The 104,608-nt window shown below is 41.1% G+C and overlaps 3 protein-coding genes across 5 annotated transcripts; 2 read left to right on the top strand and 1 right to left on the bottom strand.

Moving 5' to 3' along the window:
- Window positions 1–11,532: 11,532 nt before the first annotated feature.
- SLC9A2 (solute carrier family 9 member A2) lies at window positions 11,533–47,007 on the top strand. The gene is made up of 12 exons (XM_050901827.1): window positions 11,533–11,815; window positions 17,421–17,884; window positions 23,373–23,623; window positions 30,372–30,589; window positions 31,947–32,149; window positions 35,572–35,661; window positions 36,980–37,050; window positions 38,526–38,687; window positions 39,277–39,373; window positions 40,275–40,406; window positions 42,319–42,409; window positions 45,133–47,007. The coding sequence occupies exons 1-12, from the start codon at window positions 11,533–11,535 to the stop codon at window positions 45,501–45,503; spliced, it is 2,433 nt and encodes an 810-aa protein (XP_050757784.1). The 3' UTR covers window positions 45,504–47,007.
- Window positions 47,008–51,732: 4,725 nt separating this feature from the next.
- On the bottom strand, window positions 51,733–59,735 carry MFSD9 (major facilitator superfamily domain containing 9). Its single transcript, XM_050901233.1, has 5 exons — window positions 59,648–59,735; window positions 58,285–58,328; window positions 56,890–57,019; window positions 55,355–55,564; window positions 51,733–54,806 (listed from the first exon to the last, which is right to left on the bottom strand). Exons 1-5 carry the CDS (start codon window positions 59,715–59,717, stop codon window positions 54,016–54,018), a joined length of 1,245 nt encoding a protein of 414 aa, XP_050757190.1. The 5' UTR covers window positions 59,718–59,735; the 3' UTR covers window positions 51,733–54,015.
- Window positions 59,736–74,869: 15,134 nt separating this feature from the next.
- TMEM182 (transmembrane protein 182) lies at window positions 74,870–96,751 on the top strand. Of its 3 annotated transcripts, none has more exons than XM_050912032.1 (5): window positions 74,870–75,023; window positions 75,420–75,519; window positions 76,888–76,986; window positions 85,644–85,781; window positions 95,575–96,751. In XM_050912032.1, exons 1-5 carry the CDS (start codon window positions 74,889–74,891, stop codon window positions 95,796–95,798), a joined length of 696 nt encoding a protein of 231 aa, XP_050767989.1. In that variant the 5' UTR covers window positions 74,870–74,888; the 3' UTR covers window positions 95,799–96,751. The 3 variants fall into 3 exon arrangements, with proteins under 3 accessions (XP_050767989.1, XP_050767997.1, XP_050767984.1); XM_050912040.1 differs by having other exon boundaries at window positions 74,870–75,029; window positions 75,429–75,519; XM_050912027.1 differs by having other exon boundaries at window positions 74,870–75,029.
- Window positions 96,752–104,608: the final 7,857 nt, after the last annotated feature.

Raw genomic sequence — 104,608 nt, 5'->3', positions numbered from 1 at the left:
CAGAATGGCTGAGAAGGGACCTCTGGAGGTCATCTAGTCCAGCCCCTCATCCATGGCTCCTTTCCCCTCTTGTGGGTAGTCACTTGGAGAAGACCTGGACAATGCACACAGCTACAAGTCTCTTAGCAATGGCCAAAACTCATATTCCATCCCAGCACTGTAAGAAAAAATCACGAAAAGAGGTACACGCAGTGAACAATGAGGGAGGAGGCACCTTGCTCAGCTTGGCCCATGATTTTAATAGCAGCAGCAGGAGAAACGAGGGGTTGGAATGCACCACATCTGGCTTCAGATGTGTGTGCCAGCCTATCAACTCGGAGCTCCTTTCATGCTCAGCTGTAAGAGGCAGCATCTACGGGCAGTGATTGATGGGCCTGTACTGCCAAGCAACAAGCAGGACCTTTTGAAGTGCCTGCTGCTTTCCAGGAGCCCTAAATAGAGCCCAGGGTGACAAGCTGGGACATAGATGCCATTGCTAAAGGACACATGAGCCACCCTAAAAATAAAATTATGACTACCTTTTACTGAGGAGTTGAAGGGGTTTTAATAGATTTTGGTCTTTCTATGAGCAGCATCTGTACACATTTTATGTGATGCTAGGGCTGAACTTGTGAGCAGTTGTTAAAAGCATACTGATACTTTTTTTTGTAGTTCTGTACCCAGATACTTTCATTAGCTCTAAAAAAGCAATTTCCAGAACCAGAACAGCTGTATCAACATCTGTATCATGAGCCCTGTGCCCATGTTCATCTAAGAAGCCCAGCTATTTTGCCCTAAGAACGTATCTGCCCACATGTGTATTGTCCTGAGCTAGTCTGGGAATCCCGCTGCCAGGGTTGGACTACATGTAGGATCAAAAATTTGTTAGTCCTTCACTGCTGGACTTCATGCAGCTTCAAGTTTTAAGGCATTTGACTTCTACAATAGAAAACACAGGTCAGACTGATTCCTCTTTCCTTTCTGAGGTTTTTCAGCTAACTAGCTGCTCTGGTTTATTTCAAACACTGTGGGATGGTTTTTGCTGCCATTACAGGACTGGCACCAACATGCTGGTCTAGCTGAGCTGAGAACCAAACTGCGTATGTGACAAATTTACTTCACCACAAGACAAGCAGAGGTTGATTGCACAGGACAGATATGCAGCCTCTGCTCTTCTCCTCAGAACTGGCATTATTATTTTCCTGGCATTTTCCAAGGTACCTGCAAATGGGAAAGGGGGTTTACTTATCTCTGTGTATCAAGAGATGATAACCTCTTTTGCCAATTCTTTTAGAAATGTTGCTAATTCCAGTTTTTGGCAGTACATTCCTTCCTCAGGAGGTATAGATGGAGTGTCAGGCAGGAGGAGTTCAAAAAAATCCTGGTAGTTAATGACTACGAACATAATTGCTCCACCTTTTTTTTCCGTGATGTAATGTTCCAAGAAAGACTGTTGCACAAGAAAGCAATCAGAGGCAGGTTAAAATACAAGGAAATGGATCTAATCTTCTCAATAAAGTAATGCTATCCTGACACGGCTTCTGTGAGTAGATTTCTTTGTTGTAGGCATCAGAAGGCACTTTACCATTTCTCCGCACTTTCCTGCTATGCTTATTAAAATGGTTTTCTTGAGTTTGTTTGTTTGTTTGTTGTTTTTTTCCCTGTGCAGCCTTTTCTCTGATTAAAAGGTATGCTCACATTTTGATCCCCATATGTAATTGTGGGATCAAATCCTCATGCTTTTTTGTATAACTTGTAAATTCTTGGGATTAACTTGGGAACTCTAACATTTAAGTATCTATGCCTAGCTGAAATGATTTAAAAATACATGAGCAGATTCCAGTTGCAATATCTGCATTCATGAAGAAAGGGAGAAATAATTTAAAATGTAGGACTGTTGATCAGAGGTAATTACATGGAGGATATATAAAATATAAATAAAATTATACACATATATATGTGTGTGTGTTTGTATGAAAATGTACAGATAAAGATATTAAATACCTATATCTATATGTATAAAAGAGGCTGGCTGTTAAACCATGCAGAAGCAGTAAATTTGTTCTCTACTGAACTATTAGTATTCCAGTATAATCAAACCCAGAATATAGGTAGATACAGAGGGTATGGGAGTCGAAGTGATACTGATGACCACCAAAGGACTGTGATCACTGAAAAGGTTCATCAGATCTTTCTGGTGGTATAAGTTACGTATGTCTTGCATTCAAAAAGTTTATCAAATGCTGTTAAAGTTAACTGAAGTAATTTCACTGACACAAAGAAAATTTGCCATTTTCCTCATGATGCCAATGTGTCCAGTTTGTTTCTATAGCAGCCAGCAACCATCAGTTTGTTAACAAAAGTTTCCACTCATCTGGAAGCTTTCCAATGAAGTGTCCACACTTTCCTTTCCTGAAAGCTCCTGTATCCATCTTCCCAACTTAAAATGCCATTAAAATTCTTTGAAAAGTTTTATATTAGTAATTCATCCTATTACTTTTCATTTTTTATTTGGAAAACTCTGATAATGAAAATATTGTACATTTTTCTTTATACTCTTTTGGAAGGTTAAATGAGGCATGTGGTTCAACCATATAATCTCTGAGATCAAGAGAAAGCTCGCTCTATAAAACAAAGGATTTTGATGCTTGGCTGCTGTTTGCTCTAACCATTGCAACATTGAATATTTTAGGCTGAGGCTCTGTTAACCCCACGTACTGATGCTATTCCACTTAGGAAGTGCTAAAAACCAGGCTGCAGGTTAGGGAGGGTTTCGTGTGCAGCTGAATGCTGTACCCTTTATCTCTGGAGCGGAGAGGCAGAGTTTAACAGCCGTAGTCCTTTTGACTCTATGTTTATGGTGCCTACAGGGAACTTCAAACCAAAGGCTTTCTTTTAACTCTCACAGCCTCACTGACTATATTCTCCCAAACACACTTTATCTTTATGCAGCAATGGGGAGGGTGGACTTTCCCATGATATTTCTTCTTGAATGAATGAATGATTTTCATTAATTTCTTACTTGATTGTTCTGTGCTAACTTTCCCAAGGACAGGATTCTGTGAAGAGATGAGGAACGTTTATTTTTACACATGACTTTGGAACAACAATGAACTGGACTAATTTTTATTGAAAACAAGCCATATATAATGTTCTATGTAAAATTTAAAGCCAAACTTTCACCAAGTCAAGTGGAAAACCTATGTTCACACCAGCTGCCTACTGGTCATAAAGCCAAGCAGCTGAGATCAACAGTTAAAGATTCTGCAAGGGTTTATTAATCTTCTGCAATGAAAATATGGTGACATAAGAGACGCAAGCAATGGCTAATTAAGTTCAGTGAGCAGGTTGGATAAAGAGAAATAAGAAATAAGGAAAATTGGGGAGAGATAAGCAAAACATAAACTCAAGCCACTGAAAAGAAGTAAGAGTTCATCAACTCCTGAAATGTGTATTTCTGAACCCTAACAGAAAGTTATACATAGTGCATACAAAATATCACCTACTCTAGGTTTCTTCTTTTTCTAGATAACATATGCTCACTATTTAACCCCTGCGCACACACTATTAGTATACAGGCAGTTAATTCTTTGGCTGACCACTGCAGCAATACACAAACTACCTTTTAGTGCAACTCAAACTGCAAAACACCTTCTTTGTATTGGGTCTGCTTCTGCTTCAGCTGTCAGGAACACTTCCCTGGCTTCTCTGGGATACGTATAGCATCACCCAAGACAGAGAGTCAGCTTTGAGGATTGTGGAGGATCTAAGGTAGTTTTTTATGCCATTGCTAAAGGATGGTTCCTCTTGGCTCAGTGATGACCAGTGCTGGTCAGCTCTGACTGAGCAAGCACAGGGTGTGCGTATTCGTATTTTGCAGGTGGGTTCTTGGTGCAAAGGGGAGAGACAAGAGGGTGTCAGAAACAAAAGGGCAGGTAAGAAAGGCGCCATGGGGTGAATAGCTCCCTATATTACCCACATACACATAGCAATTCCAGCTATTGATTATAAACTGACCTGCATCACTGACTACAGGATGATGTTCTGTAAGGCACCCCAGTAGACATGTCTAGACTCCTCCTGAAGATCTGAGTCCTCTTAGAAAAGCCCTTATCAAGGGCCTAAATCTAACCTGCTACACCTATAACAAACCAGCTCATGTTGGTGAAGGGGGAAGCAGAATGTAGGTTGTGCTTATGAGCTGAGTGCAAGCACAGAGAAGAAAGCTCCTGGGCCAGAGGAACTGGTCATGGTAGGACAGTCTGAGAATAAGGTGGCAGTTGATTTGATTCAAGACAGAGCACAGCCTGGACACGTTTTTTGCTTGCTTCAGAATTGCTTGAAAAACATTGTAACATTTATTTTCAAATGAAATTTTCTTCAGGAAAAAAACCCCAACCCCTCAGCATTTTTGAAAGCAACATTTGTTCAACACACTTGTGCCATTAATCTACTGACAAAGAGCAAGTAGGAAATGTAGCTTAGCAGAAGGCCTCCCAGGACTCAGCCTTTACCTTGCCCTTTGCAAACAGAGGTTACGCCTCTATGCTTTAAAGGTTGCCAGAGTTGTAAATATAGGCTATAGCACTAAAGGAATCACTTCAGTCACCAACTCCAACATTTGAACTCATGGGAAAGCATTTAAAAATATGTTTATAAACCTATCAAACTCTGCTTTCAAAGGAAAATTCTCATTGTCAGTTATGATGCCATTGTAAGGCTGAAACTGAAGGCATTCTTTTAGTCATTAACTTTTTTTCCCCCAAAAGTTAAACATTTAAATTAGTATTTCTGTATTCATGGCAGTAACAAGTGCTAGGCTTGAGAACAGTGGCTACTTTTGACAGCCGGCGTGGGGACACAGCCTCAGAAATCATTCAACGACTAAGTGTCCTGGTGCAGAATGAGCTAAAGAGGGAATTTACAGTTTAAACATTAAACATGTTGCTTAGCTATTAAACAATTAGATTGTTCTAATCCTTACGAGATGGAGACCAGTCTGTCATCTCCGGTTCTGGGTCTCCAGCAAATGTGCCCAACAATGTCTTTTTCCAGTGATACCCAGATCACCTGGAACACAAGTAATGAAAGAAAGGAAAAACAGCACAAACCCCCTCCGGGCAGCTCCTTTTGATTTTGCCTGTCTTATGAACAGAAGAAGTGCACTTTACTTTCAAGTAATGCAAAAATTAACTTCATGGGTTATTAGCCTTCCTGGGTTTTAAGTGTCCCTCTGGAGCTAGAAACATCACTTAGCCCTCCTGCAGTAGCTGACGGCGGGTCCCTTTTTTGTTCTTCGGGATGATATTTAATGCTGATGCCCTGCAGCACTGCAAAAACCTCTCCGTTATTTGGTATGAGGCACAAAATGCTCTCCCAGAGCTTCCTGGCTGAACCTGCTAGAGATGCTTACTCATGGTGAGCAGAAGTGCCTGTGTACACACCAGCCAGCTGGGGAAGGCCTTAGGAGAAGTCTTTGGGAGACTGTTCACAGGGGTGCAATTACGCTGATACCCAGATTAGCTCTGGTTCTGGGGAGGTGGTTGCCCATAACCCGCAGAAGCAGCAGCACGTCGCTCCCTCAGGGCTTCACGCTGGAATAACTGCGAGTGGTGCTGCGGCACGGCAGCCTCTGCGTGCAGCCTCAGGAGACCCCAAAAAAGCAGAGTTTGTCACTCTGAATTCAGCGCTTGCCGTCTCCACTCTGCGCCACAAACTCATGCTCAGTTTTGCTGCTGCTTCATTCATGAGGCTGCTTTTGAAGATTAAAAAAAATAGCTATGCTCCTTCCTTCGTGCTCGGTGCCTGTAGTCATGTAGCCTGCTGCTCCTGCCACTCCTCGAGTTCTGGAAAATTAGGCGGCTGCCGGTACCTGTGCCCTTTCTCAACCCTTTCCAATTTAAAAACCGAGTTGTGCAGACACAACAGTTAACATCGTAAGGGCTTTAAAATGGCTTACCAAAGTTCAGACCTGCACAACGAAATTGCTGCCATTAAAGTGCCCATATGAGGAAGGTATAATGCCTCTGGTGGACCTGGTTTATGGGGACGGTTGCTAAGCAGCCCTGGAAAAGGCTGTGGAAAAACACATCCTCAATGGACTATTGATTTCATATAATAAATCACTCGATAGCAGAGATATTATTTCACTAATTAATGGATTTAGAGACAGAGTTACATGGTGAAGGCCCTGATGACACAGCCCTCATAAAAAGAGTCTAACCCCTAATGGAAGAGAGATTTTGAGAAATGTTTGTTAACATAATGCATGTAGGTGAGTGACCAGCTCCCCTCCCAAAGAAGACAACTCTCAGTCAAGCATGTTTGTATTTTACAATCCTTAAATCTCCATTGAAGCTATTTCTAAATAAGTACAAAAAATCTATGCCACCTCTTTGGTGTCTGTTGTCCCTTAACTCTTTGAACATCCCGGTTGCATATACCACAGGCACAGGTTTTCCCTGCGTTACTGTGATTCCCATGCAGCTGCAGATGTCAAGAAGAACCACCTTTTCACCTGAGGTAACTTGAAAACTTCCTTCTTTGTTCTAATGGAAATACTAGAATTTTTAACAAATTTATTTTAATAACACACTAATGTATTTCAGCAAGACAGTCCGTGTTTAAGTCTCCTGTACTATACTTCTGGGGAAAATTGGAGAAAATCTTGGTCTATTTTAGAGAAGTGGCTAGGGAGAAGGGTGAAATTTACACTTTTCTTCTGAACCAGGAACACAGATTTTACAATACTGTTATCTGGACTTTGTCACAGAAAATTTAAGAAGTATGCAACCTAAAAGCTCCTCTGCACAGAGTTAATTTCCATCAAAATAAAATATCAGCAGTAGAATTTAACATTTTTTTTTATCTGCTGAAAATGTCTGTCAAACTAAAACAGCAATGAAAATTATGGACAAATATTTATTAATATATTTACGATTTTTCCCTCAACCATTTTGATTTTTTGATCATATTTACTAGAGAACACCTATAACATTGCTCGTAGGAGATCCAGTTATTGAAATAGTCACAGCAACATTTTCCAGAAATGCTTCCTTGATATCAAAGAGAGGTCAGAAAATTAAGTACGAAAATATGACTTCATGATTTTTAGGGAATCCCTAAAAATGGAGCTAAATTTATGACACAGTGAAAATTCTCATTTGTTCAAATCAGCATATTTTTTTTTTCATTGTGAAAGCAGAGTTTTGATAATAGTAAAGATAGATCTTTTCCTACTGTATAGATAAAGCTGGATTAATAATAACAGATGACTTACAACCCTGTAACTCAAAGCTGTGCCTACACCGAAAAAGTCCCAATGCCTACTACAGCAAAAGTAAAACTAAACTGTCATAACATCCATATGAACCACCCGAGCTATTGCAGACCTGCGTGGTGTGACTGCCAATGCCTCTCTTTCCCAAACAGCACGCTGCGGGTAGCCTGAGCAGTTCCTCGCTCTGGTAGTAATTTCCAGTAGTAATCAATAAATGGATTAAAGGGTAAACAAACTGAATTATGTGAGTTACCATCTTGATGTATAAAATAGCATGCACTTTGTCATGTGAAATGCTGTTAGCACCGTATCTGGTGAAACAGACAATGCCTGTGAGCAGAATTAAAGAGATGAAAGTACACCCGGGTGCAGATGGCACGGCACAGCGCGGGCAATGAGGCATTGGTGGGGGCATTGCGGGAAGGTCCTCTATGGATCAGTTGCAATCAGGCAAGTGCGGTGTACGTACTCTCTGTTTGTGCTATCATTGAAATGGTGCGGAGTGACCCGACAGAAAATTGTTCTGAAGTGGGAGCAGATGCATTGAGCTGTCAAGGGCAGAGCCATGACGAGACACCGTGGCGCCAGGGACACACCTTCACGTCTCCTCTATCGCTCTCCCTGGCTGAGGGGACCTCCCTCCCTCCCCTCCTCGGGCAGCTTTGAGACTCGGGAATATTTTTCTCCATATGGCAATGTCCCCGGCCATGCCCTCAGGAGGAGCTGCTTCTTGTGCAGATACCAGCAGGGCTGGGCGCAGTGCGAGCGGTGGTGGAGGGGAGTGAAGCTGTTGCTGCTGTCTCATACAGCCTGGGTGAAGCAGAGATAATGGGAATATCATACCCCACTCCGCCGTCTCAGGCAAATCTCTGCCTGGATTTAAAGACCTTCCACCAGTGGTGAAACCCCTCAACATCTGTGGGACTAGCTGCACAGGGCTGGTGGCAATGAAAAGCACCACGTGCTGCAAATACTGAGGCAAACTCCACAAGACCTTCAGCACCTTATACTGCACTGAGCTTCACTGCATCTATTTCAACAAGCTCCGAAGTTAAATATGGTCCACTTCCCTGCTGTATCATGCTGTCCCATAAAGGCAATTCCCATCCAAATGTTGGATATTCTCATCTATACAATCCATCCATAAAATAGATTATTTTGGTGTAACAATAGACAGTATCAACTCTAGTAATTACTCTCCACTCCAGTTTTCTTTTCTCTCCCGTTTTTTTGGGGTCTGTGTCAATGTATTATTTCCCTTTTTACAATTGACATGTAAGTCAACAGTCTCAGGATTAATGATGTCTTTCCCTTGTTTTATTTTTCTTCCTATTTACCAACTTCTCATTTTCATAATATTATTAAAAAAAAAAAAATTAGCCTAGTACCCAGACCCACAGCAGTGTCAGAGCTAGAAGGATTTCTGTTGTGTGTGCCCTTTTATTTTTGAGGAGAAGGAAAGTAAGAGGACAAATAATGGCAAATATGTGGATGGTGCCCGAAGGAAGGGTCCATATTCCTGTGTCTGGAAGAAACTTTGTGACTGTAAAGGCATGACCTGCGTGCCAAAGCGTAGCTCTGTCTCTGCCAGTCCACAGCAGCCGGGCTCCGTCATCCCTCGCTGCCTGTAATGAAAAGGGCAGCAATGAAGAACATTTTCCATGAGAAGGGACCTTCCTCCACCTTCTCATGCCTCAGCACTTTCCCACCCAAAGTCCTCCTTCCCCTCTTGTGGCAAACTGAAAATCCTCAGCCAGTTGTTCACCATTTCCAAATGCCTGCGGGGCTATCGTACGGTGGTTCTCTTCCCTGCTCTACAGCGTATTTCTGCTGTGACTACTGAATGGGCATATGAATCCCAGCATAGAGGGGGATTATGAGGTGATATTGGAGAAAAGGGTCGATGGGACAGTATATAAATAACCATACTTCCAATAGCCTTGGCCAGCTTGCTCTTGCCAATGCTTTTTCATTGACGTTATTGAAGATTATCAGTCCACTGCAATATCCTGAAGGCACAGGTCAGATGATAACTAGAGAGGATCTGTAACACTGCTCTTAGGAGAGCCGGTATTGACACTTTCATAACCGTGTTTTTCAGAAAGGCTTCCTTCATCTGCAGGAAAGGTCATAAAATGAGACATACAAGTGCAATTACAGATGTTATGATTTTAGACTGAATTAAATTTATGATTTACAGTCTGATTTGCATGTGAGAGATAATGCTACTGCCTTCACCTGAGGGTTAGACTTGTATTCTTATGGATGGTCTTCTAACAGGGACCAGGAGATTCAGGAAAGAAAGAGCATTTTCTTTTTGTATTTTTTTTCCATAGAAAGGGAGTGTCCTCAGAATTGGCAATATTTATCTGTTTCTCTTATTTCAGAGAATCTAATATAAAAAATAAAAGGACCTATGAAGGTATCACATGCAGCTAGAGGGTTAGATGGTGTATACACTGGTTTGATTTTCAAATGTGTTTTCCTGGCTGACTTGTAGATAAAATAAAGAAAAACTTTTTATTAGTGTCATGTATTTAAATTTGTCATTGAAACTATAGGCTTAGTGCCCTGTTTTCAGGTTCTGGGGGTAAATGACAGCTACAGATGTTCAGCTAATTGATTCTGAGCTTTAACTTCAACTCCCTACAGAAACGGTAGCCACTGGTTACTTTTTGCCATTTGGGGAAAAAAGGAGAACTCTTACTACCTGCTTTAGAAGTCAAGAAAGACACGCTTTGCTATAAAGGCATGCAGAACAGTGTGCTATAAAGATTTTATGAGTTTGAGCTGTGGAATACTGTCTTACTCACAAGTGGTGAAGTCATGAGCACATCGTGGCTGAGATTCCATTCTTTCAGAAATACAGAAAGCCGGTGCCCAGCAGTGTCTGACAGAATCAGATCCCAGTGCCTTCAGGAACAGGATTTTGCCAATCACATGTTCAATATTGGCAACACACACTCTCTCACACACACACACGTAAATATATTATTAGTTACATATTTATATACACATATATGACAATATATGCATGAACACTTGTATATTTATACAGTGTGTTCTTTTAACTCTCTGAATTAACAGAACGTAAATCTCTTAACAGGAACAGGGTTGTGCCTATCACGTGTTTGATGGGGGCAACATATAGATAATATATATTCAAATACTATAATTTTCTATATTAAATATATTATATAACATACTACATACTATATAATTATATATCATCTATTATACATTATATAATAGGTAATATTTATTATATAGCATGTGTATACATATATATGAACCTACATACATGTATGTATACAGAGTGTGTTCTTTTAACTCTCTAAATTAACAGAATTTAACTCTTAATTAGTGGGAATGGAATGTTGGCTTTCATATATTTGGTAGAAGCACCTTTCCTGTACTTGGTAATGCCAACATATATATGTACATATACATATACATACATACATATGTATATACATATACTAAAATTACTTTATTAATATATATACACATATACACATCCATATGTGTATATATACACGTTCGGACATATGTATAGACATATACGTACATACATATATAGTCTCTATATACCTATATCTAAGTTAGATAAAAGTAACTTAGATATAGGTATATAGAGACTATATATGTACGTATGTATATGTATATACAGGCATGCACATATCCATACAGAGCACGTTAACTCTCTAAATTAGTTTATACATCCATGTATGTGTACTTATATGACTGCATACAAATGTCTTTTAAAGTAATTTACAGCTGAAGGAATACGCCCCGGCCCTGTCTATACCTTTGCAGGCCCGTGCATCTCAGCGTGGACTGGGGGGTGGGAACCGGCGCCTGGGTGCCTGAGCACCCTCTCACGCCGGAGCACGGCACGCCGGTGGCAGGCTGGCCCGCACCCAGCCTGAGCACCTGCCGGCGGCTGGGACCCGGCCCCTGCCCCGGCGCTCCCGCGGCGTCTGACAGCGGCCGGGCGGCCGCTCGGGCCCGGGGGCGGCCCGGGGGCGGCGGCCGGCTGCGGCGGGGCCAGCCCGCGGCTTTGCCCCGCGGGGGCGGCCCCGGGGGCGGCCCGGGGGGAGCGGGGCGCCGCGGCCGGCCGGTGGCGCCGGGCCGGGACTCGCCCAGTCACCGGGGAGGAGGCGGAGCCGGCGTGGCCGCGGCGGCGGCAGGTGCCCGCGGCGGCGGGATGGTGGCGGCGGCGGCGGGCGCGGGGCCGTAGGGCAGCGGCACGCCGGGCCGGGAGCGGGGACGCCATGGGCAGCCGCGGCGGCCCCCCGCGCCCTGCCGCGCCTCTGCTGCCGGTGCTGGTGCTGGTGCCGGCGGTGGCGGTGCTGGCGGCCGGGGCGGCGGAGGCGCGGGCCACCTCGGAGAGCCAGCTGCCCGGCGCCTCGGCGATGGGCACCGGCACCCCGCCGAGCCCCAGCGGCACCGCTTTCGAGGAGACGCGGCTCCACGTCTTCACCCTGGACTACCCCCACGTGCAAATCCCCTTCGAGATCACCCTCTGGATCCTGCTGGCCTCCCTCGCCAAGATCGGTGAGCGGGGCCGTCGGGCGACCCTCCCTCCCTCTGCCCTCCCGGGCCGCCCGCCCCTCGGGCCCGCCGCGGGCAGCCGGGCTGGGGCGGTCCGTGCCCGGCGGCGGGGGGCGCGGGCGCGGGGGCGGCCGGAGGCCGATGCTCCTTCGCGGGGCGGGATGCCCGGCCGTGATTTGGCTGGCAGAAGGTGGGGTTTTCTCGGTTAGCAAAGGTGCGGAGGAGAAAAGGGATTACCTGCAGCCCTCTGCAGCAACGCGTTAACCCCGGGCTACGAGGACCGTAAAACCCAGGGTTCACCCAGTGCGCCACTGGCTTTTCCTTGATCGCCCGACTGTCATTTGAGCACCATCTTCTTTTTCTTAAAATAACGCCGGGTATCATGACAGTTTCAAAACAGAACAACGGATCGATGGAAAGCAAATATTTATGAGGGTAGAGTAAGCCTCCTCGTTGTACTTTCCACCATTCACTTATGTCCCGAGAAAGAAAAAGAGACAGCACTGAATGAGTAAGAAAGGCCACCTCTTCCCTCATGTGGAAAATATTTGTATTGCATAGTTTCACTGTGTTTTGTGCAGCTTTTTTATATATATATATCTATAAAATGCTTTTAATTAGCTTTCTATGTCCCAAACAGAAAAATGAGTACAGTATTATAATCTAAAGAATATCAGATAAAGGTGTACTAGAGAGCCATTTAAAAATCAGTAAACCTCTGCAAATGATGAACTTTGTATCTTCTTAACTAGAAGATAATGTAAGGAATAAAGCCATGGGAACAAAAAGAAGGTTTACTCATACTCCAGTTGTTTGATTCAGAAGTCTGATTTTGCAGCTCAGATTTCAAGAAAAACTATGATCATACCCATTTTGAGAAAACATCTTGATAAAACTTAAAACTTTGACTTATGCTTGGGACATTTAAATAGACGGTGTCACATTCTGGTTAGTGATCAGGTAGTTAGGATTCTGCAAAACCAAAAATTTGTACTCACCTCCTGCCACAGCTAGCATTGTAGTTGGGGGCCTGATCCTCTATCCAAGCAAATTGCTATGGCTTGATTACTTTCTGCAGAAATATTGTATGTTGCATCCATTAAGTATGCATGTACCTTGATGCATGTACCTTAATGCATTAAAGATGCATGCTTAGTCTTGAGTATGTATTTAGGTGTTTGCAGAATCAGGACGGAGTTCAAATATGATACACTCAAGTATATCATGAACTGTAATAGCCAGAAAGTATGGAGTTTGGTAAAGAACTTACCTCAGCTGGTTGAGTATTGTAAAATTGCTCTGGCTTCTGAGTTCAGATACAGCAAGAACTCTTGAATGGGCTAAGACTAGTGAAAAAGTTTCTGTTTTATTAAAAATTAAAGGGAAGCCATTTGAAACATGTAAACACACATACATACACAATAATTTATAATTTCTGTAGGACTGTACATTCTGACTGTCATGATATTTTGCCAGTGCATAGGCATCTAAAAAGTAAAAACAAAAAAAAAGACTAATTTTCCAATCTGACTCCAGTACAGTAAACAAGCAAAATGGCATAGATGAGGAAAAATACATATAATTTTTAAATCCCTTCAGTTATACCGAACAAAAGCTAGTGTGGCAAATCTAGGGCATTACCCCTGCTGTTACAAGTGTGCGTGCGATAAGCAACGAGGGCTGGATCCAGGAGAGGCCCTAGGTGTGGCAGTGCGCAGCTTCACCACACCTATCTGCAGGCACCCTGACTCTGGGACTGGAATTAGGAACATCCAGTTCTTGCTCCTGGCGCTCTGTCTGTGCTTCCTTATCCAACGAGTGCATCAGGTAAACCTTCCCAGGACAGACTCCCATCACTCCTAAGTCACTTCCCGCAGCATCAATTTTTCACTCGCTTGTGCCTTCTTTTATATTGAAGGTAGCCCCGATGGGCAGTTCTCTAACCACCGAGATACAGAAGTGTCGGCTCTGCCACGTCCTACTGTGTTACTAAGAGTGGGCCATGTGTCTCAGTGCAAAGGGATGGAGAGGGCTTTTCCAGCCCGTCTCGCTGCCTGTAGCCCCAAGAGCGGCCCTGTGAGAGAGGAGGCTCTCCGGAGCATTCCTCTCCCCAGCATTTCCTGCCGGGCAGCACAGGCATCTCGCCCCTGTCATGCCAGGCAGCGTGAAATCCGCCTCGAGAGTCACGCACTGCCCAGGAAACTTCGGTGCTCCATCTGGCATCGCAAATTCCTTTCTGGGGCTAGGCACTGAATGCTTACGCTTGGCACTGCCGAGTAGCAAACCTTTGTGAAGGGAGCCCTAAGGTCTTTTCAGCTCAAGTTGCTTAGAAGATAGGGTCGCCTTTAATAACAGCTCGCACAGTGTGTGAAGGATCCCAAAGAAAACTCTGTTGCAGCACCTGCTTATCACCTGATGAGTCTTTTTGAACAAATGTGTTTTCGCAGAAGTGAAGTTTCCCTGGAGCTGAAATGTTCCAGCATTTGCTAATTTTTATAGGGGATTTACCTGAAAGGTTTCTCAGATCCTGGCTGTGATTGTGTCGTTGTAGGCTAGGTTTAGAGGGAGCAAGAAAGACAGCATAAGAATGGAAAACATGAAGTTGTCAAGCAGAACTTGAACATTTTGACAAGGTACATTTTCACAAAGACATTAGAAGCATGGTGCTTTTTATTCCAGCGTAGAACGAGGGCACATTTTGATATCTAAGAAATTGCCTTGAACAGAATTGTTATTTTCTGGCTACCTCTACTTATTTATTGTCTTGTATGGTGATACCATATAGAAGGTATGTTACTCACATGCTGATGGACTCCATGAGTACATTAGGTGGGATGCAGTGCATCCGAAGTATGCTGCAGTCTCTAGGCAGTGAGACTAGTCTACTTACCTCCCAGTTTTGCTTAATTCTTATGCTCCTAAACCTACAAAAGGTTGTCTAACTGATCCAGATTCCGATTACTTCTATGTTTAATCACAAATGCATGATTAGAAGTGTTTCTTCTGGGAACTGATCTGATATCCTTCCAACACTTCTCTCCTGAAAAAGGCTTTAAGCTGTTCAGAGGGCCCTTGCAAAACTCACGTATAATCAGAAGTACACATCTCAGTGGCATTTCCAGCATCAGAGAGCACTGGATTTCACCCAAGAAGTAGGCAACCAGGACTCTAAGGACTTTTAGCTTGAAGAATACTGAACTTGCACTTTAGGCACATGTCCTGCTGCCCAAAGGCCTGAGGGTAAACATCTTCCACGCTGTTGAAGCTGGGTCGCTGCATAGTCAGGAGCCCAAGAACAGGGTCAGAGGAGGAGAAAGGAGCTGTAGTCCTGGGTTCAGCATAAAAGTCTGAGTATTCATGTACTGCAGGGGGTCTGCTCCCAGGGCGCTCCTGAGCACGTGGCTGTGGATCCGTCAGAGCAGGGACGATGTCCCTCATCCTGCAGGGCACCTGCGCCTGGCTTGATGTGCACTGGATTCTAAATCCTAGCTCTCTGCCCTTAAATGGGGAACCACAGCCTGTCCCTGATCACCTGTGAATGCTTTGCATGGAGGCAGGCAGTCTTTCAGGAGTTTTGATGCTGTTTACATGGATAAAAAGCACATTTAACTTTCCATTACCTTTAAGGATGAGGTGCAGTCCCAAAAGCTCTGAGAGGGTATGAACTTGCCAAAGAGTGACTTGTAAAGAAGAAAAGAAAAAGATTTTTGTTCTTATATTCACAATAGACATTTCATTGCCATTGCATTACAACTGGTTGGGATGTTTTTTGTTTTCATTAAAAGCTGCATTTACAAAAATTCCCTCCTCTTCAATTTTTATGAAGAAAATGATTTAAGATACTTTTGAAGAGCTTAAAAAACCTTTTCTTTTAGCAAAATCTACTTACTCAGGGGAAACTTCAATCACTGTATTGGAAATTTTGGCGTCCTGCCACTGCAGAACTAAGACAAACCATAAAATGTTTATGTGGAAGTGGCTGAAAGGTGAAGAGTCAAGTCTCCAACCGCAAATTCTTGTGTTTCCAGGGTCATTACCTGTTCTGCCAATATAGGATATTGGTGATTCCGGTTTCAAAGAACGACAGTGAATTTGGCAGTCCTTCTAACGAGTCACATAGGCTGTGTTTCTAAATATTAAAAAGCAGTCTGTGTTCATCCAGAAAGGAAAAAAATGCAGCTTGAGCTGCTTACTTTTAAAAATAGCTTTAATAGTTATAGAATATATAAGTAAAAAATCTATAGATTAAAACACCTTTCCCCTTGGTCCTTCTTAACCATTTGTTTTTCCTAATTATAAGTTCAGGCTTTCTTTTACCTGGAAAAAATCCATGATGAAAGGAGAATTAACAAAATAGGTGTTACAAGATACAGAAGCCTGAAATTGGGAAACTGAATGTGAACTATACCAAGCTTGCACTAGTTTAACTGTTTCGACTACAGGTGTGATTTTCACTGAAATAGTTTTACTGAAATAGACGCCCGTTATTACCACACCCAGTGTTTCCGTGCAGCTCTCATTTAAAATAATTTAAATGCTTTTTAGTTAGGCAGGAATTGTGGGATCTTGTGGGTGTGGATAGTTTTCTATATAATTATGTGGGCCAAATATAGATAAGGAGGAGCCTGGAAAAGATTGGCATCGCCAGGACCTGGAATGTGACCTTGGTGCATAAGGTTGATTGTTCCATTAGATTGGCCAGAGTAAGTTCCTTCAAAACTTTTCCCATTCATTACCAAAATTATCCTTAAAACAGCCAACTTCTACAAGCAATGGGAATGTTTAAATCAAAACTGCATGGCTTCAAGGGTTTTAGTAGGCTAAGGAACATGCAACCATTAAGTCCTCATTCAGAACCCTTTTTTATTCATTTTTTCAGTACTTTGCACAGATTTTTATGAGAGAGTCCTGACACTACCACAATTCATATAATACAGAGGAATGAGCGTCATAATACAGGCTACAGCTTATTGTCACTTCATGGAAAACATGTTGCTTCTTGTGAAATTAATTTCACAGGCTCTGCTAAAATTAAAAGAATAATTGTGTCTGTAAATGCTTCCTCATGGTGGCTGGGGAAGTGACCATGGGTGACTGGGTGCAGGTCACATGTGCTAGTTCCCCTCCCTAGCTCTGAGACTCTTAAAAGACTTCTAAAAATGAAATGAATGTACTCCTTAAACTCCTTTGTGAAGCTGTGCATCGAGGAAGGGGTGGTTAGTATGATTTCTTTTTCTCTATCTAGGTGTAATTTGCCCTAGAAAAGTGTTTGGACTGTGTTTCTGGAGGATTCCACATTACAAAAAACCCCACAGCTTCACAAACAGATCCTTTGCACACAGTTGCTCCAGCCAGCCTAGCCATTAACTGGAACGTCTAGCTATTAAATTGTCTCTCCACCAAATTAACTGAATTAACTAACTACCCTAGCTGACAGATTTGCCTTGACCTGTTGTGGTGGTCCAGTTCAGTCTTTGCAATGAAAATGAAATTGCCCTGCGATTGCTGTTTGTTTACTATAGAAACTAAGATAACAGAATCCAGAATAATCTTTTGTATTCTGTGCAAATAACCATTTCACTTTCTTGTGTTTGAATTTCTTTTGAAGGCTTTCATCTCTATCACAAGTTGCCCTCAATTGTACCTGAAAGCTGTCTCCTTATTCTGGTTGGATTGCTTCTCGGTGGGATTATTTTTGGAGCAGAGGAGAAGTCCCCACCTGTAATGAACAGTGATGTTTTTTTCTTGTATCTTTTACCACCCATTGTACTCGATGCTGGATATTTTATGCCAACTCGTCTTTTCTTTGAGAACTTTGGTACCATATTCTGGTATGCCGTGGTGGGCACGCTCTGGAATGCCATCGGCATTGGAATTTCACTTTATGGAATTTGCCAGATCAGTGCATTTGGTTTGACTGATATCACATTGCTGCAGAATTTGCTCTTTGGCAGCCTCATTTCAGCTGTGGATCCTGTGGCGGTGTTAGCCGTTTTTGAAAATATTCATGTCAATGAGCAGCTTTACATTCTGGTGTTTGGAGAGTCTTTGCTGAATGATGCTATAACTGTGGTAAGTTACTTGATAAATGATTAGTGGATAAAAACGATAAATGATTGTTTGCATGCCACTCCATTATATCTCTTTGTATCTGGTTATTACAGTTTGCGAATAGATGGAAGTCAAGGAGTGCTCATGTGTTTATGTGATTCTCTGAACTTCAGATTTAGAAACTACAGTAGTCTTACTACACCAGAGTAATGTGTAATGGTAGCATATTTGCTCCAGGGATTTTACGACCTGATCTCTTTAGTTTCTGTATCTTTGAATTCTGTTACTTCTGTAATCTGAAACTGAAAGTTTTCCTCACCTGCAGAAATGTCATGGGACAGGAGAGGGAGAAGGGCCAACGTGGGGTGTCCCAGCCTGTTCACAGGGAGAATGGGCAAATCATTGGGATGGCGCAGGACCCGGTTGATGCTAGCCTTTTGCATGTGCCCATCCAGTTGGAACTGCCCTGAGACCACTGATACATTTCTCCCAGGCTACCGATGAGATAGGACAGCCATCTGGAGGCAGTAATTTCTAATCATTAACTAGCTGAACTGGGTTTGTGGTGTTGACCTGAGGACAGCAATCTGCAAATTCCATTGATACCCCCAATGCCCCTCATTTGTACCTGATGACACCATGTCTGGGATATTACTCCCATTTATCTGTGCCTTACCTGAAATCCTGCCTATGCCAACCATGTCCTGGCATGCTTTTGGTTTTGTGAGACATGGAGGTCCAGTTTTTCATATGCGAGAAGGATCAGAAAGATACATGAACTGGATCCGCACCTTCCCTGTCTCTGTCACTGGCTTCTTATTCCTGTCCCATTCTATGCACAATTGTCCTTCAGTTTTCCCCTTTTCTAGGACTTTGCCTCACCTGCTTAAACATGTATATCTCATCAGTTAATCTTAGCCTTGGTACTGATCATTTCTTGTGTGTCCGTGGGAGTACTGGGTTTTTTTTCACTTATGCTTCATGCTTTACCTGATTCTGTTGCTACCCAGCCAGCTGAATTGCATCCTCTCTTATGAGCTTGCCTTAAAGCCTAGCTTTTCTTATTAGCTTACAGCTGAAACTGCCTGCCATTACTAAACTGGTACTTAAGCCAGTCCTGAAAATAAGTGGGTGTAAATACTGAGTTTCAAAAGGCTTAGCAGTTCAGTTGCGGCTGTTTCTGTCTCTATTCACTCTTAATGGCCACTCGTGCAGTGGAATTCTTTTCATACAAGTATTTCTGGGGGAAAAAGGTCTGTTTTTATGTTAATGTAAAACTTTTTTTTTGGTGGATTTTTCCAAGCAAAATCACTTTTTCCAATCAATCACAAAATCAATCACCTTTCCACTGGAGCAGCAGTTAATCCAGCAAGATTTGCTAGGCAAACACTGCATCCTGATGACGGAAGTATTCAAGCGTGCCATTGCCCAATGGCAAATTACTCCAAAACACCATTTTTATAGGTGCTGGCATGGAAATTTAATAACCGTGATGCATGGCTTTCCTGTAGGCGTCATTATTGCCTTCTTTGGAGGTAGTCCTTTCTCACAGCATGCCTGCCCAGATGCCCTAACACAGGGTAGATACTCTGAGGAGTCTGTAGCGCCAGCCCAGCATATGCACTGGCCATACATATATTCATGAAGGAGTGAAAGGAATTTAGAGTACCTTCGGTCTTACTTCCCAGCTATCGCTTAAAGGTAGCACTTGGCAGGAGGTCAAGTGGTTTCCACATGCTAAGCATTGGTCTGCTAATGGTTCCTTGTTATGATTTTGCACACCTGCAATCATGTGATTATACTTAAAACATGACCCAGGCCGTCACACAGATCCCCTGTGGGGTGCCATTAGAGGACCTTGCCTCCCCTGTCTATAGCGGAGCTGCCGGACCAGTCCTCACTGTGGTGCTGCTGGGGTTATGCAGCTATCCGCTCAAAGGAGATGATGTTTTGTAAATACTCTCTCTTCCTCTGCCCTTGTTGTGTTAGCGGGAGAGCTGATAAAACCAGCTAGCAGGCCAAGATCAGCACCTTTCAGCTTTTGTCTGCTGGAGCCCTTGAGTCCCATCTGTCCTGGCAGGTGCCTCCGGTGGGATGTGGGGACGAAGCAGGAGGGGAGTTGGACGCAGGCTGGCCGTCTGCAGAAGCTGCCTAATTCCTACGGCCACAACAGTATCAAAAAACTCAGGGGCTATACAGATGGGCAGTGCAGAACAGCATGGTTTTAGTAAACATGCTTTCTAAATACTTCAAGCCCTTCTTCTGGCTCTCCCGCTTGCACTGCCTGGCTGCTCCTAATAAAAACTTTCATTAGGATAGCTGTGTCATCTATGCTTTCACTTTTCATAAAACGTGCTACCACACCTTCATTTTAGATACAAAGTGAGGTGTGCTTTCTCAGGATCTCAGCTCTGCTGCCTTTCTCAGGTGGTCTTTCATGCCTCATGATAGTTTTTGCGATGTGCCTGTGCATTTGGATGGTCCTTTTTCCCCACTGATGGAATTTTGGAGCTTGAATTTCCTGAGGACAATGTTTGCCAGTTGGCTTCTTGTTCAGAGTTGGTACTTTACCAAAAGACTGGGTCAGTGATAACTAGCACAGTGATATTAAATGGCAAGATCATAGCTGAAGTTGAGTGTTAGCAGTTCAAATTCCAATTCTGGGCTTAAAATCGCAAAGAAGGAGCCAGTGTCATTACAATAATATTATTCCCATGTTAGAAAACATTACAGCAGTGCTTTGTATTCTGCCTCTGCTGAAAACATTATTTTAGAGTGCTTTAAAGTAATTTCAGAATTAAAAACTAATAACTGAGAATGGATGAAAATAAGCAATTAGTGTCTAGGAAAAGCAGAGGTGCTCTGAGACAAGATTAAAAAGTGATTGGTGACTAATATTCCTTGGTGTAACCTTCAGCGAGTTCAGCTGAAGGATGTTGAGTAAATGCAAATCTTGAACTTGGAAAAAATCCCCGTTCTCATACCAAATGCATTACAAAATGTGACCAGAGTTGATGATGTTTAACTCACCTGAAATTTTAGAGAGAGCTGTAAAACTGAACTGCTGTAGAGTAAAAGGAAAGTGAACCTGATTTTGATCTCATTTACAGCAGTGTAAATAAAGAACAATAAGAATGAGATTAAAATCACGTTTATGACGTTCCATAGTCCTAGCTGCTGCTTCTACCACAGCAGTCTGATTTTGATCTGGGGTACAAAGGAGAACATTGCTTTTCTTCTTTCAAATAACTTACAGCAACAGACTTGAGATTTATGGGGATGTCTATATGTGGAAACAACAGGCTCCATTCTGTTTGCAGGGCGAGTACTTCGCTGTGAGGATGAGGTGATGTTATGGAAAGGCTATTGCTTGCGTAGATCAAAATTATATGCTTCTTTACAAGCAGCTCTCATTGGCCTTACTTTGGAGACTTGCCTTATATATACTTATATAGTTACTTTTTAAAATATAGAAAAGGCTATTTAAAATTCCAATTAAAGAAAATAGTCATCTTCCCTAATACATACCAAGGGAGTATTCTGCCAGGTCAAATTCTGTAGGTGTCTTGAAGAGTAACACAACTCTGGGGTAGTCCCAAGTTTTAACAAGTGACTCAGGGAAACTCATCTCCTTGCAGAGAACACAAGTCAACAGTATTTTTTCTTCAGTCTGTGATTCATGGAGTCCTGGGAGTCTGTGGACTGAGAGGCCCTTGTAAAGTGACTAACAAAGGCACACCTATTGTCAATAGGCTTAATTCTGGTGTACTTCTCCTCATGCAAATCTGTAAGGTCTGCAAATCAAAACAGGTGGAAAACCAGTGGAGCCTGTGACATTATTTTCCTGTCCTGCACAGGACATAGTTAACAAGGAACAGGGCAAAAAGGCTGGGAGTCTGCCTCGGAGCAGAAGGGGTTTGTCCAGGTGAAAAAAGACACTTCTCCCAGGTGGACTCATCCTGAGGGCATCATTGTTATCAAATAAATAGTTCATGCTCCTGCTCTTGTCCTGTTTGTTGCTTTGTAATGAAAATTACTGGTGACCATGCTAAGTTTCATTTAACCTTCTTTTTTCGTGCTTGCTCTGGAATATATTTTTTTCTTTTCTTTTTCAGTTCTTTCCTTTCACTTAGCCCAAAAGACCCATAATAGGCCATGTCTTTGCATTAGTCTATAGTGAGAACTTTTACCTCTGTAAGACCTATCAAATTTTGGCCAAGAAGAGCTGAACAACTTACTTTCTGTCATGTGAGAGAGAACAAGACTGCAAACATGACAGATCCCTCCCAGTCACTATTCAAACACCTATATTGTTGGCACAATACAAGTACTGATAAAACGTTGTTCTCTCAAATAGCATTTCTGATAGAGAAACCTGTTTGCTTTACTAAGAAGTCCAGAAAGAAAGTGGAGGTTTAACTCCTGCAAGCTGTCCAAGATGACTAGTCAGGTGTTTATTATGACCGTGGTGGCTTAGCCTGTGAACCCACTGTGATAGGAGTAGGTGCCTATGACCAAGCTTAGATCTGTACAAGGGGACTATGTAGCCATCACGGTATCGCGTGGCTGGGAGCATACATGCAGCACCAGGCAATGCTTAAATCTCTCAAGTAAGCCTGCAAATGGGGAGACCCTTTAAGGTTTCTTTAAGAGTAACTAATTCCATTGTTGTCTGTTTTGTAGTAACTAAAATACTGGATATTAGAGAAATGTGGACTTTACATCATTCTGTTTCCTGTGTAAAACAAAAAGGCTCTCTGGCTAAGAAAATGTGGTAATCCCATTGACACAGTTTGTTTTGGAGGATGGTTATAAACACTTTGAAAATTAAACTGGGCAAACACATGGTAACAGGTCTTTTGATGGGAATTAAATCCAAATGTCTGGAAATAATCTAAAGTTTGAAAAGCCTTTAAGCCATTGGATTCCTAATGGTTAATAAGTCAGAGAATGAGCACTCCATGGATGCCTTGTTTCTTGTACTCCTTGGGGTGGTCACTGTCCATCCCCTCCCCACCCCCCCATGCCAGATGAATCTATGGTCTCATTCAGTACTGCAGCTCTCAGTGTCTTATGTAGATCAAACACATTTGAAAATAACCTGATTTTTCACTGATTATGAAACTGTATTTTTTCCTCCTCCTTTTTTATTTCTTTTATTCTGGGGAAAATCTGAAATGGCCATTTGTGGAGAAATTAGAAGCTCTGCAAATAAATGAATTTAAAGGAAGATTAGATAGATCTATGCTCCTGGCCTGCAGAATGACATGGGTTAATAAACCTGTCCCATTTGCAAAAACGGGAATAATGATATTTACCCTTCTTTGTATATCTCCCTGATATTTATAGATGACAAGTAATAGGCCAGAGGTAAACAACAGCATATCTCAAAAGTGAGTTCAAGTTAGATAGAGAAATTCAAAGTTCAACATTGAAGCAGAGGAACATAATGACATGAAGGGAAATTAAGAAGAGTTCAGAACCATAATGTGCTTTCTTTTTCTCATAGGTCCTGTACAATTTGTTCAAGTCTTTCTGCCAGATGCGCACAATTAAGGTTATTGACATATTCGCTGGGATTGCTAACTTCTTTATAGTGGGGATCGGTGGAGTATTGATTGGAATCCTTTTGGGATTTGTAGCAGCCTTTACCACCCGTTTCACCCATAAAATCCGAGTGATTGAGCCACTCTTTGTCTTCCTGTACAGTTACTTGTCATACATAACAGCTGAAATGTTTCATCTCTCGGGCATCATGGCGTAAGTACCACAAACTTCAGTAATAATAGCACCCAAGTAAGAATGCCAAAGGAAATTGCAAAGAGGACCAGATTTTGCAAACTTTGCCATATGGCATCTTTCCACCGTGCATGGCAGCGATGCTGGCTTGAGGATTTCCGGCCTCTCCCCTCCCACTTCCATCCCATTCTCTCAGCTTGCCACCACACCAGCTGTGTCACTAAAACTGTTCATGGCATCACACCATAAACCATATCTTTGAAATGTTCCAAGTTAAAAATAATCCCTTGTGTTTTCAGTGGGGTTATTTTTAACCCAGATCAGTTTGGTGACCTGTGCCCTCATGTGACCCTACAACTAGTCATAAGGGCATGGCGGAGGGGTGGCCCACAGTGATGTAGGGGCAGCGGTGGCTGGGAGGGAGTGGGAGTGGTGGCTGGGAACTTCATGAGCCGGCTTCACTTCCGATGCCAATATATTGTAAAACTACGTCTTACGCTTAGTCATGTGAGCAGCCAGTAAGTACCATTCAATGAAGACAATGTATATATCATTAAGGCAAACTCCTGCTGGATTACAAGCACAGTAAGGATTGAGTGAATGTAAAATTTGCAGAATCTAGTCCTATGGTGATATAAGCCTTTAGTTTAGTATCTTGATACGTGTGCCTGTGTGTTATACAATGCTCTCTGTATACATCATTATGTATAAAATAATATTATTCTTCCCACTTCCAGCAGATAAAAATATTTTCACTCGGGGGATTCAGTAAAGAGAGAGCACAGCCTCTCGCTTGATGCTGTTTATACTGTAACAACCTCAACTTTAGAAGAGCCTTTGTGACATTTGATATACTTAAATGGTTTGCTCTGGTTCCAAGTAATATTTTTAAAGGCCAGCCTTCTTTAATGACTTTGTATTGTTCTAGTGGCAAATATGAGTCATTCAGGCATTAGGAGCATAGCATTTTATGAAAGCTCAGATGTTACTTCTGAGTATCACTAATACTTGATAATACCTCATCTGATGATTATCTTTTAGGAAAGTGAAGATAAGTTTGATATCATAGTCATGCCAGTATAAGGTTTTCTGGGGCTGGGAAGCAATTTACGTTTCCAATGGAAACTTACAGCTGATGATTTGAGTAGTATAAAAATAGAAATATGCCATGAAACGGGAGGGGTTAGTACTTTAATATAAGTAAAGAGCTAAAGATTGCATGGGTTTCTTTCTCTGATATGAGCCTAAATAAAGTGACATATGCATCCGCTTTGACCGAGTTCATAAATAAGCCATCTCTTTCCCTAGCATCTATTCATAGCATTTGTGCGGTTTCTAGTTTCCTTCACTTCTTAAGTCAAATGTCCTTGACATCCTATGATCAAATACTTAAAGGGCTTCTAAACCAAAAACGTGTGGCTAAACTGTACATGGAAAAAATTGTGACAGTGTGTGTGAAAATACTGATTTGGACATGCTGCATCCAGGATACAATGGAAGGGGCACGGCGGGTCTGCTGGTGGGTCAGTGGACCCACTGCATGCCAGTGCCTGCAACCAGCACACCAGTGCTTCCCATGGCACTAACAACCTGCTCCATTTCTAACAGAGGCCCCTGAGTGAGTGCAAAACAGAAGACGAATCACAAAGTAGTTTTTCCCTCCAACAGCACAATAGAAAATAAGTTATCTTTAAAATGTCCTGTATGTTTTTTGACTCTGAATGTATTTTGTAATAGCTGATAGAGCTGGATACATGAGTAACACGCAGGGGGAGCAGGAAGGGCTCTCTGCAGCCGTGTAGTGTCTCAGCTGCCATGAGATGTAAAGCGTACCCCCTCCCAGCAGTGCTGCTGAGGGCCTTAGAGCTCCTGTAATCTCTGCATCCCCTTAGAGTAAATCTACCCCATGCTTTTCACATTTGGTTGGGCTTTAAACTGCAGAGAGTATTTTGCTCTGTGTCACAGTGCAATGTGCACTGGTATTGAGTTCCCTGTCATTTTCTGCAGTGAATGACTCATGGCCGGATTGCTTGGGTCTGACTTCAAAGTCAGCCCTCCTTTGAGCATGTAGTTGGGCCAAATGACCTTGGAGTGTCCCTTACAACCCAGATTGTTTATTCATTATATGCTTCTGTGGCCATTTATAGTTCAGCCTATAGGGAATAATTGCCTGATCTCCCCTTTTTCACCCATACCCACGTGAGTCTGTTAAACTACTGATCCCCACTTCCTTCATAACCGGGTTCGTAAAGTTACGCAGCGAGACCTTGTGGTTACATGCTGTACCATACTTCAGGGGGAGGACATGAGCAGGAACGTACAGTGTTATCAAATAAATAAGATACATACACGGAGTGCCTCATTTCTGTGAAAGTAGGAATTCACTGGCAGAGGAATAGAGGGGAATGAAAGGTGCTTGTCCCTCTTTGGATAAATCTGTGTACTCGTTCTGAGGACAAATGATTCTTGAAGCCTCCGTGTATAACCCCTGCACCAGGTTACCTGGCTGAAATAGCGAAGGGACTGAACCATGTCCTTGTGAGCTGCAGTGAGAAAGTCCTCTTCAGAAGGAGAGGGAAGAGCTTCTACTGTAATTAGAGCTGGACTTGAATCAGGATCATGGGCGTAAAACATACAGATGTGAATCTGAACTTTATTTGCTTGGTTCCATTTCTAATTATAATGCTGCATTTTCTGCTTACTAATTTCTCATAAAGACTGTGAAGGAGCAGAACTATTAATATATGTTTCTTTTTTTTTGCAACATTGAATTAGCAGGCTGAAAGGAACAAACATTGAAACTACTGTAAATTTAGTAGGTCAAGGAAACTTGAGGATTGAACCCAGTGGCCTAGTTGATTGCAGTCATGACAGAAACTACTGTTTGTACAGGAGGACTTTTATTCTTCAGAAGCACAGAAGGTTGCAGGTTAATTGCAATTAACTGTTTCTTCCCTCCCCTTCTTGACCAAGGCAACTATCTCAGGTCACAGAAGTCAAAGCCAGAATTAATGTATGTGGATAAGAAATGTAAAATAAAACACACCTAAGCTTTTGCTTTGATTATGGTGACAGTAAAAATTTAGTTTGGGAGGAACATATAATAATGTACATAAAATCTTGCATATTTAAAGAAATTGATTTTATATTAAATTCTAACACTATATTGTCATATCATTTTCAAATTGAAGAGACTTCAACAGGTTTTTTTCTAACATAAATAAGTAGTCTGAAGGATTCATAAAGTGAGCAGTGATTTGCTGTGGAATATTACTTACCTGAACAGCAACGAATAATGTAGAGCACTATTTGTTATACTGGTGAACCAGCTCATCAATTAGTTGACACTAATTGAATGAATGCAAAATGTGACTGAAAATAATATTATAAGAGTGTTGTCCCTTTAAATTCTAGTGGTTAAGCATGGTAGGTGTTTTAAGTTACAGCTTGCAAAGATCCTGATTAATCTGGTGACAGATTCTTATCAGACATCTATTTACAGTGTCTCCATTACCTCAGGATCCAAAAACAAACTGTGTCCAGAGCATGCTTCCCCACTCCCCAAGCCGCAGGGCTTTCCTAAATGACTATAATCGTGAAAACTATTCATTTTAAGAAGGTAATAAATAGTACTGAGTGTTTCGTTGTGTCTTTGATGCAGACCTGACAGCCCTAATGCTTCGGGCAGTAAGCTGCAGCTTTGAGACCCTGAAACGACCGTGGGTCTGGAAAGGGCTGTTTTGCATTCTTGCTATATTGCGTTTGCTGCCCCTGCACTTGCCAGCTCCACTGTGTGCTCAGTCGGCTGGAGGTAGCCGGGATGCATCGGACTTGTTATCCTTGTGCAGATAAGCAGTGCACGCACAGGAGAGCTGTCACGACCCGTGACATAACCTGAGATATTTGTAGGTCTGTCAGTGCAGCCTGTGGCTTGTGAAGAGCTGGTTTGCCACTGAATGTGAGAGTTCTGGAGGGTGAAAGTGTTAAGTAGATTTGAGACCCTTCTTCACATATACTTTTGAGGTTGGTCACCAGAGCTATGTGTAAATTTGAAGAACCTGGGAATGTTTGACGGCATCCGGGCTTGGGTGTATGTCCTGGCCAAGTCATCACTCCTTGTCAGGACAAAATCCATGCATGGCCGAGGTCCTCTCCCACTTTCTTCCTGAGATATGCAGGCACATATGTTTGTGGGAACTATGATGGGATCTATGACAAGTCCTCAGTCTGGGCAACTGTAATATCAGAACAAGGAGGAGAGCTGTGAAGAGCATCGACAGTCTGTCAGCATTGGCAAAAATGCAGGACCTCTGTTGTCCTAACCACATGCTCAAACTAGAAACGTTACCTAAACCGCTGAGTGTTGCAGGGACGAAGCTTGCACGCTTATGAAATCTGCATCATTTCTTCCGCTGTGGATCCCACGTAACCATGATGAGCTCTGCTTCCCAGACAGCATGCTACTCTTGGGCCACAGAGGATCTTTCTGTTCAAGACTATGGTGAAATCAGCTGACAATGAGGAGCGAGCTGACAATTATGTCAGTACTAAATGCAGATGGGAGTCTGGGATAGTTTTAGTCAAGCTTTCCTTCTTTGTAGTCTTGGAGTTTGCTGAGGGTTGGAGCTAGTTTTTGCATGGCAATGGCCATTTTATTTTGTGCTGACTAGATCTGCCTCTCTATCACCAAGTGAAGGTGGATGAAAATGCAGGGGGAAGGCCAGGTTAGGTGCACTGTTCTGCTAGCAAACCCTCTCCACCTGTATTTGTAAGCCACTACCTACCCCATCAGACTTCATTTGTCCCCACATCAGACCCTCTTCCCTGGGTTTTGTTCACCCTGATGTGCCTGCAGGGACTGTGCTGCTTGATAGAGGTCAGCGAAGTACACTCTGTCCTCCCCCAGTGTCCACGTGTCCTCCCCCAGTGTCCACGTGTCCTCCCAGATTTATCCTTCAGAAGTAATGCTGCCCAGTCACTTTGGGGATGTGGCTGTGTTGGTGGGGTCAGAGATCTACAACTATGTTTTAGATCTTGGCCATTGTCCTCCAAAGCAGGCCATGCTGGCTCCACATAAGAGACAGAAACTTCTGGACAAAACTAAATTGGGAGAAACATGTTCAGAGTCTGCCAGTGACTACAGCCTCAGCTGCTGCTATGGACACCCTGTTGCAAAATGCTAAGAAAGTTTACTATGCGAAGGTCCTTTTGAAGTTACTGCTGCTTCTGGGATTCCTCTTTCTGCTTTGCAAAAAATTTTTTGTTAATCCCTTCTTCTAGAAGAAAGAACCTAGACATGTGTGTTCATAATGTCAGTGAGCTTTCTCTGAGCTCTCCCTCAGTCTGCCTTTCCATTTACACTCACATTCAGGGATGTTTGAGATGTTCAGAGATGAGGCTCTTGGCTTAGAGGCAGGACATGCTCAGCAGAAGGCTTTCTGCAGTGGGATCTCCATGAGACACGGGAGAGTCTTCTTCAGCTTTTTCCAGAGAGATGCTGGCAAACCTACCATCCTCCTCCATGAGAGAGAGCAGTGTGGAGATTTCAGTAGGAAGAAATATCCCCTATGTTGGCAAATAATTATAAACTGAAAACCTGGTGGAACTGGGATAAGTAACTGTAGGACAAGTCCTCATGGGCTGTATTCAAAAAGACAACATAAATACACATCTCTCTCTCTGTTTAGGTTTAGGTTATGGTTTGACTGAGAACCCGTACATGGGTATGTATAACATTTTTAACTGGGAAATCAGAGAAGACATGTTTTTGCCCTAGATAACAGAACCAGGAGCGACAGCTATTTCACAACGCATCTTGCCTTAGTTGCCCACCCTGGTAATCATTAGGCAATTCAGACTGCGCTTCCCTACACTGAGGCACCACCTTGACGTTATCCTCCAGCCAGCTCTGCTAACTATCCTTAAACCTGTAAACTTTGTAGCTGAGTGGTCCTCAGCCATCCCTGCACCATGGGCAACCGTACTAAGCAAGTGATGTACAGCCAGTAATGTCATTCTTTGCTCTTCCTGCTGATTAATAAACTCTGTTTACTAACACAGGCTCAGAGCACGGACACATAGGTGTACTTACAGTAAGCCCTGTCTGTTCTCTCATGTATCAGCCGAGATGCCCATTTCATTCATTTGTAGGTGCGTTAAATGTGCAACAGCACCAGCGTGATTTCTGATGGTGTTTTCTCCTCTTCAGCCCTGTGCACAGGCAAAGCAAGCAGCAGCCTGAAGTGGTGGAGGATGACAAATTGTCTGTAGCCTTGCTGCTTACTTTGCCTGGAAAGAGGAGCTGGCTACTGTCACTGCCATTGAGGAGGGGAATGCTTTGGTGGGACAACTGCTGGTGGGAAGGGAGGGAAGCCCTGCCCCAGGACATGCAGTTGCCATCCTGTCTGATGTCCCTCAGCAGCAATAGAAGCAGCAACCTCTGGTTTCCAGGGCTGCCCTTGGCTCTCCTCGGCTCTGCCTCTTTCAAAACACAGAGTTCGAGTGACCCCTGCACAGATCATGTGGATTTAGTATGTGACAAAACTCTCCATATACTGATGTCTTCTCAGAAAACAACTCACTGTGGAAAAAAAAATCTCGTGCCCAAAACTGTAGGTTCACCAAGTCTATGAATTTGAGATTGGTTATGGAATAAGTTATGCTTTGTATTTTAAAGAGGACTATGGAAAAGTGAATAATATTCTGTAGAAATGAGAGAGGCTAAAGAAAAATCAAGCCAATGAAATACAGGATACTGTTTGCCTTCCAGGATTACAGCTTGTGCCATGACCATGAATAAATACGTGGAGGAGAATGTTTCTCAAAAATCCTATACGACAATCAAGTATTTCATGAAGATGCTGAGCAGTGTCAGTGAGACCTTAATCTTCATCTTCATGGGAGTGTCTACAGTTGGGAAGAACCATGAGTGGAACTGGGCCTTTGTTAGCTTCACCCTCCTTTTCTGTTTAATCTGGAGGGCACTGGGTAAGCAAGTCTCAGACTACATGTCAGTATTCTTTGCAAGTGAAACTTTTTACCTCTTCTCAAGTAGAAAATGCCAAAATTTAGAAAGAGTCCCATCAGCTTGTAGAATGGTCTTCTTATTTGTAATGTGTCCTAGATCACAGGGTCAGCTTCCACCTTCCCCCAAAATGGAACCCAAAAATCAAGTTTGGTCCTGATCCTGCCCATCTAAAGTCAGAGGCAGTCTGCTCGTTAATCAGAGTACATGTATTTAAGTAAACATTTATTTACAAATAAGCAAATTTTGCTTAAAAGAATTACAAGTGTTGTACAACAATTAAACAGGCTGGGGGGGGTGTGTGTTATTTATGTTTAGTAGCTTTGGGATTTTCCCAGTCATTGGCATAAATAGCGTCAAAACAGGAAATGCTGTAGTTGAAGTGTTGTTCAGGTATATATTGTGAAGAAAAAGTTCCTATAAGAAACTGCTTGATCCCTTGTGAGTTTGCAGTACTAGCTCTTTTTCTTTTACCGTGAGACCTAAGAGCAGGTCAGGCTCATAGCTTAAACCTTCCCCTCACCCCAGTTTAGTCTGTAATGATTCGGTCCCTCCAAGTGTAAAGGCGGCTCATGCTCTGATCTGCCTCTGCACCCCTACTTCCAGCTCCCAAGTCTCCCTCCAGTGCAGAAATCTGGACTATTTTCCTTCCTGCACCTGCAACCCCACAATTAATACTTTACGCTGAAAAGCAGCCAAGCAGCCTGACTGCCCCACAGCTCCTGGCCCCCATGCTTGCTCCCTTCACCTGCCTTTATACCTTTACTCCAGTCCACCACATCCCTGGAGCCTTTGCCTTCAGTACACCAGCATGCACTGGCATCTTCTCCCTCCATCCCCAGTCCTGCATCCTTCCTGTCTGTGCAAGTAAAATTAAGTGAGTGAATAGGAGCTTGCAGGATTCAAAGCACAGATTGATGGAGGTGACAAGCCAAAGTGTTCAAAAGCACCTCAGATCCTATTAAAAAAAAATTAAGAGTCTTGGTCTATACTGACACAGAGAATTATTGCTGTTCTAGAGGTGCAGAGTCTAGCAGATAGCTGTCTTGTGGAGATCAATTAGCTGCTTCAGGTCCTAAATCCAGCTGACCTGAGGTGGTTAGCTCACTAAATATGTTTAAGATGATGCTCCTTAGGCATTTTAAATTTTTCTTCCATGGTGTTTTCAAGCTGCTAAGTAACATTTCATTTCTTCAATAATATATAGGTAAGAAGCAAATAAAAGTGTTTTAAAACAAATATTAGCATTGTGGGGGATTTCTGTGTAGTTTAATTTCCCTTTTTTCCCCTCCTCCCTGTATTTCTGTTTTTCTCCCTCAGGTGTTTTTGTTCTGACTCAGATCATTAATGTGTTCCGGACAATTCCTCTCACTTTTAAGGACCAATTTATTATCGCCTATGGAGGCCTCCGAGGAGCTATTTGTTTTTCACTTGTATTTCTACTTCCTCCTGCTGTGTTTCCCAGGAAGAAATTGTTCATCACTGCTGTTATCGTGGTGATATTCTTCACTGTTTTCATTCAGGTAATGCCTTTCCTCTCCTGGACTTCTTCTTTCTCAGACAGGTTGTAAATAAACAGTGGGTAGAAAAACAAATGTCCTAACTTACTGGAAGGAACATACTTGAAGGTACTTTCCATGGGCATAGTTTAAAAAAAAAAATGCTATGCAGACTGCAGACAGGTAGCAAAAGTATGCCAGATATTAAGTACTTATGCTAACATACAAGTAGTATTAAGCATTTAAGACCTAGTGAGGTTGGAGTAGAGATAAAAGATAATCTGGGTACAGCCCCAGCACTAATTCCTTGTTAGAATATTTAAAGTTGTGCATTTACTCAGGAGTTCAGTGTTGGATACAGTGCACAGTGGGCAGGGGATGGAAGACACTGAGGGCACTGAGAGGTGAACTGGAGTGTTTGAGTCTGGGTGTTAGGCAGTGATGCTGCAAACCAGCTGGACATCCATCCAAAAGCACCAGGTGTGTGGAAGAACGTGAACAACTTGTCTCTGGTGTCAGCCTGGCCATGGAGGCCTGGTCAAGAATGACCAAGAGAGAGGGAAGTGACTGAAACCAGCAAAATGTACAGGAGGCTAAGCCCTGCAAACAAACATGTCAGGCTAGTCATTATCCGGAGCGGTGAGAGAGATATGAGAGGCTAGTACATGGAATTTCAGGTCTGTGGGAAAAAAAATATTTTTTTAGCATGCCTTTTCCATGGATAAAGGTGCCATGGGAAGTAGCAAGTGTCTGTGCTTGTGCTTGGGAAAGGGGAAAAAGTGGCTGGAGCAGCTGAAGGTCAGTTGACCTTAGCATGTAAGCTGTGAAAACTGATTTTGAAGGATAGCATAATTTAAAATATGGAGGTAAATGTTATGTGTTATGAAATGCAACGTGGTTTACCAAAGGGAAACCTGGTATCATTCTTTGATAAGGCAATTTATTTTCTAGAGTAATCTCATCTAACTGGACTGTGGTAAAATCTTTGGGGAAGGGGGTGTCCTGGTTTCGGCTAGGACAGAGTTAATTTTCTTCCTAGTAGCTGGTATAGTGCTGTGTTTTGGATTTAGTAGGAAAATAATGTTGATAACACACTGATGGGTTTAGTTGTTGCTAAGTAGTGTTTATAGTAAGTCAAGGATTTTTCAGCTTTTCATGCCCAGCCAGCAAGAAGGCTGGAGGGGCACAAGAAGTTGGGAGGGGACACAGGCAGGACAGCTGACCCAAACTGGCCAAAGAGCTATTCCATACCATATGACATCATGCCCAGTATATAAACTGGGGGACTTGGCTGGGAGGGGCGGATGGCTGCTCAGGAACTAACTGGGCATCAATCGGTGAATGGTGAGCAGTTGCATTGTGCACCACTTGCTTTGTATAGTCTAATTCTTTTAGTATTACTATTGTCATATTATTATTATCATTATAATTATTTTTGCTTCCTTTCTGTCCTATTAAACTGTCTTTATCTCAGCCCACGAGGTTTTTTTTTTCTGATTCTCTCCCCCATCCCACTGGGTGGGGGGGAGTGAGCGGCTGCGTGGTGCTTAGCTGCCAGCTGGGGTTAAACCATGACAGGGGGCTACATAGGAGATGATTGTTAGCTTAACTACTCGCTACACTGAGGTTTAGATTGACATTAGGATGATTGTAAAGTGAATGAGGAAGGAGCTGACAGTTTCTCCTATAAAGGGAAACAGAAGCATATGGTCCTTTGGGTCAGAAAGGACCTCTGGGGGTCTCTAGTCCAACCCTGTGCCCAAAGCAAGGCCACCTTCAAAGCTAGATCATGTTGCTCAGGGCCATGTCAGGTTGAGTTCTGAGTGTCTCTATGGATGGAGATTCCCCAGCCTCTCTGGGCACCTGCTCCAGCGTTCGACCACCCTGGTCAGATAATAGGCTGATGAGATGTTATTAATGGAATTCCTTGAGGGTGGTTCCTGGGGACGGTTTTGTTTAGTATTCTCGTTATTGACTATGGCGCATAAACGTAGGAGTTTTTTGTTGCTCATGTTTCTTGATGACAGGCTTTGGAAAGTGTTCTCAGGGTGACAGTGAGATGGGGTATCATGTAGAAAGAAGAGAATAACTGAGGGCCAATATGATAGAAACAGAATGGAATTTAACAGTAGTAAGTGCAAATGTGTTCTTGCTAGGACTTTCTTACTAGGGATTTCTCTTATGAAATGGGAACCTTTCGTTTGGAAAAAAATAGAAAGGGAAAAAGACACAGGTGTACTAGTTGATAACGGGGTAGAGTTTAAGCCACCAATGCAGTGGGGACAGAAGAAAGGCAAATCTGATCTTAAGACATACTGAGACAGGTTATTTCCATCAGAGAATAGTGTCATGTTCTAGAGCGATCACAGGACTGGTAAGCCTGTCATGTGAAAGGAGACCAGGATGCCTTGGCCTTAGCAAAATGAAGGAGAAGAGGGAATATAATTACTGTTTATATGAGGGAGTGAACACCAGAGAAGGAGGAACACTGTTTAAACTAAAAAGACAAATGTTGGCACAAGAACAAAGTGGTACAAAGTGACCATGATGCAATTAAGAAGCAGCTTTCTAATTATCAGAACAATGAGGTTCAGGATGAGTGTTCCAATATGAGCAATGGGGCAAAGAAACCTAACTACTTTTAAGATAAAGCTTGATTCATTTACGAAAAGAAATATGTGACCTGGTTGTCTGAGATAGTAGGGACTGATCTCAACACCATGAGAGATTCATTCTTCTCCCCTGTGCCAGTGCACCTATACAAATAAACAAATTATGTCAATTCTTCCACAGCTAATTGTTCAAAACCATTATATCATTCTGGGATAGCCAAAACTTTTTGTTCTTTCTCTGAGAATAGTCAAGCAAGGACACATATTTACAAAAAGTCTTAGTGTCATGATCTTGAATAGCAATTTTAGTGCTACTGTTGACACATCTTGGAGTACCTGTTTTGGAAGTAATCACTAAAAAAGAGGACTTTACATGTTTGCTTTGGAACGATGGGGGATGTTTATTAATTCAGAAAACATGTGAGGGTTTTTCTAATACATTACAGAACTGAAAAAAAAGTTTAAAAATACTATGGATGGGGTAAGCGACGTATTCCTGATGGGGTTTGTCAGGTTGCCCCTCTTGGACCTCTTAGCTCTAGGGAGCCCCTTCATTCCTTTTGTTGCGTTAGTGGAGTCTGTGTGCTGACAAGGACTTCATAGCTAAGTGCAACACCTGCTAATCACAAGAGTGAATTAACTGTTCTAATTATTGTGTCAGGCTGGATGTTGGGGTTAGGAAGGTGAAAGGGTATCCAGAGCTCAAAAGGTATGCACAGCCATTTTCAATTCTCTGACAGAGATGGAAAAGACTGAAAGGCTTTGTTTTTTCTTAATGTTTATGGAAAACAATCCCCAGAACTATTTGCCTTTTTTTTTTTTTTTCCTTCACAGGGAATAACAATTCGCCCACTGGTGGAGTTTCTTGATGTCAAAAGGTCAAATAAAAAGCAGCCTGCTGTCAGTGAAGAAATTTATAACAGGGTATGTTGCAGCTTCAGTGTCATAGACGAAACCCTCATATAGATGAAATTCCTGATTCAGCATACAGTATTACAGAGAAGCACATGCTCTTTTAGGTTTCTTTTTGATAGCTGTTACAAGCTCAATAACTGTAAAGCTTATATTTAACCTTTGACAGTTACCAAAATTAGCATTATTACGTATCATTATTTTGGAATCTTCACTTTCTTAATTGTTCACCTCTCAAGGTAAATTAACTTTCTGTAGTTTGTTTCACATATGAGATATGTGTTATTTTAGAACTTGGCTACATTAGGAAACCTTTGCCAATTTAATTACATTACATTGCATTTGAGTTAGTCTAATTAAACAAATGCAAGCTCCTCCTAAACACACTCTTAAACTTACTTTAAGATAAAAGAGAATTCTCACATCATCAGCCTCTTTATGGATTTGTATTTGGTATGCGTATGTCTCCAATTATTGCAGTTTATTAGCCATGCATATTCTTGAATGTATTTCTCCTTGCAGCATACCTGTGGCAGGTGGTTTGAAATTCCAAAAATGAGGAATAATAAGGGCCACATTCAGCAAAGAAGTCAATGTAGGCATCTAAAAGTCTGTCCTTTTAGAGCTTATCCTTTGGACATGTCTACCAGGATTTCCCCCTGAGTTTGAAAGACCCCTACTATGGTACTTGAATTAAAAGCAAATGAGCTGCCTCTGAGGATCAAGTGAGATCTTAGCTGAACTGATTCACTCTTTCGTAATTCATAATAGGCTGAGGAAGAGTGTGTTTCTAATATTAGGTGATCAGGATGCTTTGAGGTGAGGCTAGACCAGAGTTCCCTAAAATAGGAGCTCAGCACCTGATGCTGGGTGTCTCAGCTCTGTCCTGTGCATCCCAAGGGGCCGGAGCTGATGTGGGGAGCTGCTGCCCACTCAGGCTCTCTCCACCACAAAGTCATACCTGGTTGACTGTCAGGCCTGGGGAAGCCCCTGGAGAAGTCCCAGGCATAGCCCTGAGTGATTAGGGAACTTAAAATAAGTGAAAATATGGGAAAAACCTTCAGATTCAGGCAGGAGCTGACCAAGATTGACATTGAGGAAATTAGCAACTAACTTCTGTCCTTTTGGGGCTGGGAGCTAAGGAAGCTCCATGGGAACAAAACAGAGTCCACCTCTGAGTTTGGTTAGACTGCCTTTAGTTAAACTGAAACATCATCCTGAATTCTGACTAGACGTTTCTGTTTTGAAGTGAGTTAGAAACTAATAATGTCTAAGCGCAAGCCAAGTGATGTCTGTAAGTTTATGTAATGAACCAACGTTTCCCCTTTAGTTCTTTGACCACGTGAAGACTGGAATTGAAGATGTGTGTGGACACTGGGGTCACAACTTTTGGAGAGATAAGTAAGAATGGCATTTAAAACTCTTTGTTATACAGGAGAGGCTGAACTGGCTCAGCAGCAACAAACGAAGGCTGTTGGGCATCATATTTCATTTTCAGCATTTTATTCTTGAAAGCGGATGGTTGTTTTTAGAACGTGTGGGTTACAAAGGGAAAGCAGCAAAACAATATCTTTTTACTAAACCACAAGCAAGTAGAACAAAATCTCCAGCTGGGAAGAAAGGCAGCCCTCTGATCCCAGGGTAAAGTATGGTACCTTCTGAGGGTGCGTGTCCTCTCTCTGTTTCTGACTGTTTCAGAGCATATCCTGTATGTCTGCTGAGCCTTTCATCCCATCCGGCTTTACTCCTGCAAATTGTATGTCTCTGCAGTGTTAAGTGAGGGGTTAGTTCCCTATTTGATGGGAAACATACAAAAGCTTTGGGCCTTTCTCTAGAAAGATCAAGGCACTAGCTGGCGTGAGGTGCATGAGAGATCCTAATGGCAGGCAGCTCCACAGTTCTTGATGGTATTATTTAAGACTTAGTGTCAGTTAAGAAGATTACCACTGGCAATACCTGAATAATTCATGTTTTCACTTTAGCTGCTGAATCATCATCATCATTGGTTTGGATCTAACTCCCTTTTCTCAGAAGCACACTCTTTTACACCCAAATCCTTTAGACCCAAGGTGTGGGCATTGCTCAGTCACCCTCTAGTCGCTGCTCCAACAAGAATTTAAGTGTTTTATACAAAGAGGAATAGCACCAGCAGGAAGATCTGAAAGAGCTCTCTCCAAATGACTTGAGGGCAACACAGTGAGGACACTCTCCTGACACATGCATGACATGGGTACAATTTCCCTTTACTCAGCCTGGTTCTCCTCCAGTCTGCATGAGATCGTCAGTTAACAGATTATAGAGCAAAGGAGGGTCCTACCTCTTCATGACCTTCAGACCCAAATTCAAGAATAATTTCAGAATGGCCGGAGGGCAAAATGTTTTCTGACAAACAAAAACACCCCAGCTGTAATCAATATTTTTTCACTAAGCATCCAAGAGGGTTGCAGTTGCTTTAGAGGAAAGGAGAACTTTCAAAGTTTTACAAGAGCAGGCTAAAATTTCAAAGAAAAAGCACTCAGTGCAAATTTAGACCTTTTATTTGTTATCACAGTAAATATTTAATGTTCTCTTTGTCTCGATGAAAATGGAGAATTAAAAATAATATTGTCTAATAACACAGAATACCTAAAAATTAAGAGTTGCTGCTAGGGAGACTGTCCATTAACGTATTAACCAAAACACAGGTTAAGACTATCTATCTGAAGCAAAGATGAACTTGACCCTTTTTTATGTTACTCAGCAGTAGGTTGTTAACATGAACAGACACATTCCTAGGGAATAAACTCCTTCGCAATTGCATTAGGCACAGTATATTAGCTTTCCTTAACTATGCACAGTAAAAATTAACTTGTTGGGTTGGTTTGCCTCACGTACAGGTTTAAAAAGTTTGACAATAAATACCTGCGAAGACTTCTAATCCGGGAGAACCAGCCCAAATCCAGCATTGTTTCTTTATACAAGAAGCTGGAAATCAAACATGCGATTGAGATGGCAGAGAGCGGAATGATAAGCAAAGTCCCATCGTCGGTGTCTCTCAGGTAAGCAAGCAATGCCAGTGTGGCCGAGCATTTCGGCTGGGTCACGTAATTTATTTCACAGCCCAGTCTGTAGGCAGGATAATCACTTTGACTTAGGACACTTTGCATCCAAATGTCACCTGAACAGTAAGCGGATACGAAACAAGAGCATTTTGCCTGCAGTTCACACATGAAGCGCTCGGTCAGCTGTGCTTGTCTGGAGCGTGTAGTTTTACAAGGGCAGCTGCTCACGGGAACATTGATTTGCCATGTAGAGCAGAGCTGAATTTGAACCAGTGCCTGCCCATCTGCTGCGAATAGCTACAGGGGAAGCCTGAGGGGCTTTTTGAAAAGTACCTTAATCAAATTTAAAATTTAATGTAATTTATATCAAATTTTGGAGACTGAGTTTTGAGCCTTACCACTGACTCAAATGAGATCAAGGTTTCCTTCCTACATGTTACATTTTCACCTGTTCCTCCGTTGTTTTGAAATGTTGTTTCCAACTCTAACAAAGGAAATAGTTCAAATGTAATTGCCAATCATAAAAATAAAAACATTCTTCCTCTCTCTCTCTTTCCTCTATTTTCCTTTTTTTATCCTGCCACAGTGAATATCATGAAGGAAAGATAAAGCCGCTTTCTCCCACTGAAATGGAAAACATGCGGGAAATATTAACAAAGAATCTCTACCAAATACGACATCGAGTAAGGATGAAGTTTTGCATACTTAAATATCCCACTACTCTTTGAATATACTGATTACCTTCCTAACATATCTTTGGGCTAGTACATCTGCTGTACCATAGCATAATAATTAGTGCAATTATTTACTTCTATTGCTGATGAATCCATGTCCTACCGTATGTACAGCAACATATTCATACTCCTTTATGTAAACAGCTTACTTGATCTTATACTATTGATAAAGCTTAATGTTTTTGTCATACTACCTGCAATATACTTACATTATTTAAAAAGGATCATAGGTGCAAATTCAACCCAACACTGTCCACTTATATGAGTATTTTGGTCACCTCATGATATGGGATTAGATTTCCCATTTGCCTCCAGTTGTGAAGTTGTTTGTATTAAGAGCAGAGGTGATGAGCTGGAAAAACAGTGAAATAAAAGCAAAAGGACATTTCACATTTACCCTCCTGTGGCTAAGTAGTTTGAATGGCTGAGCCCTTGGAAAACATTCAAAAGTGGGCAAGCTTCAGCTTGCTGGAGGTAAAATTGACTTCCCCCTAGGTGACTCATCTTGCCGCTTTCAAATGTGCGTCCTCTGTTGACATATTGACTGAACTAGTACAATGTGGGGGTAAACACTGTATTAAGCCAGCTTTTTCCAATTTCTCTTTCATTATAAATATCAGCAGGTTAAAAAAAAAACCAAACAAAATAGGTGCTTGTGAAGCAGATGACTAAAAAAATGCTGGCATAATTACTGTTCTTGTTCTTAATCATCTGCAATATGAGTTTGTTCGCAAGGATTTATGATGCTTATTAAAACATTAAAGCAAAAAGCCTGTTTTGCACTGTGCATATAGTTCAACACATTTGATGTTATGCTTTTCAGAATGTGACCACTGTTTTTGTATTTCAGACAATGTCATATAACCGACATAGCCTGGCTGCAGATGCAAACGAAAAGCAGGCCAAAGAAATTCTGATCCGTCGCCGGCACAGCCTTAGGGAGAGCCTGAGGAAAACGAACAGCCTGTCAAGAGAAAAACCGGTCCTTGCATTTTGGTTGTTTTATAGAAAGCAGTTCTTTGTAGCTAAATGTCATGCAGAAAAAAATCTTCTGAAATGCAGAAAAAATAAATCCTGAATTTGGAAGACAGCTGCACGTATAGTGTCACACTTACACCTTGAGTTGCACACATGGGCCCCTTAATTTGTGTTGACCCCTTCAGCAAAGCTTCAGTCTTGTAGAACGTGATATGGGAGTAGGATCTGCTGCCATAATTTTATCTCAGAGGAGCTGAACAGGCTCTGGACACAGTGTACTTCTAAGGGATGGTCAGTATTCTCTATCAGTATTTTGATGAAATGTGGATGATCGAGGTCGAAAATGACTTTGAGACAGACAAACTACTTACAGTATGCTCCAAACTATGGGAAAGAGAACTTTTAATCGAGTCAGTCAGAGTGAGCTCTTCATTTAAAAAATGTTGTGGGCTCTTTATTATTCATAAAATGTAGTCAGGACTTCGGGTTTTGACACAGAATAGGAAAACCTCCTCTGCCTACAAGAAATGCTGTGGCATGATAATATTTCGCTCTCTGAGGCAATCCTGCAATACCTTCACTGTAAACTTCAGACCATATTTGAATAGAGCACACTGATTCAGCAGGGAAGTTGATCCCCCAAATCATCTTCCCATTTTAGGTATCAGGGAAATTAACCATCCTATGAATATGTATTTTCATGTTACAGGAATACTTAGTGACTGTTGTATTCATTGATACAGTTGTCCTTTGGCAACTGAGGCTGGAATGATGTCTCCGATAAGTGCTGTATCTCATTTGTGATCATTACCAGCGCTACTGCGGTGTTAATTGTGACAATAAGTCTGTTCCTGAATGATTTTTTCCCTCTCAACCACAGTTATGTATGTTGTCTTTGTCATACAAATAAATGATTTACTAGGTGGAATAATGAAGAGATTCAGCAGGACTGAGACATTTTTGGGGCAGGGAGAGAAACAGGGTGTCTGACAGCTTTTTAAAATGTATGGCCTGTAATTTTAAAAATAATTATCCTTGGATAAATCCACCACAGAGGGAAGCATAGTGGTCCTGAGCAGCACAACAATATCCAAAGAGGAAAAATCTCTCATGGAAAATAAATTTCCTTTCAGGTTCCCTTTGAGTGTGCAACAATGAACGGTACAAGCAGAGGGGAGCTGGTAGACTGTAAAGGTTTTAAAAAATCTTTGTAACAAATGTAAGAAAGGATGCCCTTGAGAAACTTTTGAATTTAAAAAAAACCCAACTTGTCCTGGAAAGTACCTCTCATGTTCCAGGAAGTATGAGGTGTGTTCTGCTCCCAGGGCCTTTCGAGCTTAGTCTTGGGAAAACAAGGATTTTATGCCCTGAACTGGTTGGTAAATGATCACGTTGGTGCCTAACTTCCCCATCAACTTCAGTGTGACTAGTCAACTGTATAAAGTCATTTATATGTATAAAGCACTTGCAGGATCAGAATACAGATTAGTTCTTGTGCCTGAGCTTCAGTCTCAACCTAATTTTTGTAGCTGACTAATAGAGTTTCAAACTGGAGTGGCATGAAGTGATGCCATGCTTGCAGCATTTGCCTTCCTTAGGAAAACCTGTACAGCTAAGGTTGAGGTTAGAGAGCATACATTTATTAACTTTGATCTCAGAGGGCATATCACTAGACTTTCCTTTGATTAAGCTGCTTGAGGTTACTCAGTCTTTACCTTAGTTAGCACAGACCTCAACCAGCAATCAGCGTTAACTTGAGTGTGTAGTAAAAGATCACATATTAGCTAATCCCAAACTACTCTCCAGCCCTTTAGCTACATAAACCCGTTCAAGCCTCAGTCATGTCTCTTAACATACATTATGCAGGTACTTCAGTCTGCAGTAACTTAACTTTTCTTGTATTTCTTTGCATGCAGGCTGCTGCAAATACAAAAAGATTCCTTTCACTTCCTAAAAACACTAAACTCCCAGAGAAACTACGAGTGAGAAATAAAACATCTTCCAGAGGTAATGAAAAATTTTCTGCTGTCTCTTACTGTGCTGCAGTCATTTTGCCTATGTAGAAGGAAAGTTTTTCCAAGGATGATGTAGAGAAAACAGCATATTAATTTTCAAATAAATATTAAATGTTTTATGTGCACATGCTTTCATTCTACAGTTAATACCTCCATAGCATATTCCTAGGTGTTGGATATTTAGCAGGAGTCTTAGAGCATTAGAAGCAATGGGTCCTAACGCAGGTATATGAGTGTACCCCATGTCCTGGTTTCAGGTGGGATAGGGTTAATTCTCTTAGTAGCTGGTACAGTGCTGTGTTTTGGATTTAGTTTGACAATAGTGTTGATAACACGCTGATGTTCTAGTTGTTGCTAAGTAGCGCTCATCCTAAGTTAAGGACTTTTCAGTTTCCCATGCTCTGCCAGCAAGCAGGTGTGCAAGAAGCTGGGAGGGAGCACAGCCGGGGCAGCTGACCTGAACTAGCCAAAGGGGTATTCCATACCATGGAACGTCATGCCCAGTATATAAATGGGGGGGAATTGGCCGGGAGGGGCAGATTGCTGCTCAGGCATCGGTCAGCGGGTGGTGAGCAATTGCATTGTGCATCACTGTTTTTTTTCTTTTTTTTTCCCTCTTCTTTTTTTTTGTTTTATTCCTTTTCATTACAGTTATTATTATATTTCATTATTATTATTCTTAGCATTATATTTTACTTTAGTTGTTAAGCTGTTTTTATCTCAACCCACGAGTTCTACCTTCTTTGCTGATTCTCCTCCCCATCCCACTGGGAGCAGGGGGGAGTGAGAGAGCGGCTGCGTGGTGCTTAGCTGCTGGCTGGGGTTAAACCACAACACCCCGTCAAGCAGAGTCTTGTGGGGCTTTCTCAGTTCAAATGCTGTAGTGGCGTAGTCCTCCCAGCACATCTCCTCATGTGAGCAAGCAGCAGCCTGAAACACTTCTGCACCAGAAACACTGCCATGGCTCAATCTCCTTGTCTTTATTCCATAATGTCCAGATCTCCCTCTTGCCTTATGAGCCTATTTGGTTTCTTTCTCACTGGCGTCAGGGTAGAGGACGCTGCTCTGAGAACCAAACCAGAGAGGAGAATGAGGACATGAGGTCTGGTTTATAGTTCTCATGAAGAACTTCTCAAAATGCTGTGGTTTACAACCAAAATGTCAATTTTTTTTTTTCTGCCTAAACTCACAGATGTTTTATATTGGAGTTCTTGAATTCTAACAAAAAAAGAAAAAATCTGGAGGAATACAACCATTTGATGTGAAAACTTTGCCCAATTCTGTATATTACTTTGGTTATTACCGGTTGCATTACCATGCTTATACTATGCTCAGGAGCATTTCCTTTCATGACAAGCAACCATCAACATCTCTTGCTGGGAAGGTTAAATCTCTGCACAGTCACTAAAATGTCCTGATCCCCACCGCAATTAGTTTCCCACTCTTCCAAATTAATTTAGCAATAGACCATGTTTTTGTCTGTTAATAATTACATCTTTGCTCTTCTGAATGTAGGGTGCCTTTTATTCTGTAGTTATGTCTGCAGAGGTCACCTACTGTCACCTAGAATTAAAGAGGAAATGTGCCTCCAGATTATTCAATTGTCAAAAAATATATCATTTGACATATTTAAGGGGAAGAAGCCTGCAAACACAGTCTGATGAAGACTTTCCTTGATATATAATTATCTGGGTGAATGGACAATTATGTGGTGATATATTTTGTTGACTCCTTCCTCACCTTTTTAAAAGAAATAACATGTAGGCTACTAATGGAAGTTGTTCTTATGACAGTTGCACAATACACAATTCTTTGCTTTGATATATTTAAAACTTCATATCTGACTTAAGTCAAAGAACAAATCTGAGGCATTCATAAATGATTGTTAAAATGATTATCAAATGACTGAAGCGTGCAAGTTTTGATGAAGACGTTAATCAATTTAAAAGAAGTCTGCTGGGGAAAATATATGCACATGTACACATCCAGCAAGTTTCCAGCTTGGTTTACCTGAAGCGATCATTTAAGAGCATTCTCTGAATGATTATGCCAGCTTTCCCTTGACCATTTTGTAGTCTGCTGTGAGGGGGTGAAGGAGTCGGCAGCACTTGCAACCTGTGAGATTTGCCCTGTGGATTTTCTTTGATGTCTTACATTCAGGCATATTAAGGACGGGATGTTTCCTCCCATCTGTACATTGACCTTGGGAGAGCCTTTGTTCGGTGCAGTATCGACACTCCTTTTCCAAAGTCAAGTTTCTAGAGCCCCTGAAGAGTACATGTCGTGCTCTGGAAATGCCTCTCAGATTAGATTTCATGGGATGTGAGGGTGAGAAATGTCATTTTTGTATCCTGCGTGGATGTAAGCGGGGACTAGACCCCAAGTAGTTCAGAGAGAGACAGGTTTTTCCATGTCCAGAGCCAGAACTGGGGAAACGTCAACTCAAACAGGGGGGCACTTGGCGATTAAGGAGCAGCAGAGTGAGTGCTTTCTAAAAATCACAGTTTTGAGGGGAGGGATGTTTGTAAGTCAAATCTATCTCCTGTCCTGGCAGAGTTAAGTGTCTATTAGTGGGTCTAATCAGAAAGCACCGAATTTAGGAAACACGGGGAAACTTTCTTCTATGGTTGCTAGTGCTCAGTGTGCTGTTATTCAAATATTCCTGAAACAGTAATATTCTGCACCTAAAATTTTAATTTTGTTTTCAATTAACAGTGGGTGACAGCAGTGACTCTGAGATGGATGCCGCTACCACAGTGCTCAATCTAAGACCCAGAGCAGGGAAAATCTTGAGAGACCAGAGACTGAGACAGCAGAGGCCGCCGCCTGAGTTTAGGATGGAGTGGAAGAACGAAGTTGATGGGAACCAGGATGGACGAGGAGAGCAGCAGGAGCCAAGCACCTTGCCTCAGCCATCCATTGGGTTCAGGCAGCCACTGCTGACGAGACCAAGATTTGGCACTTTGAGCAGGGAAGATTTGACTGCAGACCATGGGTCAGCAAGACCTGTGCCACCACCACGGTTAGTTAGGCAGGCATCGCAAGGGGAAAGGCAGAGAAATAAGCCTGAGAACCAGCCGTACTGAACATAGCAAAAAGAGAACGATTGGTAATAAACCATGGACGTATCGAATTAGGATTCTAAACTATCTGATCAGACTGTGGGATCCATTAAAAAAAACAAACCAAGCCTCAGTGTGGATTTAACCACTTCCATTTGGGTAAAGTCAATGCCATTAACTAAGTGAAAGGAATACTGGAGCAATTGCAAAGCTGAAGACATAAAAAAAAAAATTAATCTCTTTTATAAATAACTTACGGCAATGCTTTAGTTACATTATTTCCACTATTAAGATAGGATGGAAATGTGCCTTATCACATCATCTTTTGTGGAATGAAGTCATGCAGGTTCAATACCCAGTTATCCATTGAAAATCATTGTTGAAAGTCCAGTGATGAAGGGGTTCTTAAAAAAATTTTGTATCATTTCAGATTTTATTTATAATCAAATAATACTTGTTTTAACCAGAGCTTTAATATGAGTAACACTGAAAATTGCACAATGCACCTATCATATAGACTTTGTAAGAAGAATAAATATATTCCTGAAGCCCCGTTTGTTTGAAGAGCTGTGATGCAGAAAAAGAGGAAGAAGAGAAGGAACAAGCTGTAGGAGCAGAATTGCAAATACGGTTTATAGAAAGGAGTTGCAACAGAGACAAGACCTGAATAGCTTGAATTTTTACTTTCTGAATTTTTGGCAATATGTTACCTTTGATAGGTACTGAGGATCACCAAAGGAAATCTGAATTACCTTGACTTTCACTAACGTCAACAAGAGCTGAGAGCACCTAGCAGGACACCAGAAGCCCTAAAAAGAGAAAACTTCAAGCGGATAAATAATGTTCTTATTCAAAATTGCTTTTTGCACCTTAGTTTCTTGGTTGCAGTACAAACACAGCAGTAGAATAGTTGCAGAGCACTGCACGTACACAAAGCGAGCAGTCTCCTATTTGAGGCAGGGACCACTGAGACTCAAGAAAGCTCATTCACTCATGCTTGTGACCCTGGTCAACTTGTTTTACTTTTTGTTTCCTCATCTGTAAAAGGGGAAAGATAATCTTTTCTTTGTCTGAGCTATGCACTCCAAGGAACAAAAATGTTCCGTCTAATTTGTTTGTCCAGAAAAATAGCACAGCGGGGCCCTGGAGTCAGTTGAAGTCACTGTGCACCTTAATAACACCCATAAGAAACACGGACTTCTTCATCCTAGTGTAAATGGCTGCCATTTGAGTGCATATGGGAAGGGAGGGTGTTTTAAAATAAATGATACTTAACTGTAGCTCTCAGGAATTTGCACTTTCTGTCCCACTTAATCTGTCTTAAGTTTTGAGCTTGCTTTAGCACAGATACACATTTCAGCAAAATGTAGAAATCATTTTCATTCTACTTGTTACAAGATTGATAACTTTCGTTGAAGAATGTACACTGTGAAATTATAACTTTTCTTTTTCATTAGCACATTTCTAAGTCTGTGGGCAATAGGATTCATTTTTTTTTATTTAAGCTTGTTTTGAAAGAACTATTAAAAATCACAATTTCCTTTTAAAATCACAGGGTAGATTTCTTTCAAAGGTTCGCGGGTGGGCTTGGTAAATTAGTTTTATAAATGGGGATTTAAGACTTCCCTTCTTCTAAGAGCTTTTCCAAAATATTTATTTCACGTATGTATTTGAAATGTCAAACCTTCCTAAACTCTTTTATTCGCACAGGTCTTTTAGTCTTTTTCCTCTGTTCCAGCTATGGAAGTTTCTGCTGTGTGTCAAATGCAAAGTCTAAGCTGCAGCAGGATGGTTATGTGAACCCTAGAAATCTCAGTCAAATGTTCATGGCTATTCTCAACAAATTATTTTTGTGGAAGGCAATACTTAGCTATTCTTTATTGATCATCTCCTGTTTGGAAATAAAACTGGGTTCAACCAAAGCCAGCAAGCTTTAAAAACAAATTTGAATTTGTCTTTCAACAGGAACATATGTTTCATCAGTAAAATTGTCAGTGAGTGCTCTGTCACTGCATTATCGGGATCATGTTTGAATAAGAAAGAAGCCTTGAGTTTGGATTTCAGTTTGAAACCACATTCTCCTTGCAGATCAGACTGTTTAGATTAGGTGTTTTATATCAGGCCCATCTGAAATCTGACCAAATAAATAAATGTGAAATGTTGCACATCAACATTTAGTTTACTCCCTGTGGAGCTTTCTCATTCATGTGCTGGTAATGACCAAGCAATTGGCTTGTATCTGGGGAAAGCTGCCTTTTTTTCAAATGGTTGTAATTTTTTATGGCACAATTTTAAATGGTGAATGCAGGTTTCAGGAACCTTACTGCTTTGCTGGTTGTCCATTAGTACAGTGCATGCTCAGATCATTGGTTACTTAAAGTGGATGCCCCATAGTACAAGCACATCAAATTGGAGGTCGTTTTTATGAAATACGGTCTTAAGCTCTTGGTGCTTCAAAACATTCTAGCACGTTGTTACCTTTCCAAAGCACTCGAGATCCACAGAATACAAGCATCAAGGCAGATCTCCAGCATGGTTACACTGTGAAGCAGAATCACAAATCTCCTGGGACTCTGTCTCCTTGCAAGTGCTCTCTCCCTTCCTCACTCCTGCTCCTCCCACTCTTTTCGGGCTCTTTTCCACTGCTGCTGGGTCAGACCCTCATCACCTCTGGGAACTGCTTTCCTGGGTGTTCTCCTTTCCAGTAGCAATGACAGCAGCAGGTGACACAGGCTATGTCCCAGGTAGCCCTTCTCATTCAACTCTTGCTCTGGTTTAGGTCAGAGGTTTGCCTTTTCCTATCTTTTTTTTCTTTTCCTGCAAAGGAAAAACAAATTCGGTAGCACTTTCTGATCTTTCTAAAAGGCCCATCTAACTTTAGCTTGCAGAGGAGACTTTTTCTTCATGTTTTATCAAAGAGAGTTGGTCTGCTGGAGAATGAAATGCCCAATAAATCTGTCCTCGAGCACCATCTGATGGGGAAAGTCATGTATTGACTGGGGACATGTTTTTCACTTTTTCAGGAAACCACGTCTTTAGCAGACTGGGAAACTTGCCAAATCCACATACAAATTTTTTGTTTCCAGATGGACTCCCCAGTACACTCTGTAATACTGATACTTCACTGCCTTGGTGAGGAAGCACAATGCCCAGTTGTCCAGTTTTAGGGACAGTAGGAAAATATATATGTTGTTACACTCTGAATTAGGGTTTTCTGAGAATTTCTTTCCCCCTTCAGCTGCTGAGAGGCCTATAAATTGAAAGTAAATAGGATAAGAAAGTAGGTATAGCAAGGGCTAGAGAGTAGATAGACATCCAGTTACCTGTTTTAAGCAGATATTTGAAAGAGAAAACGAGAATAATTTGTCATAAGAGGCAAAATTTTAAGGGCTGTCCTACTTGGTACTAAAGTATAATGCAAGCTCCACTGAAACCACAGGTGTTCAACAAAAGAAAACCATGCTGCATAACAATTTAGAAACTTGAGAATATCTTTCTCCACTGAAGCCACAATCACATGGAGAAACAAAGTTAAAAATTTGGCCAAAATAGCATGCATGCTGTTATGACGAGTATCTTGGGGTCTCTGGGAGCACACTGCACCCTGCACCACCTTTTTCAAGAGATGCCAAGTCCACCAATTCCAGACACCAGCAACATTTTCAGGCTGACACTGCAAGAAATGCTTCAGCTGGTCACCATTTCCAAAATTGTCGAAGTTCTGCCAACATCCCCCAGCTCCTGAAGAAAAGATGAAGGATGTTGAAATTGGCTGGAGGAATGCTTTTTGTACTACAAGAGCTCTGATCCTATAAAAATATGCTTGTGAATATGCTTAAAATGTGGCATCTGCAATAAGCAGCCCCAGCCAGGCCAACAGTAGATTGGAGGCTCAGGCCAGAGGACATGATGGAGGGGGTATCAAGTCCAAGCATGAGAAGGAGGAACTTCTTTAGGACACAGTAGAGAAAGTCACAGACTACCTGATTCAGGTGTTATTTAAATCTGGAAGAGAGAGGAGGACTAACAGTCTTTTTTTTATCCCTCATTTTAGCAGATCATGATATAACTTGCACTTTCTAAACCTGCAGCTGTGTTTGCCACTGTCAGTTGTGTGAACGACCACGAGGAAGCTGTCTTACAACTTTCAAGTCAAAGAGTTTCATCTCCCTCTTGGCCTATTTATTAGATGGCCAACTAAATGGGGAGCTACTTAAAAAATAAAAAAAATGCATGGCCGCTTAATTCTCCTCTGAACAGTTGAAGGAACCTTAGCATTTGGGAGTTAATCAAAGTTGGGGCTGAAAATTGTCCCTCTTCAAGACTGTACTGAGCTACTTGCAAATGTTATCCATCAGAAGAATTCTTCTTGCAGGTGGTAGACAGATCTTCTAATAGGACAACACGATGGGAGATTGGGTTAGCATCATTCCTCTCCCAAGTCAGCAAACACTGATGCCGTTCCCGCACAGCATTAACGTGCTTCGGAAGCCTTTTTATCCTGTGAGATTTGACAGAATATGAGGGACTAAGGTTGCAGAAGGTAAAGCAATAGTTACACTGGCTGCTCTGGTGAGTGTCACTGGTTCGTGATCTGAAATATGCTCAGGTTTAAATTTGTGATTTGTGAGTTACAACAGCACCCTAATTGCCCCAGGTTTTGTTTCAAAAAGTAATTTTTTGCCACAAAAAGGAAAAGGCATGGTAAATACCCCAGTTTACTTGATGTATTTTTCATATCTAAGACCTCCTATTTATTACAAATTTGACAGAACGGAAGAGCAGTTCCTATCATGTAGCACATCTCAAAAATAGTTCTTTGATGCTAATTTAGGATTTAAAATAACTAGAAATTTGGCTTCATTTCTCCTTGTAAGTTAACACAGAAGTTTTTCAAGACTTCCCTTTAAAACAAGCTCTACAAACTCTTTCATTTTGATGAGAAAGAAATCTGAGCTCCACTCACAATCATTTGATTCTCAAAGTTCAGGCTCCAATATAATCCCTTACAAGATTGATGATCAGCTCTTTGTGAAATGAGTCTTCAAAATTATAGCAATAACAGCACAGTTGAGTCATGGGTTTTCAAATCCCAAAGAGCCAAGCTATAAAGCATCACTTACCCAGGGGTATTTCAGAGCGCCCATAACCAAATGGGGGCTGGCAGCACCTGAACATACCCACAGAGGTTCCCATCAGCTAGAATGCGATGGTATTACAGAGTGTTTGAAGTAACGAGCAAGCTTGTCCTGTTTTGTTGCCGCATTATCTGCTCAATAATCAACCTCAGAAAATGAGAACGGTACTGACCTCTCTGATGGCGCTGCAGTGAGTAAATTCAGAGAAAACAGGACAAGAAGTGGAAATCTGCAGAACTGGTATGTTTATAAAGGGTCTCTTCAAATGTATGCCACATACACCAACATGGAATAAATCTTACGTTTGCTTCATCATTTAAAAGCAACAAAGTCAGTACATATCATATGCTACCAGCTATTTTACAGAAACAAATTACTATATTGTATATACAGCCTCTTCAACGTCAGCTGATCATAAAGGTCAGAAAAGTAGTCACTGTTAAAAAAGTGAAAATTTCAAAAGGTAAAAAGCAGAACAACCCCTCCAAGCCTGCCTACAAGCCCAAGAAAACCAACCCAAAACTAAAGTAACAGCAAGCAAGAGAAAAATCTTAATTTGCACTGATTTGTAGGTAGAAACTTTTCTTTAGTCCATATTCAGATCTCTCTTTTGTTACAGTCTTCAGATACCACAATTGGATTAAAAAAAACGGCTGAGTAATTCAGTAAAGCCCACTAGACTGAAGCCAAAAATAGCTGCAACTGCTCCTCCCTCAACTTAAAAGGGGGAGTCACATCTCCTCATCTCCAGGGATGTCATTTACTCATCACTCTCTGAACTTGCATGGTTATGGCAACTAAGAGACAACACCGGGGATCCAAACGTGGTCTCCAGGCACTAGGAACAGTAGCTTTAAGCACTCCATCTCAAAACTGGTAAGTTCTCTGTTTTCTTTTATTTCTTCTTTTTCATTCACTGTCAAGCCACTTCTTTGTTGAATCCTTGGCTCCTGTGCCTTTTATGTGAAAAGTAGGCAGATTCAAATGATCATTTTAAGGAACAGCTTGAAGAAAAAAACCCCCAAAACATCTGCACTTTATATTGACTTGAACACCTCTATTTTGTGCTATAGTTTCAGCAGAGGAAGAGGGGAAAAAACACAGCGACAAAATGATAGACGTGGAATGTCACTTCATTTTATTTCTATTCCTTAAAAAAAAAAAAAATATATATAAAAATTAGGGCAACTTTTCCGTAACTGAGGCTTTACAAAGAAGAAATGTTTCTGCAGCACTTCAGAAATTATTTAGGCCTACAAGTAAAAAACTTTACTTCTGTAACATCAGTTGCAACATGTCCCTGAGACCACAGCCATCCACAGATTCCTCAATTCCATTATTTAATTTCATTTTCATTTAGTGTATATGGAGAGCTATTTTTCAAAATAAAAATATTTGCTCATTGTGGAAAGCACATTTTTCACTTATGTGTAACAAAAACAGTGAAGTTTTGAAGTTTTTATAAGCAGAAAAGCAATATTCAGGCAGCTGTATATGTTAGTATAAACTGAATTTTATGGTGTTTACAGAATTCAGCTTTAATCAGTGCAGCAACTTAGAAGGATAAATGTCATCTGTTACCTCATATAACCAACAAGTATAGTAAAAACTACTAAATCTTTCATATATATTAATTTTTGAGGGTTTTTACCTACCCTTTTCCTTCACCCCTTGCTATAGTTGCAAAACAGAACTCCCTGACTTACAGAAGGGTGGTTTTAGGTAAGAAAAAAATAAAAATAATTTTTAAAAGATGGAAAGAAAATAGGAAATTTAGGGCGAGAATGTTTTGGGACATCTACCAAGCAAGACAAGAGGAGATAAGACAGTTGAAAATGCCTCAAGTTCCTAGGGAGAAATGAAACACAGATTATTATAATAAGGAACTCTGAGGATATGTACTGAAATCATAGCAGTAATAAGACACACACTCATTATGTCAATATATAAAATCAACTCAGAATTCTGTACAATTCCCATGGTGCTGCCACTGGAATCACTGAGGTTTCAACAAGGGTTTAAATGATAGCAGGCACAAGAAAAGGTAAAGAAAAAAAAATTAAAAATGCAAAACACCATCTACGACTCTCCTGAAGCAGCAACACTATTTGCATGGATGTGTTGAAGGAGATAATGAAATTGTTTTTAATAAAAAAAAAAAACCCAAACCCAACAATTATACATAGTTGACTTTGTACTTTCATCAAGTAATACTAGGAAAAGCATATGGAATGTTATCAGTGCAAAATACATTTTTCGTTTGTTTCAAATGAAACACAAACAGTGGTGACTGGCAAGTAATATGAGCTTGAACAGTAAATAGCACAGGAGAGTGCTACAACTCTCAGTATAGCTCTGAGAGTAACCTCTCATTAGTTAAGCAGTGCAGACAAATGAAGACTAAAATACCAACAAATAAACAGTTTTTCTGGTTGGTGAAATGTCACTTATGCCTCCAGAGATGAGAGAGAATGCATTAATCCAGATCCATGAACTACTGCTAGTTGCTCCAGCACACCTTTAACAGTCATTCAAAAGAACTAAGAAGCAAATTTATTCTTAAAATGAAGGTAGAAAAACTGCACTGGAAATATTAACAAATAATTTATGACAAAGTTGCTCAGTAGAAGTTATTACTAAACAGAAACCACCAGTTCAAGTTTCAATAAAGCTTACATTCAGTCTCAGTTTCAGTCTGAATGACCCCATATTATTCTAAAATTGTCCATTTTAGGCCTTCTAATACATGAAGTTAGCATATACCCAATTCTGTTACCTGGGAAAGACCAGGCATCAGCAGGGGTCGGATGGCTACCCCAAGGTGCCTAATCATGCTGTGCAGCAAGTTTTGTAGACAAAGTATGCTTAACAAAATCACATAGGCAAACAGCCTGTTAATTAAGCTACTGTCACAGCAGACAAATGGCAGCGGACCACAGCATAAGAAATTAAGGCTAATGAGCTATATTGCAAATTCTCCTGATTAAATAATAAAAATTCACCTCTGATTAAATAATAAGAATCAATTTCTGTCTTTTAACAATCTATCAATCTAAACACCGTTTCAAATGTGAGCTACAAGCAGGATTTGTGTATTTCATGTCATTTTTTTTTCCCCTCCAAAAAGGTTAAAAATCCATATAAAATCCCAGCCAGTACAATACAGCAACAGCTGTCCCTCTCACGAGTATTCTAGTGGTACCAGTTAGAATAACATTTGTCTAGAGTTAACATCGCTGCAGCAGAAATATTTATATGTACTTGCCTCCATGTGAACATAACGGGCCCTCTTAAAAGATCCTGTTACTACTGTACAAGTCTGGCAGGTGTAAGCATCACCCCAGGTTGATTCACTTTGCCTCTCCTGTAAGATACCTGTATGCAATCCAAATGTGCAGCTATTGATTTTTTAACTTAACATTTCCATGGCTACAGTATTTTTGTTTGTTCACGTTCATTATCAGAATAGCTACTAAAGCTAGTCCAACCCCTAGACTTGGAGGGCCACAAGGACTGAACTCCTGAGCAATTCCAGAAAGGAGCGGGGCAACTATACGTCCCACTGATGTCACAGACTGTCCAACACCTAGGAGCGTACCGCTGGCCTCATTCCCACCAATGGTTAATTCAAGATCAAGGATACAAGTACGACCTATAGTAGTTGAAAAGGCTAAGAACGTGGAAGACAAAATGACCATCCATATGCTCAGCGCTGACGCATACAGGAGAATCAACGTGCAGGTAAGAGTGCTGGAATGCAACAAAAGTCTGTAAGTGTTGTGCTGATAGAGTCTTGTTATTGGTCCGAGCAGACAACCAGCCAGGACTCCAAGTGCACTGCTATAGCTCATTAGGTATCCAGCGAACAACGGTTTCACCCCAAATCTCTCCTCCAAGGCCAGACTAAAATTACTATAGTACAGTAGTATAGCAACAGACATCAGCAACCGCACTAAAAATATATCCCACAGATCAGAGCACGCAATTCCTTTAATCCTCTTCAGCACCGTTGCAACTTGGATCCACGGAAACCAGAAAAGACTATCGCTTGCCATAGCTCCATTAGTTGCTGATTTCAAGTGCAGGTCACGATTTGCTTTTGCTGAGAAACTGTCTGTTCCTTTGTTGCCTTGTTGATGTTCCCTATTGCCAGTGTTTTCTTCACTCCAGGGTAACATCCAGACAAGACCTATATAGATCAAGAAATTAGTTGATTTAATTCAATTGCATTAACTTTACATGGAAGACATTAGTCTGATTGTAAGTTTACTTAGTGTAAAGATCAAAATTCAAAAAAGGACTTTAACAATCATTTCACTTTAAAAAATTACAAAGATTAAGTCTAGTGTTATTCACAGTGTCAGTTCAATTCTAAATGTGGTGAAAGCAAGGAAGGGAAACACTGATGAGACACATTCGCAACATATAAACAAATCTAAAGGCTAAAGCCAAAATTCTGATTTCTAGTCTTCATCTTTGGGCACATGAAAAATTCCCATTCCTGTGTCTGAACGTAAAAGTGATATATACAATACAAAGGAGAAACATCTGGAGGTTATCAGTTTCAAAATTCCCACCCTTCCACACAGGTTCGAATTCAAAGGGTAGTATCAGTATACAGAACATGTATGCCATAGATGATAAACACACCATGAATTCAAGGTATAACAAATGGCATAAAAACACAAAAGTGAGGAATGAAGGGACCCAAGATGCAAAATATGACATACAACTTACCAGCATTCAGAAGGAAGATAGAGGCACAGATGAAGGACGTTTGATAAAAGCCATCTTCCAACTCTGTAAGGTAGCCACCAACAACAGGCCCCAGAATGAAGCCCACACTAGAGGCTGCGTTGAAGCGTCCCATTACCAAAGGGCGGTCTCTCTCAGAAACCAAGTCAGAAAGCAGAGCTTTAGAGATGGAGAGTGTGTGTTTGAAAATACCTGCAACATAATATAAACAAAATAATAAACATGTATTGCTCAGTCCAAAAGATAAAAAATGACAGAAGCTATCTGAAATATCAATGGTCAAATCTGTATGACTGATACTTTTAAGATTCCATAACCACAAATTTTTCAATGCTGTAGAGTCATCCAGCATGTTGGGCCATGACCATCCTCCTGGCTGTTCAAGGATTTGGACTTAGGAATCAAAATTATTCAGGCATCTGTGTTGAAGGAGTGGTCCTGCAGCCCTGCTGAAAGAAGTAGCAACTAAGCTGAGTGCTGAAGTACACTAGGAATAAAATAGCCACTAAAATAGGAACTTGTGGGTGGGTAATGGTAAAGTAGGAATGGCTTGTCTGTTTATGAACATAGCTCTGTACCAACTTTGCTGAGTATGAAAATTTCCAGGATTGTAACACACCAAATTCATATGGGAAACTGGGAGGTGGCAAAAGAATAGCACAGAAGGGTAAGCATACTGCAGGAATACTAATAATGCAATCTTTTATGTTCCCTCCCTCTGACCAGGGCAATGCTGTCACAGTCACAGTGCTGTTAGCATTAAAAAGTATTACCTCTACTGAGTAATCAAATATCAACCAAATAATTCATTAGCAAATTGTCTTTAAATTAAGAAACAATATTAACAGTTCCTAAATCAAAACTATGGGCCATAAAAGTGCCCTTTAGTAGATGTGTTCATAGTAATACCAATTATTATATTATATCAGAATTAGCTTATTATATCAGAATACATGCAATAGGTGTTCAGCTATTTTAAGAACTCTGATACGAACCCTAGCACAAACTTAGCTTCGGTGCTGCAAACATACATGCTTTTGCACAACATAAATATTCTGTTGAAGCAGTGACCTAAACTTTCAGCCAAATTTTGTAGTATTGCTTTGAGGTATATTTTCAGCATGAGAAAAAAAAAAATAATGCACATATCGTTCCATTCTCCATTGCAAGTGCAGGCCAAGATTTCCAGCAGTGACCTAGTATATTGTGTACCTGTTATGACTAACCTTACAATAGCCTCTTTCAAGGAATTGCTGCACTCCTGTTCTCATAAAATTCAGCCATTCAAGGTGGCATAAAAGTTATGACAGTTGTTGAGTATACATTTCAAATCATTTTCAGAAAAAAATCACAAGAATGTTTGATTTGTAGAGATTTTTCCATTACTAAGGTTCAGCTGGTGCTGCTGGATGATGATGATGCTTTGTAGCCATCCACATACCATGATTTCTTTAGTAGTAATTCTCAAGCTGAGACTACAGGGAATTTAAACTGCAAAATGCCAAGTGTTTACTCACCTACAGGGACTCTAGAAATGGCAAACAGGAACACAGTGGTGGATGTTCCAAGAAGGAAGTAACCCAGTGCACTGAGAAGAATACATGCAAGCAGGGAATACCGTCTTCCTACTATATCACTCCAGCAGCCCTTTCACAAAGCAGGAAATTAACATTTTATAACATTTAACTATGTACAGTGAACAATCAGTACTCTAAATTAAATTGAGAAAAGAGATCAAAGGACTGTCAATGAAAGCTTAATAAGCTTATCACACAACATTCCTAAGTGCTCAAAATCTGGAAGTCATGAGCAGAGTCCTGCCCTGCTGGCAGTGCACCTGCTGCAACTATGATTCCATTTGATGTCATGCATAGAGCTTTTTTAAAAATAATTTCTCTCTTTTAAAAATAAATTCCTGCAATAAACACCATGAAATATTAGTAGTAGGGGGCCTCTGAAAATGTTATCACAACCAACCGCAAATATTTGTTTGCATCAATGGTTGCTATGTACTAGACACTTGTTGAGCATCCTAAAAGGAATGACCGTCGCTATGAGGAGTTTGTCATCCGAGCGCAGACAAGTAGGAGGTAGTTATGAGAAGGGCAAACAGTAAACTTGCATGTAGCATGTTTATAAATCAGCTTGATTCCAAACAGGAAGTACGTTTTTAAGAAGGTAGGCAATGGTCTTGCAGTTCAAAGAAAATGCCACAGGATTATAGAAGCAAATGATCCCAGGTGGCCTGCATAACAAACCCTGAAACAGTTTTTTCATGAGGTGCTCAGAATCTGCTCTCTTAAAAGCTAGGAGGTGCCAGGGTAATATTAAATATAGGGGTCTAAGATATTGGTAGGTAGAGCATGCATTCAAGAGGTTCAGTCTTTGCACTCTTGCTTAGATTAGGATGTAAAAAATCAAAAGCTAATAGAAAACAAAACCAAAGAAAGCTCAAAGATGTAATGCATGAATTTAGGCCATATGGCAAATTACAAGGCACTGCTCATTAAATAGGGAAAGCAAACTCTAGATAACAGGCTTATGAAGCGCTGACTCGCGAGACTGCTTTTTGGACAGGCTACTGCATTGAAGGAAACTGCTTTACTAGCACCAACACTGAAGAGAACCCTGTGTGACTGCGATGTGCTCAGTAATGTATCTGAGCCCAAATCTGGATTCTAGGTTTCGTCTAAAGACTGTATTCTGTTTAGTTCTGAAAAATCTGGCAATTTCCTATAAATGAAACAAACATTTTCCATGCAAACTAAAAACTGGATCCTCCAACCAAAAATGCTTATATGAACACTATAAACATTTTCAATGTCAAGAAACACTATTATTAACCTCATGCTTTTTCCCCCTAAAATCCACAGAAATACCAACATACTCAGGAACCCAGTGTTAGAACTCACCACAAATGTGCTGGAAAATAGTTGCATTATACCATAGAGAGATCCTAAAACAAACAAGTAAAATACCAAGGTTAAAAATTAAACTTTTTTTTTTTTAAATGAAAACTGCACAAAATTTTAAATGAGGAAACATGAGAGGAATTCTGGGAATAATTTACTAGAAAAATAGGAAGAGGGAGCAGGACAAACCAAGGGTGGAGTTTAGCACATAACCAAGGAAACAGTTTCAGCAATGACAAAAAAAGAAAAACAAATGCTGAAAACTTATAAAACTGTGTAATGTAGAAGGATGTTGCTTTGTATGGTGTATTAAACAAAACAGACCTTGGCATTTATAATTGCTTTCTCAGAATCAGGAGAGAATTTCATTTCTGGGAGGCACTAATTACTTTCCACTTGGCACTTCAGCCTATTACAAGGCACCACAGAAGCCCTGAAGAAACCACAGACCCTACTTTCATTTTGGAGGCTAAGAGTTTAGCAGCAGAAGAGAAGAAGCAGAGAGAAACATCTGCCAGCTTCTTTCATTTATAAGAATACACCTTAAACCCCAGTTTCTTTTAAAGTTAAAAATCAAAGCAGACTGTTGAAATTAAAACATATTTTTGATGAATTGCTGCTTAAAATAATACTCGGACAACTCAGAGCAGAACCAGAATTATTTCATGAAAAGTGCTAAATTTCACCCAAAATAAAAAAGCAAGGTAATAAAAAACTGAATAACAGAGCCCGTGTCAACCACACGTAGCTATAAAGAATATCATATTTGTATCATTACAAACCATAAACAGTACCATAAGTTCTAAATAAGAACTTTAGAACCACAGAACTTCATCTTACCACTTCATTTTTTAAGATAAAATCCCAAACCTTCAGAATTTACGTGTAAGCACTCCTTAAGGATGATAAATATTTTGCCAAAAGGCAGCTGCAAGGAATTTAATCAAACTGGGAGCAATCATGGGCATTGGAAAGCTCAGGAGAACCAGCTGCAGTACTGTTTGCAAAGTCTAAATAACAACAAAACTAAAAGCAACACCTCTGGCTCCCAAAGTTGCTGAGCTGTAAATTCTTGGACACTGGAAAAGCATGTGTACAAGTGTTACTGCAAGACTTCCTTGTTCTTTCCAAGAATGCTCTTTCCCAAGCACCTGCTTTTGGCTACTGTCAGTATGCAAGGTTGGACAGGTCTTTGGGTCTAACACAGTATGGCTGGCCTTACACTTCTACTTGGAAATTGGCCTTACTTTTTATTATGCTACTAGCAAGGAAGAATTATGTTACAATGTCCAATTTGCAGTAAGGCATAATCCAGTTCACATTCTCTTATTCTTTGGTAAATCAATCAAGTACTGCAACTCACCTATTATTCCAGCAACTGTATGACTTGCTCCTAGAGATTTGATATGAAGGTTCATTAAAGGAACAACCATGCTCACACCAAATAAATCCTGAAAAGAAGGCAGGAAAAGTTTTAATAACTGATCACTTCTAGAAAGATGGCAGCAACCTGGCTTAATAGCAGTCAATATTTTTAAAAATTTTAAATTATTTCCATATCAACACAAGATTAAAAGAAAATTTTTCATGGCCAATGTGGTATGTTGTAATCTCTACAATGCATCCTGTATGTACAAAATTACAAAAACACAGAAACTGAAAGATAAAGGATTGCCTCACAGAGGAGTTAAAACTATGAAAACAGCAATTCTCTTTCCCCCTCCAGATACAATCATTCTGAAGATACATATTCAAACATTTAATATTCCTTTAATAGATAATAAACTTTATCTGTTTAACAAAAAAGTACTTGGTACTATTATTTTAAATGTAAAGTGGTCTGTAATTTCAATCACCTAAAAATACTTTTTACTTGTGCAAAGAGAGTATATTTGGAAAATCTATAGTATTTTAACTCTCAACCACAATGGGGAAGAAGCCATGGTAGATCTAAACCTACCTACAGACTGCCTTTCTGTATAACTTAAGAAATGTCATGGAAAGACAAAAACATGAAAAAAAGAAAAAGAAAGAAAAAAGCAAAGAATAGGTGGAAAACTTTTTCTAAGAGGAGGGCAAAGGACACTGCCCATCCTGAACAGTACAAGGATCTCCGACTCATTCCTTTTGACTTTTTATCTTTTGTTAAGCTAACTACAGTGACCCAGTAGTTCTTTCACTGTATGCTCCTGGCACAGCATACAGTGTCCTCTATCAGAGCAGAACCTTACAGAAGAGATCTGTTGGAGCAAGATCACCTTTTATCAGGACTGCATGAGCTGAACTAGACTAGCCACTCATTGTATGCCCAAAGCCAGAATAACTGTAACAATGTGTATCACTAAGTAAATTCTCACAGTCTGTCATTAAGTATCTTTTGATGGTTGAGATTGCGACTTACAAGGTTAGAACCATTATTAAATACGTAAGAATGAGCAAACAGACCACACAACTTACGAACATATTCAATAACACAATCTTAGGGCTTGTTGTGGTTTAACCTCAGCCGGCAACTAAGCACCATGCAGCCACTCGCTCACTCCCTCCACCCAGTGGGATGGGGGAGAGAATCGGAGAAAAAAAAAAAAGTAAACCGCGTGGGTTGAGATAAAGACAGTTTAATAGGACAGAAAGAAAGGAAAAATAATGATAATAATAATAATATGACAATAATAATACTAAAAGAATTAGAATATACAAAACAAGTGATGCACAATGCAATTGCTCACCACTCAGTGACCAATGGCCAGTTAGTTCCTGAGCAGCCATCCGCCCCTCCCAGCCAACTCCCCCCAGTTTATATACTAGGCATGACATCATATGGTATGGAATATTCCTTTGGCCAGTTTGGGTCAGCTGTCCTGGCGGTGTCCGCTCCCAACTTCTTGTGCCCCGCCAGCCTTCTTGCTGGCTGGCCATGAGAAGCTGAAAAGTCCTTGGCTTAAGATAAGCGCTATTTAGCAACAACTAAACCCATCAGTGTGTTATCAACATTATTTTCCTACTAAATCCAAAACACTGCACTACACCAGCTACTAGGAAGAAAATTAACTCTATCCCAGCTGAAATCAGGACAGGGCTCAATAAGATATTCCAAGCACACGCATGCACAATCACGGAATAACAGAATAATCCACTTGGAAGGGACCTCAGGAGGTCTCTAGTCCAGTTTTCTGCTCACAGTAGGGACAGCTCTGAGGTCAGACCTAGTAGCTCAAGGCTTCATCCAGTCAGGTCTTGAAAACCTCCAAGGATGGAGACTGCACAACCTCTCTGGCAACCTGTCCCACTGCTTGACTGTCCTCATGGTGAAAAAGGTTTTCCTTAAATTGAAACAAGAGGTTCCGACTGGAAATAAGACCTTCTCTCTCTCTCTCGCCATGCACCGCACTGAGGAGCCTGGCTCCAGCTTCCTGTTAACCTCCTTGCAGGCAATGGAAAGGCAGCTGCCAGGCTCCCCTCAGCCTCTTCTCACAGGGCTGTTCCACCCTGGCAACCATCCTGGTGGCCCTCTAGGGAACTCACTCCAACCTGGACACGGTATTTTAGATGCAGCCTCATGAGGCTAATGTTCAGCTCACTCCCCACCAGGGCCTTTCCAGCAGAGCTGCTCCCCAGCCCATATATTTGGAAGGGGTTCTTCCTTCCCTGGTGCAGGACTTGGCAGTAGTCCTTGCTGAGTTTCATAAGGCTCCTGTCAGCTCATCCATCCAGCCTGTCTAGGTCCTCCTAAACTGCACCCCCTACTTAGGTGTCATCTGCAAACCTGAAGAGAGGTTTAATGACCTCGTCCAGGTCATCGATAGAGACATTAAAAAGGGCAAGTCTCAGAATATATCCTGGCAGTACTGGACTTGTCATAGGCATGCAGGTAGAGCAAGACCCACTAACCTCTATCCTCTGATGGGTAGTTATTTCTCATTTCACCTATAATTTCTTATGTCAAATGATAACTATGCTGTATTTGCTTGGTTACAGGAAGCTTGCATCACAGGCAACAGCTCTTTATTATGATATTTCACCACACTCTACACCCTCTAAAAGGACACTCACTTCTTGATTGATTTCAGTGTGTACTCCAGCTTGGTGTCAGCAAGGTATTACAGGGCTGGAGAACCACAGTGTTCAAAAGTGAGCTAAGAAGCAAAGCTTGTTCTCACGTACCTTTTTGTGGAATATTTGTTCCAGGACCCAGACCAACCAGATTGTTTCTACTGCCTAACCTAAAGGTAGGTAACAGAATATATCTACATTTCACAGTGCAAATTTGTACTCATTTTGTATTCATTTTCCAAGTTATCCCTTTTAATTTTAAATTAATTAAATGACATTTTCCCAAGGCTCATGAATCACTACAGAATACAAACCTTCTTTAAAGTCTATACACTATGTTCTTTCAGTAAGGGTTTGGTTTGGTTTTTTTTAGAAAAAGCACAGGGGTTTTTTGTTTGGGGTTTTGGTTTTTTTTTTTTAGTTTACACTAAGCACTGCTATTTCAAGGAAACAAGGAACAACTCTCTGATAAGCATAAGGCAAGACTTAGCTTTAAGGGCGCTGCGCTATTCCATTTCATTCACCGGATAAAAATCATACCTTTGGATCAGACCGCACAACCGCTTGCATGTTAAAAGCAATACAGCCGCTACAAGCCACTATCGCTACAAACATTCAAACTCCAAGAAACCAGCTGAAGTGATGTACCGCAAAACCCAGCAGCTTTATCTGGAGCGTAACAGGGGAGCCCGCTACGAGCCGGGACCCGCGGGGCGCCCACCAGGCAGCGGCAAAGGACACGGGGAGGGCAGCGGTGATGGGAGGGGGGGGTGTCTGCCCGACTTCGGGCTTCGCAGCATCTCCAGACAACCCTGAGGGGACCTCACGGCTCCGGAGCCGTCCCCTCTCTTCTGCCTCCAGCACGGCCCCTCCAACGGCTGCCCCGGAGCCGTGGGGCCGGGCAGCGGGTCGTGCGGGGCGGGGAGGATTTCCCTCCTCAGGCACGGCCGCCCGTCCCAGGCCGCGCCGGAAGGGCACCACGGCCGCCGCACACCCGCCTCCCCGCTTACCAGGAAGCCCACCGCGTAAAGGCACCGCACGAAGCGGCCGGACGCCGCCGTTGGGCTCCCCGCGGCTCCCCGGCCTCCGGCCTCCATCCTCCTCCTCCTCATCCTCCATCCGGTCAGCGGCGGACCCGGGCCCGCGCCCGCGCCCGGTAGCGGCCGGCGGCGCGGCGGCGCTGGGCATGCGCAGTGCCGGCGGCGCGGTGGGGCAGGGAGCGGGGGCAAACCGTGGTGTTTTGTTGGCGTTAACGAGTGTATTCTTCGTGTTTCCTCTTTTTCAGGCGAGGAGGAGAAGGAATAAGGATCCCTGCAGGTCTCGGAGGCCGTCAGGATCCCTGCCTCCCCACCCCCCCCCCCCCCGTAGGACTTTGCCTTTCCTGCCTCTTCTTGCGTGTTTGTACGTGGAGAGTTTTGCAACCCCTCAGGGCCTGAGGCTCTAAGGAAAGCAGGAAGAGCTAGATAGGGTGGAGGAGCTTTGGAGGCAGAAATACACCCTAGGAGCGAGGGGCTTTGCAGGCAGAAATACACCCTAGGAGCGTGGTAGTGGGTCCCCTGCACCGTTCTCTCGGTTGCTGTAGAAAGATGACTTTTGGACCTGCGCACCTCCGAGCCTGCCTCCTTCATGGGGAAAAGTGGCTGTGTCCCACCACTACTGCTGTTGCTTGGCCCCCTCATGGGGCTCAGCCCAGTGCCTTCACCAGGTGTTTCTGGTGGTGAAGTGTTTTCCTGCCTTGTTACGTGGCTGGTGGTTGTGGTGCTGAGCCAGGGAAGAAGGGCATCCCTCTTTCTGCTTAGCACATGCACTGCTGCGCTGCGTTTCCGTTAAAGTCAGGGATAGCTGGAATTGTGGATGGCTATTATGTTATAACGTATTTGCATCCAAAGAAGTAAAATGGCATTCTTAAATCTCTGAGATGCACAGGTGGAAGTGATTGTGACATGCAAAATACCTTTATGTTGGAGGCAGAGGCGATTTTTTTGTATAGCTGCTAGGCCAGGGACCAACTGCAGAAGGCTGCAGTTTTAAATACTTTAAAAAAACCCCAAAATGCACAGAGGAACAGGACATGCTTTAACTTGTTTTTAATTATAAGTAAGAAGAAGCTTTTGAAAAATGATGATGACTTTTAAATTTTAAAAGTTAGCACCAGTTGATAAAGTTTCAGAATCAATAACTGACAATAGGATAACTTCAGTTCTGTCTTCATGTTTTCACAAGAAATAAATATCACAGGATTGAGGGTCTTCAGCAGATTTAGGTCACAAAAAAGGAGAAGGGAATGTGGTTTTCCTTATGGTTACGAAGAATTAAGCTCAACACGTGCCCCCCCCCCCAAAAAAAAAAAAAAAAAGGAAAGCAAGACATATTCCTAGATAGGCAGCTTATTTATAAGATACCAAGGCAAAGCTTAGCCTAGCATATGCATAGGAACAAAGATGCTATCAGAGTCTCCAGAATAACTCAGTTGTTCGGTATCCCAGTGGCTGTGATATTTTATAGTTGGCTTAACCAATACAGCCTATTAATTTAGCTCTCTGAGGCAACTTTGAATAACAAATCCTCTCAGTGAGATTTTTAAAATTCTGGATATAACATTAATGGAGATCACAGTTGCAAACAATTTCTCTGAAATGGACAAAATGGTTACAAGATACAGAAATATTAGAGCATCATGGGAATTGACACTACATTGTCTGCTCAATATTGCACTAATTTTACCCTTGGTCATTTCAACTCTGATAGAAGAAATGGAAAAGGCCTGAAGGTTTATCAGAGGAAACTGTTAAAGAGGTGGATGATTAAAAGATGTTGCAAGGGTTTAGGTACTGTTCTCGGGGTATAAGGCAGATTGCATTGTGCAAACACCGAGCCCAAGTGAAATTTTTGAGGTTCTATGTAAATGTCAGTCTCTGCTATAAGTCTCAGAAACCAGAGTTAGCAATTCTGCATTCTTCTCAGATTCTGAAGGTCAAAATGATTTAATATAATGGGGACAAACTATTGTAGGCAGGAATATTGAATTCCCTGACAATGAAAACTCTTTCTTAGTTTTGTCTATTATTTCAAGCTATCATCTTCATGCAGAATGGCTTGCAAAGCAGAGCATAACCAAACTTTTTGATGCTCCAATAACATTGTCGGTGCAAACTGTTCACGGAGCAAAAAAAAATATTTAGAAAACATATAGATGTCTCTTTCTTTAACAGATCCCTTACTGCTTTTGTACTGGCAAACTTGATTAGATTATTAAAGAATTGTGCATATTACATGTTTACTTTTGCATAATATATAAGAAAAAGGCATTAATGTATAGTAACATGGCAAATATCTCTGTTGCCTTTGAACTGAAGGCAGATGGTTCCTGCTGCCTTGGAGGTTCCCACTCATGTTCTGTCATTGCAATTACAAAATTTAAGGTAAAGGCTCCCAAATAAAGAAATCTTAAGATAAAGGTTCCCAAATAAAGTGATGGTATGACTGATAAGGGAATTGACTAACAATTAAAGGAATGAAATACAATGAAGACCATTTATCACAGTCTTGAGGAAAATAAAACCAGTCTAATATCTTTGGGGGCAGAATTATATAGTTGGTTGATTAAAAGATACTATCAATGTAGTACACTTACATTACTTGAAGGTATTTGACTTGTTGCTACTTTAAGGTGTTTGACTTGTTACTGGATGATTCTTAAAGACAGTAGAGGAATACATACTCAGAAATGGCAAACAGCATGTGGATTCAGAATTTTTTGATATGTCTCCAGACTGTATTTGTGAATGGATAATTTTCCTTGAGGAGGGGGTATGTCTAGATGGTCCTCTCATTTCTAACCCTTTTTCCATGACCTGGAAGAAGAGATAGAATCAAAATTATTGATTTTATGGATAATGCTAGGACCAGGAAAATTATGCAGACTACGGACACAACACAATCTGAGTACTCGGCTTTCATCATATGTAAGTATTCTAAGTGTAAAGGCACAGCTAGAAACAAAGCATGATGCACGCTTAGGGAGTGCACCTCTCTGTTGTGGCAGTCAGTGGTTATGAGATGAACTTGGTAGTCATAGTAAATAACCAACGACCATAAGTTACTCTGTGGCCCTGTCGTGGTTTAACCCCAGCCAGCAACTAAGCACCACGCAGCCGCTTCCCCCTCCCCGCTCCCAGTGGGGTGGGGAGGAGGAAAAAAAAAAAGTAAAACTTGTGGGTTGAGATAAGAACAGTTTAATAACTAAAGTAAGATAAGATACACTACTAAATAATCATAATAATAATAATAATAAAATAATAATAGTAGTAATGAAAAGGAATATAACAACAACAAAAAAGAAATAACACCCAAAAAAAGACAAGTGATGCACAATGCAGTTGCTCACCACCCGCTGACCGATGCCTGAGCAGCGATCCACGCCTCCTGGCCAACTCCCCCCTGTTTATATACTGGGCATGACGTTCCATGGTATGGAATACCCCTTTGGCTAGTTTGGGTCAGCTGCCCCGGCTGTGCTCCCTCCCAGCTTCTTGGCACACCTTCTTGCTGGCAGAGCATGGGAAACTGAAAAGTTCTTAACTTAGGATGAGCGCTACTTAGCAACAACTAAAACATCAGAGTGTTATCAACATCATTCTCACACTAAATCCAAAAGCCAGCACTGTACCAGCTACTAACAAGAAAATTAACTCTATCCCAGCTGAAACCAGGACAGGCCCAAAAAGCAAACTCCATCTTTTGATCAGAAATAGAGGAACCTGAAGTAGAAAAGCAGGAAAACTTTATTACTTTTGTATCAGTAATTTGGTCTGAATACTAATGCAACATTGTGTCTAGTTCTGCTGTCCTCATTGAAGATCAATGTTGAATAAATGGAGAGGGTTAAGAAAAAAAAAAAAAGAAGAGACTTTAATGGCAGAAGGAATGTTTCTTACAGTGTTGGGCTGCTGGAGATCGGACTGTCCTCAGCCTTGCTTAGTGGGCTGTTCTCGCCTCAAATTAGTCCCGGGGAGAATGTCTGAGGTTCAGTTTGCTAATGAGGAGAACGGGTGAGGGATCTGCAGCCCTTTACTAAAAACATCCACTGTGGTAAATGCTTGATGTCACCTGCCAAGCAAGGGGTTGAGGCAGTCTGCAGCTGCCCTTCCTCAGCCAGCTCTGTGGCTGTGTGTGCTCCAAGCCATGACAAAGTGAAAGTGCTGATGGAATTAATCTGAAATCTAACAAAGTTTTGAGAAAAAGATCCTTTCAGACCTTCCACAGGGGAGGAAATTTTAAACCTTATAAATTCTTAAATAAAGTTTGTAAAATACTTTTGTAAGACAGATCTAAGACAACTACAGCAATTTATTGCAGTAAATGGAACATATTCTTGGATTCCCGCGTTACAAATAGGTAAGGTCAAGACCCCCAAATGTACAATTTTTCATCAAATTTAGCGAATCTAACAATGACTTATTTCATTCTGGTTTACCGCTTCAGATCATTAGGGTAACATTCAACAGTCATTTCAACTTTCATATACAAATTGAGCCCAGTAGAAAAAGTTACAATCCAGTGGTCCAGAACATTTTAAGAGGTACTGTAAATGAACTTGAGGTTGGAAACTGCTGTTAATCTTAAAGACATTTAAAGTACAATCTCTCTGAAAAGATCTGCAGATTTAAGGAATGTGGAAACCTTTTAATTGACTCCACCCTCAAAGCTGTAAGTGCTGGTGGGCATAACAGAGTGACTTAGAAAGCATTTCTAAAAATCTTGTTAAAGGAAGGAATTATTTCAGGCATTGGGCCTAGTTCTCCCCTTCTGGAGTTTTCCATGGCAGCATAACTAAGACCATGTGGCTTTCCATGTTTCTTTCAATTAATGCTTAACAGATAAGATAAATAAACCAGGAATTGTTTAGATACCATTGATCCTGCTCTGGAGCAGAGGATGGCCTGCATGACTCCTGTTGACTCCAGTCCATTTCCTGTCGTACTACAGTACCCTTATTTCACACACACACACCCAGCCTATGATTTATTTTTTCTTTAACCTCAGGAGGTCTGTAGAAGCTGGAAGTGTGCAGAAAGAACTGGAGGCTAGTGCCTCAGGCCTCCTGAATAAAATCCAAAAATATGTACCCAAAAGTGTCTGTCCAGTAGATGGAAGGAGTTACTGCCTCAGAGTGAGATTCATAATAGCTTCCTGCTGTGGAAGGACCCACGTAAGACAGCAATAAAAATGGTGAAGAAGGGTGCAACTCTTATTTTCTGACTATTTCTGGGGTGCAGGCACGTGACTATTTCCATGGGAAACTGCCTGGAACACCTCCTAAAATTAGGCAACTCATTCATTTCTATGAAAATTGCACATGGGGTGAGTCATTCCTTTAAAGCACTGCAGGAAATATTAATGGTATTGGCCTGGCTTTCCTATAATTGTAAGAAAAGTTTAGAGCACTCACCAAGGATGTGAGGAACTCAGATGCACCTTCTTGTACCTCTGATGGTTCTAGTTATCTTGCCCAACTTACAGGGACATGGATTCATCACACCTTGAATCACTGTTATGACTCAATTAAAAAATACCATGCCTTCCCATATTTTTACCTATTTTATCCAATGTAGATTTAAGGTAAGATGTAATGCAGAATGGGATAGATGAACCACTCACAGTCATTGAGTCACACAAACATAAAGTTTTCTCTTCCTTTCTGTGGCTGAATAAATCTGTGATGCTTTGTAGAGTGTCAAAGTCCTGAGCACAGAGAGGGTATGAGGCAGGGTCCAAATGGGATCTACACCCTGCAGCTTTGTTCATCGGGGTGGCTGCAAGCCTACCACCTGTTCCTGCAGATGCGTAACAATGGATCCTGGATACATAAAAATGTGTAGATATAATGCCTCATAAAGAAGATTGTTCTTGTTGGTTTGTTAGAGTTCCTGTTGAAGCTGTTGCTGGGATATGGGCTGCTTCTGTCCTTAGGTCAGAAGAAGGGTAGTTACCATCATCTGTCTCTTTATGAGCTTAGCATAGCTCATGCGGAATGAATGACTCAGTGATATTTGTGTTCAGAGTGGCTTGATTTCATCCATGTGTAGAGGACTTGTACTCTACAATCTCTACTCAAGTTTTACATGAGCCAACAATGTGCCCTTGCTGCAAAGAAAGTGAATGGTATCCTGGTCTGCATTAGGCAAAGCGTTGCCAGCAAGTTGAGGGAGGTGATCCTTCCTCTCTACTCAGCACTGGTGAGGCCGCACTTGGAGTGCTGGGTCCAGTACTGGGCTCCCCAGTACAAAAGAGACATGAACATACTGAAGAGAGTCCAATGAAGGGCCACTAAGATGATGAAGGGGCTAGAGCATCTGTCCTATGAGGAAAAACTGAGAGAGCTGGGACTGTTCAGCCTGGAGAAGAGAAGGGTCAGGAGGATCTTTTAAATGTATACCTGAAGGGAGGGTATACAGAGGACAGAGCCAGCCTCTTTTCAGTGGTGCCCAGTGACAGGACCGGAGACAGTGGGCACAAACTGAAACACAGGACATTCCCTCTGAACATCAGGAAACACTTTTTTATGGTGAGGGTGACCCAGCACTGGCACAGGTTGCCCAGGGAGGTTCTGGAGTCTCTAGCCTTGGAGACACTCAAAAGCTGCCTGGACATGGTCCTGGGCAACTGGCTCTTGGTGGTCCTGCTTGAGCAGGGGGATTGGACAAGGTGACCTCCAGAGGTGCCTTCCAACCTCAATCATTCTGTGATTCTGTGATTTGTGCCCTGATTTACTGTAGTATTAAGATTAAAGTGGTCATATCTCAAAGTAGTTATTCCAGGCACCCTTTTAGTCAGTGGAGAAAAAAAAAAAAAAAAAGAAGAAAATTAATTGCGCTTTTAGGGTGTGATCCATTGCACGTTGAAGTAGTCATCCAAAAATAGGTCAGATGGACTGTGCCGTAAAAGTGCCGATATGACTGTAAAGGAAACCTGAGGTGACCAGCTTAATTGGAGACAGTTACCCTGCAGCTGTCTAGCGTTAGGTAAGATGAATCCCAGCCAAAGATTTAATCAACAAGGTGTACTATACTCTGTATGTCTGCCCAGCATGCTGCTGACAATTGATTGCATAAGTGCAAGGGATAACATACTGCCCAGCTGAGGAAGATGGACAGGATGAGGATCTGAATCAGCAGGTGAGATAATCCATCGCTGTTCAGAATGTTTTTCTTCAACAGAAAATGGGCAATGAGGTCTCAGAAGGACTCAGCTCTGAGGCAGCTGCTGAAATTGTTCCTTGGTGTATAGTGAGACATGCAGCCAGTTCTAAAAGGCTGTTTTTAGATCATGGACATATCTGCCAGCACAGATAAGGAGCTGCCTGCCAATTCCAAACATACACACAGGACATTTACTCAATCACACACAAACATAAACAAGCAAATAAACAACCTCCCCCTCCCATAAACTAATCAAGCTTTTTCTCCTTCAGATGGAAAAGGAAGAAAGAAACAGCCTGCTATTGTTTTGGTTTGGTTTTTTTCTTCTTTTCTATTTTTAAATACAAGGAGGGTCTCAGATACTATATTGAAGCTGGAGCTATTTAGATATATAAATAAAATATGCAGATTTAGGAGTTAGTTTAGCCCTATCTATCTGGAAAATAAACAGAAATAAAATCATAAAACTTTTGCCAGCTTGGTTGAATGAGATTGGAATCCATCCACTATGTGGGGGCCTTCAATCTTCAAACTATGAATCAACAAAATCAATGAATGTTGAGCTTAATCAGCCAAATTGATTGTATATTAAAACTGATTTAATTACTTCATTGTCATTATAGTAGGGATAAATTTGGCTAAGTCACTTTGGCTTAAAATGCCAGTCTTTCTGTAGAAATTTAGGAGTTTTGGAAGGAGTTGGGGAATGACCTTGTTTAAGATTCAGAATAATGATTGTTTTGGCTTGATAAGCCTGGCCCTGTTTTTCCTGCCTTGAAACTTTCTTCTATTGAGGAACCTTCAGAATTTAATTTAATTGAAGAAAAAGCACCCGGAGACTTTCTGTGAGTATCCACCAGTAGTGGATAACATGAATTTTTAAGCTGACATAGCAAGTCTTAACATGGCTTCTGATTCATTCCTGACATAGCCGGGCATAATACCGGAGATGCTAGAGTATTTGGAAGATAGCACTGCTGGAGAATGTGCCATAAATATAAAAGAGAATAATTAAATTAGATCCTCTTAGGATGAACATGCTAAACTGAGACCAGAGTGCATGTACAGTATATTAAAAATAAATACTTGTACTGCACGGGCAGTGATTCAGCTGTCATTTGAATTCAGTGAAACTTTTCATGTAAACTGATTTCAGTGAAGCTACTCATGAGAATAAGTTACTTTCATGCAGAAATGGGTTCTCGGAATCACTGACGTATTTCTGACCTGAAGCCAGGTAGGTGCAATAAGACTGAAACCAGCCATTTTATTTCTTTTATTATTTGTGGTTCAGTGGCTGAGTCAGGTGGCTGGAGTTCTCTTTTTACTTCTGATGTAACGTTAAAAAATAATTTCACCGTTGTGTGCCACAGTTTCCTTAGTAACAGGTATGAATAGCAGTGCATAACCATCTTTGAAAAGAGCTTTGAGAACTGTAGAGTAAAGCATGAGAGTGAAAAGTACTTGTATTATTTTCAGTGTCAGAATTCACCAACTTCAGGGTTGTGCCCTTTCGCAGTACTCATACATGGCTCTGTCCAATTGGTATTTTGGAGGTTGTAAACACATATCCTGTAATGCTGAAAATAACATTATTTAAGACGAGCCAAATGGCATTATGTTAAGCAGCACATCAGAATTAATTCAATTTTATCTGTTTTTTTTTTAATGGATATCATGAAGAACTTTGTATCATTGATTTTGTTTATGTCGTGACTATCTACATCTCTGGATTTCACTGAATAAAATTTCTTGAGCTATTTTCTTGGATAAAATTTAATTGGCCAATGCTTTGTGAGGCCACGCATACAACAGCAAAATTGTTGGGAACTCCAGCCCACTGAGTGGGATTCAGTTCCAGATTAAGACCTTTGCATTCAGACGTCTCTGCATGAAATAGGGATCTGAGAGTCGATGGAGGTCTGGTTAAAGCACGTGGTAGTGCCTCCAGAATGACCTGACCAGCTAATGGAGACTGGTTTCAGCCATCTAAACAGAGGTATCTAGCATCACTTTTAGGTGGTGTGAAACTGGCCTGTAGTTGTCATTCAAGAAAGGTGTGGGTCTCCTCTAAGTCCCTTGTCATACCTGCCTGCCAAATGTAGAAGCCTTAGACATCCTGGAGCATCCAATGGTGGGAGATGACAGTAAGGCAACTGTATCCCTCTGTCCAGGCTTGATTCAGTCACCATCACGTAGGCTCCTAGTGCCATTTGAGGTGAAAGAGGGTACCTAAGACCCCTGCGTGGGGCTGGCAGATATGGTTAAAACTGGGAGAGAAATACGCCCTTCTGCAGTGGCAGCTGAGAGCCAGCAGGATACCCTGGGAACTAGGTAGAGCTGAGCTCTCTGAGTCAAATCTAGGTTGTGCTGAACCAGGCTCCACCGACTGTATTGATGACTAGATTGCTACTGATTATAATGGAAAGACATCTAGCTCATGTGAAATTGTCTAAATTTGGGCATGTTAGTCCTGAACTGAATCCTACCTTTTTTTTTTTTTGACACATTAGAATAGAATAGAGTAGAATAGAATAAAATAGAATAGAATAGAATAGAGTATTTCAGTTGGTAGGGACCTACAACAATCAGGTAATCCACCTGCCTGACCACTTCAGGGCTGACCAAAAGTTAAAGCATTATTCTAACCTGCAAGTAATCCTTTTCTAAAATATGCCTTATTTTCTTTTATAACACATTCTATGTGTTGTTCTTTTTCCCAAAGTTTTTTTTTTTCTTTAATAAAGAACAATAGAACATCACTTTCCAAAGTGATATTTCCAAATATCACTTTCTGCTATAGCAAAGTGAACTGCATCAGTGGCTGTCAGGGAAAGTAAATATGGCAAAAAGAGTCTGTTTGACTGAAAATTCATTTACTGTTCTGTATACACTGAAACTGTGCATTGCAAAAAAAATCACAAAATATCAGATGTGCTTGTGTATGAAGTTAGTATAGCATCAGGTTTGAATAAAATATGGCTTGTAACAAATGCGAATATGGTGTTAGGCAGATAATGTAGTGTTATAAAAACACTGAGGACACATCTCTGGTTCATCTGACTGGAAATGAGGAGAGGTGGTAGAAACAGGCTTTTCCTTGCTCTCCTTGAGCACGCTGCTGCACTGTCCAAACAGATACTGGGATATTGGAAGTAGGAGTCCCTCTGGAGACCTAGGTCTGTTGCAATAAAATTTTGTGACAAATGTTTTCTGGAGTAAACGGACGTCATCCTTCTCTTGATCCCAGCACTTCCCAGCATGGGATGTCAGTGGAATATTTTCTACTCTGGTGATAGATAATGCCAATGAAATTGTATTGGGTAAGGACTGCAGGGTCTGGTGCATAGTATAAACTCAACAAACCTCTACAGGAGCATGCCCTGTAATCCACTAGAGATGTTTGGGAAGGCCTGCTTGGCACAAAAAGGAATTGTTGAAAAAGCCTTTTTCTTGTGCAGTGAGTCCTTGGAATTTAAATGTGTTACCTCATCACCTTCCAAAATGGCCAAAGCACACATATGGGAAAGTGTCTTCTTTTTTAAAAAAGATTGAAGTTTCTTTATCAGGTGATGGGAGGAATTTTTAATTGCATGCATTTGTGATATATGCAAATAAGATGCATCTGAATAAATAAAGCAGTTAAATGCTTAGTTTAGTGTTAAAGCTATTACTTTAAGGGTAATATGTAAATTTTTAAAGCTAGCTGTATTTGTAATGGTTAGGATTTTTCAAAGGCATCTCTGCAATTTGGCGACCATGTTTTAAAGTTCCATAAAAAAATCTCAGCCTTCATTTAGTAGCGTGACTTATAGTAACTTCCAAAGTGGTGCATGTGTTTCCTTCCCTGCTAGCAGCCAAGGAAACATTCACCACCAAGCCTAAACTTTGGAAGTCCTTGCTGCTGCTATGTGCCCTGTAACGCAGTTCACGTGGATGGACAGAGCCATCGCCATCTCCATCTCCACTGATGTTGATGCACCAGCTGCAATAATATTTCAAGTCAATCCCTGATTAGTTAGGGGAAGGTCAGCTATTTCTGACTGGCCTCACCCAGACAGAGAAACAGAATGAAGCTCTGCCATCAGTGTCCTAAAATAGAAGGCCCTTTTCATCTGTCAGGCTTGAGTCAGCCACATGGAACACAAATTAGGAGACACAAATCGACTCACAGGGCGTTGGGAAACACAGGCAGAACGTCAAGCGAAGAGAAACTTCTTGAGATATGAGCTGTATACTCCAAACAGCTTTTTAGTCACTGTTCCAAACATTTTATTTGTTTTACTGCTTCTTCTTAAGTAATTAAAAAAAGTACTTGCTTTCTTTTTTCTTTTGAAGATAACTTTGATAATGAAACTGAGTGTGGGGATATTTTTTGGAGGCTTCTTTGCAGCTCTGGGGGTTTTGCTTTTTCTGGTGGCATTTGGAACTGATTATTGGCTTCTTGCTACGGAAATAGGAAGGTGTTCAAAAGCACCTGAAGATGCTGGGGTTAGTATGGACATTTTTGTTTATAATGAGAATTATATTTGTAGGTTTCTTGAATGTGTTTATTTTGTAAGAATTTACTTCTGTATGAACTTTTGAATATGCTCATTTTGACCTTCTGGAGGCTTACAAGCCTGCTTCAAAACCTCTTGTAACCAATTGTAATCAACTCTAAAATGAATTTGTCTTTTGTGATACTACTTTTGCAATATGACATTCTTTCAAAGGAATTATAACTATTTAGATATGTTATAGCTAACCTATATTCAGACAGGCTGTGTTTCATTGCGATGGTGGTGTTTTTTACCTCAACATCTAATTTCGGTTGAACTTGATTCTTTCAGCCACTTAAAAATTGTATGATAATGGCTTCTTCCCCCCCCCCCGCCCCAGGGAGAGAAGGCCACTTTCCATCATGAAGGTTTCTTCTGGAGGTGCTGGTTTAGTGGAAATGTAGGAGAGAATAATGCCAGCATGTGGAATTTCTGGTACAGTAAGTAACTTTTTCCTTTTACATTATCTACAGTAGTTTGTTCTCAAAATTGTTGGGTTTTTTTTCCTTCTTATGAATCACCAGATTTCATATGGCTTTTCTGGTGATCAACTACCCTAAAATAAATTCTTGACAAATATTTTTGTAATCTGTACTAAAAGAAACCCTGGGACAAAATCATATATATTTAACTATCAGCTTATGCTGTGAGTGTTATGGCTGTCCTGTTAACCTGTTAACCATTTTTATCAGGACAGTTTCTTGCAATTTATTGTTAAACAGACTGTTTATTTCTGTAACGTAGGGAAAAAGAGCTCAATGGTTAGGATGGTCCATGAATTTTTGCTTGGAGAGTTTCTCCAACTATTTCTACGAGTGGGTTAAGGAGGGCATGGGCAATTCCACTGTGAAAATGGTGTAGGACACATCATCTCCAGAGGAATCCCTCTGCTAAATTCACAGATGACCCTTTGCTTTCTTTCACTACATGCCAGGATTTTGGAAGATCAGATAGTATTTTGCAACCATAATTTCCCATGAAGAAGAGGTCAAGCAAAACTTATTTTCCTGTCTTTGACTGTACCTCTGAGGTACAAAGCTTCCTCTTCTTATTGCAAGATTTCCACAATCCTTGTGAGAAGCAGGTGCCATCATACCAATTTGACTTCAATAACCTTTATTTTGCTAAATATATTGCTTCGTCTTAGGTGGCAAATGTAATATTCACTGTAGTTAATTTCCCCTTGTTATTTATCTGGAGAATTCTGCTGTCAGAAATCTGAAATTTAAATGTGGTTTAAGCTATAGTCAGCCTTTATCTTTTGCAAGGAAGAAGGTGATGTTTTTATAAGCATTCAATATAAAAAGTGAAATAATCCTTCTCTGGGGATGTTGATTCCATAGACTAAATTCATATTTGTTGAGACTAAACTTTCTGAAGATGCTTGATGCTTTTCATTGTTCTTTCACAAGAGAAAAAGTAATTTCCTGGGTTGTTTTTCCTTTTTGTTTTTTTTTTTTTTTTGTGGGACCTGCAATAATGAGATGGACATAATTAACCCTTAAAAAAGAAAGGTACCTATGCATATAAAAGCATACGTATGCATTGCATATAAATTACAGTGTGCCTTCAGCAAGGCTGCTTTACTGTTCTCATAGTACAATTCTGTGTTGCCCTTTAAGGAATATCCTTGGCTGGATAACAAGGCTGGTATCTCTTACCAAACCAAATCCACTGTAAGCTATTGCCTGGGAAAGAACCTGGAATCTTGACCTATGAAACTGAGTTTGCCCATTTGAAGAACAAGCTTAAAGTATTTTATTGTTAAGGCAGTAAAATATTAATCTTTAGCTTTCTTTCACTTTTAGCTAACCAGTCACCTTCTAAGAATTGTACACATGCTTACCTGTCACCATTTCCTCTTCTCCGAGATGAACACAACTCAACCTCCTATGACTCTGCAATCAGTAAGTATTTTTTGGCTGCAAATGGATACAATGCCTATAGTTTCAAGAAAACAATTTGGACACTTCAGTATAAAACAGCCTTATCGCTCCACACAGTTTAATTAATAGAGTTTTGGTGTTTCATACTTCTCATAATTTCACAACATGCATATTTAAGCCACTATTTAGCAAAGCGCTTAAATGAATGCTTAGCTTTCAGCATGATGGCAGAATGGAAGTAATTTCTAAAAAAAGAGACATTTCCTTTTTAGTGCTTTTTTCTCCGACATAAAAAGTATCTTCTTTGGGCTGAATGCATTAAACAAGTACTTCTTCTCATGTGTTCCAGTAAAACTGTTTTTTTGTTAAATAAATAACCACATGTGGAAATATATTGCATTTTTACTTTATGAGGAAGAAGGAGAGGGGCCTCGATCCTGTCTAAGTTTATTCAACTAACTCAGATATACTGCACCAAGTGCTGGATGTGCCAGCTTCTCTCCATTGACACTACAGGGAGCTGAGGCACTGAAATTACTCTGAACAGTGTGTGCCATACATGAATAATGTAGCTTAAGACTGTAGCAATGGGCAGTTTTGTTTTGTGAACTACGCTCTTTTTAAATATATATATATATACTCTATAATAGTTCAAAATACTTACTGTGTTAAACTGAGATACTAACACCGAGAAACTCTAGTGCTGTAACAGAAATACATATATATATATATATGGAAGATATACAGTAATTGAAAACCTTATGTTTGAATAATGCCTGGAAAGCTCTGTTTTTACAGCTTTTAAAAACTACTTTAAAATATTGGTCACATTTCATCAGATCAAAGGCGTTATGCAAACATATTTGAAGTAAATCACTTCTGATACCTATTTCATATGACTTTTTAAATAACCCGTGATGTGTGGATGCTGCATGTCTCTGAGCTCACTGACTCAGTGACTTAAGTGATCCCTTCCTGTCCTCAAGCTGTAATTATGCCTTTGCTAACTTTGAAGTGTCTTCAGAATCCAATTTTTATGCTGCAGACATGAAAAAGAAAATAAGTTGGACTGATAATGGTTCTGTTAATCTTTAGAAATTATGAACTGTTTGTCCAAGGAGAATTCAGACCTCACCATTCAGAGATCTAATCTGTAACTTCACAGCACATCTAGAACGGTTCATCTTTCCATTTGAAAGTGACAGAGTCATCAGTTCCTAGTAATCTAGATGGAGTTTGTATTCCACCATTCACTCATACATTCACAAAGGATCCTCAAATTATATTGCATGATTACACAGAAGTGGACAAACAAAGAATAAGGAAAGGAGACGGAATATCATCAAAAGTTTAATTAATTTTAGTTAATGTTTGCCAAAAGAACCACTGCTCAAATATAATTTTCCTATCTATATTTCATATTAGGAGATTAAAAATAGACAGAACTGTACTATAGATGCTGGCCCAGGTAGAGTATATTCAGAGCCATTCCTGCTATATAAATAGATACAGTGGGATTGCCTTCAAGCTCATTAAAACTGAAGAGGGTTTTTTTTGTGCCTCCAGTTCATTTTCAGCATCCAAGCTGAGTTATTTACTAGAGCAGGTATGCTTGTTCAAGAATCTTTCACAACTTTTTATGAAGAAGGTTATGTCATCATCTCTTCTGTTCAAAACTTGTTTCTCCTTTAGTCTAGTTTGATAGTCCTGCCCATGATATTTGGCAAACAAGTTTTTAAAACCTCGCTGCAACTGCAGTTGCTAAATTAAGAAATGCTAGAAGGTTATCCTCTTCTTCTTGACTCACAGTGGAGGAAATGCTTCTCTGTAAAAGCCAGTGGCAAAAGCCCTTGGTTTGATTTCATGAAGAACAAGATTTCATCAACTATTTGTATATCCAGTTGGCTGCATCTAATACCTTGCATCAGCTAAACATAGAACAAAAGGGCACTACCAAAAGATTGAAGTTATTGTCCTTTTTTTTGGTTCTGCTACTGTTTCTTGATACATTTTCATGACTCATAGCGTTCTTAACATATTCACTTTTGGGGATAAAAAACAGAAATCTCCCACACAGGTTTATCACTGTATTTTTAATGAGTCCCTCCAGTCCTATTTTCATTAGGAGTGGATAAGAAGAAGTATTCTGTCATCTGAAAAATACTTAGTTTGCTCTTTCATAGCTGAATAAAAAGCTTTAAATTTCATTAGAAAAATCAAACATGTATGTACAACACATTTTTTGAGAAATTTCTAACTTTCTGTTAACAGAACTGTTAGTTCCTAAGCAAGCAAAGGCACGTGACTTCTTTTACAGACTGTTTGGCTTAAGAGACTTTGGGACCTTATCAGAGGAACCTGGATTTAACTGCAGCCCCTAGTGGAAACGCAAGTGTGGTTTGTTGGTGGAGTGCCGTGTTACCATCGAGTTAGAAGGGTTCAGGCAAAGATAAGTTTCCTGAGGAACATAAAATCTCTGACGATTTTTGAGTGCAGTGTCTGGACCAAGTTCTCTGTTGACATAACTCCTTTGGCTTTACTATGAGTAGGAATTTGGCTTAGAGCTGTTCTGGGCTGGAATTCAAAAAAGGTTCAATCTATCCCCTCTTAGCTTATTTGCATCTTTTTGTATGTTGGTTTTACAATGTTTGTGTGATAGTTCCCAAAAGACTCAAAACACTGAGGACCTTGAAGTTTAGTGTTATAGTACACCTTACAAAGCTTTAGACCAAAAGCTTGGTTCATCCTGCTGTACAAACCTAGACTATGAGCTCTTGGTGTCAAGAATTATAGCCTTAGTTGGAAACGTAAAGACAGAAAAGCCTACAGTGATGTTTATATCAGAGATCTGAATGCATATTTTAATGTCTCAGATTTCTTTTCATCACTACTGTCAGATGCATGATCAGCTTCGAAGGGTTAGATAGCACTGCTTTGAAATTGCAGCTTGCTGTATCTTTTAATCATCACAGTTATAATGGTTTTGTTCATTCACTGGTTTTGTTAAATACCTTGGGGGAGTGGGGACGACTTCACCTACCTGCAGCGTAAGGTGTGGTCCACAGCCGTGCTAACCATCATTTATGGTTAATGCGCTTAAAGAAATTTGTAGGCCATGTCATTTATCTTAACCTGAAACAGGCATCTAAATGAACTCAGGGGAAGCCTAACTCTAGTGACTTTCTGTGATGGTACAGTGGTTTATAGTGACAGCTATTATAGTGTGCAGCTCTTAAGTAGACTTAGACAGCACCTCATTGTGTTGCCAGCAGATTCATTTATATGATGATTCACAAACATATGTGCAACAAACTACAACCTAGGAATAAAAAAAAAGAAATTAGCCCATACAATGAAAGTGCCAGAGTAGTGACATCTACATTCTAAAATAAACATACATTTGTATAATCATAATCTGATTGGTTATCCCGTCAGGCTATTTTGAAAACATAATAGTATAGTACTTAAATAATAATTCATTACTAGCTAGATTAATGCACAGTATTGTGTCATTAGATTACTTAACACTGACATTCAGGGACTATCACACTTTTATAAAACTCTTTTACTATAGGACAATACTAGGCCTGTTTTTGAAAAATATACAAAGTCCTTACTCTTACAAATAGTCCCGTTGGCTATAGTGAGATTATTCCTGAGAAAAAGAAGTGCAAAATCTAGCACTTAGTCAAGTCATTAATTTCATTTTTGAGTTTTTTTTTTTTCAACTTTATTTGGAAATAAACAATAGTTCCTTAACTGTTGTAAATTGCCCCAGCGCCTTCTGAAGCTAAATTGGAAGCCATTTAATGGGGCTGCACTGACACATTAGTTTAATACTCTGATTTGTAGCTGCTAATACTTTTTTTCCTGACTATTAGTATCTTATTTTGTCCAATACTGGGCATATTGCCAGCATTTGAAGTAGTGCCTAATATAATGTAGAATATACAATGTTTATAGGACTGAAGTGAAATTCTCGTTCAGCAACTGTTAAATCTAAAATGGTGTGATCAAATTTATTGGCAGGTTTGTTACTGGGTTGAAATTAACCTAAAGTAATCTAGAAAATATCAGCAATGAAATCTGAAAATAAAAATTGTAGAGTGAAATGTTAGCAGTAGCCGATTTCTAAGGCAAAAAAATGCTGTTATGTAATACAGTCACATAATTGCCCACGAGAGATTGTAATACAGTACATTTAGTAAGGGAGAACTCCCCAGCCACCAAGCAGTGATAAAGCAAGAAGTATTTAAAAAAGCAATGTATTCATACTGTGAATATTGTATTTGTTTTACTGTTAAGGTTATTTAAAAAAAAAAAGATTATTACTACTAAGGGATAGTAAAGGGTACTGAGTGAAACTGAGAAAAGTCTTGCAAGGTTTGCTGTGTTGCCAGGTGTGTCTCCTGCGCTGCTGCTGAGATCTGTGATCTCATTTACAGTTGTTTATCTGCAAAGATACTCCTGATTTACAGCAGTTCAGGCACTTCACCTTTCACTGTATTTTATATTGTGGGTGGCAATACTCTTGTCAAAAGCATTTTGATATCTCTTACATTAAATAGAGAGGTAAAAAAGACATATTCTAAAATACAATCCACAGTCAAATCACAGGAAAGATTCACTGTAGGATGTGAACATGTGGGTGAAAATTCAAGGCAACTTTTCCAAGACATTTTGCCTATCCTTAGTAATGTTTATGCAGCACTGTACTCACATATGCTTCAAAAAGTTTTTCAGCTTTGTAGTGCTTGATAATTCATATTGATATTAAATTGAATATTAAGTGGCTGGGGAATAGAAAATGTATGGGCCAATGGCTGAGATTTTAAAACACTTGCAGTCAGCAAGGGCAATAAAATACGTGGTATGGTTTCATGAGGTTGATGTTAACATCTCTGACAGTAGATGGGTGTCCCATTGTGTCATTAGCTAACCTGTTCCTGAATAACCCATTACGGAGCTTCAGAGGTGTGCATGGCTAGTACACAAGTGTGTGTTGTAGGTGACACAGCTGTGTAACTTTGTCAAATATATTATTGCTTCTTTTTCATATCATGCACCAGTAACATCTTAAAATATAAATCTGTGGCTTCAGTTTATAATCAATGCTGAGATCTACTATACTAGAAAAGGTGGCTTTTGATAATTTTCAGCTATTTCTCCAAAATTTGGTCCCTTACTCAAAACCAGATACTTCTTCTAGCTTTCAAATGATGCAGAAGTCTCCAGAGGGACCTAAATTAGGATCTTTAGGGAGAAAAGCAAGTAGCAAGGGAAAACTAGAGGTCATGCAATTTTGGAGGAATATACTGCAGCTATAATGTTCCCATAGTATACAGGCCGAATGGTGCAGAGCTCAAAGACAAGCATACCGTGTGTACTCCTGTTTTCCTCTAAGTACTGTTTTATTTTTAGGCCTGCCTGTCACTGCCAAGGCAAATGTTGTACCTGACAAAGGGGCAGTTTACCAAGACAAGTTACAGAACCTTCTGTTTAGCGCTCTTGCAACACAGAGTAATGGTGTCTAAGATTAACACTGCAGATAGGTTTACCTCGGACTCTGCAGTAGTGCTTGTACTTTATTTCCTCTATTGGAGGAAATACTTGGAATAATGCATGTATTTGAGGTAGCTAACTCAAACATATCTGTGAAGTACCTTGCAGAGGCAAGGGTACTCCTTGTCATCTGGACCAGAACACGGGCTATCTTATGAACTGCCTCAGTGACACTTGAAATGGTGCAAACTTCTGTTAACACTTTGTGTACGTACACCGAACCGTTATTTCTTGAAACAGGCTGCTTGGATCACAGTGTCAGCCCTTTTCATGGGATATAAAGAAGCATAATTCAAAGCAGCATCTTCTGTTGCATTTAAGTGTCACGGTTCACCTCAATCTCAGAGCAGCAAGTCTTTGACTTGAAGAGTAAGTTCATTCTTAGGAAGGCTTAATTTCAACCAGCTCTTTTGTGTTCATCTATAGATGCCAGCTAAACTAAATGACAGCAGTAGGGCTGCGTTGTAATTTTGAATGATTAGCCCTGTAGGAACTAATCTTGCCCATCTAGGCAGAGAAGATGGGAAATGTGGTCTGAGCAAAAATGGTCTGAGTATGAAATAAGTGAAGACCTCTTTGCAGAAAAATGGATGCTTTTTAACTCCCTTACTAAAGAAAAAGTCTAAATGCTCTTTGGTTGTTTCCTCAGACCTGTGCCACAAATGATCCAAATGACTTACTGTCTCGCAAATTAGAGGGGGTAGTCTTTTGCTTGAAAAGTCACAGATTTGGGAGCATTGCAGACTTTTTACCTGTCAACTATACTCTATTTTCTAATTGATGTTTAATGACAGAGTTAGCTGGATAAACAAGTATTAGGATCATCAGAATTTATCCATGATTATCTAGAGTAAATAATTATGTCTAGAGAAATAGAATGGAAGCTTATTTCAGGTGATAGCTAGGTCAAATCAGTATTTCACACATAATGCATAAAATAGTTGTGCTGTTGGAGTAGAGAAACAGCTTTTCTCTTGTATAGTTACAGAGAGGTTTAAACAAATTTTCATCAGTTACATTTGTACTGCTTTTGTGTTCTGTTTCCAGGAATATTTGAACAAATCAAGCTTTTTTGGTAAAATTTCACTAAAAGCAGACTTCAAAGCTTCCTGTATGAAGAGCAGATAATGAAATTGGGTACCGATTTTGTAATGCTGGAGAATCTTGTGTCCTCATCCGTTCAGAAAATAGAAACAGTGCTGTATGACTTAGGTGACTGACCATAATGATATCGAAGAAAGCTTTTTCAAGGTCCATTTTGGCCAATGTGTCCTATTACGTAGCATGACTTTCAAGTACCTTGGGCCATCCATGTAAAAGAGTTGGGTGGTTATAGACTGATTTAGCGGTATTAGGTTTTAAATGAGGAAGTAATGTCCCATAGACTTGGGGACTGCGATGAAGCTTAGAAAAGTAGCCCCATGAGTAAAATAATATGAAATTGCTTCAGAGACCCAAGACTGAAAGACATGAGAGATTTACCTTTCTAGGTCTCCATTCACTGTCCATTTGCATTAAGTGAATCATTTAACTATGTGTTTAACTTTAAACAGGTGCCTAAATTCTGTAAGAGGTAGAGTACTTAAAGCAGAACACACACTTAACTGCTTTGCTGAGCCACAGCCTTATTTCTTACCTACTATTTCCATATTTTTTTGTTTATGTGGAAAGAAGACTTGTATTGGATATGAACCAAAACACAATTTTAACCCTTCTGCCAGCTACTTTCGGACACATTCATCATTCCTATGCCCAAATCTGCTGTTCAGTGTGGCGGAAAATGATGTCTCTGAATGTTTGCCTGGATTAAAAAGGATGTTATTTAGAAAGTGTGGCTAATGTGATGTGGTGAACGTGATCTAGCTAATACATTTACAAGGCTGATAGAAGCAAGATGGTGTATACTTTAACATGAGTTAAGCTGGTCAAGTTAAAAAATATGGATTTTTGGAACACATTAGTGGGAAGCATGAGCTGATAATGTCTAGTGCACCTTCAGATTTCAAATGAAAGCAAACCAGAATTATTCCAGAATAGCTGGCTCTAACAAGCTGTATGAATTTGAAACTTTCAGGATATGAACCAGTATAATAGTTGCTTGGTTGTGTTTTGCCATAACAGTAAGTAGGTGCTGTCAAATGATAAGTGGCAGTTTCTTTTGTGACTCACTTTTCCTGACTTGCCAGCTGGCTTATATGCTTTCCCTCAGTTGGGTGGAAATGTTTTTCACTGACTGAATTGCCAGTGCTTCAAGATTTTCAGATCTGACGATGGAGATCTTTGCAACTCATAATTTTACTAATGGGTTGTGTTAATGTACCAATTTTTAAATTCATGGGAGAAATTTATGTCACTCTTGTAGCATTTGTAAAATGATGACTTTGTTAAATGGATGTGCAATTAACCAGCTAAAAAATAATTGTTAGAAAGACTCTTTTGGCCAGAGTATGTCACAAAACTCTCGGCTCATTTATCACCAGCTGCATCCATTAATTCAGCACTGCTTGGCACTGTCTAACAGGGGCTTCTGAAATATCACATTTTACATTTAATAAAAAACAAAGAGCTTTAGAGCAAGAATAGGCTGGTTTAAAATACCTAACCGTTTTTCAGAAACCTGGTTTACATTTTTTTAATTTCTCCCCCCTCCTGCTTTAGATTTCCGTCTATTGAATATGACTATATGTAAGGAGAATTATCCAGTTGTAAATTGTAGAGCACTCACAGATTGCTATTGGTGATATGGTCCGAGCACTACGAATGTCAAGATGTTGCAGCTCTCTGCTTCTCCCAGACAATTTTGGTAAAACAATTGTATCCTGTCAGTCCAAGCATTTATCCCAAAGAGTCATTGCTACAGCTTTGGTGTACCATTTTCTAAAGAGCATAAATTTGGTCAAGTTTTTTTCCATAATCATCAGATAAGGACTGGCGTTCAAACCTAATTTTATCCACATGATATATAATGTATATGCACAATAGAATGAATGTTTCATTTGTTAATAAGGCAAGTGAAAATAGAAGGGGAAAAGAAAAAATCTTTGTTAGCCAAGTATGTCACTTGTTTAAGTTCTAAAAAGTGTTGTATTCTTTTTTTCCTTCTTCCCTTTCTCCAGTTTATCGAGGTTTCTGGACAGTTCTTATGCTCCTGGGAGTGCTCACTATTGTGATGGCTAGTTTCTTCATCATCTGTGCAGCTCCTTTTGCCAGCCACATTCTGTACAAAGCAGGAGGAGGCTTTTTCATCATTGCTGGTGGGTATACTGTTTGCTCAGTCAATTAAAGAATAGAAAGGATCAAGTATTTCTTCCATTTTCCTTGACCAAAAATTATATTAATCATGCTTAAAAGAAAGAAAAAACATATGCTTCTATCCTTTGGCTTGTGGAGTGCCTGCCTTGGACGCAATTCTTTCCACAGTTATTTAGTCATGAAGCTATTCTAAAAGCTACTTTTGGATTAAGATTAAAAAAATCCAGGACAAATCATGGAATTACACTGCAATTTCAATCTACTTTTAGCAGGAAAAAGAATGCATATTTAGGGATGCTGCCTTATAGGATTCTCAAGGGCTTTAGCTAAGGAGAGAGGTTTTTTTATCAGTGACAGAAAAGATGATTACGGTGGGCTCTAAAGAAGTTGGAAGACAGAGCACATTCACATGACCAATATAGGAGAAATGTTTTGGATGTGATTGGAGTACACAAAATAGTTGTCACATATGAGTAAGTGGGAGCTCTAAACCTCTGTGAATGAAAGATAACAATTGAATTACCTCCTTCCTCATAACCCACACATAGTATGGAGGATGCACCCTCCCAGGATTCAGCTGATACCGGCAGCTCTGTGGGATGCTGTTCGGTTAACCTTGAAAAGTCTGGGGAGATGTCACACTGGTGTGTAAGATACAGTTGTGTAGGATGTAAATGATAGTATGTGCTCAATCACTGTTCTCCTTTGTATAAAGCCTGGTGAGAGGCAGCCCTGTGAGAGCTTTATTGTGTTACAGGGTAGAGCTGCTCATGTCAGGACCAAAAGGCCTGGGCTCTCTTTCTGCTTCTATTACTGACCTGCTGACCTTGCTTACCCACTTCACCTTGCAGCTCTTCATACGCAGCTAGTGATCATTATTCCTTTTTAAAGGACCCACAGTGAAGTGTGGGAAGTATTTGATAATATTTTTGCTGAAAAAAACTCTGGCATGCTTGCATTTGATCCCTTGAGAATTACTCCTCCACACTTTTTTAAAAGACATACAAAAAATATTCATAGTCTGATGGAAATCCTAAGATATTTCAATGCTTTTTTGTCACTAATTTGCAGGGTAAAAGCCCATGTAAGTCCTGCTCTTTTTCTGCATTTGTAATCTGTAAAAAACCTCAGCTGTCATTAGAAAGTAGCAGAGGCTGTTAGAGAGGAAAAGGGCCCTTGAAAGACACCAGGAACCGATGGGCAGAGGTGCAAAGCGACGTGTGTGTTCTCCACTCTGGGTCAGTTCATCTGCCCTCATTTAGGCGGGGGAAAGTTAGATCCCCAAGTCTGCGCTAGTCTCCCTTGGCTTCCCTAGGAGGCCTGCAAGAGGCAATAACATTCATTGGCAGGAAAAACAGTAGGTATGTAAGAAGTTCCTCCAGCTAGGGATTCATTTCATCCTGAAAGAGGAGCCTAACAACTGGATCAGATGAATGCGCTATGGAGGAACCCTACACCTCTCTTTCCTTTACTGAGGGAATCTAGAGAGACTATTTTTTTAGGTGTGTGAAGTTAAGTGAGCTTTATTATCCCAGTGTGTGACCTTGGGCCTGTCTCTTTGCCCCTCTCACCCTTTGTCCCTATAGAGCAGATGTTCTTCAAGGGAAATCCTGACTTTTTACTCTCTCTATAGGTAGTGTCTTTCAACTTCGGGACTGTTGTCAATCAGGACTTCAGAGAAGAGCTGTGTTATTTTTACTGTTACCAGTGTTGTTGTTGAAAAGCAAAGATATTTAGCAAAATCCTGCTATGATTTGCCAAAAGATAGTGGTGGCAGCAGAATACAGGACCCTGGAGCCATTCAGCTGGCACAAGACGTTTTGGCTTGGGTAGAGGGGCACGGTTCCTGACCAAGCTCGTCTGCATCTACTCCCAGTCCCACCAGTAGGGCAGGGCTGCTTGGGGAAAGTACTTACTGTAAATATCATTATCCTATCCAACACTTCAGATCGCCCACAAAAACATTAAAAAAAGTTTGTTGCTCTCCACTCTTCTCACAAGTACTCCTGTAGCCAAAGTGAGGGTTTAATTATATCATGAATTAAAATCATGCTGGTGGGAGTGACCATCCTGACATAAGAAGAGCTTATAAATACTTTGCATTGTCAGTAGTTAAAGCTATGTCCTGTGGAATGTCTTGGGCAACAACTCAGTTTCTTGTGGTGTTACTGATCAATGGCCCGTCGTGTTAAATGGAGAGTAGAAGGGATTCTCAGACCCAAAGGTATGACAGCATGAAATTGCTATCTCTCTTTCTCTCCCAATAGGAATTCCTCACAATAGTTAATACCTCAAATCCGGGATGACTTGGGGGCAGAGCAAGATAAGGTAGAACCTGATGCAGAAGAGGAGTGTTTTAGCCTGCCTCTAGAAGGCCGGGTGGTGTGCTCTACTGTGTTCCCTGCTGCCCTGACCCCTTCCTCTATCCATCTCCTTCAGGACTATAGATCCTGTTCGTTTACTGCCTCCCAAAGGAAAACAGGGCATGGAAGGGGAGAGTGATGAGAAATGGTGCATATTTACCACTCATACCAACATGTGATCAGGATGCAGCCAGGATTTGCATCTATTTAAATACAGACCTAATGGGAAAACGAAAAGATGTAATGATGTGACTTAGATCATAGGTGAAGTTAGAATTCTTGTAAGACAGAAACCAGCATATTGATTAGAAGGAAAAAAGGAATGATATACATTGTTTTGAAAAGGCCTGGATGCTGCTTACAAAGTTCAAGTAGCTTTTATACTGGAGAGAATAGTAGGCTTTTGAGAAAGAAGTTAGACAAGGTGGTTGTTGTGTGGACGTTTGGAAGAAGATAGGAAGATCAGTCTTTTTCCTACTTACATATCTTTAAAGGAAAATGTTAGACGAAGCAATTTTAATACCTGTTATTGGACTGAAGTATCTGTATCCTTTTGCAACCTTAACTGACAAATTAGGTAGCAGATAAAAGCTCTGCCTCAGCTGAAGAGAACAGCTTGTAGCATGGTCTGCTGTGCCATCTTAGGGTTCAGAAAGCAGCTGAAGATATTATTGGGAATGGGATTCATGCCAGCTGTTCAGCCATCTGAAAGCTAAGTGTTTTGTATGAACCAACTGCTTAAACTTCTATTGTCAATAGTAAGAAACACATTCTCAGAGGGACACTTCACCTTATCTGTGCTAAGGCAGATAGATTTGCCTTTTGGAGCGACCTATGGAAGAAGCCTAAATCTAACTTCAAAGTTAGATCAGGCAGCTCAGAGCCTTATCCAGTCAAGTTTTTACAATCTCCAATAATTTATGTTCCACTGCATCTTTGGGCACTTGTCCCAGTTTGACCAACGTAATCGTGAAAAATGTTGTTTTTTTCCTTGTATCCACCTGAAATTGTCCTTGCTGCAGCTTGTGACCATTGTTTCTCATCCTTTCAGTGTGCAGGTCTCTGAAGAGTCTATCCCCATCTTCTCTATAACTCCATTTAGAAAGATGAAGACTGTTTTCTTCTCTAGACTAAAACTCCCCAGCTCACTCAGCCTCTCCTTGTCCTCCATCCCCCTAACCATCTTGGTGGTCATCACCTCAGTTTCTCAGTATCTCTCTTTCACCAGGGGACCTCAAACTGGACACAGTTTTCCAGATATGATGTCACAAGTGCTGAGTAAAGAGAAATAATAGTATTTTCAAACCTAATGACTGTGTTCTTGCTAATGCAGCTCTGTATGTGGTTGACTTTCATTTCTGCGAGATCTGCCTGAATTCTTGCACACTGAGAGGGACCATTCTTGTGCTTTAAGGATGTTGCCTGTGAGGAACAACCAGTGCTTCTGGGCCCCTTTGCCCTTCAAGGCATCCTTTGTCCTTCAGGGCAGCCTCCCTTGGGATCCTGCCTACCAGTTCCCTGAACAGGCTGAAGTCTGTTCTCCTGAAGTTCTGGGTCTTTAATCTCCTACTCACCTTCCATATTCCTCCTAGGATATGAAACTTTGCCATTTCGAGGCCATTATAACTACAGCTAACACCATCTATCATACTCCTGACCAGTTTTTCCTTATTTGTGAGTAGCAGGTCCAGCACAGCATTTCCATTAGTTGGTCTGTTCCACACCTGTTTCAAAGTTATCCTTGATGCAGTCTAGCTACCTACCTCCTGAATTGCTTGCTCTTTGCAATGTTGCCCTTCTAGAATACATCGGGGTGGCTGAGTCCCTCATGAGAACCAGAAGTCATAACTATTTTTCCAGTCCACTTCCTCTTCTTGATTGGGTGGTCTGTAGCAGAAGCCTACCACGACCACACCCTTTTTGTCCACCTTGTTGATCTTACCCCATAAGCTCCTGTTACTTAGAAGATCTCTGTCCATTCAAGATATTTCTTTGTGCAGACTGCAGCCATCCCACCCCACCTTAACTGCCTGTTTTTAAAGAGTCTGTATCCATCCAGCAAAGCATTTCAATCAAGCAAGCTGTCTCACCATGTCTGCAGCTGCAGTGGCATCATCCATCATCCAGTGACTGCATGAACTTGAATTCCTCCTGTGTTATTCCAACACTGAGTTCATTTATGTACATGCATTGGAGATGGGCTTTCAGTTGTGCTGCTTTCTCAGTGGAAGTGTACAAGCCTCCCTCATTGCTCTGTCCCATGCATATGCTCTCCATTCCCTTCCCCCTGCTTATCTGGAGGCTTTGATGTCCATCTGCCGATGGTCCTTGCTTGCATCTCTTCTCACAAGGTGACTGAGCTTGTTGCTCTTTCCCCACCTTGTCTGATGGATCTTGCCTCTCCCCAGCAGTCCTCTTATCTCAAACAGGGTCCCGTGGTCACAGAAGCCAAAGCCCTGCTTGTGCTTGCGACACTAGCTACAAAGCTAGGAGCTGATGCACAGTGTATACCGACTTCTGTAGAGTTTTTATCCTTTGGGCAGCAGGTTTGAGACCATCATCACCTGGGCTCCATGCCCTTACCCCTTACCCTCACAGCCCTGTAATTACCCACTCAAGGACTCAAGGTCTCTCTGCTAGCATCACTGGTGCTCATGTGGATGAACTGCAAAGGGTCTGCAAGGGCCAAAGGAACCTCAGAAGCCTCTCCACAGTGTCTCATATCTGGGGCCCAGAATAGCAGCAACCCTACCCACAGAGCAATTCTGATGTCTGATCTGTGGCAGAGCCACACGCCTGCCTTTTCTTCATCCTGATCTTTAAGAAAGGCTTCCCACTTCTCTTATTGAGTGGTGCAGCTGAACTACCACAAATGGAGAGGCACACACAATTACTAGTATTGGTGGCAGCTTATTGACTAGCAGATTTCCCTATTAAGCTTTGTAACCACATTGACTACCTGAGGCTGCACGTGAAAGTACAGATGCTACACCTGTGGGGAAAAAGTGCGTATCAGTTCAACGATACCACAGTCAGTGACTTGAGCGCTGTCTTTGCAGCCTCACCTCCATGTCTACAATATCAGAGGATGGACCAAGAGCGGCTACAGTAGTGCAACCTGTAAGAAGCCTTATAGTTGCTTCATAGGAAAAGAAGGGAAAGCTGCCATAAAATAATCGCTTAGAGCAGCCTTCGATAAAGTCCATAATTACCTTGGGCCGGTTCCTGCCTGAGTGGTGGTGAAAACTGTCGTCTTGTACTGGTGTCAAACAAGCAAGCCCCCAGGATGTGCACAGAGCATTACAGGATCACACCCTTGTGAAGAAGCAAGATTAGAAGTACGACTTCTGCTTCCTGCCAAAAGAGTGAAAAAAAGCTGATATTTTAATTCTAGCTCCTAGATGAGGACAAAAATCTGTCTTCAGAGATATGTGCCAACTCCCATGACTCTTAAGTGGGATCCTATGCACGTACTTCAAAGTGGAATGTCAACCATACTTTTAAAATAAAGGTCACAAGAGGCCAAGGTAGGTGGTAGAATCTGTAAGAAGGACAAGGACAGAAAAATGCAATTGAAAAAAAAAATATATACACACACATACAAGTTTTCCTCATGTGAGATGAAGAGTTCTAAACTTCTAGGCACAAGTAAAAAGCTCACATCATTCTTTCCAGCACCTGTTGTCTTCGTGTCTGCATAGTAAAAGATTCATGCCATAAACAGCCATTCACCATTGACAAGTGAAAGGCATTTCTACGTGGGAAGAATAAGTACTAAAGGCCAGCAAACTGCTTCTTGAATTCATAGACATTTCTAAAGGTTCTGTATTCTTTCTCCTCTGCAATATGCACAAGTATTTGTTTGAAAGAAATTCAAAAGAATAAATGCAAAAGACAGAAAAGAGTGACCTCAGAGAAGTCCACGTCTTATCACACTGCACAGAGCTGTGTATCAAACATGTGTGTTCTTGAAAAAAATGCAAAATGTAAAAAAAGAAAGAAAAAGGAGGAGGAGGGAAGTATTTATTTGTCTTAATCTCTCTCAGACATATTTCATGTTCTAGGAATAATTTCCCCCATCATTCCCGATTCATGCAACTGCTGTTTTATTTTATATTCACTAAAAGGCAAGGGCAAACGGACACCCGCACACTATGCAAAAGGTCTAAATGCCGAAAATGTAGAAATACATCATAGCACACATTGTTCCTAAAAATATTTTCTTCATGAAATTGTGGAGTTTTTTTTCAATCTTAGTAATTTTGCCTTGGAGCTTGGCTATGAGAGTTCATGACATTCACAATAGATAGTCAGTGCAAGACTGCAGGAACAGTTTTCCCAGAATAAACATATATTCAGTAAACTCCTGTCTAAGTGCTTAACTCCCATGAAATCATAACTCTGAAAATTAGACAAAAGAAGCACTAAGGAATGAAATGCTGTTGGAGGCAACAGGACACGGTCAGTTTTTACTTAGCCTGATTCTACTGTTCAAGACATTTCGTGAACACACTAAGCAATATACCTACTAATTAGCCTCCATTAGCAGATAGTGAGAACCCTTAAATACTCCTTTAGTGCCTTAATTAACTAAGAGGGTTTACATATTCTCCCTTTCTTTTTCTTCTCTTTTAAAGAAGGACATTTATCTCTGCTTGACATACATTTCTTCAGCAAATTTCCATACCCAACAATTTGCCACACACAGGTATTAACAGCTTGCTGTGAAATCACCCGATGGATTTTAGCTTCCCTGAAGTTGGTTTACCACTGGCAGCACTGGCTTGCTATTTTGCACCTACATGGTGTCGGCTCTAGTTTAACCACCTAGAAGGTGTTGCTTCAGACTGCCCGAAGAGCAAGAGGTGCCCATTTTGAGATTAAAGCACCTCTGACGGAGTCTTGTTTTAATGGCAGATGCTTCTGACTAACTGGGCTACTTAGCTTTGTATCTGGCCACGGTGGCAGAGGTCATTCCAGATGTGCAAGGCCCGGTTATACTTACCTGCTGCTATAGTAAGGGAATATGCATCACTACTTTTTGTAGTTATTATTGTTTTGGACTAAGTTCGCCCCGATGTAGAGACTAAATAGAAGACTACAGACATTTGAAAATGCACAGGCACAGCCATCTGAAGAGGTAAATTCCAATGTTCATATGGATTTTGCCATATTATTAATGTATCTTTCCAAATCTTTGGGCTATAGCTTTTTTTTTGGTTGAAGTTTTGAAACCTTGAACAAACTCCATGTCTCTAATAACTCCATTTATGAATTTGGCCCTGAATCTTTTTACTTTTTACATCAAAAGTTACTAGCTCTGTTTGGTTCTAATTTTCCTATGTTGCCTACATTATCTGTTATCATTAGTTGTTCTGTTATAGGAATCTTCTGCTCAATTTGACTTACATTTGGAGAGTCTTCAATTTAATTTCTCATTCTTTATGTCTGGCCCTAAGGTGATCCTTCTCTCTGATTGTTTCACCAGTCTTATGTTTAATACAAGTGCAGTACTAAATTCCATCAAAATTGAGTTTTACTTAGGTAAAATACTTTCAAAATTGAATTTATGCATTTTAGAGTTGAGTGTTGTTTTTTTCCAAACTTTGTTAGGAATTTGAGCCCTAGCAAAAAATGTAATCCTGGAAGTGTATTTCATAGGCAGGAAATGTGTCTGCCTCCTTCTTTATTTAGTTTTTCTGCTTTCTTTCAGCCTCATAAAAATCGCAGATCCTTTGGGATTTTCAGTCACATTTTGATTATGCCTCAGGTTAACTACTTCAGATCACTTTTTGGTGGGCTTCAAAAGGTAGCGTTCACAAGCATTGAGTTGTGAGCTCTCACCTGTTAGATGTTCGGGATGTCCAGAATGTAAAGCTATTACATTTTGGCCATAAAGCACCAACAAGAATGTCACCAGATCACCAATTTAAACTGCTGCAGCTAACATGTCTGATTTTGCCTGAAGCAAATGAGGGAGTGATGGCAAGGGTTGCTCCCTGGTAAGTGGTTAGGAAGGGCAGGGAAAGGAGGTGGTGAGGCAGCATCTCAGGGTGGGGATGGGGAAAGGTAACCATGAAAGGTTACCAGGACAGGTGGGTCTGGAAGCAAATGCTTGTCCATGGGTGCTTACAAAGTGCATTTGTGGGTTTTGCCACAAGTGTCACATTTGTTCAAGGTTGCATTGCAAGTATTTAGGAGGATGGGGAAGAGACCACAAATACCTTTGACTTATACTCTGGGGCTCTACAGCCTGTAGACTCAAGTTTGGCAATAAGTGTTCCCGGGAGTATGCACTGGCTTGTGGTTTTAATGAGGCACCTAAACATCCTGGGATAAAAACATGATGGGGTGGTGTCCCCCAAATATTTTAATGTTGGAATAGATAGTCCTGCTGCTGTAGCTGTGCTGTGACAGCTGGAGCTCAGGGAGCAAGTGGGTACAGGCTGGAGCATGCAAAAAATTCAGACTTGTGCCCTCAGTTTTCCAGCAAGTCTTCTGCTGGAGCATCTGTGCTGCAGGCTTGCATTTCTCAAGTGTCCACATTCCTCTAAAGTGAAATGAAATATTAGGAATGCAACTGATACTTTGGAAAGCACTTTCTGCTTATATCTCCTTCTGGTGTATAGTAACAAAGAGATTAACAAAGTTTGTAAGGACATGTGCTTCTATTACTATCATGTGTAAACAATCCAAAGGCCTTTCAGAGGAGTGGTTGGGAAAAGGCTGTGAATTATGTTGTGGATTAATTCCAGGAAACCGTTGGATCCAATCTGAGGTTTATACTAATAGCCTGCTTCATAGCTATTATTTCATTTTTGTTGGGCTTTGCTCCTATACCAAGAACTTCTTTTCTAATGTGGAGGATTTTGAATTAAATACATCTGAATTTGTCTGTAAAATATTTGAGTAGAATACTCTGAAGGTAGTATGTTCCAAACAAAGCCCTTTTCATAAGAAAAAAGACGCTAATGTAGAGAGGTGAAGATGATAGAATGATTTCCCCCCCCTTTCCCCTTTTCATATCTCATCCAAAAGACTGTGATAGAAACAATGTCAGAGTTTGAGAAGCAAAAGTAGATTTTTTTTTCCAGGTCGTTCTGTCCCATCCCTGCTCCTTCCCCCTCCCTTGGCTCCTGAATGAAAAACAGTAAATACCTGCCTGAATTTTGTCCCTAAACACACCTGTGTTTCAGTCTGCCTGCCAAAACCAGATATATTCTTTGTCATAGGAGTATGCCTTTCAGTGCAAATCAGAAGCAAGATGGAGATAGTGCTTGTTAGAGGAAGCCAAAGGCAAAAAATATCCAGTGGTGGCTGACTGTGCCTTGCAGACGGGGCCTCAAGCATTGATGGGTTTCTAGGTATTACAGTAAATGCACCCAGCATTTGTCTCACACTATGTTGTTAAAAGCTGGTGTTTCTTTTCCAGGTGTCTTGTTTTCGCTGGTAGTCGTGATGTATGTCATCTGGGTCCAGGCGATGGCTGATCTAGAAAACTACACAAACATGAAAAAAATGGATTGCCCAGACTTTGCTGTTTATGTACGTTATGGCTGGTCTTTTATGCTGGCTCCTATAGGAGTATTTTTTGCTTTATTAGCAGGAATGCTGTTCTTGTTGGTCGGGCGTGCCATTTATTTACACTCAGACTAGTCGTACACTGCTGAAGGGAATACAGGAATCCTAGTGAAAGTTCACGACAATTGTAAGCTGGAACACAATTTTATACATTATTACCATTATGACAATCCTAAGTGTGCAGGCAGACTTCTGGAAGTTCTTCTGTTACTTGTTTAAGGGTAAAGGACACAAAACTCAATACAGGAAGAAACTACCTTTAGTCCCAACCAGTTGTTTTTCATTCTTCAGAAAGTACACATGTGGTTCTCCATATTGTACTATCAGCAGCATTTGTGCAGTTTTGCAAACAGAGGAAGGCAAAAATTTTCTGCAACCAAAAGCCCAACATGAAGTGGGCCAAATCAACATTTTATACATTTGTCTTTTAACATTTACTTTGTGCTTCTGCTTGTGGAGAATGGTACAAAGTAGAGGAGAAAACAAACATTCAAACACAGTAATTCAATCTACCTCCTCTCCTGTTTTCCACTACTTGCCTTAACTTTAATACAAGCAAACATGTCTGCACTTTATAAAAATAGAATGCAGTTGTTCATGCAGCATCCATGGGAAGAGGACGAGAGAGAAGACAATTGCTATGAACAGCGACCTGGTGCTAGTCCGTACAATTAAAAGCTTAACTGCTTCTGTTACATGTTTCTCTTTTCTGTATGCATTTGAAAGCTGTATACTGCTGTATTCTGAAATCCATGTTTGTTGCATGATTCTATAAGCCAAAATGCCGTAGTTAAATCACTAGCTGAAGTTATGCCAAAATTGTACTTTGATTTATAGCATTAATATTTTAATCAAGTTTTAACCCTTTTATTTTTGAATGGAATAATTGGCTCCTCCAACAAACATTTTCCTGGTTGTGTAAAATGATTTTTTTTATTAAAAAAGGTTTATTATGAAGACAATATCTAGGACATGAAAATGTATGTTTTATGTAGCCTTCATTTTCCCAAATATTAAAAGTCTGCATTATAGACCAAATCCAACTTGCCTACTAGTCATCCCAGGGAAAGCAATGAGGCTAGCTAAGACAGCAGGGGAGATGGATTTGGTTTTGTATTGTAGGAGTGGCTGCTTCTCTGTGTATGTGTGTGCGTGTGCCCATATGTTTGGAAGATGGGGTGAGGAGGGGACTGTATGCATGGTATGGAGAAGATGGGGTGGAGTTTTAACAATGGGGAAACTTTGTCTGGCATTGGGCCCAAGTTGAAATTAAATCCATCTGAGAGTGTGTTGGTTTTCACTTTGTAACTCAGTGCAGAATAGTTTGGAACTGCTGGGGAAAAGTAAAGGCTGCATGTTGGTTTCTTCTTGTTCATAATGCTTAATTCCACAGCTGTTATGAATACTGAAAGCATCACTAAAAGGCAGAAAAGGAGTGCCCACCTAGAAGATGTGGTGAGCCAGATTGGATGTTGCTTCCATTTCGGGAGCTTTTGTGATTGGAAGCTTTCCAGCTTCCCTGCTACTTATTTATTTTTCCATCATCAAGGTTAGCTTTATACATTATAGAACAGGAAGACAACAAGGGTGGGGGGTAGGGGAGCTGGGACTATGAGGTTTGGAATAATTACCAAATCACAAAAATATTTTTATTGGCAGCTAACATGGTGTTTTTAATTACTGTGTCAGAGAGTATGATGGGTGAATTTTAATATTCATAAGCATATATATGAACTCCATATAAATGATAGCCATCCGGAGAACATTAGGGTTACACCATAATGTCCTTGGTTAGTCAGGAAATGCTGAAATTAACCTTGCCCCTTGTGCACATGGTATTATATTCCTGCCCTTAATTACACAATCACATACTGTTTCTCAAATAATACAATCTGTTGGTATTTACCCCCTTTACAGTCTAGGATACTCACTGGTAATTGTGGAGGTAAATTCAATAATCAAGAGTTATTTGACTAGGTACCCCCCAAACCCTGTCTGCTTCTCTGCAGGGGAGAGTCCTTCTCCACAAGAGCTTAAAGGGGGCAATATGCTTGAGCCACTTTCTTGCAACTTTTAGAAGCTGGAGGAATTGAGAGGTGCCTCAGAGCTGGACTTCTTCCAGCAAACCTAACCATGTGCGCAGCAGCAACTAATAAACTCTGCAAGGAATGAGCCAAAGGCTCCCGTGGAGCCTTTAATTCAGCCCATGTGCATCTTCAGAACTCTCTCCATTATGCAGCTAAATTAGTTACACTCTTGTGTGTGAGGCGGCCTCTCTTGAAGGCAACCCTTTGGGTCGGCCTGTGGATGTAATGGCCGTTGAAGATCCAAGGTATTTCTGAAGGGTTTCCTTAGAAACTTCAGGAAGCGCTTCTGGCGTCAGTAGAAATTGCTTGAGTACTCATAAATTCTTCATTCAAACTCATACTTTTGGCAATAGTCTGTAGCTCTATCAATTTGCTTTAATTGGATACCACCTTCTTCTCATAATGGCAGAACTGAGAGTCAGGTTCCTTCTGAAATGCTGGGTACAGGTTGCTTGCTCCTTCCAAAATATGTATGTAGGTAAGCCCATGATGTGTAGTAAGTAGCTGCTGCAGACCAGGGAATGGTGTTGAGGGTGGTGGGGAGGCATTTCTGTATGGATATTACCTAAAAGCACAGTCTAACTCTTGTTCTTCTGATTTCATTAACGAACTACATGCAAGGGAATGGGTTTGTAAGAACTCAGGGAAGACAGGCCAGCTAAGGAGACTCGCTCCATAGCATTCCTCCAGATACGCTTTTGTCTAGAAAATCCTTGGCAGCGATGCAGGGATTTTCATGATTAGAGCTGAGTAAAAGATTGTAAAGGGGATTAAATACTGTAATCAAAATATTCTGTGAAATTCGTCGAAGAACTGTGTTCCTCACAAATCTATAGGGTTCTGGGTTGCTTTTTTTTTTTTAGTTGCCTGGCTGGCTTAATAGCTTGTGGTCATATTGGAATAAAAGAGATTTTTTTTTGTTTAAGTAACGTGTTTGGAAAAGTGGTGGTAAAAGGAACAGGTAGGTAAGAAGCATTTTCTGATTATTTTCAATCTGACAATCATCCGCTTGTCCAGCTCAAACATGGCGAAGACTGTGACTGCCCACAAAGGAGGCAGTGAGAAAACGAGGGGATGGAGGTGAGAAAGGAGGGAGAGAAAGGAGGGTGAGCGTCCCTCTGTGATGCCCCCCGCCAGCCCGCTGTGCAGCTGTTGTGGATTCCTGGGGGACGCGCTGACACAACGTGGCAAAGGCAGCTGCGGACAAGAACAGTCAGAAAAGGATTTGCACCTGGTTTGTCCTTGTTACTCATTGGGGTGGCTGCTGGAGGTTTCACTGGAGCTGACCTTCATGAAATATGTGGCTGTTTATTGACATCTACATTACTGAGGTAAAGCAACGTTCTCCTTTGAGGAAATGCAAAATAAAGCCTGCTTTATTTCTCTGCAGGGTGCCAAGCGGCTGCAACTGAGACTGTACTCTATAGTGTGCTAATAAACTGCTAGTAGGACGATCGTAAGTAGTGTCTGTATTGCTGTCCCCATTCTTGCAAAATCCTAACTGGCTGTAAAGTATGTTGTGCTTGTTATCTTTTAAGAAGTCATATTGAACCTCTTAAATGAGCTATTTACCTTCTGACGCAGCAGCTGGATTTTCCTCTGGCTCTCCTGTTCCTGTCTGCCCTTTCAGCAGTGTGATTTCCAGGCAGTGAAGACTAGATAAAGTATGTTCACATGAAATTCTGCTGTATTAACTTAGAGTGGGTCTGGATTGATGCTGCTGAAGTTGGTGGAGACACTGAAATTGAAAACAGAAGTCGGTCATCTATAATCAAAAGTGACAGAAGGGATGAAGAATCACAAGCGTTTGCAGTACCACTTTTCCCTCCATGTCTCTTACTCACGTTACCAGTTTAAACTGGTCTATCTTTCCAGTCCATAATGTGGCTCATCTACCCAGGAGACATATTGACAATAGGGATCAGGAGAGCCATTTGACATGAAGGTAAGAAGGAATGGAGGGCTGGCAGCATCTCCTATATTAGACACCTCCAAACTCTGCACCTGATTTTTCCCTACATCCCAAAGAGCCCAGAGGGGCCTCACGGGGTGCTGCAAGGCTCCACATTTTGCTGTGAGGATAAGGGGAGGCCGTGGAGCAGAAGTCACCCCGTGTTATTTGCTGTAGAGCTGTTCCTTATCTGTTCCTAAAAACTGCCAAGGATGCATTTGGTATGAACTAGGGGGAGCCTCTGCACAGGGAAGGTGCCTTTCACACTGGGAGGCAGCCACTCTGGACTGGGTTGCAGCAAGGGGATGGTCTCAGCGGTGGTACTTCACATTTGGCACACCGTTCCCCCTCCACCTTGTGCCCGGGGTACCCAAGGAGATGTTCTCTGAAATGACCTGCACATGATTCAGGTTTTAAACTGGTTAAGAAAAAGACCTTAAATTAATGCATCTTTAAGATGGAAACACATTTTAAACAGAAAGAAACCCAGAAAGATAATGGAAAACGTTCCCCCCTCCTTTTCTATACCACATCAGATTGACTTATCCTCTGTTATGTGGCTTTACTTTGAAACAGATCATTCTCATTGCAACACGTTTAATGCTGCCAGCCACCACATGGTTATTTGGCAGCTATTTAAAGCTCAGATCATGTTACTCTGTCGCAGTGCCAGGCACCCATGTTCCAACTGGTATACAACTGATCTAAAGAGAAATCAGCTTCAGGTTTTGTTCTCTGAAATTAAATGTGACGGCATGATCTCTATGATCCCTTTTTTCCCCTTTTCTCCTTTTATTTTTTTTTTCTTTTTCCTATGCATTATTGCTTTTTGGAACAGCGTTTTGCTAGCACCACAGGGTAAATTCAGTTAGGTTGTCAGCCTGATATAGTGTATTATCAGACGCGTTAGCTTTTCCTCCCTCTTACATTTGCTTAAGAGCTTATAAACCACAGAGAATAAAAAGTGCTAAATAGAATGAAATGATCTGTCAAGGGTAGATACAGTATTTGTGAATGACTTTTAAAAAAATTCCACCAGCTTCAAGCACTCCAGTCTCGCTGACTGTCTGCGCTATCTTGAAATTTGGCCTCTTTCTTTTTCCCCCCAAGTAAAGCGCTTTGATGGTCATTGATCTTTGATGATTGCTTCTTGAAAAGGACTAATTTTGTCTTCCCATATTCAGTCCAGGACGAGATTTTGTAGCAGCAGAGGATGCCATTATGAGATTCGAAATAGATTTGAATCCTGCTCTTAATATAATAAGCCTAATCTTGAATTTTACAAAACATTGAACAAAGTCAGGACAAGTGACTCCCAAGAAGAATTAACCAATAAATACTTTACACTGCAGGGAATTTAATTATTTTATTAATGGAGAATAGGAGAATTTTCTATAGGAAATAAAGTGACTGATCTCATACCCAGGTCATTGTTAACCCTGATAGACGAATTAAATTGAGGAGCTGAGGTGATCAGCTTGCATTTAACCTCTCTCAGGAAATATGGGATAGTGCTTACCCAGAAGATCCAGTGGGTATTGATTAGGAAACTGAAGTTTCGTATGTAATCCTTCTTTCACTCCTTTTTTCTAAAGTCCTGTGTCATTCGTCACCGTCCCCGTCACCCCCCACCCCCAGCAATTACGTCAAAACCTTTTCAGGGTTTAAAGCTTTGCCCTGAACTTTAAATAGCAACTTGCTAGTCAAAGCATATTCCTATATGTTCCAGGACTAGCGCTAAGGTTATAACGTAACTTGTTTCTTTGGCATGTACATCACGTAATCCGGTACAAGAGCACCCTTACAGCCTTCCCCGAGGAGCAGGCTTTAGGGAGGGAAGTGTTAAGGTTCCCTCGGAGCACCGCATGCTTCTAGGCACTGGCGTGCTGCTGCCATGCACACAACAGTCCCAGACATGCCTGGTGCTAAGACAAGCCTGCACAGCTACACGAGCTGCTTCAGGACCCACACCAGGGTCCTGACGTGGGAGGATACAGCTTAAAATGCAGTCTCCAGAGATGTCTATGTAGCAATGTAGTGTGGACATACTAACTAGCTCCAAAAACTTAGCTTGAGTACTGGACTCTGCCAGCTGATGTTGACTATGCTGTGGTGTGCAAGACAGAGTTGGTCAAAGAGAGAGGAGGAACTATGACCTGGACTATGCTCTCTGCCTTACCCACAGAAACAAGGCCCAGTGTGCCAGTACTGTGGTGCCATCACTGTAGCTCCAAATGCTTGTTTTGTTCTTGAAGTTGCACAATACACCATTAATTTGTGGGTTTCCCAAATGTTAGCTGTGCCTGAGGAAATGAGCCTGGTGGGATTCACTGGTTTGTGTAGGTGGGATTCACTGCTTTGTGTAGGTTGTGGCTTTTCAGCTGGATTGATGCAGTACTGTATAGAAGCTGTGCAGAGCTTCATATTTACTTGGAAGACGTTTCTGATTGATAGACTACTAACACTCTGTATCTACAGAGAATGCAGTCCACAGGAGAAACTTGCTTCTAGTTGCTATCAGAAAAAAAAACCTCTAGCCTGAAAAAAAAAACCAACCAGCTCCTATATCAGCTTAGTTTTTCTAGCCCTAATGAAAACCTAGTAGTGCCTTATTGTACGAACAGTCCCATAGAAATCTGTCACAAGGCAGTGACGTACATGCTCAAAGACAGGATGGTGACAGCTGGTTCTAGTACATGAGACCCTCTTATAACTCTAACCTGTGATTCACCCAGCAGGAAAATATTTGGACAACCTTTCTGCAGTAAGAAGCATTACTTAGTAATTCAGATGTATGGGAATATTAAGTAATTATATTCCAATTATTAATTGCTATAAAAAGGCATGTCTGACATTTTTTTCTCTGCAGAAAAGAACCCCAACAAATTCTATGCATATTTCAATGACAGTGAAATACCCTTCAGATTGCCCTTGGTAATCTGTGCCCATATCTCCACTGTTCTGTGAAATGAGTACATCCCTTGAAGACTCTGCATGAATCACCTATGGGCTCTTTAATTTAATAAGGAGCTTCTGCACTCAGAGAGGGAGGAAGTTCATGAACTAGAGAGGCCAAAGTAGAAACCCCAGTTAGAAGCTAATGCCCTACATCTTGGTATCTGAAACTTTTTGATCAGTCATATGCTTGCGTTATTTGGTCAGATCCTTATTCCAGCACAAACACACTGCCTGTTCAGTTATTGCCTGTATGTCTAGATATAGCAATACCTTCAGATGCAAGAGTGTCTAAAAACTGCTCAATAGTAGAGAAAGACGGGGCCCTTAGAGAGCAATTTAACAAAAAGCATTTGGCCCATGCCAGGTTTTCAGTGCACCCGGATTCTGCTGATGAAGAGTGCTGAAGGTGTGGTTTTAAGTTTGGAAAGGACACTTGTAGTACAGGAGCCTCTGAACTACCTGGTCTTCCAGTGTAAGACAAACGGTTGGCAAAAACGAACTCTCACCTCACGAGACAAGGATGCCTGCCAACTGCTTTCTCTGTGAAAGAAGAACTGCAACCTGCATCGCGTTTATAAAGATTATAAACAGTATTTGCTGTTCAGCTTGCGAGGGAGCACAGGTAATATCCACGTCACCCCTGTGCAAGCCATAACCCGTATGTTGTACGCAGGACGGAAATCCCGTCAGCTGATGCCTGCATCTGTCAGCCCGCCGCTCTTTACCCTCACTCAGCGACTCACAAAAGCGGGCTGGCGGAAGACGACCACCAGATTTTTGGAGTGGGGATGCGTGGGCCAGGGGTGTCTCGCTGTGGCGAGGTCTGCCCCGCGCCAAGGGGCAGGCCGGGCTGCGGCAAAACCGCGGGGTTTCCAGCAGAGCCGTGGAGCAGCGGGGCCGAACGGCAGGAGCCCGGGAGGGGCGCGGGTGCGGTGCGGGGTGCGGGTGCGGGTGCGGGCCGGGCCGGGCCGCGCCGCAGGCGGGCGGGCGGGGGCTGCAAGGCGGCCGGCGGCCACCGGGGGGCTTCATTTCACCTCGAAAGGAGCTCTGCCGGGAGCCGCTTCCAGAGAAAGCGGCTTGTTAGCGCTAATGAGAGCCTGGCTTTTCTCCTCCCGTCGCGGAGCATTTGCTGTTAGCTCAGGTTTTACCCGTTTAAAGGTATCTCGGCCTCCCTGTTTATTTTGGGGGTTTCAAGTCTGTCGGCCTTCACGGAGTTGAGGCTAATACACTTCAGCACGTTTTACCCTTCACAGGAGTCTTGCATTACCTTAATAACAACAAAGGCCGCTTCTGGGGCAGGCGAGCCCCAAATATTGTGCTAAAAGCTCTTTACAGCCTACCAGACTCCTGTTCCTGCGGTGCTGCTCTACTTTTTGCTATAAATGGGTGCTTCAGTAATTTCTTGCTTAAATAATTAGCCGTGAGAGTAATACATATTAATAACTATAATACATGGGGTTTTTTAAACGCTTATATTCATTCATAAGATCTCAAAGTGCTTTTTAAATGAGGTCAGCACAATTAACCCTATCGAACCACTGCTGTGAAGAATTTCCAGACGTGCTCATAACTGATGCTGTCACCGTGCATCAGCCGGGCAAATGGTCCTGTTTCTAACACCTTTAAGCCAAGGCTGGAACCAAAACCAAAACAGCAGGAAGCCTCCATATTAGATAAGGTTTTTGGTCACAGAAGCTGCTGCTGCCTTGAAGGGAGGAAAAAAACAGCCTGGAAGCATTTGGAAACTGCCCCGCTGTGGTTAAAATGATTGGGCATCACTGAAGAGCTGAAATGAGGAGAAGCAGCAGTTGGCAAAAACTGGAAGAGGTAGCAGTGAGAAGGAGAGCGAAGTTTCTTAAGTAACATGTAGTTTAGAGAGCTGTCACAGT

The sequence above is a fragment of the Gymnogyps californianus genome, chromosome 1, assembly GCF_018139145.2.
Source record: "Gymnogyps californianus isolate 813 chromosome 1, ASM1813914v2, whole genome shotgun sequence".
Taxonomy (NCBI): Eukaryota; Metazoa; Chordata; class Aves; order Accipitriformes; family Cathartidae; genus Gymnogyps; species Gymnogyps californianus.
Note: the sequence above shows the minus strand (reverse complement) of the source record. Positions and strands in the feature narration are given on the sequence as shown.

Coding starts and splice junctions, on each gene's coding strand:
- MFSD9 (XM_050901233.1), bottom strand. CDS start 59,717: ATGGTTGTTCCTTTAATGAACCTTCATATCAAATCTCTAGGAGCAAGT. Junction 58,329..59,647: donor TACAGTTGCTGGAATAATAG/GTGAGTTGCAGT, acceptor TGTTTGTTTTAG/GATCTCTCTATGGTATAATG. Junction 55,565..56,889: donor CATTTCTAGAGTCCCTGTAG/GTGAGTAAACAC, acceptor ATTATGTTGCAG/GTATTTTCAAACACACACTC.
- SLC9A2 (XM_050901827.1), top strand. CDS start 11,533: ATGGGCAGCCGCGGCGGCCCCCCGCGCCCTGCCGCGCCTCTGCTGCCG. Junction 35,662..36,979: donor GTGAAGAAATTTATAACAGG/GTATGTTGCAGC, acceptor TTTCCCCTTTAG/TTCTTTGACCACGTGAAGAC. Junction 42,410..45,132: donor AAATAAAACATCTTCCAGAG/GTAATGAAAAAT, acceptor TTCAATTAACAG/TGGGTGACAGCAGTGACTCT.
- TMEM182 (XM_050912027.1), top strand. CDS start 74,889: ATGAAACTGAGTGTGGGGATATTTTTTGGAGGCTTCTTTGCAGCTCTG. Junction 76,987..85,643: donor CTCCTATGACTCTGCAATCA/GTAAGTATTTTT, acceptor CCCTTTCTCCAG/TTTATCGAGGTTTCTGGACA. Junction 85,782..95,574: donor AGGCTTTTTCATCATTGCTG/GTGGGTATACTG, acceptor TTTCTTTTCCAG/GTGTCTTGTTTTCGCTGGTA.